General features: G+C 38.8%; 2 protein-coding genes across 2 annotated transcripts; one reads left to right on the top strand and one right to left on the bottom strand.

Moving 5' to 3' along the window:
• The first annotated feature begins 23,313 nt into the window (after nt 1-23,313).
• On the top strand, nt 23,314-30,273 carry LOC139742479 (carbohydrate sulfotransferase 14-like). Its single transcript, XM_071653017.1, has 2 exons — nt 23,314-23,481; nt 29,578-30,273. Exons 1-2 carry the CDS (start codon nt 23,314-23,316, stop codon nt 30,271-30,273), a joined length of 864 nt encoding a protein of 287 aa, XP_071509118.1.
• An 18,350-nt stretch (nt 30,274-48,623) lies between these two features.
• On the bottom strand, nt 48,624-122,148 carry LOC139742474 (ankyrin repeat and BTB/POZ domain-containing protein 2-like). Its single transcript, XM_071653011.1, has 16 exons — nt 121,249-122,148; nt 62,660-62,785; nt 60,560-60,740; nt 59,304-59,456; nt 58,700-58,865; nt 58,097-58,186; nt 57,658-57,759; nt 57,074-57,158; nt 55,735-55,864; nt 54,934-55,084; nt 54,193-54,435; nt 53,535-53,640; nt 51,515-51,702; nt 50,933-51,001; nt 50,261-50,374; nt 48,624-48,821 (listed from the first exon to the last, which is right to left on the bottom strand). Exons 1-16 carry the CDS (start codon nt 122,099-122,101, stop codon nt 48,624-48,626), a joined length of 2,955 nt encoding a protein of 984 aa, XP_071509112.1. The 5' UTR covers nt 122,102-122,148.
• Nucleotides 122,149-144,179: the final 22,031 nt, after the last annotated feature.

The following is a 144,179-nucleotide window of genomic DNA, read 5'->3' as shown; positions in this document are numbered from 1 at the left end:
CTTTGCGACTGCCTTGTCTGTCTGGTGGACATTTGAACAGATTTCGACATTTTGATTCCTATGCAGATGTATATACGTAAGGCGCTAGATTCTTGTGAATAGCAAGTTTCGAGACGAGCTTTTGTACAAGATAATGATTCTTGAGGAGCTAGCGGAGGCACAATGTGGTATATTGTCATGTAAAGTAGTTCAAGACCAGTAATCCGCTTACCCTTGGTATCCCTGCAGTAGCACAGGCTGTTCTCATGTCCACTGGTGTTTCCGAGGCAAACGTATACCCCTCAGAAATAGACGTGGTCACGGGAAAACTTCGGGGTATGGTCCAAAAAGTGCTGTTGAAGTTTTGCCCAACTATGTGATCTCGTCAGGCATCGGGAGAGAGAATGACTTTTCCAGACACACATTGCTGATTGAGACATGATTTTGATCCCATGGCATCACTGAGTAAAAACAGTAGTTTCTTTGCATATTGATGAAGATGACATAAATCCAAAACCAGAAAATTTCACCCAAATTTCAGGAAAATTGTAGCGGAATCTACTAGATTCGTCATACGCTGACTGGCGCCCTCAAACTAATGTAATTGTTTTCTGAACTGTTTCTATACCTGCCCATAATAATAATAATACTCTCTAAAAAAAAATCGAGTGAAAATTTTCACTCTAAAAAGAGTGAATACAAAAAAGAGTGAATTTCGAGTGAAATTGGAGTGAATTTTGAGTGAAAATGCTCATTTTCACTCATTTTTGGAGTGACGTCAGGGATCACTCGAAGATTTTGGAGTGATCCCTGACGTCACTCCAAAATGAGTGAAAATAAGCATTTTCACTCAAAATTCACTCAAATTTCACTCGAAATTCACTCTTTTTTTGTATTCACTCTTTTTAGAGTGAAAATTTTCACTCGATTTTTTTTAGAGAGTAAGAAGAAGAAGAAGGAGAATACTAATAAAAATGTTGATAATAATAATAATAATAACATTAACAATAATAATAGTAATGATTATAATAATGATAACCACAATAATAGTAATATTAATAATACATCTGTAATAATTATAATACAGTGCTTATATAGCGCATACTACTACCGCACTAGTGTTTCTGTGCGCTTTAAGGGAGAGAGTTAAAATTGGAAAAGGAAATGTACTGTATGTACGGTAGATGCTGCAGTTTGCAAGACCAAAACTCCTTCAAAATACAAAAAAAAAAAAACCACCAAAAAAAACATAAGGTTTCTGCTTCTTGACCTCGGGAGGCGGCAGCCGCTGCCATGAAAGTTCCAGACGTCGAATTGGCGGGAAGAAACTCAAACGCCAGGCCGCGCCTAGGGTGCAGGAAGGGCAATTCTGAAAATTTGCTTACCTTTGAGTAATGAAACCCTAGTCTTGTTTCAGGACTTTGAGCAGAGTTTGAGCAGAAGTCCCCTTCAGAACTGCAGTGAAACAAATTGGTTTACCTAGAAATGAAATACCAAAGACATTTAATCCGCATGCATTTTATGGATTTTTAAAAGCATTTGTGTCTATTTTAAAATATTTACTGTGCACAAATCCTCGTGCATTAGGCATAAGCACCAGGGATCTTCCTGTCAACCTTTTTCTCACGCCGCAAAAAAAAAAAAAGGGAAAAAGAGAAGCCGAAAACCAAATAAAGAATACAGATGAACGAGAGAAAGATATCATTCAGAGGGGTGAAGGGGTGAATAATATCTTTCTTTCTTTCATTTAGTATGCCTTGTCCGCCTTGGACTACTTAACATAACAATGTCGGAATTTCGGAGCTTGGCCCTATTTGTTCCATGTTCATCATGTCACTGGCGGCAACCAGGGACAGCTGGTGGTAGTGTCACTGCCCGGAAAGCAGTAGATGGCAGGTTCGGGCCCCACTGGTCCCTTTTCCCGACATGTTTGTTAATTTACAGATCAGCAGTTGCGATCTTAACAAATTTAATTTGTAGAGGGAGACAAAGTGAAGAAACTTGCACCTAAAAGAATATAGAATAAGCAAATGTATTATTACTTCCTCCTAGGGAGGAGACTAAGTGTTCATCGATGTCGATTATATCGATTTTTGGGCGTCCGTTGATATCCATTTCATGTTCTATCTATACTTTGGATCGAGGTTTATATTCCGGTGATTTCTGTGGGAGCATTATCGTGACCTGCTTAGATTGTTGTAGCTGTTATATGTTGGTGAAACTGGCAGAACTCTACATGATCGACTGAAGAAACACAAAAGAGCCCTGAGGTTAAGCAAACCATCTCATTCTGCCTTGGCCCAACACGCCGTCAACACAGGACACGATAATGATGTTACTATACCAGCCTTTGAAAGGATTTTTTGGCCAAGAAAGTGAAAGACTCCATCTAGATAAAAAGAATTAAGCCCACGCACTCAATGGGGATCTCGGATACAGTGTATCACCCATCCAATGATCAAGAAACAAGCAGGCAGTACCAGAGAACGGTGCAATCACTTTGCCTAAAGAGGTCCACAGGAGTGGGGGAAAGCTAAGGCCAGCAGATCACTAAAGGTTGGTAGAAGCCTGAATCTTCCATTGTATGATATCCCGTACTGATGAAAGTTTTCTGCATCATCTGTGATAGATTATTTTAAGCTATGCGTTAAGTTACACTAGAAAATGGGAGTTGAGCATGACTTAAGTCAAATGTATTTCTTTGCCAAGCACCTCCGTCACGTCCCCCGTGTCATAGCTTTGTGGCCGACTGAAAGAAATGGGCTAACGCCACCAATAAAGTATACTAGTAGTAGTCTCTATTTTTCGCAAAGCACTTTTAGTTGTCGCGCTGAAGTACACTTGTTCATATGAGACAAAGGACTTTTTTATTTTCTTTTTTAGCTAACCAAGGCTTTTCTCGCACGACAGTGAGATGTAGGCATTGCTGACGACGTATTCGAACCTGCAGTACGGGAGTTCTGTGTACTAAAGGTACCGTGCAAAGGAGGTTATCCCTTTTATACCAATTTACGTGCAGTCGTTTTTCTAGAAGGGAACATAGAGAATCCGATTAGAGGTAAGTGCACTTCTCTTTAGAAATCAACTTCTTGTACTTTGGATCGAGGTTTATATTCCGGTGATTTCTGTGGGAGCATTATCGTGACCTGCTTAGATTGTTGTAGCTGTTATATGTTGGTGAAACTGGCAGAACTCTACATGATCGACTGAAGAAACACAAAAGAGCCATGAGGTTAAACAAACCATCTCATTCTGCCTTGGCCCAACACGCCGTCAACACATGACACGATAATGATGTTACTATACCAGCCTTTGAAAGGATTTTTTGGCCAAGAAAGTGAAAGACTCCATCTAGATAAAAAGAATTTAGCCCACGCACTCAAGGGGGATCTCGGATACAGTGTATCACCCATCTAATGATCAAGAAACAAGCAGGCAGTACCAGAGAACGGTGCAATCACTTTGCCTAAAGAGGTCCACAGGAGTGGGGGAAAGCTAAGGCCAGCAGATCACTAAAGGTTGGTAGAAGCCTGAATCTTCCATTGTATGATATCCCCTACTGATGAAAGTTTTCTGCATCATCTGTGATATATTATTTTAAGCTATGCGTTAAGTTACACTAGAAAATGGGAGTTGAGCATGACTTAAGTCAAATGTATTTCTTTGCCAAGCACCTCCGTCACGTCCCCCGTGTCATAGCTTTGTGGCCGACTGAAAGAAATGGGCTAACGCCACCAATAAAGTATACTAGTAGTAGTCTCTATTTTTCGCAAAGCACTTTTAGTTGTCGCGCTGAAGTACACTTGTTCATATGAGACAAAGGACTTTTTTATTTTCTTTTTTAGCTAACCAAGGCTTTTCTCGCACGACAGTGAGATGTAGGCATTGCTGACGACGTATTCGAACCTGCAGTACGGGAGTTCTGTGTACTAAAGGTACCGTGCAAAGGAGGTTATCCCTTTTATACCGATTTACGTGCAGTCGTTTTTCTAGAAGGGAACATAGAGAATCCGATTAGAGGTAAGTGCACTTCTCTTTAGAAATCAACTTCTTGTACTTCCATTAAGTTTCAGAACATGAGTTATTTTGCCCAAATTCCGACTTGAATGGGGAGAGAAATATAAGCCTTAGTGACAGTGCATGCTGTATGTCAGTCTTTCGGGTTTCACAGCAGGTATGTGTTCACATTTAGTTTTATCATCAGGCCCTAACATGTTTACGTCTTTGATGACTCTTTGAGTTTTATACACATGATATTTGGGAACCACTTCTCATGGAGTCTTAGTCCATGGGCCAAGACCCGAAAAATTCATTTGTTACAGGGATTATCCCAAATGATTGGAAGAATTCCAATATTAGTGCAATTTTTGAAAAAGGAGACAAGAAACTCCCAGTAAACTACAGGCCTATAAGTTTGACATGTATTGTATGTAAGGTCATGGAATCTATCTTAAGAGATGAGATTTATGAACATATGTGTTCAAATAGTCTTCTCAGTATGAAACAATTTGGTTTTGTCTCAGATCGTTCCACAACATTACAATTACTTAACGTACTAGATGAGTGGACAAGTTTATTAGAAAGAGGTGGTTCTGTTGATGTGATTTATCTAGACTTCATTAAAGCCTTTGACAAGGTACCGCATCGACGATTGTTAGGTATCCATAGGTAGGTAAAATGGGTTATTGGTACCACCTGAGGTGGCAAGTTCTAGTTGTGCATTTTGAAATGGCATATATCTAGGATTATGTTTTGCTATGATAACATGTCCAGAGTAGTAGCTTAGTCATAGATTTCAGCCATTAACCCGAACAATACCAAATATTTTTGACGCTCCGTGACCAAAGACAGGCACAGTTTGCCCCTTAATGATTTCCAGATTTTTCAACCAATCCCTCTGAAATTTGGCACATAATCAGTATATGATGGTCTACAAAATGACACCATCAAAATTTCACTGCAAATACCGGATGGGGGTGCACTCAGTCAAAATACCCTGAAAACAAAGAAAATTTTCAAAATGATATTCAATTGGTTTGTTCTAAATTATGAATTGGACATGTGGAGTAAAAAAGAATCAAATTGTGCTGTTATTTCAAATCTACAAAGACAAAGGAACATATCTTTAACCTTGTTTTGACAAATTTAGTGCATTTAAAGGTCCAAAGCTTACAAAAAACAGTACTTACCACATAAGAAATAAAGACAAAAATAAAGAGGGCGCTATAACCGTTTTAACAATAAATTAATATTTCCTTCAAACAACCTTTGTTGTGGTAGATGACTGTACATTATGTATTGTTCTGAAGCAGATTAGCAGGTGTTATCTCAACTTTTATGGAGAAGTTACTAAAGATAGTATTAATTAGGCAAAAGATTCACTTCAAAAATATAAAACAAATACACGAAACTTATTAAAGTATAGTTCTTATCTCACGTGAAGAAATCATATCGAGCCATGCTAGTGACTTTTCCCAATCGTACATCATTAGGGAAGCACTTTAAAGTTATTGACAACTTGCTTTTGTATGCTGGTTGCAGTGATAACCACAAGGGGTTAAGATGAATAAAACATATTTTGTTTGAAATAAAACTCGCCACATTTAGAGGTCATCGGACAAGAAACTTAGCAGTTAAAGGACGTATGGTAGAAAGGGAGCCCCTCACTTCATTGCCATTGGCTCGATAAGCGTTTAAAAGTTTTAAAGTACTGCAAGATATCTAATTATGTATCAATAAGCAAGAGTGATTATGTCCAAGTACTGTATCTTTTACTTTTCATCTTAGATTTCATCATCATGATCAGCAATAGTTGTTTTGAATATCCATTTTTTCTTTTGCCAAACACGTCATATCGACTACAGTATAACATAATCCCCATTACATGTTATAGAGATTTCTTTATCTCTAATATTCATCTGTAATTGCATTATGAACTTCATATTGTGTTTATAATCTGAATTGACTTCTTCAGTTTGATCCGGATCATCAAATTCCCTATTTGTGATATTCATTTGAAAATACTTATGTGTAATCCACGTGTAGACTTTTCAACATTCAATTTGAGCTCAAGTAATGTACTCTTTTTGATGGGCAGGTTTAATTTGAATACTCTTTTTATTAACTCTTTTTATTCATAAGCGAAATTGAATACTCAGAAAGAATTGGGGACAGGTGCAGAAGGAGTTGAATGACCTTTGCTGAAAATGTACCAGCATTCTGTCATCAATTTTAGAGTGCGCAAATCGGTTAATTAGTTGATTAGAAGAATGACAAATGGTTTTGAATGTCGAAATTTCGATGCCCGAGCAAATTAATGTAGCAACATTGCATGTTCAGTCTAATATGAAATTGAACGACAGAACAATGAAACTAGCCAAAAAAACCTATATCATAAAGGAAATTTTATATCACTTCACTTATCCAATCTCAAGGAAGTCTGAACTAGGTTTAACATAAACTTCTATATTCGCTTACAGCAAATGTGGTCCTCGATCATTAGATGTAAAACATCTAACTTTTTTTTTCTAAAAATATTATTGAATTATAATATTTGGCATATATTATGAACCAAACACACAGTGAAATGTAACAAACTCGTCTTATCTCGGGGACGACTCCTATATAGGCCCTACATGCCATTCGTACTTCTACTTGTCCTATAGCTGTCGAATGAGTTGCGTGTCGTCAGATCTCTCTTATTTGCTTTTCTGGTCCTTCTGTTTCTTCTCTCTGACCTTCATATTTTTGTACTGACCTTGTGTTCCTCATTTCTGCTATACAATACTGCGTCTTTTGATTATGCGTCAATTCTTTCTGTTTCTGTTTTTTCTTCTTGCCTGATAGACAACGACATTCTGGTAAACACTGCTCAAAAGAATATAGGGCCGCCACATTTACCACATCTAAAATTTGAATGTCCTCAGAATTAAAAAAAAATATATATCAAAGTCTAGTGCTGCTTTTTCATATTACCCTCAACATGTGACAATCAATTCATGATAATAATAGTGGATACTTATATAGCGCACAGGTCCACCTTTCATTGCTCATGGCGCTTCAAAAATGAAAAGATAGATGTACATGCATACACATGTTCAAACATGACAACAGAGAACAAAATGGCAAAAATGGTTATAAGAAACCAACCCCAACCCCCCCCCCAAAAAAAAAAAAAAATAACCACTCTTATTCTAAATAGCTTAATATAGATACGATATTGATGCAATATTTTTTTTTTAGTGATCCACCATTTACAAGCCTTGTTTTTCAGTAGATCAATCTTTTTACGTCACTATATCTATTTACTTATCATAATGTAAGACTGAATTATTGTAGTGTACTTTGCATGTGCATTTTCTTTCATGGTTGGCTGGAAATAAAGCGAAATTGAATAACATGGAATTGGTGTTTTCATCGGAAAGTGATGACTAGTTGACAAATATCACAATACGGCAATATTTTCATCAGAAGGAATTATTCTATTTTTCTTTGTTTTATCATGTTTTAAGAGACAGGGATATACACTGTTTCCTAAACTTTGGATATTCCCTTCGCTGTCTTGAATAAAGACTAAGCGCACGGCGTTTACAGCAGAACACCTGGGGACCACAGAACTCTACACAGGGCTGTTCGATATGGTGATTAGTCTCGATTCAGAAGTATAGGGATATAAGAACGAGACCAAATTGGTTAAAGGTGCTTATATCATGACTAAGCTACTCATTTGGAAATGCTAGCTTAATAAGCATGTCTATGCCCAACAAACAAAATGACACCATAAAGGAGTTGCCATCCCAGGTGGTACTAATATCTGGCCTGGCCCATTCACATCTAGTATAGTCTTGACTTTCCGAAACATCATGTTGGGTGGACTTATTATTAGCTGAAACAGTGACCCTGAAGAATCTTATTAAAAAGCTGATTTCAGGGTCGGAACGAAGGTCATTTATAGACAAACAAATCACAACTCTTCGCAAATCAAAGATACATCTATACACTGTTGAGAAAATAAGCCAGTTAGGAGTTCCATCTTGTGCATTCATGAGCAGAAAAAAAGGTCATTTGTACCATGGACCTAATATAACATGGACTATTCACGGCAGTCTTTCTTTGATGGAATGATCGTCACCGACACATGATTATGCGCATCTTGATGAGTATAACATTCAGGTGTCTTGACAATAACGATTGTGTAATCATGTATCATCACTAAAGAATCGTTTCCCTCAATTCAGTCTTGTTTCGCTGATGTGCCTTTTTCAGACGGAAATGTCTTTGAATAAATACAGATGATGAAGAACAGCAAAAACCTGAGATCAAGACAAAGTTTGTGTCAAAAGATGGGTAATTGCTGATTCGCACAATTTCGCACACGCACAAGACCTTGCCTAATGGCAAGATATATCTGTCTCTATCCATTACCGTCCCTTTTTGCTCTGGAGTAAGCTGGAGAATATTGGGATCCCAAATGACAATCATCCTGCCAAAATGTTAGCTTTCTTTTAAAACTGCCTGCTTCTCCCAAGCGAAGTTGTTTTAGGTATGATTTCCTAACATACACCATAACTGCACATTCACTTTACTTGATTTTTGTGAGTTATTTTCTCTGCGCATATAGTTTTAGATTTCTCGAATCTCCGTCTTGTTCTTCTCCCGGCTTGCTGGCGGTGACGATCATGGGATCAAAGCAGTGAAGCATGCTAAAAATGTCTTTGTGACGCTTTTGAGATGTACGCGTGCATAAATTGATTAACGATACGATGAATGCCCATGAGCCGTGTTCAGACGGAGGCAGTTTTGGTCGGAGTAACTTCGGAGGAAGGGTCGGAGGAAGCTTGGTCGGAGTAACTTCGGAGGATAGGTCGGAGTACTGCCCGTCTGAACAAGGTCGTGGTAACTTCCTCCGATCGGAGGAACTTACCACGACCTCTTCCTCCGAACGAGATACTCCTGAGTTTTCTCAGGAGTATCTCGCTACCACGACTAGCCGGTCGGAGTAAATTGCCCGTGCGGACAAGCCCTCGCGCGTTCTTGAGCGGAGTATTCACGAACTTACATACCTTACGACCGAGGTAGAACTTCCTGGGTCAAATCGCAATGTTGACATTTTGCGAGTACACGTGCGCGTGTAGTGCAAATCTAACCTAATCGATCGCGACGAAGAAGCTGCCGCTTTTGCCAAAATTTCCATCAACAAGAATGGAGAAGACAAATGCCACTGGTAAAAAACAATCGCATGGTCGGCGTGCGCGGCGCTGCCACTTCCGGAAGTTACATCGCCCCTCGCACATAAATTGGTCGGAGTTTCTTCCCACGACCGTCGTGTGGACACAAGGGTCGTGGTAAGATATACGCATTAATTTCAATTTTAATTTTAATTGCCGAGCCATAAATTCTTACTCCGACTAGAAATAACATGGCAATAGCCATGTTCAGACGTATTTGTAGTCGGAGTAAAAATTTATGGCACGGCAATAAAAATTCAAATTAATGCATATCTTACCACGACCCTTGCGTCCACACGATGGTCGTGGGAAGAAACTCCGACCAATTTATGTCCGAGGGTCGGTGTAACTTCCGGAAGTGGTAGCGCCGCGCTCGTCGACCATGCGATTGTTATTTTTACCAGTGGCATTTGTCTTCTCCATTCTTGTTGATGGGAATTTTTGCATGAGCGGTAGCTTAAATTCTTCGTCGCGATCGACTAGGTTAGAATTGCTCTACACGCGCACGTGTAGTCGCAAAATGTCAACATTGCGATTTGACCCAGGAAGTTTTACCTAGGTCGTAAGGCATGTAAGTTCAAAGATACTCCGAGGGCTTGTCCGCACGGGCAATTTACCCCGACCGGCTAGTCGTGGTAGCGAGATACACCTGAGAAAACTCAGGAGTATCTCTTTCGGAGGAACAGGTCGTGGTAACTTCCTCCGATCGGAGGAAGTTACCACGACCTTGTTCAGAGGGATACTATCCTCCGACCTATCCTCCGAAGTTACTCCGACCAAGCTTCCTCCGACCCTTCCTCCGAAGTTACTCCGACCAAAACTGCCTCCGTCTGAACACAGCTACAGTGTATTAGGTCCATGTTCCTCTTCCACCTCCCTGTTTGTACCAACAGGCATCTGTGATGTAATGATTGTCCATGTAATCCTTATAAATGCTGCTTGCCAGGACATCCACCTGACAACAAAATCAGTAGAAAGAGATTGTCAGTACATTCAATGCAGGATAATGGGTGCTTTCCCTAGTGTTGACGGATCGGCATTCTGGTCATGACGTGGTCTACTCAAGTTCATTCTCTGAACAAGACTGGTGAATGCCATTATTGTTAGGTAAAGCTTACGCATTATGCGGCTCTGAAAACGAGTGAAGTTCCCCTAACCAAATGAGTAAAAAGAAAGGTCTTTCGTACCAATGTGCCCGTGAGCTAACTTCGAACTGGCTTTTATGTCCAAGTGCAGATAGATGTTATCTGAAATATGTGTGGACCCAAATAAGACAGCCTCAGAAGCTTTGAACTACATGCCAGATTCACACATTTTCTTTTCTGTCCACAGCTACAAGATGTCATCAGAGGTCGAATCGGGACGAAGGCACTGCTGTTATTTGGGCATCGCAACGATCTTTCGACGACCACGTAAACCCTTCGACGTCGCTCTCATCCTAGCAATCATAGTGTTTTGCATTCTATACAAAGGAAGGACCAGTCACAACAGTAAGAATTAAAAGCCTGAATACAAGCAACTTTAATCCTGTTCACCCCGGCAGAAATTGCCAATAAACAAAAGTCTATTTTCTATTTATCTGAAGAACGCGATGAAATTCATTAAAAACGCAACAGACCTGAGAAATCTCGCATAAAATATTCACTTAGACAAAAAAACCGAAACAAGGATTATAGCTACTGAAGTTCATTCATTTCCATGTTCGATATCAATCAGTAGGCCTACAACCGTAAATAGTATTTGAAACTGCAATGCGATTTGATATTCGACTGCGATGATAATCGGTTTGCCGAGTGCAAGGCAAATTGATATTTGACTATCTTCGAATACCTTTTCTGTAAAAACACGCATCGCTTTTAACATTCTTTTTTTCCGTTAGTTTTGATACAGATAACATTGCTCTCTGATTAGCGAAAATTAACGTGGTTCCCGTGGAGCAGAGATAAACAAATCATGGTAAACGGAGAGCAGTTGTAATGTTTCAGGATATTCTTTTTTTTTTTTCTCCAGCAACCTTTTTTATACCCCCACCCACACGTAGTGTGTGTGTGTGTGGGGGGGGGGGTTGGGGGTATATAGGAATCACTCTGAGGTCGGGTGGCCGGTCGGGCGGTCGGTCGGTCGGGCGGTCGGTCCGCTGCAAAATCTTGTGGGTCGAACTCCTCTCTCATTTTTTGAGCAATTCACCCCAAATTTTACATGTGTGAACACTACCAAGGGTAGATGTGCAAGGCACCTTTTTCGTTAGTATTGCATAATGAGTTGCCATGGCAACGACAAATTTTAAATAAATCTTACAAAATGTGGATCGAACTCCTCTCTCATTTTTTGAGCAATTGACCCCAAATTCATCATGTGTGACCGCTATCAAAGGTAGATGTGCAAGACACCTTTTTCCGTTAGTATCGCCCAATGCATTGCCATGGCAACGGCATATTTTCATAAAAACTTGTGGATCGAACTACTTTCTCATTTTTTTTAGCAATTAACTTAAAATTTGGCATGTGTGACCGCTATCTCAGGTAGATAAGCAAGACACCTTTTTCTTGAGTATTTCATAATGCGTTGCCATGGCAACGGAAGATTTTCATAAAAATCTTACAAAATGTTGTGGATTGCACTACTCTCTCAGTTTTGTAGCAATTCAATTTGAATTTGGGATATGCAATCAATGTAATGTATATTTGTGCAAAACACCTTTGATGTGTGTGTTGATAAATTTGTTGCCATGGCAACAGCAGTTTTTTTTTACCAATCATACAAAAATGTGTGGATTAGCCTAACTCCTTCAGTTTTCAAGCATTTGGCTTGAAAATTGACACATGTGACCACTATGGTACGTAGATGTGCATACTTACTCTTTCGTCACTGTTGATCAATGTGTTGCCATGGTAACAGCATAGTTTGAATGAAAATCATACAAAAATATTGTGGATTCAGTTAACTCCCTCAGTCATAGAGCATTTGACTTGAACTTTGGCACACATGACCACTATAGTATATAGATGTGCAAACTTAATCGTTCGTCAGTGGTGAGCAATGTGTTGCTATGGTAACAGCTTTTTTTTTTTACAAAAAAAACATGCAAAACCATCGTGGATTCAGCTAACTTCCTTTAGTCTTCGAGCATTTAGCTAGAAATTTGGCACACATGACCATTGTGGTACGTAGATGAGTAAACGTAATCTTTCATCAGTGGTGATCAATGTGTTGCCATGGTAACGGCATATTTTGAATGGAAATCATACAAAAATATCGTGGATTCAGTTAACTCCCTCACTCTTTGAGCATTTGGCTTGAAATCTGGCACATGCAATCACTATAGCATAATATTATAGATGTGCAAACTTAATCTTTCGTCAGTATTGAACAATGCGTTGCCATGGTAACAGCATCTTTTCATTAAAATGCATACAAAAATATTGTGGATTCAGGTAACTACCTCAGTCTTTGAGCATTTAGCTTGAAATTTGGCACATGTGATCACTATAGTACGTACATGAGCATACATAGTCTTTCGTCATTGTTGATCAATGTGTTGCCATGGTAACAGTATATTTTGAATGAAAATCATGCAAAAATATTGTGGATTCAGTTAACTCCCTCAGTCTTTGAGTATTTGGCTTGAAATTTGGCACATGTGACCACTATAGCATATAGATGTTCAAACTTAATCTGTCATTATTGTTGAACGATGCGTTGCCATGATAACAACATTTTTTTTTCACCAAAAAGCATGTGGATTCAGCCAACTCCCTCAGTCTTTGAGCATTTAGCTTGAAATTTGGCACACCTGACCACTATGGTACGTACAAGTGCAAACTTTACCATTCGTCATTGTTGATCATTGTGTTGCCATGGTAACAGCATAGTTTGAATGAAAATCATACAAAAATATTGTGGATTCAGGTAACTCCCTCAGTCTTTGAGTTTTGGCTTGAAATTTGGCACATGCAACCATTATAGTACAAAAATATGCAAACTTCATGTTTCATCATTGTTGAACAATGTGTTGCCATGGTAACAGTGCATTTTGAATGAAAATCATACAAACATTTAGATTCTCCTAACTCTCTCTGTTTAGAGCATTTTGGCTTCAAATTTGGCACATGTTACCTCTACATTACCTAGATGTGCAAAAATTCTTTTCTCGGTGTGGAAAATGTGTTGCCATGGTAACAGTATATTTTGAATGAAAATGATGCACTAATATTGTGAAGTCAACTAAGCCCCTCATCCTTTTAGCATTTGGCTTGAAATTTGGCACATGTGGCTGCTATATATGATATATAGTTGTGCAAACTTCATTTTTTTCTTAATGTCCAACATTGTGTTGCCATTGTTACACAATTTTTAATAAAAACCATAGAAATCGTCAGTTTATTCATCTTGCTCACTCAGTTTTTGAGCACTTGACTTGAAATGTGGGACATGTGACTAACAGCGAGCAATACATTTATTCACTGTTGAACAGTGCATTGCCATGGTATTTTTTTTTTCATTAAAAAAAAAACAATAATCCTGGTTGAGCTAATTCCCTCAGTTGTGGGTGGGGGTATATTAATCACAATGAGTGATAGTTCTAGTTTTTTTTTTTTTTTTCCAAAGCTGCCAGTAGTTCAATGACCTCAATGGCTTTTCATTCGGCAAAATATATTTTGTGATGTCATAGAGCTAGATTATTATTCTCAGTCTGAGACTATCAATGTTGGAAAGTGAAAAGGAATAATCATCTGTTTTGATTTAAGGGGCTCGCGAGTTCAGATTTTGAGAAGCTTCTCTTGCAACGATTTTCTTTTTACGAGGTGAGTTACGTTACCTTGGATCCTATGCTTCAAGATTAAGTGATTCTCAAGAAGAATGTGAAGCATTTTGTAATTTGTTATTTTTCGCTATAGGCTGTCGTTGCAATCAAAACTAAATATTTGAGTCACACTGCATTTTTGCAAAAAGCTGAGAAAAATACCAAATTGCTGACCTGTTACTTTAATCTGAATAAATTTTACTTAATTGCGATTTTCACAGTAGAGAATACACGATTCAATCACAAGAAAGGTATACTCGGTGTTACAAACAACATTTTCAAGATTTTCACTTTTGATCCTTAAAGGCATAATTACCAATTGCAGAGGAAACAAAAACCCAGCATTATAGTGCTTTCAAATAGTTCTAAAATGTAAAAATACGAATTGGTAAATCGATGAATTGAATGTACAAAATGTGAACAATGATTATAATAAAATGTTTTCAAATTAAATCATCTACACTTACGGTTCATTGAGAAAAACACATATATCTCCTTATATTTTAGGATTTCTCGCGAAAATCTTATTTGATAAGATGTTTTGTGGTACAACAAACCTAAACATAAGCATTGAAAGTCCTATCTTGAAAAAATGTTAAATCACTGTTCCCAAAGGTAAACAGGACCTTTAAAGGTAGGGGATACCTTTTACAGACCTCCCAAAATGCAGCAAAACATTAAATATGAACCTCAGGGGACTTGTTTAGGCCACTGCTGAGAAATTTGGAAGTCAACAGTTATCTACAATTTGAATAATGCACAAAACTCAACTACTCAGTAGTTCTGTGTGTCAGCCACACTTAAGCCTTTTTGTTGTAGTCTTCGATATTTTTTATCTATAAACACAAATCTAAAAGTATAAAAGCTGATGTAATAACATATAGAGTGCGTGGCAAGAATGTATATAAAAATGTTTGTAAGTTTTGATGAACTTTCTTTACAAAATATACATGATGGACACACATGCAGTGCATGGGTCTGCAAAGCTAGCCTAGTAATGTACTGGAATTTACGGTGAGCCCCGAAAAAATTCAATTCAAAATCTAACGGTCAATAAAAATGTACTAAATGTTACCTTCCACTTCAATACTTTATGGGAGTTTCTAAAATGATACTCTCTTCAACATACCACTGTATTTATACAACTCTTCATTTAAGGCATGCCAATGGGATTCCCTACCTTTAATAGTTCAAAAACTGTATATCAGGACACTGTCATTGATATGAGTAATCGCAGAATAGTGTACAATTTGGTTGGAGGTAATTTGAATATGAAGGCATGAATCAGTTTCATTAAATCCATGATCAATTCAAAAGTTAAGATCCAGATTTTGGTCAAATTTGAACCCTCTGTACAAAACTGAACTTTACACAGGAACCAGTAACAATGACCCTGAACAACAGACATGAATACCACGACTACCACTTTTTTTTTTTTTCAGAGCTCTGCTGACTAGGCTTCTTATCTTTTGCTCCAAGGCACATAGTCCAAGAGCATTAGGTCAAAAAAGGCCTAAACCTGGACATTTTTGGTAACAAGCTGATTTTTTCAGGATAGGTCCAGAAAAATGTCTAGAATAACATACTAAGAGTCCTCACAAATTCTCTTTGAGTGTTTTCCGCAATCCAAGATGGCGTCCAAAATGGCCGCCATTTCCAGAAATTCTTATAACTTTTCAACCAGAGAACCCAAATACAAAATTCAATTGTCTAAATATATGTTTTGAAGCATGAAGAACTCAGTGAAACACATATGAAGAGATTTTGATGCACGCAAGTACCGAAATCCAAGATGGCGTCCAAAATGGCCGCCATTTTCTGAAATTCTCATAGCTTTTCAGCCAGGTAACCCAAATACAAAATTTAAGTGTCTAGATATATGTTTTGAAGGATGAAGAACTCAATAAAATACATATCAAGAGATGCTGACGCACACAAATACTGTAATCCAATATGGCAACCAAAATGGCCGCCATTTCCTGAAATTTTTATAACCTTTCAACTAGGGAACCCAATACACAATTTAAGCGTCTTTACAAGTTTTGAAACATGAAGAACTCAATAAAATACATATTAAGAGATTTTGACGCACGCATGTAGGCCTACTGATATAACTGATCGAGCTCTTCCTAATAGAGGAAATGGGGTGCAAAATGGCCGGCAGTCACAATTTCATCTCACAATTATGTAAATAAATGTCAATATATATCATAAGAAACTTTTTATTCAAAATATAGTTCTTATGTGTATAGTATACAAATAAAAGCATTTGCATGTTAACCTCAAGGAGTGTGTCCTTGTTACGAGAGAAATATTTCACCAACAGATTTGTTGCTAAACAGAGAGCCTACTAGAAGGCAATATCTTTTTACCACATGGTCTATTTTCGTCATGAGATGAAAATCTCGTGCTAGCCCCTTTTTATTACCAACGCATTTGATGTCTACCATGAGGTGTGTTCCAGTTGAAACTGTCAGTTATCACTTGAGAAGTAAAAACAATTCTTTGAAAAGTAAAGATATTGATACATGGAGGAGGGATACTCCTCTACCACACGAGGGATCTTTTTTCTTTCTTTTTTTACTCGAAAGTGAAACATATAGTGCAAACGTTTGGTAAGATATTGAATTATTTCCATCAGAGAGTAGGAAATTGGATATAAAGTAGTATTCAGGGAAATGGGCAATGTAATTATTGAAGGGTGTGGAAGGGGGTCACCTCCCCCTCCCCCCAACATGAGGGAGATTTTGCATTTTCAGACCTGATATTCAGACATCTGATGCACCCTATTGGTGAAATATTAGATTTTTGTTTCCACCAAAAAAGAAACAAAAAGATATATAATCATGGAAGTGCGCGGTTATAGGGTTGCCTGCTCCCAAACCAGGGGAAATTTCGTATTTTCGGACTAGAAATTCACAGAGCTGTTGCATCCATTTGGTGAAATACCCGATATCTGTTTTCTATTTGAAAACGTTAGGAAAAATATATATTCAGGAAAGTGTCAGGGAGGGAGAAGTGTGAGAGGAGAATACTCTTTCCCATACCTTGAAAATTTTTGGATTTTCCACTTTGAGAGTCAGAGATTTAGCGCACTCTTTGGTGAAATATCTGAGATTTGTTTTTGTCCTAAAAATAAGAAAATATATACTTATGGAAATATGCGGCGGAGGTGTAGAGGTGATGCACCTTCCCACAAAATTGAGATTTTTTTTTTTCAGGTTACGGGTTTTATGGTGCGCTCTGAACATTAATGAAATACTAGATTTGTGTTTCTATTAAGAAGTGTAAGTAGAGTAGAGACTAGTATATTCAAGGCAATGAGCTAGTAGATGATGGGGGGGGGGGGGTCACTTTCGACTGGAGGGAGTTTTGCGTTTTGATGATCGTCATTAAACGACCTAATGCACCCTTGGTGTTATTTATTGAGAAAATTATCCATCCTCGTAGAGTAGATAATAATAGTCTCAATATCCTCATCCCCCACCAAAACGAGGGAGCTTTTACATTTGAATAGAAATGAAATAATTACATCATTTACACACATTTGATGGAATATTTGGGAATTGTTAATCAAAAGGGGAATTTAATACATATTGGGGGAGTGAGCGGTTGAAGAGTTAGGGCAAATTACCCTCCAATATGAGGGAACTAACTTTTGCATTTTGTAAGTGAAAGATCTAGTGCACACTTTTTGATGACAGATTCGTAAAATTTGTTAATCTCAAAAGTGTACAAAGTCTATGGAAAGGGGCCGAGCGAGGGACGTTTAGCATTTTTATGATTGCAATTCAATGACAAAGTGCAAATACTTCAGGTTGAATATTTAGAAAATAATGATTGTACAGGCCACCACCTTCCCCAAGGAGGAGGGGGGGGGGGGGTGCATCCAACCCAACCTATGCCCGTTTTGTGCTCATTTAAGGGAAAGATTCCACTGGACCTTTTCAGTTGTTCAATCTCGAACATTATGTTGAATTTCTCTGTCTCTTGAAACAGGCTAAAAACAGCAATATTTGATAAACAAACGGCGGCCATTTTGAGCAACATTTGGTCTTCGGGAAGAACTCACGTGGTTTTATTTGTACCTATGTGCTTCATGATCTCTGAATAAGTATTTCGTTGGGTTCCTTATGTCTTAAAATATATATTTATACATTTTAAGTGCGTATTGCGGTTACGTAGTTGCAGGGTTATGAGAAAAACGGGAAATGGCAGCCATTTTGGACACCATTTTGGATTTCTGAAAGTGCTTAAGTGGTTTATTTGTGTTTAAAAATCTTTGGTGAAGATGGAGAGTATTTTGAAAGTAGACAGGGGCAAATTCCAATACACACACTAACGTTTTTTTTTTTTTATGTCTCAATTATAAAACACACTGAGCGGTGAGCACACGGCACGAGTTTGCTTCCCTTACTTTAAACTTATATCCCCCTCCCCTCCCCTAAACATTAGATATGATAACACAGATTCCGTAATATGAAACAGAGAGGAATTAAAATGATTTTTCATGAAAAAGTTGACCCAGGAGTTCTTTATCGCCATATTTTTTGTGGATATTTTTTTTTTCTGTTGGTCTTGCTCAAAAGCACGATCTATGACTCTTTTTTTTTTCTTTTTTTTTTTAGTGGAGCAGTAAAAAATGAATACACCGTGGCGTCAACTTTTTTCAATTAATCGTGAATTTCTTTCCTGTTCTCGTGAACACGTATTGTCATTCTTCGTACATATCCCGTCTATACATTCGTGGACCCCGTTTACAGTGCAGGGCAGGGCCGAGCTCGGGCCGAGCCCGGCCTCAATTCCGGTACTCGGCCCGCAATTTTGTCCGTTAACAGTGCCGGGCTCGGTCCGGGCTTTTAATTCAAACCTGTCAATATTTTGTCGTAGTTGCGCTCTGCTTGTAAACAAACGACTATTATTGGGAGCGCGCCGGTCGCAATTTGGTACCGCATTTGGCCAAGTTTGCGTTTTCAGTGAGAAAAGGTGTCCGGCCGCGGCCGAGACCAAATTTACAGTAAGTGAAAAGGCCGGGCTCGGCCGCGGCCAAGCCTGGCCTTCATTTCACTGTAAACGCGCAAAAGGCCAAATGCGGGCCAAAACCGGCCGCGCATTTGGCCAAGCTCTGGAGGTAGTCTCGACAGCGGCTCGGTCTTTCCTCATTGTAAACGCAAACTGGGCCAAATGCGGTACCAAATTTACTAGTAGTCTGGCTTCCAGACCGTCTGCCCGTACTATTTCGCTATTCTGGATATTAACCCCCTCAACGTCGAAAACTAGTATAGTTTAAGAAGTAAAAATCATAATGTATGTTATTGTATATGAAAAAATGAAAATAGAACTTGAAATTAAATTCCACTGATGCATCGTGTTCATGAGGTGTTGCTAGACGAGGTCACACAAACTTTGTTGTTGTAGATTTAAAAAAAATTCTGAAACTCCCACAAGGCGTTGAAACCTGCTATTTCGGACATGTATCACATTTACATTTCGTACAGCCAGGTACCGAGCTGACTGTGATACTGACGAGCAGTCCCCGGTGTATGATCGCAGCAACATAGGTCTACCTTCAAAATATAAGGATGGGAACGTCAATGACAGGAATAAGACAGACGGGGACGTCGTCAAAAGAAGTGGCATCGCAGTCACATCACAACACCTAGGGTCAAGTCAAGGAGAAAATACTTCTAGGCCTACTGAACCTAGCCAGGTAAGTGAACTGAATTGAGGATTTAAAGGACAAGTCAACCTTCATATACATAAGGATTGAGAGAATGCAGCAATATCAATAGAACACATCAGTGAAAGTTTGAGGAAAATTGGACAATCCGTTCAAAAGTTACGAATGATTATTTTAAGTATCTGCGCAGTAACTGCTGGAAGAGAAGACTACTACAGTGTATGATGTCACATGCGTACAACTATATAAGGAAAATAAGAATAGAATTTCACAAAACTTTACATTTTGAATTAAGTGCACATTTCTTCGACTTGCTACTGACGTATGTTAAGGGTGATATTATTCCCCCTGCCTTCTGAAAGAGAGAAGTCGAGTGTTCTTTTGTTATGCGAGAAAAATGGAAATAATATGTTGAATTTTCTTTCTTCTTTCTTTATATCGTTTAACTCATGTGACATCACAAGTTATAGTAGTCTTTTCATCCAGTCGTGACTGAGCAGAAACTTCAAAAATTCATAACTTTTTAACGGATTGTCCGATTTTGCTCAAACTCTCGCTGATGTGTTCTACTAATATTGCTGCATTCACTCAACCCACATGTCTATGAAGGTGAACTTGTCCTTTAACATTGAAAATAACATTAACCAAATGTTTTATTTGGCATATGAAAGAAATTAAACTAGTTGAAATAGTTTCGAGCTTGAGCAGCAATTGGCATCGTCACATTACTCGATGATGAGCAATGATTACGCAACATTTCCTCTACCGTTCGACGAGATACCTATACAGCTAGCTTATCATCTCGCTTACTGTATACTTAACGACATCTCCGGTCATTATAGCTTGTCTGTTCGTTGTGTTTGTGTTGTGTGTGTGTGTGTGTGTGTGTGTGTGTGTGTAGGTCTGTATAAGCCTTTATTAATTTTCTGAATATGAGATGTTTTTGTTATTATCAGACAATATTTTAATCACGTGACTCCTGATAGTATATTAATGTAATTCTTTATTCGGAGACGGGCTTAGATAATAATGCGTTGCATTCCTGCCTGTCTCCAATTATTTTGTTCCCCTTTTTTCTCATCAATGTTGTTGAAATTTTCATGTTTTTAAATGATATGTCGTACTGTTGTCCCCGCCGAACGAGTTCGAGCAGGGGACTATGAAACGGGTTCCTAACGTGTGTGTGTCCGTGTGTCCGTCCGTCCGTGTGTCCGTCCGTGTGTCCGTCCGTGTGTGCGTCCGTGTGTGATCAAAATGTTCAAAATGCTACTCCTTCGCCATTTCTAACCCGATTTTGATTCTGTTTGCTTTATATGATAGCACTACATGAGAGCTTTGAAACTTCTATACAGAATTTCAGTTGTGACCTTTGACCTTGACCTTTGACCTGTATTGTACATTTTGCTTCAAAATGCTACTCCTTCGCCATTTCTAACCCGATTTTGATTCCGTTTGCTTTATACGATGGCACTAGGAGAGGGCTTCAAAACTTCTACACAGAATTTTGACCTTTGACTTCTTTGACCTTTGACCTTGATTTTTGACCTATATTGTACATTGCATACAAAATGCTACTCCTTCGCCATTTCTAACCCGATTTTGATTCCGTTTGCTTTATGTGATGGTACTAGGTGAGGGCTTCAAAACTTCTACACAGAATTTTGACCTTTGACTTCTTTGACCTTTGACCTTGATTTTTGACCTATATTGTACATTTTGCTACAAAATGCTACTCCTTCACCATTTGTAACCCGATTTCAATTCCGTTTACTTTATGTGATGGCACTAGGTGAGGGCTTCAAAACTTCTACACAGAATTTTGACCTTTGACTTCTTTGACCTTTGACCTTGATTTTTGACCTGTATTGTACATTGGCTACAAAATGCTACTCCTTCGCCATTTCTAACCCGATTTCGATTCCGTTTGCTTTATGTGATGGCACTAGGTGAGGGCTTCAAAACTTCTACATAGAATTTTGACCTTTGACTTCTTTGACCTTTGACCTTCATCTTTTTACCTATAATGTACATTTTGCTACTAAATGCTACTTCCGGCGGGGACATATATTACGCACCGAGTAATTCTACTTTTCCTTGTTTATAATGCTGTTTGTTATTGTTATCTGTGTTTACGAAAGTTTTACATAAACCTCAACTGAACTAAAAAAGAAAATACAACTGGTATCTTATACTGCCAGAAAAAGATCCCTGAATGTCACTGAAAGAACGAATTGATCACAACAGAGGAAAAAGAACATCCACTTTAGTTGACCTGCTGTGACTTGTGATGGTGGAGAAACCTACAAATGCAAACAAGTTCGTGCTGCAAAATAACTTGACGTTTACACCCGACTCAAAGGGAACGAAGGGAGGTAATCCGAAATTATACGCAGAGTATATCTATGTCTGTAAACACGCGAGTTTGAAGTCTAATGCAACTATCAATACATAACTTTTAGGAGATCAAACGTAACTTTGGAGATAGTCCAAGAGATTGAGCAAAGTTGTGGTTTATTTGTCGGAGTCAAGATGGCTGATTGTATTTACGATAGTATGAGTCACCATCGCCATGCTGGCATATGATCCCAGACAAGACAAATCCCTTGAAGTCGACATATACAAGTACTGTAAATATCTATCTAGGAGACAAATCATGATTGCCGTTATTTATCTGATTGGCAACGACACAGAACTCCCAAACACAAAACCACCGAGATAATGGTTCCACGCATATAAAAATAATCTTGATTTTGCATACAAATAGTGAACATCTGCTACTGGATAATGTGCTAGAATTCCGCAAAATTCGATTTCTGTGTGTGTGTGTGTGTGTGTGTGTGTGTGTGAAAAGTTTCGTTCCATCGACTTGTTACTGATATATGGTAGAGGTGACATTATTCCCTCAGTTTTCTGTAAGATGTAAGTCAAGTGCGCTTTCATTATGCTCGAAAAGTGAAAATATGCTAAATTTTCTTCATATTTTCTTAATATTTTCCATACTGACGTCATGACTTGTAACAGTCTCCTTATCCAGCGATGACGGCACCGAAACTGTGAAAAAGTACGACTTTTGAATCGATTGTCTTATTTTTCTCAAACTTTCGCTAATGTGGTCTACTTATACTGTTACTTCCACTCAATACGCATTTATATTTGGGCTTTAATGGCCTGTAGGTGCTGTTGTTCATCATCCATTGTTTGACCCTGTTACTAGTAACAGTATACCTGCATTTCTTGCAACATACAGTAATTAAAGTGTATATGTACAGTGTAATTGTGCTCACTCAACCACAATACATTGGCCATGCCTTATGATTATGAAATAGGTGGTATAAGCATCTTCTTGCTGCCCGACATTTTTCATGTCAGGCATCATTCTAATTAGATTAGAGCTGGAATAAGATAATCAAGTTGATTATGGCAGTAAAAAAGAAAGCGATGAAGAAAGTAGTGAACCTAAAGTGATGATTCTTGATTTAAGACGATGATATTGATTAATAATTGTGTCTCCCTACTAAAACTCTCGCTCAAATTGAAGCAGATCTGATGTTAACCCGGAGATCACAAATTTTCTATCTATACATGTGCATGTCGACTAGTTCATCGAGGAAATGCGAAGGATTATGTCATCACGGAGGACTCGCCTACATGAGGCGTGCTCTGCTGTTGGTTCACGCAAACTCGACTACTCTAACCCTTCCGATGTGCGAGACGTCACCGAACACCGAGGGAATCTGGACTCCATGCTTTTCAACGACAAATTCAGATTCATTTCAGCTGTTATCTTTAAGGTAAGGGTGATATGGCAGTAGAATAGATTTCTAAAATGAAAGACAAAGGAGACGAGGAAATCATATTAGAAGTGCAGCAGATGACAGCACAATATACAGGGACAAATCGTAGTGCGCAGTTAGTAGATACGATATGGTTAGTCATATACTCATCTTTTAGGAGCAACCTCGCCCGAAAAAGGAATTCCTCGAGTCAACCCAAAAGTACATACTGCCATAGCATATGAAATCAAACCAAGCCGGTTAATTAAATACAGTAAACTGAGTGAAACAGTTGTTTTTGTCCCTTCTTCCTCCATGGTAACTCCTTGATTAATTGTTTTATTTGAAATGAAATGATCTTTTTACATAATTATATAGTTCTATGTAGCCCTACATGTAAACAAAGTCTTAAATTGAATGCGGTAGTTATGAATATGTACAGGCCTACCCTTTAGACCAGGCGTCCACTAGGGCGCGGACAAGACGCGGACAAGCCCCGGAATGCAAATTTGGTATTCCGCACTCCTTCGGGAACCTGTCCGCACGTTCCTGAACGTGTCCGCTCACTGTCCTAAACATGTCCGGGCGTTTCCGCACCTTCGGGAGAGAGAAAAATTTCCGCGTCCAAATTTTGATCGAGACCAAAATTTGGACGCGGAAATGAACTTCCTGACACCTTCGGCGACTTGTCCTGACGATGTCCTGAGGATGTCCCGCTTGTCCGGAACCCTTCCGCTCCTTCCGCACACGCTCCGGAAAGAATCCCGCGGTGTGGGGAAGCTTTCCGAATGAAAGCGGAAGACACCAGGAATGTTTTAGGACAGCGCGGAGCCGATGCGGATCTATATATGCAAGTGTCCGGAACCTATGCGGAAATTTTGTGATCGAGACACGAAAATGTCGACACTTTCCGCGACCGTCATGCCAATGAAACGCAAAATGAGCAAGAAGGGAGGCGAGGCCCCCATGCAAATATCTCCATCACAGGCACACCTTTCGTCTGGTGATGAAGAACAGGTATATCTAAAGAATTTCCGGTCCCAGAAGGCAAAGAAGAAGGTAGTAGAGACTGTGCCAAAAGCAACCAGAAAGAAGTGAAATCAGCCCCCTAATTTCCTAGTAAGTTTGTTTTGATTTGATCTTTTCAGAAATTATTTTTCATCTGAGTGACTTTCCTGGTTCCTATTACTTACTATAGTACATTTTCCTTTATGTGGTTTTCGTATTTTATTTGCAAACGAACTATGTTGTCCCATGTGACAGCCCAGCTGAAAATCACAAAAGTAGGTGGAAGTGCACTCAGAAAAAGAAAGCATAGAATTTTTGGCTAAATGTTAATGTATTATATAAACATGAACAAGTTGTTATTCATACGTAAATGCTTTCTAATGATACAACATATTAGAACAAAAGACAAATTCATCACACTAAAAAGCATGAATTCAATTGCAAAGATATACCTGTGGTCTCATTACAATGTAATATTTTTGAAGCCCAAAATAACAATGAAAGCTAAAGATGATGGAGGAAAATGAAGAATTTTCTGTCACTTCAAAATTCAAGTGAAATGAGAGAAAAAGCAATAAATCATGAACTCGAAAAAGTGTTAAATTTCTGTCTTTCTTTTGTTTTTGCTGAGTGTATATATTTAAGTGCACATTAAGCATCACAAATCATTTCAGAAATATTCTTTACCTATCATTTCAGAAATATTCTTTACCTGAATGATTTTCGTAGTTGTTATTACCTAATAATTTTTCTTCTCTTTTTGTTTTAGTTGCAAATAAACTCGATTGTCCAATTTGACAGCCCAGCTGAACCCCCCCCCCCAAAAAAAAAGTAAATTAAAGTAGGTTAAAAATATTTCCCCATTTTTACACTTCACTGACAATAGGCTAGTAAGCTCTAAGCATGAAAAAAAAAAATTCTCGGACTTAAAAATGTTCAAAAGTGATCGAAATAAGAGAGGGTTAGAGATGCACAAGGGTAAAAATCAGAGAAAGAAACACAAATTTAATGATTAGGATCATTTTGGCATGCTCTATACAGAAGTATCAGACAAAACATGTATATACTTCACGATGGATAAAGCACAGGTCTAAAAAAAAGGGAATAAAGAATATATATATATAAGTAACAAAACTGCAACAAAGTTCATGCTGTATTCACCAACGGTTTATTTCTTGTGAAGAAATAAACCGTTGGTGAATACAGCATGAACTTTGTTGCAGTTTTGTTACTTATCTTTTTATCTTGCCCAAACGTGGACTACCTCATCAACATGATTACATATACATATATATATATATATATATATATATATATGATATACATAAATATATGTGGTTCAAAAAGTTTGCGAATATTATCCATGTGACTGTAGGCAGAGAAAAAAATTGTTCTCCCAGATGAGACATATCAAAAAAAAGAATGAGTCGTCAGCCGACATGCAGACAATCCTATTCTTCGACTATCGGTGGTCACATTCTATTATCAAATAATATTGACCAATCATATTAATATAATATCAGCCGCTACTGCGGAAGCACAACAAGGAGCATCAATGACGGCTAGCAGTCAAATGAGGAAAAGTCAAAGTCAGCGCCAAATTTATACCTTTCCATTTTCCTGGTATTGTCCGCAGTTTGTCCGCATGCCTAACTTGTGTTGTCCGGAAGGCATCCTGATTGTCCGCGTTCATTCCTGGTGTAATCCTAGATGTTTCCGCGCTGCCCGGCTACGATTAGCATATTCTGAGGTATTTCGCGCTCTTCCGGAGTGATTCCTAGGAATGTCCGCAGTCAGTCCGCGGACAGTCCGCGGACAGTCCGCGGACAGTCCTAGGAATGTCCCAGGACAAGCCGATTCACAAAGTTATTCCGCGTCTGTCGCGGACAGGATGCCGAAATAACAAAATTTGCTTCCGCAACCCTTCCGGAGCCTGTCCGCGCCCAAGTGGACGTCCGCCCTTAGCAATGTGCTATATCAGCTTGAATGCCCTATGTCAAATTCTAATGCTCATTCTGCATTTATGGCTTGCTATGGGGATTTACACACGCAAGCGAGGGAGCTCAATGACGAGCGGGGTAGTGGTGGTGGTGGGGGGGGGGGGGGGTACAAGGGTTATCAACGCGGCAGCTACACGGCAGCCACACGGACCATCCCGGATTGCTCGACCAACACAGCAGTCCCCGGATGACGCCGGATGTTTTTGACATCCAAATGTTGCCGTGTTAGCCTCCGGATGTCCAAGGACGCCCAAAGCGTCAACGCGGATCTCTCCCCGGATCACCCCGGATCACATAGACATGCCGCAGTCACATAGATATGCCGGATCACCCCGGATTTGATCAGAGGTGATCCGAGGAGAGATCCGTGTTGACTCCTTGGGCATCCTTGGACATCCGGGAGGCCAACACGGCAACATTTGGATGTCAAAAATATCCGGCGTCATCCGGGGACTGCTGTGTTGGCCGAGCAATCCGGGATGGTCCGTGTGGCTGCCGTGTAGCTGCCGCGTTGATACCGTGTGTACAGTCCTATCAACGCTCGTCGACGCTCCATGCATCGAGGTCGAAGCTACCCCGGAACTTCCCAGATCATCGTGTAGATCTTTGAGTATCCGTGTTTATAACTATGTGACTGATGGGGCTTTATTTTTTTTTTTTTCCTGTGCATGCATTTTACCCTTTACCATGAATTCAGACTAGCAGTGCCCAGGACAATCCATCATGAATTATTAATGAAGCATTCATGTGCCTTGCAGCAAGACTCTAGAAGCCTAGTCAGTAGAGCTCTGAAAATGTGGTATTCGTGGTATTCATGTTTATTGTTCAGCGCGTCATTGTAAGTACACACTCACATACACATCATTGGTTCTTGTGTAAATTTCAATTTGTACAGAGGGTTCAAATATGACCAAAGTCCAGTAGTCTTAACTTTAAAATTAATCATGAGTTTAACGAAACTGATTCATGCTCTCATATTCAAATCACCGTCCATCTAAATTATACTATTCAGCTATTACTCATATCAGTGACAGTGTTATCTGATGTATAGTTTTCGAACTATTAAGGATCAAAAGTGGGAAATGTTTTTGTAACACCTTCTACATACTGCCAACATATATGACAAATTTAAACTCAATCGTTCAGAAATTGAAAAAGATTGATCAGCAAAATTTGCAACAGACCGACTAACCAACAAACCACATGAGGATTCCCATGTCATATTTACTAGTACATTTTGAATATCTTTTTTTTTTTTTGGGGGGGGGGTGCTGTAATAAAAAGTTCTATCAAACGAAACAGATTTCAGGAGTACATATCTGAACATGTCGTGATTATGCACATAGTCCCGAGGCAGAGTAAGACATCTGAGCAACATCAATGAAACTTTTTTTGGGGCATATAAAGCCCCGTTTTTACAGAGCCTCACAAATTACAGTTGCCGTTATAAGTGCCCGGGCATTTTTTAACCCTGCCTCTTAAAACGGGTCCCGCAATATGTTGCTCGGACTTTACCAGGTTACCGCGGTAACCTTTGCCAAATTTTACCCTAGCCAGCTGGGGTAATTACCCCGACATTACCTCGACAACCCTTCTCTGTTAAAACGTTCTCGCAGTAACATTCTTCTGATACATTCCACACACATGTGCAATAGTGTAAACATGGAGCAACTAGTTTAGTAGCTCCTTGGTCCAAACAGAATGACACACCGCTCGACGATAACGTGCATGGATTGATACCGCAGCCTTCGCGCTTGAACAGGTAGGTTGTTTGGAACCTACCTGGAGAAGGTTTCCGTTGTGTATCTCTTAAAAGGGAACCCCTCGCTCTCTTTTGCGGTTTTCATTGCACGAGGCGAGGAATTTTGTTCCCCGGACGTTGTCATTACGTCGTCGGGATCTGTTAAAACAACGCTGATGTCTGTAAGTTGCTATTGTTTTGTTATATGAGCGCACTACATTTATCACAAGTGTACGCATATTCCATGTATTCTATATTTGAGTGATACGGTCAGAGCAGCAGTCATTACATGACGCTAGTTTGTGATAGTGGATTAAAGTTGTTCATTCTATCGTTAAACAAATGTGTCCTCTGTTCATCATTGAATCCGGTCCACTATTACAACAGCTATAATGTTAAGGACAATTTGAAGTTTAATTGCCTCTCATATCATTAATCGGACACTTAAAAAGTGACAGAAAATGTAACAACTTTTGTCATTTGAACTGAAATCTTTCCTTTAATTTCATAGCTGGAAGGTGATGAGGTAAACTGAGGTTCTACCTTTTGTAGGTAAATGTGTTTTCAAAAACAAGATCTACCAAAAAAACTACCAAACTGAAAAAAAAATAAGACAAACATGTCTGCTCTTAGATATCTATCACCCTCTTCCCATCGTTCGACTTACAAACTGCGCTCTCCAATGGATACCACGGTGCTCCAGATACCAAGTGCAAAAACTCAGGCTGATGAGAGTAGTTTCTCACATCGTGAACCATCAGCATGGAATACTAAACCCGGTCAAAGGAACTCCGGTCATCACCCTTACTATCAATTTTCAAAGACCTCGTCATGAGAAGATGTTATTATGTTAATAGCATTGATCAGTTGGATGGGAAATGCGCAATACAAAAGTCTGTGTATTAATAGTATCATTATTGTAAAAATAATCAAGGGGAGACGTCCCCCCCGGTATCGCCGCTTATGAGTAGACTAACCAAGTCGTAAATGATGTACCTCCAATGTGAGTTGTTCACGACAATGCCCTCGATAGGCAATCATGTAGGGCAGGGATACTAAGGGCACTCTTTGCAATCATCGTCTTTCTATTCAGTATATGATAAAAATGAGATTTCTGAAGAGCTCAGGGGAGCTTCAAGCTCCACTACTCTTGTTGAGATGCCATCCATGTAATATCACTTTTAGTGTCTATAATGCGACTGCCTGTTTCCTTTTATTAGAAATTCAATGATTCAACACATATTTTCACGATGAATTACTAGCACTTTATTGCCCTCTCATAACACCTTTATCCATGCGGTTACTGTATTTGTATTTGTGCATAATAAGTAATATATTTTATATCCAATAATTCATTCCATACAGTGTGGTTCTTCAAACTGGAGGAGATTCCTGATGTCCTTGGCGGAAAAACAGGGAAGAATCACCAACCTTCCGCCTCAGCTAGCACGCAAACAGCACAAGCCAAAGGCACCTCTTTCATTTTTCTCGAAGAACCAAGTTCACGAACTAACTTTTCGACTGCGGCATTACACAAAAATTGTAACCGTCCGACACCCGCTGATACGCTTCTTATCAGGATACCGTGATAAATTCATCGAACATACTGACAAATTTCGCAAGGACATCTCAGCAAAGATACTTGAAGCTCGGTCTGGGAAAGTCGGTCCAAGACATGTAACGTTTCCAGAATTTGCAGGGTTTGTCACAAAAAACAACTGGACCCGGGGAACCGACCCACACTGGACTCCTCAGTATATACGTAGCCGACCTTGTGAACATGATTATGACATCATAGTCAAACTAGAAACCTCCCAAGATGACATGGCTTTCCTTCAGAATGAACTGGGTATTGAGAAATTCGGGACATATCAAAAGGAATACGAAGATCGGCATCGAGTCTCAAATGACAAAAAACTGATTGTATCGTTTTATCACCAATTAACAGAAGAACTATTTCATAAAGTCTGTGACTATTACAGTCTAGATTTCATGCTTTTCGGATACTACCGACCGAAATCTATAGCAGATGTGGAGAAGATATTCGATGATTTCGCTTGACAGAAGTTTCGAGTTGATGCAAATTGACACCCGACTTCGTTTAATATAAGTGTTTCAATGAATATTAGACACTGTGAGAGAACATAACATAATGTATAGCAAAGATTTCAGTGCAAAAGAAACACGTGATTTAATATCGAGCGACTGTGATACAAGTCCAAACTTGGATGAATTCCTTACTCCCTAAAAAAAAAAGCAAGCCAAATCGCTGACGTCACTATTCAAACTGATAAATCTCGTAAGCCACGATGTATCCAATCCAAGTATCTGTTACATAAAACAATGGCCCTTTATGGTCAAAGTCGTTTGCATACAATGATAATGCCAGTTGATATTCTTGTCATTTTTTTTTTCAGACGAAGGAAAAAAAAAGAATAGATAATATCAAAATGCTTTCAAAAGGTGGAATGAAATGATTGTGTCAGACCAGATGTACAGATCTGCACTGATAAACATCTAAGGCCAAGTAAAAAAAGAAACCAGTTTCTCGTCCTCGCGCGCATCGAGTTTTGGCCGCCGCATCGATTTTTTTACTATTTACTATTTTCAAAATGGCGCTGAAAATACCAAGAAATTCATAATTCTCGTCCCAGCCCGCTCCTCGCCCGCATCGACTTTCAGTTGCCGCATCAACTTTTTTGAAAGTTGTTAATTTTTTGGCCGCCGAAAAAAAAATCGACAATTCACCTACCAATCGTGATATCTTATTTCTAATTACGCCTTGCGTCCTCTACTTAGCTGTAGTACAGCTGTAGCTTCTGTAGTGCGTATGTACGTAATAACGCACTGCGAGCTCGGCAAGAAGGAATGACCCACAAAGCAGTTGAACTGTATAGTAGTTGGATGGGCGGGCCTGGGCTGTGATGTACAGCTCACTCGGTACGTCGTGATGTAGACAGGACGGTGAGCATCTTCTGTAGGCTACATTTCTCTCGTGCTGTTGCCCGCTTCATGTGCTGCTAGATTGATTGCGCAATGTAACCACAAACCCCGTTATAACGAGGTCCGTGGGACCGGCGATATTACCTCGTTATAACCGGTACCTCGCTATAACCATACTCATCAAAAAGAGAGAATAAAGGGAGATTATTTTTGAATTAGACGAAGAAATAGAGGCTGAAATGATAAGTTAATTCTTTATTGTAATTCTTGTTTGTTAAGCTTTTTCTAAACACCAGCGCAAATATGGGGCCAAATATATAGAGTAAACATACAGGCCTTGTTTACCGTAACTTGCTAGGTATTTTTACGCTGTTGGTGCCCAGCGGGAATGCGATGATTTCATGAATCATTTCGGCTGTAATCTTGTACAATGTATGATCGATGCGCTCGAAGGGATTAAAATGCGTTCTTTATTTTCTTCCGAAAATCTCTTCGCGCTTTGTACATCCGTTCTTGAACTGTTGAATGCGTTTGTTTCTATTTCCGAGCAACGATTAAGTAGGTTAACATGCGTTATTCAACAATTTTTACACTACTGTCACCCGGCGAGATCGCGATGATTTCATTAATTATTTCGGCTTTAATCATACACACTCATATATTAAAATTATCATTGGTTAAATGATAATGAACAAATCCAGATCTATTCAAACTAATAAATGCGTTTGTTTCTTTTTCCGAGCACCGATTAAGTAGGTTAACATGCGTTATTTAATTATTTTTACTCTACTGTCACCTGGCAGGATCGCGATGATTTCACTAATCATTTCTGCTTTGATCATACACACTCATACCTAAATTATCATTTGTTAAATGATAATGAACAAATCCAGATCTATTCAAACTAATAAATGCGTTTGCTTCTTTTTCTGAACACCGATTAAGTATAGGTTAACATGCGTTACTCAACTATTTTAACGCTACTGTCACCCGGCGGGATCGGGGAGATGATTTTATTATTTCGGCTTTAATCATCCAAACTCATATTTGCTCAAAACCAGCAAAAGAACTGGAAGTCGGAACTAAAATTGGAAAGGATATAATGACGAGTTGCACACGCATTCCAATTGTCCATTTTTGGTCACAATTTTATTGTCGCTACATGAAAAGTTTTTGAATGCGTTATCTATTTTTTTCTCGTTGCGCTGTGGTCTGACCTCATATCACGCACGCGTTTCTCGCGAAAAAGAAAGTCGAATGATTATGTTTAATAATTTAGTAGGAACATCGGAAGGTGTTCCTGTGTCTTATCGCGTAATTAAGAAGAAAACATGGAAGGAACGGTTCTCTGCAAAACGGGAAAAGACGTGGATAGCGAGATTTCGGTTTCCAATGTTTCATTTGTCGCGTGTTTGAAAGCGGCAATTTGGTCAAGAAATGGAACCTCGTTATATCCGATCAAATTGCTTATGTTTTTCTTTATCATGATTTACCGAAATTGTCCTTGTTATAACCGGAATCTCGTTATAACCGAACACGTTATAACCGATTCGTTCTGCCATTACACGCAAAGGAAAACGGGACCGACGCGATCACCTCGTTATAAGCGGTTCCTTGTTATAACCGAACTCGTTACGGGTTTCACTGTAGTAGAGGAGACCAGCAAGCCAGCATAGCATGCGTTCTGGAGCTGGAAAAAAAAATCGTGGAGTGATGGAGAGAACCGATCTCAAGCGCACGTGTGCACAGCAAACGACTTTAAATAGTGAATATAGTATTCAACTGGTTCGTATTCTGTCTTCAGTAAAAAGGAAATCAGGTGGTTGTTTCACAGGGTTGACAATTGGCAGTACTGTCTGCGGCATTTTAAATCCTTGAGCGAATAAGTTTTCATATGAGAAAAGATCTAACTCGGTAAGTTTGTGTTGTGTTGAAAGGCAAAAATAATGCTATGCATTTCCAGAGATGGTTGGATTCATAGGTTCAACAAGTGATGCATAAATGTGTATATTTTATGTGAAAAAACGTGTTTTTTTTCTCCCATACCCTTGATATGACTGAATGAATACAGTCACAGTGTAGTTAAATTGGTATACTTGTCATGCATAAACAGCAATATACGCAGATTTGGTATTAAATTGTGCATCACTCAAAGGATAAGTGGTTTATATCACTGCTGCTTCTTGGTAGCACTGTAATGATGGCCATGGAAGAAATGAAGGGAGAATGTGACTTACCTTCACAGGTACATGTTTTACAACATAATGTAGTTTTGGTATACAATCATTCATCATTCAAATGGTGAGTGATTATCAAATGTCTTTTTAGAACATGAAGAAACATCTTTGAATGTTTAATGCTATAATGCCATATCAGTATCATTTTGACATCCATCTGCAATTATTGTACAATCCAGTTTCCAGTTAAATGTGCTACAATTGCACTGTGAAGAAATGCAGATACATACCAGCTGTGTGGACACAAAAAGTCTTAAACACAAATGATAAATAAAGCAGTGTTTTGAATATCATGGAATTTATTTCAGTCGTCCATTTGGTGAAAGACATGTTTTACACCTGTTTCAATTAATAGCATAATACATCAGAATTGCAAGTACACTGGTATCAGAAATGCCATTACAACACTATTATACCAGTATTAAGATGGCCATTTTCCCTTCGACATCTGTAGTGGAAAGAAAAAGCAAATGTATTTCTGCATGCATGAAGTTTCATTTCAAGTATGGTACATATATCTATTTGTTTGAAAATGCACAGAGTGCAGGCAAGACATACACTTGGGACCTGGTCTCTCATAACACAGCTACCAGAGTGATATTTCATTTCGTAATTTGGATATAGAAAATAGTAAAGCCCTCTCTCGTTACCTTTCTCAGAATTACCGTCGAGAAACACATATTACTTTCATTTTGACAATCCTCGAAAAAATAGTAAGATATCAAATAGTAAGGACCTCCCTCATCGCCTTGCTCAAAAAACCCGGACGAGAAACTACTTTCTTTTTTTACTTGGCCTAATGTAAGTGTTTTTGCATCATGAGCATTTGACATCTGACTCTTAAAACAAACAGTTTACTCAAAGATTTCTGATGCATTGTCTTCTTCCCCTGCTACGATTCTTTTTCCTATACTGAGCAGAAACCTCCGAAAATTTTATTTTCGCATTCCATCATTTCATCATCTTTGAGTAATGAGAGTAGGGGTGTTTTCTGCGTGTATTGATCTATATATAGGCATGGAGCTGCAACCACTTAGTTGATCTATAGGTGGGGAGTTATACACTGTCTTCAGAATATTACGTTAAATTGTGACAGTGAGTTCAACTGAGTTTTCAATTGGGACTGGACCATTACTGCTGAAATTTGTCTGAAAAAAGAGACTACAGTGTATTGTGATATCATTGGTCATGTCTCAAAGCGGATAGCTCCATCCATAAAAATATTTCATTCTCCACTTAGTCAAACCCACTAAAGTGATCCCGTTTCAGAGGTAGGCATGAAAGAACATCACTGGGATGTACGATAGATCACAATGGAGAATTTGATATGCATGGTGAAGACGTATAGAAACTCACAAGAGATACACAAAAAAGTATTCCCTAATAAAAAGGGGTAAATTTTCAACGAAAAAGTTTTGAGCTCAATAATATGGTAGGGTATATTTTACCCTTATTTACTGACTTCTGTGTGAAGATGAGAACGATCAGAATGATATCTTACGTCATGATGAATGAGCACACATTTAAGACAAAGTTGTCACTTGTTAAAAGTCACAGGAGTAATTTTTATGTTTTCGGGTTGTCCTTCCTTCAGGCCCCGTCACACTACAGCGAATGCCCAACGAATACCCAACGTATGTCCAATAAATTTGAAAATCTGAAGATATGTTAACATCCATTGGTAATACCATAGAATAGTTCGTAACATGCTTGGCGTTCTTTGTATTCATCAGCTATTCGTCGGGATTCGCAGAGATACGCTGGAGCCGATTTTATTTTTTAAACATGTCCAAAATCTCCAGCGTATCTCTGCGAATCCCTACGAATAGCTAATGAATTCAAAGAACGTCAGACATGCAAACTGTCTTCACATTTTCGAATTCGTTGAGCTTTCGCTTGGCATTCGTTGGGCATTCGCTGTAGTGTGACGGGGCCTTTCTGTCCGTCCGTCCGTCCGTCTGTCCTTAATCAATTTCGTGGACAGCGTATCTAAAAATCCGTGTGAGGTATCCTCATGAGGCTTGGCATGTATATGTCTTTTAACTTTTTGGTGCTCATGCTAAAGGTCAAATGATCAAAATGTTACTATTTCCCCATATCTATGCAATGCCTTCAGGTTTTTTCTTGGAACTTATATAGTGTATACAATGTACTACCCAGAATAAATTCTCCAGAGAGAATTTTGCGCCATTAGCTCAAAGGTCAAAGGTCAAGCGAAAATGTTAAAATGTCACTTTTTCTCCATATCTCGGAAATGGTTCAAGGTATCTCCATGGAACTCAGTACAAATGCATGTACTGACAAGCAGTGGCTACCTAGGGAATTGGGGTGATGGAGTTAAAGGTCAGGACAAGGTCAATGTCAACTCCTCAAAATTTCACTGTTTCCCTCATATATCTATGTATGCAATGCCTGCAGGGTTTTTCTTGAAACTTAGTGTAAACATGAATTACCCCATAGAGACTCTCTGAAAAAAAAAAAAAAATTGCCAGAAGATCAAGGGTCACAAGGTCAACGGTCAAGTGAAAATGCTCAATTTCGCTTCTTCCTCCATATCTCAAAAGTGGCTCAAGGTATCGTCATGAAACTAAAAACATATTTACACATGTTCTGCCTGCCCGACAGTGATTCTCTTGGGAATTTTAGGGTCATAATAATGGTTAAAGGTCAAGGGTCAAAGGCCAGGTTAAAATGCTAACATTTTACTATATTACATTTTTTCCATATCTTGAAAATTACTCAATGCATAAACTTAAAAAAGGGTCAAAAGTCCAGCAAAAATCCTCAAGTCTTCGAACACCTGCTTTCTTTGATAGAAATTTAGTCATTCACGATGAAACATAGTTTAAGATAAGTGAACCTCCAACACATCTGTGACAAACATTGTTATAACGTACCATAGACCTATTGGGAGAATAGCGACATTTCGAGTTGGAGGTATGGAAAAAAGAAGAAAAAAATCTATCCTCTGACCCCCTCTCAACTACCCTGACACCTTTAATTTTTCTGTTACGGTTAGGTGAGATTAGATTTAGGGGAAGATGGCAATGTCTAATCCACATATAACTTTCAAATTGACATTAGATATCAATTATTACTTATAAGTAACACCGTATAATTTTGTGTGAACATGAAGAAGGAGTCGTTGTGTAGTGGTTGAAAGAAAACACTATCAATGGAGCAAGAAAAGTCAAAACGTATTAACTGTTGATAATGCATAAGAGGGTCAAAAATGTGGTTAATAAAACAACAACAGCAAATAAATAGTCACCAGAAGCAAAATGTTTCACCGACCCCTCAGTCAAGACTTTTGTGACTTTTAAAAAGTGATCGTTTTCCAAACTGATGAAATTCTTCCATCCAGTTGTTTTTATTGCAAGTTATTGACAAATTGTCCTCCATCGACGTAAAAATATACTTAAAGGACAAGTTCACCTTCATAAACATAAGGATTGAGAAAATGCAACAATATTAGTAGAACACATCAGTGAAAGTTTGAGGAAAATTGGACAATCGATGCAAAAGTTATGAATTTTTTTAATTTTTGTGTTGGAACCGCTGGATGAGGAGACTACTACAGCTTGTGAGTCATATGCGTACAACAATATAAAGAAAATGTAAAAGAAATTCAACATATTTTCACTTTTTTCGCATAATAAAAGAGCACTTGACTTGTCTCTTTCTAAAGGCAGGGGGAATAATATTACCCATAACATTTGTCGGTAAATTTTGTGAAATTCCCTTTGTATTTTCCTTATATTGTTGTACGCGTGTGACATCTAAGTTATTCATACACTGCAGTAGTCTTCTCATCCAGCGGGTACTGCACAAAACTTCAAAAATTCATAACTTTTGAACGGATTGTCTGATTTTCCTCAAACTTTCAATGATGTGTTCTACTAATATTGCTACATTCTCTCAATCCTTATGTTTATGAAGGTGAACTTGCCCTTTAATTAATTAGTGTTTAGTAGTAGACATAAAACTATCAGCATATTACTTTTATACAATTATTCAACTCATAGATGTATGCATCATTATCCTTTGCTGAATCATCACTATTACATCATCGACATTAAATGATAATCTGAAAGTCACCTGTTTCAACAGTAACTTCACTAGGGCACACTTACATACAAAAATAAAGAGGGGATGTAACAAAACACATCCCCCAAACACACCGCGTTTTATTTGCCTAAATCGACAATAAAAACAAAAATGACACCCAAATAAACCAATTTCTTAATTGTAAATCTCAGGCCAAGCAATCTCTCACTTGCATATCCCCATTGGAGATTATATATTACATAATATAAGGTTTGTTAACCTTATAACATTTAAACTTATCAACTTCACAAAATACCAAAACTTATCCGGCATCTTAAAGTAAAACACCGTGATATGAGTTTAATGTAACAATTGTTCAACCCCGAGAAAAATCATTTGATATACCAAACAGCAAAGTGAATCCAATACTTATCAGGAATATAGCATGAATACACAAAAACTATACTCGTAAAAACTTATCTCAGTTATGCTAATATTATGTATCAGTAGTTTTCGTTTTGTCTTGTCTTGTTTTGATTTGTTTTGTTTTGTTCTTTTTTTTGTATTGTGTCATAATTGTTACCTTTTCGGAGAAGCCTTGACAGGTCAATGGCCTTTGCTTCTTCCTCCACACCCTGTATTGCATATGATTGACATGTTGTCCTCTATATTGTTCATTCTTTTTTACCAGTTGTCAATTGTGGAAATAAATGAAATGAAATGAAATAAAGATTAGAGTAAGGGGTTAGGGTTAGAATTTGGGTTTGGGTCCGAATTAGGTACAGGATTAGGATTATAGGGTAGTAAGAGTAAGAGGAAAGGTCCCGAAGTGCGAGTTAATTGTCAAGGGGGTAATTGACCTAAAGATGTACAGTAGTCTATTTTACCGACGGCACTGAATTGATCGATAGTCCGATTATTACCTGAATTACCTGTACGATGAAGCCCAGTAAGTTGAAAACTTGTAGAGGGCCATTCAAATGATTCAATACTGACACTTGCTTGAGCCTGAGGAGATCCACGTGATGTATCAACGGGATGATCAGTTTGTGCAATCTGGATTAAATTTGTTATGTTTCTGCTTCCAGTGATCATTGAGCTTAAACTTGAAGCTGCTCACTGATGTTGCCTGGACAACTTCTGCACAAAGGCTATTCCAAGTATTTACTACTCTCTGACTGAAAGAGTTCAACCTTTGATTTTACTAGTTCGACACCTGATTATGGAGTTCCAATACTCCTTTGGCTGATCTCAACTAATGTCAATCAATCAGATCATATCATGACACGTCGGTGACTCATGCCACTGTCTGATCGAATAGTAATCACTCGTCTAATAATCTATATGTTCCTTCATTAAAACACGAATGAATACCAGTGATGATAATGGTCAAATTTAGATAGGGAGCGATCGTTCGTGGCTAGCAATAATCATTGATCGCTGATTGTACACCAAATTAAAGATTTCATTATAATTGATTTTATTCTGATAATTGTGTTATGCTGAATCGTAGATTTTGGGATATTAATATGTCATCTGACTCGTCATGAATTTGTATTGAATATGGGATTAATAAAAGATTATGGGAAAAAATGATGTACGGGATATCGATGTCTTTTGTATACCAGTAGGCCCATACTTGTGATTGACAGATGAGGTCACTAGCAGAATATTGGTTTTGAAGGTGTTTTTTTTTTTTGTGTGTGTGTGTGTGTGAGTGTGTGTGTGTGTGTGGTTGTATCCAAGTCATCTCAAGAAAAAGAGATCACGGAGCGTAAAATTTTTATATAAGTATCGCCACATAAGTGATGTTGAGGGTACATGTATCATGGATCAACACAAGTCAACATAAGTCAACATAAGTCAACATAAGTCAACACAAGTCAACACAAGACATCACCGGCGTCGGCGGACGGGTCCTCTACCTGCTTTGCCGACGGGAACGGCGTATCCCTGCATTTCGGTGCAGGAGTAGGCAGGTGATATCTTTTCCGAAACCCTGTCCCCTTTCCTTCCTTTGTAAATATATCACTTGTAAATATTAAAATAAATGTGATTAGTTTTTTGGGGGTAAATAATAAGAAGTAGTATAGGTTTTGTAATTGAATTTAAGGGTATATTTGAATAGTTATATTTCTTGGAGCAAATTGCCCACCCGGCAGAGAGTTCCAATAAATCTAAAACAACAACAGCAACAACAAGTCAACATACATTTTGCACGACATGGGTCCTTTAAAGGGATGGCGTAGTTTGTGTTGAGATGGGGGATTTAATTTCTAACTTATTTAAGAGATAATTATAAACCAATTATGAAATACTAAAGAGCATACAATAATAAATTTCAAGAGGAATTCAACGTTGATTTGATGAGAATTGGTTTTGAAAATGGTCGAGATATCAAAAAACAAAGTGCATGTATAGTGGTCCTAATAAAAGCTGGGTCCCATCTTTTATTAAGACCACTTTGTTTTCAGATATCTCAGCCATTTCAAAACCAATTTTCATCAAATACACTTTGAATTCTTCTTAGAATTGTATGTGCTTTCATATTTCATAAGAAGCGTCTCACTATCTTGCAAAAAAAAAGTTAGAAACCCCGAGGATCCATCTCAACCAAAACTGCAGATACCATTCCTTTATATCAGTATATATAATGTATACAGCTGGCCTGGCCCCCGTGAGAGTCCATTAACCCCTCCCGCAAAAAAAAATATACAAAAATGAAGAAATTAAATTCTTTATTGTATTTAATATAATCTTTTTAACCTTAGGTAAAGAATTCCAGAGAGCGATATATATGTGGAATATGAATTGACATTTAGAATATTATATGGATGGTTTTCTGTAAGGCACGTTGTATAGTAAAAGGATTGAGCCGTTTGTCAATATCAATTTTGTCCAAAGGAGTGTGACCCAAAGGTCATACCAGGGGTCATCCTCCTGGTATGACTTGTGTCATGACACTGGATATTTTGAATCGAGATTTTTTTTTTTTGCCCTCTGATGTGTGACTGCACCAATACGAGCCAAAGGGACTCATTTTCAGATATGATTCCTATACGTACGTATAATGTACAAGTTATACACACAGATGTATATTTCAATCTCACTCACTCTTTCTCTCTCTCTCATGGCCTGCATATCTATCTTCCTATACTTTGTATCTGTTGGATTATCTACGTTCGTATCTATCCATCCCGGCCTTCTTATCTATCTCTCTTTCTTTCCTGACATAATACATACCCATATAAATGAAATAGAATACTGATAAACATAGAAATACTAGTATAATATACTAGTATTTCTGGAGGAAGATATGATACATGTTTATATATTCATATATTTGTTTTTTATATATATATTCATTAATTTATATATTTGTATATTTACATATTATGTAAATATATAAATATACAAATACATGGATATATAAATATACAAACAAACAAATATATGAATATATAAACATACTGTATATCATATCTTTCCTCCAGATATTCTTCAATATATCTACCATCTTTTCTTTTCTCTTTCTCAAGTCTTATCCATACACTTTTAGGTTTAAAACACACTTTACAAAAACACACACACAAAAGCACACATGCACACACACCCACACACAAAGACATGCATACTTGAAGCAACTGGGGCCTACTTCTCTGACAACAAAACATAAATTATAAGACATTAATTGCCCTTGTTAATGTATTGTGAAAAAAAAGCATTAACAAACTTTTATTACCACCATGGTTTCTTAATCATCTCTTTATCATATTAATAAATACATAATTTATCACAATCAAATTATCTTGTTCTTTGAGGGTTTTAACAACGTACAAAACAACAAAACAATAAAATGTCTGAACTTTGTAAAACACGTATCTCACTTCAACACATACATGAGTTGGTCATTTGAATACACACTGTACAAAGCACAAAATATACATTACAGTCATGAATTTGAATGCAATTCAATGCATCGAGATCAACATTTCCACTGGACATCAGGGTCCAATGATTACCGCACTTCCCTCCCCCAATTTGCATAAATGAGGGGTCGACAAAAAAGGTTTCAAACATAGAACTGACTCTCTTGAGATGTGTTATCTCTTGTCTGAAAACATTTCAATAAATAAGATCTAATTGCTATATACAAACATACACCATATACACTCTCGTACCTTCCGCAGTCAACAACCAGTGACCACCAGTTATTACTATTCACTGCATGGTTTTCTCTTTCTTTCTTTTTTGGACCCACAAGAGTAGCTTTTAGTTTTCATGAAGCTCTCTCCTGGACTACGAACTATGATAACACTTTACCCCATGGACTCCTGTCAGAAATAGTTACTGAGTCTTCCAGGAGTCAAGCAAATTATAATCTTCAGGAGTCAAGCGAATTATAATCTACCTTTGCATGCTTTATAATCGAATTACTGGTATCAATTCTGTTCAAAACTTTTAAGGTTGCATAGACAAGGTTGTGATTCATTTTCATTTTAAACCACTGGTAATACTCTCAAAGTATTGGGGGTGATTAATCCTTTTCAGTAGAGCGAAAGAGATTGGAATGAAAGGAGGCAAGATCATGAGGATTTGATGATGAGGAGAAAATCAGCTTACCGGGAATATTCTGCACCGTAGCAACTTTTGCAATGCTCTAGTTTTGATTCGCAGAAGAGAAGAGTACAAGCAATCAGTTTTGAAATGTCACTGAATGTGAAAGAATGTGCTTCTAAATTTAGATTAATAAGGAAAGCAGTGAATGTCAGTTATTTCTGGATCATTTCAAAACACATCATACTTCTTGAATGGTGAATCTACTTACTGTAAAACATGATATATTCGCGGCATGAAATTTTCGCGAATTGGAGCCGACAGCCTTTTTCGTGGCATGAAATTTTCGCGAATTGCCACTGGCATTCAATGCATGCAGTGTAGACGAAAACTTTCGCGTGCATTTTAATTTCGCGAATTTTAGCTCGCGAAATTCGCGAAATTAAAATGCACGCGAAAAGTCCTCGTTTTACGGTATCTGCATGCACGCAGTAAAGTATTAAAGGCACTGCTTACCATTGGGAGCAGTGACTTGAAAAATGTTTGAGATATCACATTTGATGCACATGTGTAGGTCAGTTGTATCACAAAACATCCTACCATATAACATTTTACTTTTAGCAATAAAGCCTAAAATGGAAGGAGATACCACTATTCTCCCCACGAAACCATAGCTGTAGACAGTTTAGTCTACAAACACTTTTATCATAGCTATTGTTCACATTTTGTATATTTAACAGTGATTATACAAATTCAAATGTTTACATTGGTTGTTTCTATCCCCAAGTTTTGAGGCACTAATGCTGGGTTTTTGTTTCATCTGCAAATGGTAATCAATGCCTTTAAGTTATTCCACTAGGCTCAGTTTTCATGCACCCTTCTCAATAATGACTGTTTTTTTTTTTGTTTCCTCAGTGTCACCCCCCCCCCCCCCTTGTGTGTGTATGGGGGGGGGGGGGAGGGGCTTCTTTCAGCATTTGTAGGAAATTTCAGAGGCCCACCTTAAAAACAAGAGAGAGTTCTCCAAGGCGTAGTTAAAAGAAACAAAATCAGCAAGATTTAAGTGGGTTTATGGGATATATGCAGTGGAAGAAATGCATATCTCTTTTTATGCGTTTCTCTACTGAGAATACTTTATATGAATGTCACACAAAGAAACAAAATATGGAACATGTTATTCATGCAATGTAGCAGGAGAGCACACTATGTCTAGTGAAATAACAGACTGAGAAAAAGACAAAACACAAAGGGGGTGTTAATTAAACCACAGAAGTATTACAAAGTAGGAAACTTTGAGGTCAATGTACAATAAAAATCCATGATCACATCAAATATGCACATACATAAGAGCGTCAAGAAGATCTAATGATGGGGAAAATAAATATGAATAGTTGTAAAGTCTTTGAGGAAGTAGGCTGGCACAAAGTTTATGCAAACAATGTGAAATGCCCAGATAACATGGTGAAGGTCTACTGTTTACAGAGAACAATGAAATAATATACTCTTGATAGGAATGTCTCAGCTTTTTGGCATCATGCCAAAGTGAGGAATTCAACAACACTCTCTATCTTATTTGTTCCACTTAAATCCCTGACTAGGAGGACTAGAGAATTTCAGATAAATCCAACTCAAGACTAATTCAAGGAAACATTAACAACATTTGGCAATCTGTTGGAGGGAGAAAAAAACATAAACATCTGAGGCAAGAAGTGAAGTAGTTCATTGACCTTACATGATTATATTGATCAGACAAGCCTTAGATGTATGAGGGTGCTAAATAATCATTACTAGCCAAAATATCAAGTTGGCCATGGACATGATTGTGCATGCTGGACGTGCAGTAATATCACAGAGCTTCAAACAAAGCTCCAATTGGTAATATACAGCTCCATTGGATTACACATTAAACTTTGCACAGAGTATGTGCCTATGCCTAGCTACCTATACAGTATTCCTCCAAGAAGAGATGAACGAATGGACGAAGCTCCCTAGGCAAATTCCACCAAGATGTTTTGCAGACAAAATGTCAAAGTTAAGAATGATAGGACTAGTCTCTGTTCAAAGACTTCATACTCATATTCATTACATAGAGGTATGACCCTGACAGTGTATTATAGACTAATGTGGCTGTATGTCTTCTAGTGGCTTGCTAAAAAAAATTTACAGGGGGTTTTGAATTCATGTTGTATGTGATGAGAACCTTTAATCTTTTCCTGACGTGTAAACCATTGTGGGGGAAAAATAGCAATAAAAAAAATAAGGCCAAACAGAGAATGATCTCAGAAACCTGCGAATATTTTGGAGAAATATGGGCGCACAAAGGGTCTGCCAATGATACTGCATCATATGAAGTTTCAGGAAGTAGTAAGTTATAAATTTCAGCACAGTGAATCAATAAGTAAATGCCGCCTTTGCACTTTGTGCCTTTTTATCACATACACGTACAATAACATGGCATACACAGTGGGGGAGGTGACTTGTGAATGAACACACATGCTCGGAGCAAATCAACCCATTGGCATACATTGGTTTGGGGTTGTGTTTTTATTTGTCTAACATAACTATACAATCCACATCAAGAGAGCGTGTGGTGGCTGAACAATATTATATTGTGATGTGGGAGAAAAAAACATGGCAACAAATAGGTGGGCAATATTATGATATGAGCTGGCCATGATTGCTCCCAATTAAATCCTCGACCCCCCCCCCCCCCCCCCCCCCGCCGAGAAATATAGACAAAGAAAATATAGGCCTTAACTAAAAACAGCAATTATCCCAAAACTCAAAATAGACTCCAGCCATTTTTTTTGTGTTCCTGATTGAATGTGTTCAAAGGCTTGATCGTCCATTGAGGACGAGCTGATTTTGTTATAACATGCATTTTCCATAGACAGTCACACCTTCCAAAGTATGCACGGGACTAGTCTTCAACGTTAAGGACACACATCTGAAGGACATAAATACATAAATACAGGCGGAACATTATTGGAGGACGAATCACTTCCTTATCACTTTCATCCCCTGTCTTTTTTTCATCCCTCTCTCTCTCTCTCTCACACACATGCATGCTGAGAGCTGGAATACCACTACTGAGTAATTGTAAAACAAGTCTCTACAATGCAAAGTGCACACTATTAACCTGTTGAGGACAGACTGATTTTGCTACAAAAGTATTTCCCACAGCCAACTGCCCGAGTATACACGTATACTCGGGACTCGTCCTCAACGAGTTAACCATACACACTGGGAGTCAGACAGAACAATCTAGTACCATCACACTGGCTAGGAAAACTTGACAAGAGAAGAGAGGTAAAAATAGGACACTGAGAGCTCAGAAGTGAAAGTATAGAACACATAAATTGTAAACAAAAGCAGCAGGGAGACAGACCTATACTTTCACACCATACATTTAAGACCAGACATTGCAATATTGTGCCAACTTCCCCCAAGCAACATCCTGCACGAGTTTCAAAATGGTTCGACAGAAACCTAAAATTTTCCTGCCACGATGCCGGATGTGGAGAGGTATTTCCTGATAGATGCTGATGCATTTTGTATGTACCGTCACATACTCTTTGGAACACATCTCCAACCCCCATATAATATACAAACACCTCCGATCATGAGCCAAACGGGCCTTTGCGGCAGTGTTTATAAATCAACATGTCTCAACATGTCTCCAGGTGTTGTAAAAAATATAAAATGTTTACATTTCTTGCACCCTACCCACATTTACAACAACAGCTCAAATGAAATGATGTACGTGTCGAAGAGATCAACCTTCCTAATGTGTTACATTGAGCTTTCATTTCCGTCCACAAAGTCCATTTCATGTTTGACAAAAGGGTGCAGCTATCATAAAAATTACCAGATGGATATGAACATTATTTTCTTTTTTTTTAACACATGTGAATCCAAACAATATAAGCCCATTTCATGATTTGCTGATGTGTGCAACTACCTTTGATAATTATCAACAGACACCCTCACCATCAATGACAACTGTAGAAAGTCAATGGTGTTTCCAAGCATTGGGCCTTAGAGGGGTAAATCAATTAGTTACAAGTAATAGCTGTGTGCAGCTTGCAGTCATGATGCTTTGCTACACTAGCGCCCTCTAGAGGCGATGGTACGTCCAATGTCTGCACTGATATGGTTTTGTTATAGGCACTGACACAGCCAAGCCACTGTCCGTGTGTACTTGTTTGTGGGGAGATCTGTTCTAATCACACAAACAGTGCAGAGTAGCACAAATGACTCCACATTCTCTGTCTCACATTCAGATGATACATTCCATCTTTGTCAAGAACCAAAACTGCTCAAAACACTAATACATTCTTGTCTCATCGCTACTCCCTTCCAGCCCATTACTTCCCTTCAATAGAAACAAAGAAAAAGATAATCAGTACGACACACTTAAAAACAATGAACATAAATCATCAGCTACTTGTCTTTCAGACGGAAGTGGTCACGAGAGTTTTCAATACCAAGACTAGTCTTTGATCTTTGCTGGTGATAACTTTTTACACAAGAATATGGGGAATACAAAGAGATATATAATATGTCTAGAGAGAGAGAAAGAAAAAAGGTTACCAAAGAAGAATACAAATATTATGAACTGTTTTAGAATTGCCAGTTTCACTGTCAAGTACAGAATGGAAGGAGCATTTTGACCCAATAATTTTATTTTACTTGAACAAATGAGACGACATTTCTTTGTCTGGCATATGACATGATGAATCTAAAACCCCCTTTCACATAAAGGCTCATACAATATCAAACCACATGACTTGTCAGGACGTTGCATATAATGCTAATGATGACTGTTGCTATGTGCTCTCAGCACTGCTCTATCACATGACTCCAGTGTATCTTATACAACTCATCTTTCACATGCCCAAGCAAAGGCATCCTTGTCCAGTAACAAAATTGACTGTATCGCCACTGCCCAGCAGTGTAGTTCGTTAAAAACACATCGAATCCAAACAAACATAATGACATATTCCCAGAAACATATACATATCATACATATCTGATACCATATCTTACACGCAGAAAATTCAATGACTGAATGAAATGGCATAAATGGAAAAAAAAAATGAAAAAATGATCAAATGTCAGGACCATACATTTACAGCACTTGTCATGGGGAACTTAATTATAGCTGACAGTGTTTCTAGCAGTCATAATCAAGTACCAAATATAAACTCTATCAAAATTTGCAGACCATTGACACATTTCCACAACTGTCAAAATCAAAATCACAGTTGTGGTAGCATTTTTGGCTTTTCTTTAAGAAAAGTTTCTGTAAGGACTAGTCTCCCCTTCAGGTTTACTCATTTCTGTTTAACTATTTAATTTCTTTCTTTCTCTTATTTTTGGCAGGTGGATTAGTATCCACTGGAACAAATTTCATGCCTGTTGGAGCAGTGGGGGTAACTCTCCCTTAACCCATTTTTCCCACAACTGAGAAATCTACTAAAGACTTGTTTTTAGGCACATCCAAATACCTGTATGCAATGGGTTAAAAAACAACTTACAAGTTTACACTTTTCATGTTTGGTCCTTCATTCTGAGTATATGTAGGATGGGATTTGTGACCCATCACAGTGGAAGCTGTTTAAAATTGCCAAATTACTGATGCTGACCTTCTATGGATCTGCCAGCCTTTTAGTGTTCAAATGATATAGAGCTTGTCCCACTACATGTAAAAGAGCTTATAAGAAAAACAGGTGCTGTGTTGCATCTGGCAGCCTGAATCTGGACTTAACCGAGAACAAATATGTTACATTTCTTCAGTAGCACACTAATACTCTTTGGTGACAATACAGGCAATCATCTATTGTGACTGCAAGAGGGAATCTATGATTCTTTTTTTTTTCTCATATATCTTCCCCTTTCTTCAGTTTGGCCTGTGTCATCTCTCTGAAAGTTTTCAATTGCGCAATATGAGTCTCTGTACCAATATGACCCTTGCCCATTCGCATATATCAATCAGGTATACTACAGTACTGCTTCAGTATCAATCATATACTACGTTGAGGATTTTATTCTATTCCACATTTTCAAAATGGACTGATTCTGACTCAATGAACAAGGCAAATTTAATGTGCATCCTCTCCTAGTTGGTGGGAAATTGTTATCTTTGATCCTTAAGAAGAGATGCTCCTTAATTTTTCATCCTCTGTCTGCAGTTCAATCACTCACAAAATATATGGCATACATAGAATATTCTTACAGCTTTATTCTCTCACTCTGTGATCAGATGAATGGACAGCAAACAGTGACTTCCTCTCCTTTCTTTCATCTGCCATGGCTCAGAGAGAGATAGAAAGATAAAAAGATAGACAGATATATTGGCAAAAGAGAGAGAAATAGATAGATAGAGAGAGATAAAGAAAGAGATAGAGAAAGAGCCAGATGGAAAGAGACAAAGAGAGAGAAAGATAGTTATATATATATATATATATATATATATATATATAGAGAGAGAGAGAGAGAGAGAGAGAGAGAGAGAGAGAGAGAGAGGGAGGGAGAGATGGATGGAGAAAGTGTGAGAGAAAAAAAGGCCAGTGGGAAGAGGCAAGTACAGTTAGTGGACCCCCATGCAGACTCTCAGCTAGTCAATCAAACCGTTGTCTGCTTGCTGTAGGTGTCGTAGATGCGCTTGGCCAGCGAGTCACGGAGCATGCTGGGAAGGTCGCAGGGGTGCTGCTTGGGCGGGAAGACCAGCTTCTTGAAGGTTTCGTTCTTGGCAAGGAGTTCGGGCATGTTGAGGAGGAAGAAACGGTGGCAGTAGTCCAGCAGGGCCTCAGCACCGTACAGCTGAAAAATTGATTGATTGATTGATTGAAAGGTATTTATTGGATAACATCCATTGTAGCCCGCAGGCTGAATTGCGGACATCTTACATGAATCAGCATGAATACATTCAGATATACAAACATGCATTACAAAATGTTAACTATTGAAAAATACAGTTAACCTTTACCATTAACAAAACAAAAACTGATATATCACAATTACGACTTCTAACACCTCTATTCTCATTTTCATAAACAATCATTATTGCTTTATACAAATAACTTTACTAAAAAATCAACTTCTTTCTCATCTACTCATCATCTTCTTCTTCTTCATCTTCTCTTTTTTCCCTCATAAACTTCACCATCCTCTTCTTCACTTTCCCTCCTCAACCGCTTCTTATTCCCTGCAACAATATTCAAGTTATCACAATCACACATATTTTTCATCATAACAATAAAACTACCATTCACATGTCAAAAGTTGGGGGGACGGGAGGATAAACTCTACCATCATTGACTAGAACTATTTGAGGAGAAGAGAGGAGAGAAGGGGTTGGTATTCCTATCCTCCTATTTGTGTCAGTGACAGCTAAACTGGAGAAGTAATTGACTATTAATCTATATAGTGATTAAAGCTTTCATGACCTTGAATGCGCAATGTACACGTACAACTAAAAATGAATATGAATTATTACCTGTTTGTGGAGTGGATATTATTATTATTTTTTTTTTTTACATGGCTCCACTTTTCATTTCCATAATTATTTGTCTTATATTGGTTCAATGCTGACAAAATATATTTATCACATTTGAAAATACATGAAAATCCATTTCAATTAATATATCATTTGGCTGGCTCCATTTACATCTGAATCTTGAAAACAATCTTCTTTTATCATGCATGAGAGTCTGCCCCAGTCCTCTATTTTTTGACATCTAATATTGTCAAGTTCCATTCCAGAAGAGAACGATGGATTACAATTTGACTTTGCTCACTAATGAAGAATGTGATTGAATAGCATAATGACATCATTCATCATGACAAAATTCATTATAACAGCAAAGAAAATTTCAACACATAGTTTGCATAATCATGCTTTCACTACCATGGTCTTGAACCCACAACCTTCCCTTCAGATTCAGCTGCTGTCCCTAAACACAGACCACAGCACCACCATTAGCCTTCCGTCGGGTCACATGCCTTAGATTAAATATTCTACACCAAATGACTTTATCAAAATGCGAGAAAATGTCAGGAGATTGAACCATAACGCGAGGAGTGAATACGTGAGCGAGTGGCAGCGACTGACACCGGCAACTAGTGCAACTTGCCCAGTGCCTCGTAATTTGCACCAGTTAAGACATAATGCATAGAAGATGAAATCTATTAGGTACAAGGCCTTGAGTGAAGGCTACACCACCTCCCGGGGGATTCCCCCTATATTCCCATCCGCTCACCCTGGCTTGTCTGTAGATGGTGGTGGCGTTGTCCCAGGTGAGCTCCAGGCTCAGCAGACGTTCGCAGTACAGCTGGAGCCCACTCAGGGCAAAGTAGTTGGCTGCTGACATCAGCTGAGAAGAATAAAAGGAAACAGAAATATTGATTACAATAAATGACTGTTATGCATTGATAATATCATGTACAAAAAGGATCAAATACAAGGATAGAAAATTTAATGTGAAAAGACAGATAGATAGATAAATAAATAAATAAAAAGTAATCAAAAATAAATAAATAAATAGATACATAAAATAAATAAAAGAATGAATAAAGAATGAATAAATAAATGAATGAATGAATTAATAAACAAACAAACAAACAAACAAAAAGTGAATAAATAAATATAAATAAATAAATAATGAAAACTTGAATAACTAAACATACAAACAATACATTTATGAACAACCTAGTAACAATCAGACAAATGATGAATAGATGAATTAATTCCTAGATTGATAGCGAAAATGAGTTGAAAAAATATACAGCACCCAACTAATCAGAATTCCACTCCCAATGCCATTATTACAGATGGGTGATTGCATTACACTGATGTAGATGGTACGAACTAAGATATACTTGGGCAGAAACTTTTTTTTGGTAGGCTCAGCTCATTTAGTAACACCTCATACCTCATTCAGCTCTCCCGGCTTCACTCGGATGTTGTCTGTGCTGCCATGGTACAGGTACTGCATGACGAGCTGGGAGGAGGAGGAGGAGAAGGAGAAGGAATTTCATTGGCCATCTCACACTTCGGAAATCATTAAAATCTTTGAGATTCATATTACAGGCCTGTTTGGTAAATTGGCTCACTGGCTCAACTTCAAAAAACTATAATCGTGAATCCAACACTACAATGGCATCACAATAATGCTTCTTCCTTCTGTTAATCAATACTTTATGCCAATATTTTGTTGAAACATATCAGGAATTTACTTGCAGAAAGTGCAGAAATAAAGTCTCCCCTTAAAAGAGGAAGGAAACCCAACCAATCAGTGCATACAAGTTGTAATTTTCTGACTCACAGAGACTGTTACCATTTCTTTCTGAAACCTGCCAGTGATACTGGTGGGAGTCATACACCCTCCAAGCCATTAAATGTGAAAAAGACTGGTACACCATGGCTTCCCTGATGGTGGTGATACATAGGATAAGGTAGACAAGACTTCATGCTTTACCATTTCATCTTTATCCATTTTCTGAGGACTACTCACCTGAAAGACGCCGTAGCGGAACTCGCTGATCTCCACCACCGGTTTCTTGGGGTCCAGCATCCGGTCAGACAGCATGGCTTTGAATCGCTTGGATGCCGTCACCAGGACAATCTTGTGGGCGTAGAACCTCCGACCCTCCACCACAAACGTGACGTCGGACATCTCAGGGTTGTTGATGTACTGAGGGTCTGCACAGGTTTGGAAAAAATTCATATCATTATATTCCTCTTTACTTCCTCAGTGAATCTTATTTATCAATGCACATCACTTCACTGTTCAATTTCTTCTCCCCTTTCCCTTTTCTGTTGGTGGGGGTGGGGAATGGGTAGGGCATTCACTTACTACACCAACATTTCCATCTGTATGCAAGGCTATTAATATTAAGATATGAGTCTGATTCAAATATGTAATGTCTAATAAAGGTGTTTCCTTACTTGAAAATTGTGCAAAAGGCTTTCCCTTTTCTTAACCCGTTGAGGACGGTTTGATTTTGCTACAACACGCAATTCCCATAGACACCTGCCCGAGTATACTCGGGACTGGTCCTCAACGGGTTAATTCATCATTACATCATTCAATCAATCCATCCATCCATCCATCCATCATTCAATCAATTTATCTATCAGTCCATCCATACATCTCTCTGTCTATCTATTTGTCTATCTATCTATCAACTAGCAATCTATTAATCTATCTATCTGTCTGTATATCTGTGTGTATGTCTGTCTGTATACCTTTCTATCTTAATATAACTAAAAGTCCAGGAAATAATTCAGCAGACAGTGATTAGAAAATAAAACACTACAGAATAGTCAGTGCGTATAACCAATTATACAACACCTCAGAATGATGTCGAATTGTGATTGGCCAAGAACATGTCACATGACATTCAATAGAAAATACCTACCAAACTCATTGACAGTGACAGCCATACAATAGGCCCCTGGCATGGGCCTATAGCACGGCTCGAAGGTACTATAGCACGGCTTCGTGGGGGGCTACTAATGCATGGCCGGCCGCTCACAGAGTTCTGTGGCTCACAGCAGCAAAGCGCCAGCAAACTACATTGTACGTGCTGGCCGGCTGCGCTGCGATGCGCTGCCGGTAAACAGACCAGTCGCGGCGGCGGAGTACTGCAACGTCCAACGTGTACGCGCAGCTACTTTACCTAGCTAGTTGCATGTAATGCGGCCTACCTACTGCTGTGTTTTTAGTTTTGACTCTGATCTGCTACGTGGACCACAGTGATCCCAAAATCAAGACTTCATTTCAAGTTGAGAAACCGTAATTTGATTATTTTTCTGTGTTTTTATACAAAATCATTTTCGGAAATAGAGAAAGTCTAGACCTACTACTAGATCTACCGACGTCTCAGGTAGGCTTAACAGTCAGGCCTAACTCGATCTAATGTTAGCGTAGAATGGGTATAGACCCTGCGGAGTTTGTGATTCCTGTGACTGTGTGGTCGAATCATGACGAGTGTTTGAAAGCAGTACACAGGGTGGTTTACAATTCTCGGCCTAATTGTTACATTTATTTTTGGGCCTTCCTGAGTTAGCGGTCACTAATTTAGTATTGTGATTGTGGACAAGGTGTTGTATAAAACGAATAATTTATGATTTTGTTCATGCATTGGGGCACGTAATACCGCACTCGGCGCGAGATTCGCCACTGGTCTATTCAACGCGGCGCTACGCGCCTTGTTGAATAGACCAGTGGCTTATCTCGCGCCTCGTGCGATATTCGTGCCCTATGCACTCACAACTCATAAATTATTCGTATAATGTTGCATAGACAAAAGTTTATATAATTTGAACCCTGTTCAAGTATATTTGAGATGACATCGCATGATTAATCACATGAAGTAGAAAATGAATGAATAATAACCACAACTTCACAATCTTTTAATAGAACATAAAAAAAAACATCTACAAGATAATTCTGCAAGAAAACTTATGACATTGTGCTGATATTGTACTGAAGCCTTGTACTTTGTAAAGAGACTGGTATCAAATCTCACCAATTCTGGCTGCGTGCATGGCTCCTGGACAGGGTATGTCTGGGATCGGATCCAGTCCCATGAGATGAGAGAACACATTAGCCAGCTGTTTACTGACCAGCTCATTCTGGTGGGAGAAAGAAGTGGGATAGATGTTTCAGAGCAATTATACATGCATGACCTGCTAAATAATAACTTACTACATTGTATAATACAATATGATAAACACTAAAACAATTCCACAGCTAGTGCTACTTCAGAGTTCTATTTCATAATGTAGTTCTCAAGAACAGCAACTTTCAGTTATTGAAGTTTCCATGGTAACAGGTCAGTAACAACAAATCAGCTGGTAATAATTGCCAGCAATTAAGAGAAGTAATGAAGTTGTGATCAGAACAAAACCCCTCAGATTGTTTTTTCTGTTTTTCATCACCAAAGTCGGGGTGCAGATTATCTAGCGCTGCGGCCTTATCGCCAGTGAATACGGTAATTTGGATTATGCAGTTTGTATTCTTTTACGATAAGTCTTAGGACATTTGTGTTCACTGAGAATAAAAGCAAGCTGCAAAGGTGTCAAATAGCAAACATAGCTGCTAAAGGGTTAAACTGGTGAGTTCAAAGATGGGTAAGGTAGCCGTGCTGTCTGGAATCAAGACTAGAGATTAACCCCCCCGCCCACCTTGCTCTGTCTGAAGATCTCAAACATCAGCGGCAGCCCGTCCTGGATCAGCTCCTCAAAGTCCTCGTCGACGGCAATTGAGCCAAAGTCGCGGAAGAGGCACTGGACAATGGCGCGGCGGTGGAAGTACTGTGCGGTGCGTAGCGTCTCCAGCCAGCTGTGGAAGGTCCAGGTCACGCCCAGACTGCGGAGCTCCATGGCGATGTCGAGGTAACCGTGCTCACAGCTGTGGTACATTGCCTCCTGATGGAACACGGCAGAAGATTTTAGTCAGGAATCAAACATATATCACTGATATAATCATCTATATATCACCTACATATCACCTATATATCACCTACATATCACCTATATATCACCTATATCTATATATCACCTATATCTCACCTATATCTCACCTATATATCACTGATATATCACTGATATATCACTGACATATCACCGATATCTCACCTATATATCATATATCACCTAAATATCACCAAAATATCACCTATATCTCACCTATATATCACCTATATATCACAGATATATCACCGATATATATCATCGATATATATCACCGACATATCACCTATATCTCACCTATATATCACCTATACATCACGGATATATCACCGATATATCAGCTACATATATCAAAGAAGTAACAGACTAAATAAACTGTGAACTCTTAACATACTATGTCCAAGAAGACAGAAGGTCAAAACCAATCCTGTTCAAGAATCACAATGTACACACCTGGAGTGTCTGTGCCATCTTGTTCTTGCCTGACTTAGCACCGTTCCTCTCCCGAGGACTGTCCGACCCCTCGGCTAGGATCTCCTCAAGGGAGAGGATGTCGGAGGAGCGGATGAGACGAGGCTGCTCCAGGAGCTTCCTCAAGACATTTCTTCCAAGGATATCGAATATGGGGAAGACAGATTATTGCTCGCACTAAAAGTCTGTCCGGGAATGCTTTGTTGAAGTCATCACATGATTAGATAGCATTTTGATTTTACTTTGTTCAGTTTCCCTTTGTTCTATTCAGTTGAATTGAATTCAATTATATTTTTCATTTTATTCTTCCGCAGAGCATAAAATAATACCTAAAAATTTCGTATGATCTTGATTACACAATAACTGACTAGAATAAAAAAGTAAGCCCATAGTCAAATACAGCAGAATAAACCATGTCCAATAACACAGTCAAACCTGTCTATAGTAGCCACCCAAGGGAGACTGAAAAACTGGCCATTATAGAGAGGTGGCTGCTATAGACAGTTTCTTTAACATGCCTTTTCTCTTGGAGGGAATTGTTTCAAGTGGCCATATATGGCAGGTTGGCAGGTGCCACACAGGTGGCTGCTAAGACTGGTTTGACTGTACCTCACTTGTTGCATAAAAAGGAGTATTGTAAAAGTTATAGATATTTTCTCTTCATTTTCTTTGTTTGTTTGTTTGTTTTGCAGGTTAACTCTCAAATATCTCAAATTGACAAGAATGGCGTTAACTTGTGAAACTTTCACTTTACAGAGCACAGTTCTACATGTATCTCTTTACCTGTGACCATGTGCAGCTGCCAGGGCGAATGAGTTACCGTGCCCTTTACTGGTGATCCCATTTCTGTGGACCGTGGTAAGGTAAGGGTCTGCACCTTTAGACAGAAGAAGGCACACCATGCTGTGGAAACCTGAGGGAGATGATAAGATAGTAAGATGGGGGCGGGGAATAAGAGTGAGAATCTGGCAACTTTCAATTATCATTCTCTTTTCCTTGCCCGCAGAAGTTCTCCTTAGGTTCCACCTCATTTCTTACTTTTCATAGTTTTTAATTGTTTTTCCATTGTCTGCATCATTAACCATTTACTGTCCCTGTTTTCTCTTGCTCCATTCTGTGATACATCGTTCAGAATATATGAAGAGTTTGTTTGCAAAAACCGATAAGTCCATATTTGCCAAATGGAGATATTTGCGATTAAAGGTCGAGAAAAACAAAGAGAATAATAAGAAAGATTTTGCTTCTTTTGACCATAACTTCAAAAATGTACCTTTATATGTAGTGACCAATATATCATTTAAAAGGTATTATCTTGTACTTTATGACAGAGACTGTACTTCAAAATCTTCAAAAATGGACTTATCGGTTTTTGTGAAAAAACTCTTCATATCTTCTTCACCTCTCTCTCTTTTCTCCATGATTTTCCAACCTTCTCCTTATCCCCCTCCTTCATTTTCAGTTCATACTTCTCCCACCATCAACTTCAGGAGCCTTTACTCGATTCTCACTCTGTTCTTCCTTAAAACTGTCCCTGTCTCCTATTCTCCCATATCCACCAGTGCAACCTCAACTTCCAGCTCACCGCTGCCTGTTGACAGTCACTATTTGCCTTCCTTACACCCTCCCTATGTTTCCTCCCCCCTAAAATCTCCTCTTTCTAGGTTCTTCTTTCTCAAACAACAGTCCTTTCAAGGACTACATACACATGGTGTTACCGCAAACCTCTCCTCCTTATTAACATCACCCTACAAAACTTTCAGATGACACATAAGAGCTCCCCTGGTTATACTTCCAAATGTCACCAAACATAGATTTTCGTAAAAGTCAAGATCGAGGACCTGCCAAAAAGGGACTACTTCTCTTTTTCAAGGACTGGTCTGATTATCACGTCAAAGCACATAAAATGGGACATTACTCCTACCCAAATAAAATCTGCTAAATTCCGCACTTGTAATCCACGGTGCAAAGTAGAATTTACAGGACAAACTTTTGATGCTTTTATTTTGAGAGGGGCTGCGGCACAAGGAGGAGGAGCTTTCTGTATGACACTTGACCTTTGAACCTTGACTGGAGGTTCAGAGTTGAAAGTACTATGAATGAGAACAAGTGAAACCCAACATACCTGCAGCGGATGCTAGCTGGAGGGGTGAGTGGGTGTAATTCTCTCCGGGTCCACCTTCAACGTTAGCCCCAACATCCAGCAGCAACTTTGGAGAAGAGAGGAGACAGGTTGCCATGGTTACTAATACATTTTACACCAATGGGCCATGACTTTTAAATGTAGAAAATGGATGTTCAAAAATAAACAGTTATCACTAGTGTGAATTATCCTATAACAATACCTAGACAGAATGTGGACAATAAGTGCACTTTTATTCTATTTAACTATGCAATGTTACCATTTACATTTACAAGTAAGTCAGCTGAATGTGTGAATAAACCCACCACATTCATAAAGTATGTAATATACGAGTATCTACTAAAATCATTCTAAACAAACTGATGAAACTCTATATCTATGGATCTAGGGTTTGATAGTTAGTTTGTTTGCTTGTTTTTTAAACTGCAAATACAGGTGAACATGAGAAACAAACTATAATAAAAGAGAGACTTATTCAAATTCAGACTTGCTTGTGTAGCTGTATGCTACTGAAGCCTGAGCGACAGCTACCAGCAATAACTTTCATCCTAGAGAGAAAAAGTTACCTGAGCTACTGAGGTGTGTCTGTGGGCCACCGCAAACGAGAGAGCTGTCCAGTGTCTGATGGTTGGATGGACACAGGGGTACTTCTGGCTGCTGCTGGGGACCTGGGCAACATGGAGACCAGCGCAGACGCAATCCAGTGAACAAACTCAAATTCTATACAACTTTCACAACTTTCCATAAAAATAGTCGTAACTGCCTTTTGAAACATTTGCGGCATTTTGCATGCATTTCACTTTCGCGAATCTGCCTCCTGGCAAAATTCATGGAAGTTTTATGCACACAAAGATTTCTGATTTTACAGTAAACTGTAACTCACAGGGGGCCACAGCTAGATCCTGCAATAAACATAGTTGGCAGTACGTTTACTAATGTACATTGTGTATCTACTCAGAGTATTTCTGGTTTTGTAGAAGACGACAAAGACGGGGTGTGGCTCACCGGAATGTCAGGCTTGGCACCGTTGTCCAGTAGAAGCTGGACCATTGCCTCATCCCCTCTCACACAGGCCAACATCAAGGCAGTCATCCCCTGTGGACACAGACAGAAGAAAAAATATATATAATCATACAGACAGACACAAAGGAAAATAAAAAGAAACCAGACAAATAATGTACTATTAAAGTAATAATAATAATGATGATGATAATAACAATAATAATAGTAATGATGATAATAATAATAATAATAATGATAATAATGAACATAATAATAACAACTATAATAATAGTAATCATTATCATCATTATCATCATCATCATCATCATTATCAGTAACTATGTTCCTATTTCTGAGGCGAGATGGCTAGCAAAAGTTTCTAGCCCACCTGTTCAGTGATGGTGTTAATCATTATCATTATAGTTATTATCATTTTTCCTAATTGCTGAGGCGAAATGGCTATCAGAAAGAGTCTCCAGCCCACCTGTCTATTGATGGTGTTGCTCATCATCACCATCATCATCATCATCATCATCATCATCATCACCATCATCATTATTCCTATTGCTGAGGTGAGATGGTTATCAGACAGAGTCTCCAGCGTACCTGTTCACTGATGGTGTTAATCCCGTCTGGTCCCAGCATGCTGGCTGCCGTCTGGACCAGGTCTGTCCTCCCACAGGCCAGCATCCTGAAGCCCAGGTCTTGCTGGAATCGGGAGGCAGACTGCGAGGCGTCCAGGTGTCTGGAGGAGCACAGGGACTCATCGTTCCTGGGAGAAGGGGAAGGGGAGATGGTGCACAAACGACAGTGTACTCTGTGAGAATCTCACATTACATATCATGTGGTAATCATATCTACCTTAATTTTCCCCTTTTTGATAGCATGACTAAGATATTCTCATTCCACAATAGAAATGTATTTTCAGAGCTTACAGTTAATATTTCTTTTCCCAAACACACAGCAGTCACTAAGAGAATCTACCAAACTATATGGTTTCGAGCCACACATAGATACAGTATTCCGCGTTATCTATGTATGATCAAATACAGCTCGCGCTGCGTATCGGCACAGCGTTGTCGACTCATCGTTATCGAATCCAGTCAAATGGCGCTGCCTCCGTTTGAGTCTTTATAGGTATATATGACAGTGTCAATTGTTATGTGCAAGAAACACTCTACGTTTATTTGATTTCATTGAACCGACTCACCTGAGTGGACGGATGGGCATGTCGATCCCGGGCAGGAGGAGCCGCGCAGCTTGCCCGACATCGTCGCTGTCCACCACGCTGCTCAGCCGGTGCTCACAGTGCGTGGTGGCAACCCTGATCCACTCCATGAGGGGTGGCAGGATGACGTATGGTCTGGAGTGTCACAGCGGAAAGGGTGAGAGAGATCAGAGAAATAATTCATCATTATTCATAAGCACAAGGGATTCCCTTTAATACGGAATAAGGGTTGATATTGAGGGGAATATATAAGTAATATAAACTTTTAATATGATAATGATAAATGGTCTTATTTACACAGCCCCCAGGGTAGCCTCTTAAGTGTTAGCACTGTTTTTCCAGAGGGCCCTGCCATTATTATCACCTCAGCATTACCAGGTACCCATTTGTACACCTGGGTTGAGAGAGACATGGTACCTAAAACATCCTGATCAACAATGTAAGCACCAGGCAGGTCTTAAAGGAGGGATGTCTGATCAAAAGTCAGAGTCTTATCCATTTTCCCACTGTGCTCCTACGAGGCTGATGATAATAAAGGTAAAATGAGGAGCATTTTCATGATCTAAACATTCCAAAAAGACTTCAGTTAATAAGAAATATCAGAAGATCATGGGTTAAAAGAAAACAAAACTTACAACAACTGCCGCACAATAGCAAACAAACAAACAAACAAAACTAAGAACAGAAAACAAAGAACAAGAGTATAACAACAACAAGCACAAAAAAAACAGACATAATGGTGCCTGAAAAAAAAAAAACAAACATTGGTGCCCCTATTGTAAAAACTGCACCAACTATAATCTCCCCTCAGCTGCATAGCTGGACAATTGAGCTAACAATTAATGGTGCCAGAAAGAACCAGAGGTACCATGATGGTGTAAACTGCACCAACTATCGTTACCATCCACCTTAACATGGGTGATGCAATAGTGCCTGCAAGAGCCATGGTTATACCTCTCTAGCAGCAAATGCACCACCAGACAACAGAGGTGACATTGTGGTACCAATGATGGTGTAAACTGCACCAACTATCGATCATTACTATCCCCCTCAACATTGGTGGTGAAATGGTGCCTGCAAGAGCATGGGTATACCTCTCTGGTGTCAGCTGCACTGCTGGACAATAGAGGTGACATTGTGGTGCCAGAAAGAACCATTGGTACCACTGATGGTATAAACTGCACCTACTATCATTACGTTCCCCCTCAACATTGGTGATGGAAGAGAAATGGCTATACCTCTCTGGTGTCAACTGCACCGCTGGACAATCGTGGTGATTCTCCAGCTGGTTGCACCGCATGAAGTGGAACAGGGTACGCAGGGCGTCAGGGCTCCATGTGACCCCGTGGCGCTTCTGGGGCGACACTGCAATGCGGTGCAGGTTCTGATGATAGTGCCTCGCTCTGCCTACCAGCTCACCTGTTGCCATGTTGTTGTGGTTGTTTTTTGTGGTGTATAAAAATAGAAAATAAATTTTGATGGGATACAAACATTGACACTTGACACTCATCTTGAATTCATGACGACAACAAGAAAGTCCACTCCATGTTAATGCAGAGAGAAAATAAGTACAGATTAAAAAAAAAACTGATAAAGATAACCAAAAAAAAAAGAGAATTCACCAAATTCAAAGTTTCAAGATTTCAAATAAATAACATGTAGTACAGTACTCTCCGCGTAATCGGGTATCGCTTAAATGGGTACTCCGTTTAATTGGGTAGTAATGTCAAAATCAGTTCCAATGCACATTAAAATTACCTGATAATCGGGTTACCTCCCCGCATAAAGGGGTAAATAATTTTCTTCTTCACTAACTTCTACCCACATTTCATCGCAGATAAAAACTTTTAGAAATCATGAATGACAGACAGGAGTTGAACACACTTGCGCTCCTCCCTTGCTCTGCAACAACATTCACAATATGAGAAGTTTGCAATGAAAATCAGGCCATTCACCAGCCCCATAATTTGCTTTTCCCCAGTCACTTCTCGAAAAGTAACCCGAGGTTCTACGTGACTAGTGCACGCAAAGAGACGTTTTCATTTCGGAAAACGACTGCGTGTTAACGAGGAGTCTATAGTCAAACGACAAAGTTTTCTGAAGACATATTTGTCCATAATATTGCTCGTGACTGAGCAAGTGTAAGGTATGTAAAATGTGCATTGCAAGCACGCGTGTTAAGCATACAATGCATGTACATACATACATATTGTGTGTGTCAATTGTGAATGAGACGTGTTCTTCTGTTAATCGAGTACTCCGCTTAAACGGGTAAGAAACGCTCTGCCTGAGCCTAGCCGATTATGCAGAGAGTACTGTATTGATCGAATTCCTACATGCAAAGAGGAAGAGATATGATCCTCAACCTGTTCCTGCTTGAAATAAAGCTTCATTTGATTCTTCTTCAGAAGTGCAGTATTGGTGGAGATGAAAATTGGGCTTTAACTTTTTAGCAAGATACCAATAAATCACTTGTGAAATAGTACAGAGAATGCCATTTTTAGAGGAATTCAAAGTTTGATAAAAATGAGGTTTGGAATAGCTGAAACATCCAAAAACAAAGTAAAATAAAATGACTGTAATAAAATGTGGGTCCAACACTTATCAGGATCGCTCTGTTTTGGATATCTCAGCGATTCCAAAACCAATTTTCATCAAATAAACATTGAATCCCTCTTGGAATTACATGCTCTTTCATATTTCATAAGAGGTTTCTCACAATCTCACCGAAAATGATAAAAACCTGAAGTTAAGGCTCAACCCAAAAATATAGGATCCCTTTAAAGAGAAGAAAGTCTGTCTTTTGCATCAAGTCTACCTTTGCATCAAGTCAGTCTACAGATGTGATGATGACATGATGCCCCACTGTGAGTTACAGCTGCTGAATAATGACCAGAAGAAAATATCTGAATGCTATTGATAAACAATTGAGAATCCTGTGGCACAAACATTATCTCACCTAAATGGGTGCATTCTTTATAGAAAAGTTTGTTTTCTCTATTTTTAATCAGAGTAATCTTCAGAAACATTTAAGCTTTGTGTGTGTGTGTGTGTGTGTGTGTGTGACAGAGAGAGATCTGGTAAACTTCTAACACTAGGCCTAGCTTTCCTTGGGGATAAAGGTGGATTATACCTGTGCTGGCAATCTCTTGTCATTACCCCTATTTTTGATAATCTAAACATGGTAATTACCAAGATGGCATTGAAAATAGCATAATATTTGCATTCTAAATCCATTCTGACCTGATAGCATAACACTCTGTGTCATACTAATCAGCTTTTCCCTTCTCTTGATTCACTCCCTCTGGTGTATATGTTCAACAGACTGTATTCCTTACCTAACTCAGACAAGCTGCCCACACATGTGACTATCAGGCTCTGTTCCAAGGAGCGGGTCATTTCCAGGGGGTCCTCTTGCTTCAAGGAACAGCCGGTATTGGAGACATGGGGTAATATTACTGTACCTGCAAAATTGTGAAACAAAGATTGAAAAAAGGAAAATGTTAGAGACCAATATACTTTTTTAGACATAGGCCTATATTTATTCGTACTGGACAAAGAAAATAAATGAAATTCAACTGTGAGGGACCTACACCCCAGTGGTAGGACCTGAAATCAATAAATGATTTATTTTCTTAGAGGGGGGCATATCATTGAATATGATTATTGATTGCATGCTATACAGAAATAGACTTCATCACCACAGCTAGAGCAAGTTCAATATACTCTATGCCATCAAATATATTTCTTTTCAATATCTTCCTCTTTCCACACTCTTATATACAGGCACTGGTTTGCATGTATACAACATATCTAAGAGAAAATATATTTTGCACTTTTACAGTGCAATAGGGCTAATTTAAAGGGGAAAAACACTCGCTGGGAGGGGAGAATGAAAACAATAGGAGGACGAGATGAGGGAGCGACAACGTGACGCTGTTTTCGGGTAAGCGCTCAATGAAGACTGCATTAGGAGGGTGTTTACCATCCGCCTCCTCTTATACCCCCCTCCGCTCGGCTCCTGGGTGCTGTCAATGCCAGACAAGGGAGCAAAAATCCACCCCCTAGGGGGGATAGGGTTCCAGCCGACTTGTCGAGAGTGATGGCGATTAGGCCGGAGAAGGAACATTCCACATCCACAGCTCAGCTACAGTATGTTTACCCCATTCCCCCTGTTTGTTGTCTAGTTTATCCCAGATAGATTCTAAATATTGAAGGTGTCGCCGGCACTGATCTCCCTCCGTGCTGTTGATGGGCGTGCGTAGAAACTATCGCCAGGAGTATACCACGAGAGAAGTACGAGCAGCAGTGAAATGATGAGAGTGCTATTGATTGAGTGATGATTCCGTTCAGCTCCAGATTTAGAGGTGCTGATATGAATGAAGGAGTGGCAACATTTCTGAAGGAGGTCTTTATAGCTGTACTAAATATGATACAGTGGTGATAAAATTATGCCGATGATGGTGATGATGTCAATGATGATGATGTCAATGATGATGATGATGGTGATAATGGTAATGATGGTGATGATGGCGATGATGGTGATGGTGATGTTGATGATACAATGAGTGATGTTAACGCTGATGAATACACATGATGACATTGCAGAGACAATAGTGATTATAACATTTATATTATATTGGATGGCTATGAATGGGATACCAGAGAACATTGCACAAGTTAGGGCCAATATTGCACGAATCGAAGATGAGTGCAATATTGTCCCTAACGAGAGCAATATCCTCGGTATTCCATGAATTAATGCCATCCAATATATGTATATTATCATCTATATAGGACGTTTTTGCGGCGCATTAAAAACGCGTATTGTAGTGCGCTCATTTTTTACCGTTCAATATCAGAGCATATTGAACGAAACGCATACACCAACGTATTAATTCCCCATAGGCTACCGTGGTTACTTGCCGTTCAAGATCACACCATATTCAATTCTGTCTCGTCTGTTGCGCGAGCACTTGCTGAATGCGCAAACGCTTACTACTAGAGCGCGTCATTTTGTTACAATTCACAAGCGCGCAAACATCTTGGTAGTTGCTTGTTTCATACGCAGTTTTTAATAGGGGCTTCCCCTTTTCAGCGCTGGGACGTGACTGCCGCGAGTCAACTTCAAAGACGAGAAGAAGCCCGGTAATTTTGAGCAGTTTATGCTTGCTCTACTTGATAGTATAGATGATGATAATAATTATATTGGATGACCTTGATTCATGGGATACCAGGGGATATTGCACTCGTTAGGGTCAATATTGCACTCATCTTCGATTCGTGCAATATTGGCCCTAACTCGTGCAATATTCCCTGGTATCCCATTCATAGCCATCCAATATAATATAATTATCATCTACAATCAAGTAGAGCAAGCATAAACTGCACAAATACCGGACTTCTACTCATCTTTGAAGTTACTCATGTAACTCAGATCGGCACTCACTTCCCAGCACTGAAAAGGGGAAGCCCCTAAAACTGTGTGGTACAAGATGTTTGCGCACTCAGCAAGCGCTCGTGCAACAGACGAGAATATGGTGTGATCTTGAATGGCCAGAAACAACGGTAGCCTATGAGGAATTAATACGTTTGCCTATGCATTCCGTTCCATATGCTCTGATATTGAATGGTAAAAATTGCGCGGACAACAATATGCGTTTCTAATGCACTGCAATCAATACAAATTCACATTCAACTTTAGGAACAAATGAAGACTGTAAACTTCAAGTGTTGCTATAAAAATAAGACAGAGACGATTATTTGAGGTGCTTTTGAAAGAAATTACATGTAGGTTCGTGATCAAATGCAGCACAAGCTGAGCAATAGATTTGGGGAAGGACACTCTATCTTTCCTCTGGTGGGCGCTGGTGGCATGTTGAAACAAAAGCTGCAGATTTGCAAACAATTTGCCCAGAATCCCTGTAGAATTTCCACATTTTTTTTTTCTTTTTTGCTGTAGTGTTGCCTGACAGTCCTATAATGACACTGAAAAAAGGACTGCAAATTCTATGAGGATTATCTAGCTGCAATAGCCTGCGGAATCGTCATTATTTTTTACTTTCATCTCACTCTCTATCATCTCTTCTGCCACAAGATGGAGAAATACTGCCCAAAAACAACGGATAATGTTTCTGTGGTCAGTTACAAATTTTTACTCCTGAAAAAAAAAACAACCTCAAAACAACAAAACAAGGAATTACAGAGAAATGAAAAGTGTTTGGATGATTTTACAATTGCAGCCCCTAGGCGTTGGTAGTCGAGGATGCGCTAGTCTCCCCGACAAACACGACCACAATAGGAATACTTCCGACTCCTGTCTTTTGTGCTGCGATTAACAGCGTCTCTATACCGGTCTCTACCGGTCTCTGTCCTTTGAATAGGATGGGCTGCCTGCATCAACACCCTCTCAAAATGTCCCCTGTTTACGTCGCCTCATAGATTTTTCTTCCTCTGCACTCTCCTTCTCGTATCAAAACCTTCTCTGCTTTTTAACATCCTTTTACTTCATTGACTTTACTTCATTTGGGGGAATCAGAGATAGAATAGCACTCACTGATGAGTTGTTAGAGTACAAAGTGGGGGTAATTTTGCATGACTAAATGCCTCAGTCAGAGCTAATAGTGTTTAAAGATGCACGGAGGTCATTGCAATTCAGAGTACAATAGCGCTCTGCGACAAACATGTCTGCTCAATTATCAACTTCACAAACTCCAAGAATTTCACCAACTTTCATGCAGGGAAAATTGAAAAAAAAAATCTTACAGACCTCCTTTACCTTTCTCACTCTTGTGTTTGCAAAGCGACTTTCAAATAAAGTTATATATGTAAAAAAAAAAGTGCCGGGAGAAGAGAAATGGGCTTTACAGTGTGGACTACACACTGACCTGGCATACTGAATTTAAATATCCAGTGTGAATGGACATCATAACGTATTAGTTCCTTGATAGCAGACCATCAAAAGAAAATGGATAATGTTATAAAGTGGCATATAATGCAATCTTGTGGGCTACATCTTATGATCAGCGGAAGTGTTTAACACCTTTCCTTTCTTTTTTTTCTTTTTTGGCACAAGGCTGGCCTGTGTGAAATGTAGAACTGTGTCTAGACTGTCTTTGTGTTGTTCGGCAGATTAAAAACATAAGCGGCTTAAGATTGGCTGGTGAGATAAATACAAGGGAGGCATATCAGGATCTGGAGGAAAAGTAGAAAAAGAGGAGGCAGAGGAGGAGGAAGATGAGGTGGTGGAGGAAGGACAGGAGGAGGAGGAGGGGAAGGGGGAAAAGGATGATGATGATGATGATGATGGGGATGAGGAGGAGGAGGAGGAGGATGATGATGATGAGGGGGAAGAGGAGGAGGAGGAGAAGGAGGAGGGGGAGGAGGAAGAAGAAAAAAGAGGAGGAGGAGGAGGGTGGGGGGGGAGGCTAGTTAGCCCCTCTGGGCAATTCTCTGTCCTGTACAAACATAATCTCTCGAAGCTCCACCACACCTGACAGCAGTGACAATTTTATTGTGATACTTCCCCCAGAAAAGCTTCTTCGGGAATTAAGCAACAAATGGAAATCCTTAATGCCCACAATCTTGTCAATTTGCGATCAATTCATGTTGTCGGTATAAATAGAAGCACCAAAAGTACTGTCATCAACATCTCAACGAGTTTTGATTCAATTGAGACAACTCTATTTCTGTTTCAGACAGAATATAAATGAAGAAAAAAAATTGCTTTAAGTGATAATATAGTTTTGGTTGAGTTGGGGGATTCAGCTTTTAACTTTTGTGAGATAATTACAAACCACTTTAATGAAGCACACAACTCTAAGAGGATTTCAAAGTTTATTTGATGAAACTCAGTTTTGAAATGGCTGAGATATCTAAAAAAAAAAAAAGTAAAACAAAGTGGTCCTAATGAAAGGTGGGTCCCAACTTTTATTAGGACGTCTTTGTTTTTGGATATTTCAGGTATTTCAGAACAATTTAACTGTTTTTATACACAAATTTTGATGTCTGAATGTGTCTGTCTGTTGAATTCATGATTCCAGAGTGAAATATGAAAAGGGAGAAAAACTAAATGCCTATAGGCAACTTTGAATGTCAAGGATAAACATGCGCACAGGTGAGCAGATCTTAAATTAACTTGTTGCAGTTAAAGAAAAAAAAATCAGAAATATGGGGACTGCAGTGGAATTCAGAGGTACTTATGTGGTTGTGAGAAGAAGATGATTTTTACTGGACTCAATGGCTTGAAATACGAACAGAATATGAGGAAAACTTTGGAGAAAACAATTCGATTTATGGATAGTTTCCAAAAAGTGAACAAGTGCAAGGACTTTTCAAAAGTTCACAGCCAGTGTGACATGCCTGATCTTCTGTGATTTTGACCAAGGTAAGGCTATTATCACAGCCTCATCCTTGGCGTAGGATTCTAACTCAGAGTCTCTTTTCTTTTCTTTCTTTTTTTTCAACATTTACTGCACTGGTGCCACTGAGGGGTGAAGTCTGCATCTAAATCCTGCCCTCAAGGGGGGTCTTGCACTCCCCCTGTTCCTGTTCCTTTCCCCCCTTCCTAATCCTAATCCATGCTCAGACAACTTGACTTAGCTCTCAAAGCCAGCTTTCTCCTAAAGTGCCCTGTACTTACACCAGCTATAATCAGTTACACACGCACACACACAAAAAAAGAGAAGAAGTTCAAGAAAAAACAATTGAGTACTATTGGAATGAGATCGACAAAAGTCTGTGACAGTTCTGGTTGATTATTACGACTGGACAGGGAAAAAAATTCTTTTTTATCAGTTTCATTCTTTAAAAAGGATGACAATTCATGATATGACTTTGAAAACAAAATGAAAAAGTAAACTCACGCGGCCACATTTACCTTTACCCTCTGTCTGCTTTGAATGTTGATTGGAACAGAAAACACCATAGCAGTGTGCGCATTGTCCAAAGTCTCTGGCACAAAAAGGGTTAATCATTCCCGATGACTGAACAATACCAAGACTCATGGGAAAACCATCAGACAGCCTCCAGTGTCTAAACTCAAACTTGCCCATGAATGAAAAGGAAAAAAAAAATGGAAAGCGAAGCCCAGACTGTTCAGCATTTGCAAATCATGGTGGGGTATCAGTGCTGAGCATCCTACATAAACTTGTACCCCTGGGCTCTGTACTACAGAGAATAACAATAGATTCTACAACTGATAATCATTCATAACTCAAGGGCTCACCAAGTGATGAATAATAATATTCCTACAATTGACTGCGACTCTAATAATACATGGCCCCAGGATGACATATCAAATTGCAAACACACGAGGGCACGAGTCAAATATGTCTTATGCAGACCAGGCGGTTGCCGAGTAAGAGTTTATAGGAATAATCTATTTACTATAAATGTCTGTGAGGTATATAGGATATCAGTTTTTGAGCAGTTGACATATGATACACAGTGATATCAAATGAAAGACATACTATATAGTTATCAAAATGCCCTACAACTAATGGAAAAATACAACTCAAAACTTGATGCAATCACAACAGAAAATAACAATGAAGTGTTCAGAAGACAGAGTTGACAACTTTCATAGAATCAAACACGATACTATTGGATTAAAGCCCATATTCGTTTTTCTTTCTTTTCCTCAATTTTTTGTCTAGAACCTTAAGAATGACAGAAATCAGAAAAGGAATATGTAAGAATGTTGTGATCCCACGTACTGACTGCCTGCGATCAGGTCATAATTTTTGAGGAATGCCTCTTGGCAACATAAAAGATGACATGCCGTCGGGCTAAACAGCTTTATTTACAATCAGTGGGGATTTTTTTAGATTGAGGGGGCGCCAAACTGGGAACAAGAAAAATTAGGTCAAATCAAACTAGATTGGGGAATTCTTTATCCTTTCGTTCATCTCACTCTGTTCCTCCCGTATCCCCGCTCATCATCAACTTTCGTTTCGCTCTCAAATTCGGCTCGACTTCGCACAATTTTCACAAACAATTCTCCCTCCAATCATTCGATCCCGTATGATCAAATCGCATGCAATCTTCGGGCTTAGCGTCCATATGCAATGCGGGCTCTATCTTTGATTTTTTTATTCCTTGTGCATAATGTATGACATAAAAGATTATGAATTACTGCGCACAAAGTTGAGCTTTCTCATCAGTGGGAATATTCTTGTTAGGTGATACGCTATCAGCGTATCACCTATTGTGATTGTCAAAATCTCTCTTTATTTTTTTTTATTCTTCTTTCTTTCTGGACAATTTTGTGTCGTCAATATCTCAAGAATGACATAACGAAATAACATGACATTTTCAGTCAACATGTCTCATGACAAAATCTAGCCACAATAAGGTTTTCATGACAGTAACATATCTATGACGTCATCTAGGCGCCATTTTGTGATTTTCGGACCTTGTCACATGATCGATCATAACTTCATAACTAGATGTCATTTCTGTATCATTTTCGGTGGACATGAAGTTCAGGTCACGCTCTATCTTACTTTTTAACGCTAGTTACACAGGTCATCATTACGCGCGCGTAAGCGCGCGTCAAAATTTTAAAAGGCTCAAAACGACTTCCCAATGGGAAATCTCGAAGTTTCAGACAATTTTAAGCGTTTCAAACATTTTCTCGCGTGCGCGTCCGTCCGCGCAATTCCGCGCGCAGAGCCCGTAAGCAACATGAAAATGCAATTTTTTTGACTGATTTGGATTCCTGATACTTTGAGTAACAATATCCATTGATTTCCGATCGATTTCGACCTATAACAAAGGAATGCACTGGCGTCAAAGTTGAAATTCCACGTGCGCGTCTTTCTGCAAATATAGTGAAAAAACATGTCTTTGTTTATTTCGCCATGGCTCTTTAAATCGTCCGTTGACCCTATATTTCTATTGCATATTACAAAAGTATATGAATTGTAAATAACATTCCTGGTATCAATATTGCCAGGAAAACGCGATGACGTCATCATATCGTCATTTTAGATGAAAAAAGTGGAATTGATTTTTTTGAGGTACTGTTTCTGACATTCATTTGCTCGTATCTCTGTTGTTTAAGCTCAATATTATCCCAAATTCAGATATGTTGCAGTTTGAACATTTGCCTTTCAAGTCCATGTGATGGTTTTGAAATATGATGACGTCATCACACTAGAAATTGTGATTAAAGGTAAAGACTCAAAATCAGACAAGTTTACGTGTTATGTCTATGGGAGGTGATTTTTTTTTTAAACCATGCATTGACTTGACAACGTTTAAGCACCTTTACCTCATCTGATTTTGCTCCATTTCCTCTGAAACATAAATATGTTGTAGTTTAGACAATAAGCTTTAGTAATCATGCATTTTATGTTTTCAAATCTCCTCATCAGGTTGACAATTTTGCAATTTAAAACTGAAAATGAGAATGCAATCTGTACGGAACGATTCCCAATTTTTCTTTGCAACTGTATATTGATCGAATCCACGCTGCCACTTGTGAGAAATTGAATAGCGCCATCACAAGTCGACACTGTCACAATAGTATTTACATTTAAGTTTTGCACTCGATCTTCAGGACAGCAATGTGGCATAATCTGTTAGCGCGCTGGTTCTTCATAACGCCATACCGGAAGGCGAGAGGTTCGACCCCCGCAGGACTTTTATCCGTTCTTTCTTCTTTTTTTTTCTCTCTTTTTTTTTCGGCAGTTCAGCTTTACTCCGATGTCATTTATCGTATTATTTTATCAAGTGTACGTAACCCGTGAACACGGCTGCTCTATTTCCCTTGCTTTGTATTGGAGTTTGGAGATTGGGTTTGCTTCAATAATTTTGTCACACTTAATGTTGTAAATTGCGGCTTGTGCCGAAAGGGTGGGTTGGGTGGTGGCGCGTCGCGTTAATGGGAACACCACCCTTCGTCCAAAGCCCCCCCGGTTTTGCCGAAAGGGTGCGTTGGGAGCGTTGGGTCGCGTCGCGTTGACTGGAACCCCACCCTTCGTCCAAAGCCCCCCCCCCCCCCCCCCCCCGGTTTTGCCGAAAGGGTGCGTTGGTACTTTTTCTTACGTAATATCAAAAGAATTGAATTTATATTTAACCTTCAAACAACCATTTCAAAGAGGCTATCGTCCGGATCGGTTTACACTCTATTACAACTTGGTCTACAGCCAGTTGGTCTAATAGACTGTTTAATATCAGTTGGTCTAATATATACCAGTTGGTCTAGTCATCATTTCGTCCAATTACTGTTTGGTCTAATTGCTATTTGTTGTTTAATATCAGTTGGTTAGATATGAATTCAAAACTCGTCTTTTAACCCTATAAAGCCCAAGGGGGGGGGGGGGGGCACATTGTGCCCCCTACCCGATTTTCATTCGCCACTCCTTCGCCCTTAATTCAGTTTTAACCAAATTTGGTGACTTTTCTAAAAATCTTATTCCAAACATTTTGACATATGATTAAGCTATATTTGATATTGCTGGTTGCCATGGCAACAATAAAACTGACAACCATGTCAGTCAGATTTTGCATATTTTTCTGTTCCAATTCCAATTACCCATATTATAATGTATAAAATGGGCGTTTCTTGGCTGAAATTTGCTGAAGGAGCAAAATGTGAAGTAATTATGGCCCTGAAATGTTCTTCCTATTATTTCCTTTGTTTTTCTGTGACAATGCCATAAAACAGTAGATATAATAGAGGTACTTGAAAATAACAGTATTTTCCAAAGATTGCCATTCTATTTTGTGTCATTTTGATTCCTCCACCCAAGTTATACCTCTAATATCATTTGTTTATCACATTATCAATCTGCAAACTTAAAATTCCGATATTATTGGCATATGAAATATGATAACTATATGCATGTACCTATTCCTAACAATACATCACAGGTCTCATAATGTATTTCTTTATTTTGTTATGAATAGCGCCCCCATGTAGTGACCTTGAGAAATTTCGACCATAAAAAATAATGAGCTTTGACTTGCAAATCATTTGTGGCAAATATGAAAAATATTGGTCTATGATAACACATAGTGGGGATAAAGAAATTATACAGAAAAATCATGTTTTTAGCATATTTCCTATGTATTTCTTTATATTTTGGTGAATAGCGCCCTCTATGTGTCACCATGAAAAAAAAAAATCAAGTATGCGGTCATGTAGACTATGAGTTGCTCTACCCATGTGCCGAATGTGACGATGAAACATCAAACAATAACATCAAGATAGCTTGGGCTTTATAGGGTTACATGAGAAAAAGAGAACAAGTACCAACGCACCCTTTCGGCAAAACCGGGGGGGGGGGGGGGGGGGGGGGTTTGGACGAAGGGTGGGGTTCCAGTCAACGCGACGCGATCCAACGCTCCCAACGCACCCTTTCGGCAAAACCGGGGGGGGGGGGGGGGGCTTTGGACGAAGGGTGGTGTTCCCATTAACGCGACGCGCCACCACCCAACCCACCCTTTCGGCACAAGCCGTAAATTGCCCCTTGTTACAGTGTCCCGCTTGCCACGATTCGTTTTCTCTTTCCTTTTCTCTTCATTTGTTCTTGTTATACTGTAGCAGGATATTTAGGAACGTGTTCGTTTACATAACTAACATGAATGGGAACTGAATTAATTAACTCTAGTCCAGGTGCATGGCGTCTCGCTTATCTCTTTGGAATTCCAGGTTATTGTTTGACCAAATAACGGAGTTAAAGACAGGCAGGGAAGGAAGTGACTTGATATTGCTTCATAATGAGGAATTTCGGGCAACACCTTTCCAAGTGTAGTGATTATGACGGGGTTCTCTGTCGTTTATTTTCGTCATGGCTGTTTCACTAGTTAGCCATAGGTGATATTATGTTGCTGGCATCTGGGAGAATAGAACAGATCAGTACCAAACTGGAATAGCCCTATAAGCAATGTGGTAAGCGTTCAATTTTTTGCATCATCTTTCTTCTTTAAAGTCAATCACTACTGATCGAAATACGCAATATAATATGACACGTTCCACTGGTAGTTTAGGCAAAGGGAGTTAATGCATGATGCAATGATAAATGTGCTACCATTGATTTTAGAGACGTCATTGTGGTGTGGTACTGGTGATGGTAAGGGAACCATAGATTGCTTTTAAAGTAATGAGACAATCATTGGACCTTTGCATCAAGACCGTATTCCCATCTAGAATATAATGCATGTTCGTGCGGCGTTTTTTTTTTTTTAATCCTGACGTGGACATTTTTTTTCTTGTTTTTAATTTAAGAATGTTATATCTAAATTTGTTTCTTTCCCCTAACATTTGTTTTTTGTTGAATATAGAGTTAGACGTTCCGTGATCGAGTAGAAGAGCAGCGATTTAGTTACAGTTTCAATGCATCTTGTTTACCATCTTCTCTGACATTAAATTGATGGTTTTTATATTTGACATTGTCTGTCTATTTGCCAGTTTATGCTCATAAACCACTGCTATAACAACTAATACATTTGCTTCACCTGTCACACGCAATGACATGGATTGCAGTTGTGCATGCAGTTTTCCTTTTGCCACCTCTCGTTTTTCTCTCCCCTTTTCCCTCACTTTGGTTTTGTTATACTGCAGATGGGAATGATTACAATAGCATAACCCAACTTAAAGTAGGAATGAGAACTGAATAAATTAACTCTGGGCCAGGTGTATATAGCGTCTCGCTCATCTCTTTGAAATTTCAGGTTGCCATTGTTCGACCAACGGAGTTGAAGACAGGCTTTATGTTGCTATAGAGGTATCTCGCGCCACATGAATGGAATGCATACGCTGTTTAGTATTAGTAATACACTTTTTCATGCCCATCCCTGCCAATAAAAGTGTGTTTGACGGGGTTCTGTGTCATTCTGCCTACGAGAAAGCAAAGTTTTATTTTCGCCATGGCTGTTTCTCTATGCGTAGCCGTGGGTGATGGGTGTTGTTGGCATCTGGGCAGTAAAGAACCGAGTATCATGCTATAATAACCCCCCCCCCCCCCCCCCCCGTTAGGTTCTAAGCGTTCAATACGGTGATATATCTTTCTTCTTTATTATATCGATCACTGCTGATGGAATTACAGAATTATGTTATGACACGTTTCACTCAAAGCTTAAAAAACAAAGTTTATGCACGATACAAGTAATGGTGCATGAGTCCTATAGGCCATTGATTTTAGATGAGAAATTATGATATGCCTAAAGTAGTGGTGTCATTGATTAGGAATTAATGACACGATTAAGCACTCCTTCCACTTCTAACTGTCCCCTTTGAATGTGTGTCGATCACGTGAGATCGTCATAAATTATCATTCACGTATAAGCTTACGTTCAAAGTGTACTCTTAGTTGGAGGAGACCTATAGTTACATGGTTAAAGGTGATGTTTTGCCCTTTTCTCTTTAATTGAGGTATCACTTTCGTCCAGGATAAATCACATTCTCATGTAAACAGACTCACTTGCTCTATATCCCCTGTTTTGTATCGGAGGCTTCATTGGTTTTACTGCTGGTAAATCTCACAGGCTTGTATATAGTTGTAAGAGCTCTCTGAACTGATCATTGTGATAGCAAGATTAGAGGGAGTCATATTGGTTATGTAAATAATGGTCAAAGGTCATGTTTTAAAAGGCCACTGTTAAAGCCAGGATGGTTATAAACACTTAATTGTCATGTTTTATTTGTACGTGCCGAGGATCACTTGGACCCCGTTTACAGTGCGAGGCTCGGCCGCGTTCGGTGTAAACGCGCAAAAGGCCAAATGCGGGGCCAAAATTGGCCTCGCATTAGGCCACGCTCTGGAGGTGGTCTCGGCCGCGGCCGAGCCGCGGTCGCGCCCGGCCTTTTTCTCAGTGTAAGCGCAAACTGGGCTAAATGCGCGGCCAATTTTAGTCTGGCTTCCAAACCCTCGCCTGTACTATTTCGCTATTCAGGATATTAACTACTTCAACGTCGAAAACTAGTATAGTTTAAGGTGGTTTTGTCCTGCAAAGGATTTTCTCCTTCGACAAAGGCCTTTGCCCGAACGGCGACTTCGTCGCCACGGAATTCAGTTGGCAAAGGATCTGAAAACCAGACAATACCAAATTGCGTTTGTTTAAAAGGGTAGAGCGCCACTACGACAAAATATTGAAAGGTTCGAATCAAAAGCGCGGCCGAGCCCGGCAGTGTAAACGGACTAAATTGCGGGGCTCGGCCTCGCAATTGAGGTTGTCCTTGATTGCAGCTCGGCCGCGGCTCGGCCCAGCCCCGCACCGTAAACGGGGTCTAAGTTTATGCACTGTAAGTACTCAAAAAGTCCGTAAATCGACTTAGTCGCACACGCACAGAATTTCCACTTAGTTTGTGTGACAGAAAAACAAATGTGATCTGAATAATGTAGGCCCAAAAAAGTTCAACTAAGTATCTCATTAGAACTTCAAGGTTCTGTATTACATTCTTTTCTTTGTCGATCACGGATGACCGACATCTGATGACCCCAAGCGTATCACCTAACTCGTCTTCAGTGTGACGAGTTTCATATCTCGTTAGGATTAGGATTCATAAAGTGAACAAAAATGTGTAATAACGAGCTCTGCCCTGCCTTTAATCATTGAACTACTGTTTTACTTTAAAAAATCTCATTTCACAGCATTTTAATTTCCATGCATTTCTACTGGTGTTAATGTCCACAAATGGCTTGTAATCTGTGACACTAAGTTATGAAAGGGGGAGGGGTACTGCCTTACTGCAACTTTCCTGAGGAAAGTAAAAACCAAATCGTGCAACCCTTTGGATGGTGGAGGGAACTACACGTCCTGTAGCCATGACGATGAAAAGAAATCTCCAAATGTAAACATGTGACTCACACAGCATCAAACATGAAATATATTTCCCCCAATTTTTGTGGAAAATATTTTGATAACCCAAGGGGAATAATATGGAACATTGGAACCACAGGAGAACCCTTTTTGAACCAAAAAAAAAGGGGGGGGGGGGAGAAAAAAAAAATTTCATTAGATAAATTTCGCTGTCAGGAAGTATGAAGGGCCTTGACACTTTCTCTATGAGCATTTCAAACTGGCAGAGACCGGGCTAGAAAATGGGAAGAAAATACTTCTGTCTCAATAGGTTTAGTTAAAGTTGCAGACAAGATTTAATATTAAAAGCCTAATGAACCATATTTAATCAGGGATAATTTCATGAGATTTGGTCGCTTTGTCATCATGGACCAGTACCATGCACATACAATGCACCTGTCAACTTGTAAATACTTTTCACTGGGAGCACTATTTATAGATGAATGGTAGTTTGTTCACTGAAAACAAACAAACAAAAATCTGAAGTTTTCTGCAGGTTTTGATATCAAAAGTGTAGCTTTTACCACTATGACCAAAAAGGAAACTACACAGGATGAATAATCGCTAAAAGTACATGCTTCTTTACAGCTGTGGCTGCTGCATACACTTTTGCCTAAAAGCCACAAAAAAGTGTATTGGACTTGCACAGCACAAACAAATATAATTACTCTTCAATTAGGTAGCAATGATGCGGATAGCCCATTAAGAGTTTACATTGAATACAAACTTGCTGGGTAGTTCACTGAACTTAACATTTGTGTGCCGTAATACAAAAGTATCAACAAAGTCTTGCGCACAGCATTATAAAGTTTCTTCAGCTATCATGTAATTGGTTTCTTCTCGGCAACCACTGTTCAGTACGTGTGCTACGTTCTGTGAGCAAAGATTTGATTGCGGCAATTAATGCTGCCAATTAACCTCACCACCACACATTCAAGCTATAATGTTTGGAAGGAAAGCTTAAAGCCCAATCCTCTCCCATTTAAGTCTTTCATTACCATGGACAACCTCTTGCACACAAAGTTGATGGCAGTCCGAGAGGCTGGTAATGTGAGGTTAAGCGAGGAGGGGCAATGTTCGGCGGAGGTTACTGACCTGCACACACTCAGGAGTTGACAAGAACGAGTTAACGACTCTATTAAAGAACCTTGTAGTCCTGCGACAATTACTTATACCAGCAGATAAGACTGGTAAGGTTAAAATCCCTCAATGTTGGTTTTCTCCATTTCTATGGAGACCAAAAGAACTTGTAAACTCACTTTTTCTTTTCAAATAGAGAGAAACCCTATACCTTTCCTTTAAAGAGGGGAATACAGTGTGGAGGGGATAATCGCAGACTACATACACCTCAAACTCTGTAACTGCAGAAATAATCTGTGAAATATGTCAGCCCCTGGCTAAGCAATCACAGATCCTAACAACTTTGGGATCTTGATAGTTCTTAAGCTGCCCTCTTTTTTTTCTGCCCCTTTTCCTTTTTCCTCTCTCCCTCTCCCTCTATCTTTTTTCTCACATGGTGGGGAGGCTTATTTAAGCTCAATTCAAGTTTTCTGGTGTAGGAGATTCCATTTCAAATCTCTTCAGACAGAAAACCAAAGCCTGATATCAGATAAGAAGTTTTTTGACACCCGAGTCAAAAAGCAAATTGACTGTTAAGTTTAGAAAGAAGAAACTTGCACCAAATCAATTTTTCGAATGTGTACACTTTTGTTAACCCCCTGACAGCTAAGGCCTCAAAACTCTCACTCCTTGTGCAGATACTAGCCTTGCATTTTGCCATGACTTGGTTAAAAGGACACCAAAACCCAAATGTGGATTGAGGGAAAGAGCAGCACGTCTGTGAAAGTTTGAGGGAAAATGGACAATCCATTTAAAAGTTGGGAATGCTTAAAGATTTGGTGCCATCATCGTTGGATAAGGAGACTATTACAATTCATGACATCATTATGGACAAAAATGTAGAGAAAACTAAAGCAAAACACAATGAAACAGCACTTCGCTTACCTCTTTCAGAAAGCAGGGCAAATTATATTACCCTTAACATATTTCAATAACAAGTCGACGGAATGTGTACTTCCTATTTGAAATATTAACTTTTGTAGAAATCTCCTCATATTTTCCTGATCTAATTCTTCAGTGTTTCATGAAGTTCTCACGAAATGTTTTGGGAAGTTTGCATTCATACTGGCAAAACTTCAAGACCTTAAACATCAAGACCTTAAACTTTGTGATCTTTTGCAAGCATGATCTGGTAACGCATGGGAGAGGGTGGTGGGAGGAGCAGATACCAGTTCCTTACAAGAATCTGGGATACTAGAGCCCTTTTTACACTTGTGTTTCTTAACCCCGTACTTTCTCTGACCCAGGACTATCGTTAGTCCCGTACCATTTTTTCAGCTTTTTACACTCGCCAATTAGTCCCGTACTAAGGCCCCCCCCCCCCCCCTTAACCCCACCGTTGGTACGGGACTAAGCAAAAATTTGCAAGTGTAAAAAGCCCTTAGGTTCCCCAAATATAGACAGGAGTGTCTGCATTCATGTCCTAAATTCATGTTTATTTGTGCTATGCTGACCAGAAAAAAGAAATAACTTTGACTGAAAGATTAGAGTTTCTTCTCTCAATATCTGCTCTTTTCCTGTATCAAAACAGAATGTATGTTTGTCTAATTTACCTTTTCCAATGTAAGAAGTGCACTTGATTTGCTATAAGACTTGTATAAAGAAGTCTTAGTAGCAATCAAAGCTAAGTTCACTAGATTTTGACTTTCACTGACCCCATTCGGGTGCCCTTTTAACAAAAAAGTTTGCAAGATCATCAATGCACACTCTATTCATAATCTCACATCCAATCGATATTTCCCATTGTTTGATGGCACATATACATATAGTTGACTATGAAAAGGAGATACATGTACTGCTTGACTGCTTCAAAACAGATTTCTCATTATCTCACAACAAAAGTTGGAAACCCAACGCCTGATCGCGACCAAAACTACGATACCATCCCTTTAAATGCGAGCATGAGATGGAGCGGTTCACATCTCTCCCTTAACTCCATAAATGTCAGCGGTATTTCAGCCTTTGTGAGGCACTAATCCATCTGATATTGTTAGTGTAATTCCACCCAATCAATGGTGTCCATCACCTTTTATTTCTTTTTTTTTTCTTTTCTTTTCTTGCCAGGCTCACTCTACAAATTCTTCCAACCTGCAATCATTCCCCCCCCCCCAACCCACGATGAGACGACTCATCTCGTTGTATCCCCGTTGACAACAAGAATTCTTATCCCACTATACAATGAGCAGATCTGTTACAAGCTTATCACGCGTATTCTTGTTAATGCAAATAGAGGATTGGACTACATCTCTTTCACATTATCATTCTCAGTCGTTGTTGTTGTTGTTGTTGTTGGCAACTTTTACTTTCTTCTCTCTTGGTTTTCTCTCTCTCTCTCTCTCTCTCTCTCTCCCACTTCCCCTGGAAAACTCTCTCAGCAGTACCGCAAGACAAGCTCTAGGCAAAGTATCAAACGTGACTTTCAAACTTAACCTTTTGAAGACGGACTGGTATTCCTATAACTTGAATTTCCCAACACCCCAGCCCAAGAATACTTGGGACTAGTCTTCAACTGGTTAAAGGAAATATCACCTGATGATCAAGATTTTAAAATACAAAAAACAAAAACAAAAACAAACAGCCACTTGGCTTAAGCATGTGTAGGTAAAAAAAAAATATATATATACCTAATCTTACCCAACACTGTAAGACAGACTTTTTCTTTCAAAACCATTCTATTTAAAGGTAGGATCCATCCTTAGTTTAATGTCACCCTCAGAGGGGATTTCTGAACAGAATTGAATTCATATTGCAGCTCAGAAAAGAAATAATGTGAGTCTTATAGGTTCATCCACAAAGGATGCATTTGGAATTCAAATGGGCCCATCTGGACCCTACCAACTACTGTAACTCCCCCCCCCCCCCCCATCACCACCCCCTTTCCCTACTCATTCTATTCTGATAACCTCTTTCAAAATGAGAGATAATGCCATTGAGATTGATGTTCACATTTCAAGAACAGCCACTCTTTCTCAGACTGGGGTAAATGGCCTCTTTCGTCTGGGTGCAGTACTGGAGATCTGGCAGCAATGCAAGGAGGAAAGGCGCTGTATAGGATAGTGTATCTCCCTGGAGAACCAACGAGCCATTGTGCAGGAGTCAACTATCCTAACCACAAGACCACACTGCCTCTTCCAGGGGAGAGGGAGAGGGGGGTGAGTACCCTCTGATGTGGTGGTAGGTGGTTTTCTGGGGAGGTTCCTTGGGGAAGAAAAGATGCCTGGGACAGTGCGTCGAGGGTGTAATCAGGGACCGCCTTGTTCCTTTCAGCGGTCTGGGGACGGAGGCGAGAAACCCACCAAGTGTCGGAGAGTAATCAGCATCGTATGAGTGACGGCGGGGATTGTGGGCTTCTTTAATGGCATAAATTGGTCTCGCTCCACTGAGGGGGGTGAAAACAACCAGAATGATTTTGAAATCGTCGGTATTTTTCTTCTTTAACTTTCTTTTTTTTTTTTTGGGGGGGGGGGTCATTTTCTGCTCCTTGAGAGTAAAGCTAGATGATAGTCAGTCAAAGATGCCTTCCCATTGACTACTGCTGGGAAAAAAAAAAGAAAGAAAAAAATTGGCAGGACAGTGACCTTTCTTGTTACTATGGTGACAATTTTTTTTTTTTCTGGACACTGTGTCTGCTGCAGTCATACTTAGTTTTGCAATTTACCATAAATGTATATGCTGGAATCCCCGTATTCTATGAATTCCTTGGGGTGTTTGGCTCTGCAAGTGAATCAATATGCAAAATCACTGGAATACAATAGCATCTGTTCTACTCAATCACCATGAAGAAGAAAAGTAAAGAGTGTCTAATATCACTCGCTTTACAACTGTCAAATCAACTTTACATCATATTTCGACTGCAGTAAGATATAAAGAAGGTTCTCTGTCTCTGTATTGTGTGGAATTCATGCTAGAAATCATACTCTTTAGATTTGATCACACAGACAAATAGTGAGAAGAAGATCGAGATCCAAATATTGAGATTTTTATATAGTGCCCATTCAGATGGACAGTAATATCCTACTACTTACAATCGTGATAATTTGAAGAGTTTGTTCGCAAAAACCGTTAAGTCCACTCTTGAAGATCTTGAAGAAGGATCTCTGTCATAAAGTACAAAACAATACCTTTTAAATGATATATTGGTCACTACATATAAAGGTACATTTGTGAAGTTATGGTCAAAAGATGCAAACATTTTCTTATCATTCTCTTTATTTTTCTTGACCTTTAATCGCAAATATCTCCATTTGGCAAATATGGACTTATCGCTTTTTGCAAACAAACTCTTCATTTGTCAATCAAACTGCACATGCCCGACATCTACAAGAGTGATGATACCTTTCCCTTGTGCTCCTGTGCTGTTGTGGTGCATGTTTTGAGTGACTGGATTGAAATAAAAACACACACACACACACAAAATATCATGATTATTCACTCCATCATTCATCCACTTGCCACAGTTCTAATTATTGTAATATGACTTTGAAATAATCCTGATATTTCTTTGGATGTATGGATGCTGATCACACAATATAGTGAGACATATATCTCACACTGGCAAATGTCTTGAAGATACAGATCACAATGCAAATCTTGATATTTGTATCCTGCTATTTTGCGTCAGTAAGAATCCCACTTTTGTCAGCTATCCCAATGGACGGCAGAAAAAAAAGAGGAAAAAATTGGGCTAATCTCCACCTGAGACACAAATATCACATCACACCAGTTTCTCAGCTAGTCTGCAGTCTGCATACATTTAGAAATAGATGCTACGGGTCACATACTCAAATTCTGTGTCTTGATGACAGTAAATAGAACAGATAGTGGGAAAAAAAGAAGTGTCATTGTGATAGTGTGTGAAATCTGTTCACAATTTGAGAACGGGCACTTGACTGACTACATGAACACACCAGATGAAATATATGAAGAGGATAATGAAAAGATAGAAAAAAATAGGAAGAAGATGAAGAAGGAAACATGATGAAGAAGAAGAAGAAAAAAGAAAGAAAGAAAGAAAAGAAGTAGTTACCAGTTTGGTTCAATCTATCATCACCCATCCCCACCTACAACTTCCGTCTCCATCAATCTCAATAAATTTTTATCGTTTTCGAGGGCTGTGACATGAACGACACCATTATACTCCCTATAAATGGCTCTGTGAGTCTTGAACTCAAACTACCATCAGCCCAGGGCATGGCTTAAATGACAGGTGCTCTGATCTGCAACATAATTGGCGGAATCATCCAAAATTCAACAGGCTATTGTAAAGCCGCTTGCAGCTAGCATCGAAAACATGTCATAGCTAATGGTCAGTCCGTTTCCATATTTACATTACAGGGGTAAATGCTTTCCTAGTATACGACCTGATTATGGATATGCAGTGGCAAATCCTGAATAATCTTTTCATTTCTATTTGCATCCCCCGCAACCTCCCATGATACCAACTGCTGGAAGAAAAAGCTGTTGTACATTTCTGTCTTCAACCCCTTTTCTAGTTCACCCACAACACAGACCCATTTTCCTTCATGATATCCATGGCCCCATTCACACCACGGAAATAAGATTTGTATTGGTTCAATCATGACCAAAAAAAGAACAGTGCTGATATAGCAGGATGGAAGACACACTGTGGGTTATGGAAAGATGAGTCCAGAATATAAACCCCGAGGACAATCCCTCTGCAAAGCTCTCTGAGAAGGCATCATAGATACACCCTATCTAAAGGGAAAATACACCAGTTAGTCTATTGATCTTTAGCTGCAATAGCAAATAAAATTCCTGATTCGGATTGAGCTGCAAGCTGTTATATAAATGTAGCAGCAAGTCAGTTCACATGGAAAGCATTTAAATGTAATGACAGGATATGGGCAGATGTGGTGTCTTCAAGGCAGCTCTAGAATTAAAATTGATCTTAATTTTTGCAGTGTGAACAGGGGCTTCCCATGCAATTTGCCACATAGATCACTACTGTGCCTTTCTCAGTCCAGTGATCCCTATTCAGATAGTGATATTGGAGTCTAATTGCTGGAAAGGAGGAGTTTGATTCCTCTATCTTTGCCAAGGGATAATTGCTCTGATTGCCTTCTGTCCTGGGGCAAACCAATGAAGAAACCCCGAAATCAAAATCGAATTCTGCATGTTTACCACCGGTAACATCGCTCTACCAGCACAGAAGAAAAAGAAAAGAAGACGAGATAGGAGTCAACATCTTTACAAGCTACTGTCCTGAGGAGTTTTATGCCAACATAATGCTGACAAATCACGCAAAAAGGTCATCAAAGTGGAAACAGGTAAACAAGAACTCTTTTACCTTCACTTGGCAGCAAACATCCACTCACAAACACATTCCTGAAGTTGTGTCACTTGCATTCAATGTTATTTTCTAAGCATATAGGGCCTAGATACCTTTACCTTTTGATATGTTTCTTTCCGTCTTACACAAGAATCACAGGATTCAGAATATTTCTCAGCATACATCTCTCAAGCACATTTAAAAAAAAAATAAATCAGTGTTGTGACAATCAACATGGTATCCTTCAGATGGTTAGCTAAATGGAGGATAGGTTTCTCAAAGTTTTGGCGTTTATTTCTCTGTTTCTCACGGACTGAAGTTAGGTTCACACACTGTTCCTAAACTTTAAGTTTAGGTCAAAAACTTAACTTAAATTTAATTTGTAGAGGGAGACAAAGTGAAGAAACTCGCATTTGAACCTTCACCCCTCTGAATAATATCTTTCTTTCTTTTATTTCATATGTCTTGTCCGCCTTGGACTACTTAACATAACAATGTCGGAATTTCGGAGCTTAGGTATTTGTTCCATGTTCATCGTGTCACTGCTGGCAACCAGGGACAGCTTGGTGGTAGTGTCACTGCCCGGAAAGCAGTAAATGACAGGTTCGAGTCCCACTGGTTCCTTTTTTCTGACATGTTTGTTATTTTACAGATCAGCAGTTGCGATCTTAACAAATTTAATTTGTAGAGGGAGACAAAGTGAAGAAACTCACATTTGAACTTAACTCTCGATGATTAGCTTGTAGTTTAGCATGGGGCGGACGCACTCGAAAGTTAGCAATCTTAAAGTTTAGTCGAGATTTGATGTCCAGAATTTTGCATGATTTGGGGGTAGTGAATGTCTGAATGCATGTTAGTTAGATGAAAATTTGATGTGAATATACACATAACTTATGTTGGGGACAATACAGTGTATCTAATCCATGTCAGTTTGTGTAGGAATTTTGTTTGAGATTGAAATCTCTCTTTTCCCCACAATCATTAGATTAAAAAAAAAAAAAAGATCACGGCAAGATCACATCCGGATAAATAGAGTAATCCGGATAAAGGGAGGCCGGATAGGAGAGGTTGGACTGTGTATGGCATCACAGGATCAGATGATCACTTGTAAGTTGAGAGCAAGAAAGGCATTAACCCTGTAAGAAATACATGCAATTACTATAGTGTTCTGGTATCCAAAGATATGTTTGATAACAAAGTTACAGAGAGAGAGAGAGAGAGGGAGAAATATATCGGGCCTTTATACATATCGTCTGTTCAGAATGTGGCAACTTAACGCCCTTATCATTCTCAATTGATGATAATCACATGTATAGAAATACATACATACATAGAGAAAGTTATAGAGATCTAGAGAGATATTATGGAAATAGATATAGAGATATATAGAGAGATATGGAAATAGATATAGAGATATATAGAGAGATATGGAAATAGATCTAGAGATATACAGAGAGATATGGAAATAGATATAGAGATATATAGAGATATGGAAATAGATATAGAGATATACAGAGAGATATGGAAATAGATACAGAGATATATAGAGAGATATGGAAATAGATATAGAGATATATAGAGAGATATGGAAATAGATATAGAGATATATAGAGAGATATGGAAATAGATATAGAGATATATAGAGAGATATGGAAATAGATATAGAGATATATAGAGAGATATGGAAATAGATATAGAGATATATAGAATGATATGGAAATAGATATAAAGATATATAGAGAGATATGGAAATATATAGAGATATATAGAGAGATATGGAAATAGATATAGAGATATATAGAGAGATATGGAAATAGATATAGAAATATAGAGAGAGAGATGGAAATAGATATAGAGATATAAAGAAAGAATGTCATGAAGGAGAGAAAGGAGAAAAGTGGATAAGAAAATGGAGAACACAAGAAATGCAGCATGAGAAAGTGGAAGAGGGATGAGGATGAGGGAAATAAGGATGAAATCAATGAAACGGAAGAATATGAATGAGGAGGAGGAAGGAGAGAAGAAGAAGAGGAGGAAGAGAAAGAGGGAGCAGGAGCAATCTACCACTTGACGCCTCCACCACAAAGTATCCATCAAACTTTCCCCCCTCTGGCAAATATGTCACAATTCATCCCACGGAGACAGAGTGGTACCCATCTAAGAAGTCGGCAACCTCAAGTCATTTGACATTCCCCTGTGAAGTTTGGAAATAAACAACCTGTATATTTTCACTGGTCAAACTGTTTCCCATCAAACAGATGTTACAAAGAACAACCTGCATTCCATTGGTCATACACAATACAAATAACATCCAAAGTACTTCATAAGCAACAGCTTGGTGACATCAACTTTACCAAGACACCAAAACACAATCTTTCAGATACATGGGACTGCTGCAAGGCAAGATATTTCAGCAGCATGAAATTTTTGCAAACTGCCCTTGGCATTGATGCATATTAGAGTAGACAAGAACTTTCACATGCATACTAATTCTGCGAATCTTGGCTCTTGCAAAATTTGTGAAACTCAAATGCATCCAAGCATTTCTTATTTTACAGTATATCAATGTTCACTGTTATTGATGCAACAAAGGGAATAAATCAAAGTTGACCTGTTGAAAAGCGAAACTCAAGTAAATTGTTTCAATGGAATGTGCTTGTGGTGTACAGTACATTGCTGTTTGAAAATATGCATACACATCCTCTAATTCTTTGTCATGTACTGGATATAATATGCCATATATTTTATGCGGTTTCTATTTTTGTGAATTTTGTGATTCAGGTGCTATTTGTGCATTCCAAAAAGTGTAAAGTACTTCTTTTGATCGCGAATTGATCGTGAATGTGACATGCACACACAGGACCCATAGGCCTATATCTTTGTTCAGAACTGTACCCATGGTTGCAAATTTAACCACTTGCTAACTTGTAAATCCTGACTTCCGAAAAAATAAACTCTGATCGCCAAGTATATGGCACATAACGTCTGTTGAGAATGAGAAGGGCGTTAAGTTGTCTCGAACACTATGGGTTTTGTGGCAACTTAACGCCCTTATCATTCTCAACAGACGATATAGTAATCAAGTTAAACAAGACCTGCAGGCCTACAGTACAATTTTGATGTGGCAAACATTTGAGATTAGTTAGCATTTTCATGCCATCAATACAGAGATGTGATGATTAGGCAACCTTAAATGCACATTAGCATATGGGGAATGGGATGGAGCTGTAGTGAGTTCGGAATTTGAGAATGTAGAACACTTTATACAGGACAACCATGTAACAACTCACTACACCATGCAACAACTGACCAGAGACTATACATGGATGAGCTCAATGATTTCAACCCCCCCCCCCCCCCCACCATATCTTTTCTTTCTGAGGCATTTGTATTCTACCACTACTACCAGTGTATTCCCTAGATTCATATGCAATGAGGTCAAAGGTCAATGGTAAAAAAGAGTGGAAAGTTTATTTTGCTGAGGCAAGGATTGTGACAAGGCTGGGCCCATGTGATTCAAATTTGGATCTGACTTACTTCTAGGGTGACCCTAAATTGAGGTCAGCCATAAATTGGTCCTGGTGACCTTATCCCAGAACCAGACACACAATTTGACCCCTCCCCCAAACAGAGGGTGACCAGACAGAATAGTCTTAAAAACCAGCCTTTTGTACTGCTCTTCAATTTCTAGTGTGCCTCATCCAGGATACTGATAAGATTTGTTTTGTTTGCTATTTTTTCTTTCCTTAATATTGTCTTTCTTTGACTCTATGGAGAAATCTCCCCATGGCATTTTCTGGTCTAAATTGAGTTCAACTAATTGAGAACAAATTGTGTCAGGTAATCCTGTCAAAATTTTATGCTTAAGGACACAATGTTTCACACACTTCTCAATAGACTGTCTAAGTGTAATGATTACCAATGTAGTAGGTATGAGATTATTGAGTTATATTCGCCGATAATACTTGAAATGTATATGTACATTCAAGATTAATAAGAAGACCCAAGTGGAAGCTCTTCTGAAGTAATAGGCCTATACTTAAGAAAAACAAAACTTGATGGCAATTTCCTCTGCAAAGCTGTCAAGAATGGCAAGCAATTGCACACCACCCCTGCAGAGTTGATATCCAAAGAGAAATATTAAGATGCTCTCCTCAGATCATTTTTCAGAAGAAGAAGAAAAAAAATGTAATTCACTTAGAAGTAGGCTAAATACTTTGAAAAGCCAAAAGTGTCCATGCCGATGAAAATGTACCAGATTCCTTCTTTTTTTCTTTTTTCTTTTTTGTGCGCCGAACAGCAGGTTAATTTCTCTGAGTAGACATTCCCCTGCATGGATGGACGTAGATATCAAGTGTCTATTACCATCGCCACCACCACAATGGTGCCTGGGAGAACAGGTTGAATAGAATTCCTGAAATGTGTTGAATGTAGCTAGCCACCAAATACCCCCTTGGAATCAGGGTGCGGACAAAAGGGGAACTAGATGGTCATACACCTGATGAAATGCTCCTGTGTAATTTGTTTTGGATTGAAGTCAACAAAACTACAAGGAGTTTACAAGAAGCAGTCCAAGTAATATAGAGAGAGAAGAGAGAGAGAGAGAGAGAGAGAGAGAGAGAGAGAGGGAGAGATGGAGGGAGAGATAGAAGGAGAGAGAAGGTAAGAGACTCTAAGGAAGCAAACGGTGAATTAATGTAAAAAACAAACATTATTTTACAGCGAAAATTGACAATATCCCGCATCTTATAAATGCATATAGTTCACTTGTACATGGTTTTTACTATCTGCCTATCGTACCTATAGATCTATCATACCTATCTTTTACCTATCTATCATATAATAATACAGGCCTATATATAGGCCTATATATTTATATTATTACAAATAAGACCACGATCATAGATGTTTTATAACAATAGGTTCTAATAACTGTTGCAGCAAAGTAGGCTCCCTAATGTAAAACCAGAAATGTTTGCGTGCATTTTAATTTTGTGAGAGCCAAGATTTTTTAAATCAAAATGTGTACTGATGTGAAAGTTCTTGTCCACACTGTACGCGCTGAATGCTAGTGGTAATTCATGAATATTTCAAGCTGTCTGTAAAGCTGTCAGCTCCAATTCATGAAAATTCATGCTGCAAAAATATTTCTTGCTTTACAGTAGGCCCTAGTTTGTTTGAGAGAGACAGAAACACATAAAATGTAGGACTTAAAGGAAATGAAGGACTTATCAGCTATTTCCTGATATTTCACAAAGATCCAAGGAGGGAAGTCATTTCTTTGTGCCACCAGCCCAAGGTTTATGAGGAAATATCAACATATCTTTTACTCAAACAATAGAAATTCACTCCTAAAAAAAACAAGAACAGGACCTACAGACAAAAGAAGAGAAAGATAGAGAGGAGGGAGAAGGAGAGAGAGAGAGAGAGATGGAGAGAAAGAATGAGTATGAGGAAATATATGTACAAGAAAAGAGTAGTAGAAAAGTAAATAAGAGGAATTATACATTTGGAAAGCAAAACTACTGCTCAGCCTTTGGCATTTTAGAAGGAGGAAGCAGAACTAAACAATGGTTAGAGGTAGTAATGATGGTGGTGGTGGTTGGGGGGGGGGGGGGGGGGGGGGGGGGGGAGAGGAGGCTGTATCCCAAGACAAACTGTATTCATAATCCTCGCCCAGGGATATTGTAATCCATTACCAATCTGAACCCCCCAGGTGGGATTGAGGTAAAATGAATGAGGGATCTTTTCTGGCAGAAAAAAAAAAAGATACAAGAAACAGGGCTTTCACAAAGTTGAATAACTCTACCAGATCTCTTTCCCATCAATTTCAAAATTTTTCCACAAACAGCTTGAATTTTCTTCTCAAATTTCTGTTCTGGTCCATTTTTCATCAAGCATTACTAAGTGGAATCAAATTAACAAAGGAGCTTTTTTTTTTTGGTTGTTGTTGCATTTCAGGTTTTTATAAAGAGCATACCTTTTAAGAAATGAAATAAGGCAGACTGTCATTTAAGAAAAAATATGATTAAAGGAAAACGGACACCAGTACATTTCTTCTGTATTTGGAAGAAAGAATTATACAGCGTATAAATACATGCTGTAGCAGACCTATTTAATGCAGAGGTACAAAGATATTTCAGGAAACTCTGAAATAAGGAATTTAAATTTTAAAAAGTATACACAGTAAGGATAAATACTCATTAGGTAGTATGATATCTTCACCTTGATGGTCCCTTCAAAGTGCTCCAGAGTTAAATTACATGATAGACAATTATTTAGGTCACCGCTAAGTCCGTGACATCTATAAGTTACACTTCTTTTAGAACCCAACTCTACTGTCACTTTTGCACTTCATGATCAAATATTCTGATTTGATATAAAAACATTTTAATAGTAATAACTTTCATAATGCCCTCACACATACATATGTATACATGTCTTGCCTAAGAACTACTGTAAAACGAGGAATGTTTGTGTGCATTTTAATTTTGCGAATTTCGCGAGAGTCAAGATTTGCGAAATTGAAATGCATGTGAAAGTTTTTGTCTACACTATACACGTTGAATGTTAGAGGCAAGTCGCGAAAATTTCATGCCGCAAAAAAGGCAGTCGGCTCCAATTCGCGAAGATTTAATGCCTCAAATATATCGTGTTTTACAGTATAGCTGTGATTTGAAACATCTTCCTCATGGCACAAATTCTCTTACAAGTCAAACACTGAATGCTTTTACAATGTACGTGAACTTTCCTTGATACTTCTTTCCTGTATGGCTAATTTTTTGAATAGCTGCTCTTCTAAGAAACCTCCAAAAAACAAACAAAGAAAAAACAATAACAACATAGCAGTGCATGTCATAGATGTCATCTTTCTGTCGGTCTTGACTGATGTTCATCGCAGCTATCAGTACAAATCACAGTGCTTTCAACTTCAAGTGCTTACTTTAAGAATCAGATTACGCTGGAGATATACAAGAATGTTGTAACAGCTGAATAAGTGTTCCCAGACAAACATAACTTCACTCCATTAAGTGGACAATTCATCTTTGCAAAGGAAAATAGAACTGCAGTCTGCACTGGCATCTTGTTGCTATTTCCTTCTTTTTTTTGTCACTAACACCTGCTACTTCAGAGAAGACTTGTGGAAAACAAAAACATGTAAGTATATATATTCTTTGCATGTTTGTTTAGCCACTTCAGTAACACAATCTACTCATCTACAGATCATCTCGCCAAAGTAAAGGGAGGGAATAATGATACCAATTAGTGACGAGATGCTGAGGTAGATTCCTTCCAGTGAGGGGGAAAAAAAAAACGGGAACTGACAATGATGCCAAAACAAATGGGATGGTGATGGAGGGCTGGGTTTGATGGCAGTCTCGTGAGAGATGAGCATCAATCTACACTGAGGAGCGCAAAAACAGAAGCAATCTTTTCCTCTTCTTCCACCATCAAGGCATCCTTCCAGATTAGCCAGGGGGATACCGGTAGCATGTCCCTTGTCTCCAACCCCTTTTGCATCCATCTCCATGGTAACTGATACCATCCATCCCATCTTCTCACAAGTCTCAAGCTAGCCTTAATGCCAGACTTTTCAACAACAAAAAAGGCAATGACTTGGAATGTTTTCTTCTATCAAACTCTTGTGTGATACATTTCTGTACTTGAGCCTGGTGACTTCTTTGTTGCAATGAAGAACTGATGACAATGGAGTCTAAACTCACAAATAACCAATACTTGGTATGTATTGCTGTATGTAGAAGTGAAATGATACAACACCAAGCAAGTAATTACTGCCTTCTATCAAATTTCAGGAGCCTATAATTATGTAAACAGATTTGAGCTGAATGTCGGCGCATTTGCTTTCCTCCTTGCTTTCATTCAAAACATTACACACGAGTACAACACATTTTTCTTTGGTGTATCATTTCCTATGAATTCAAACTTAGTCCACAATCAAAAGGGTGAATTCCATTTTGGAAACAAGTTTGATTAAAATAAAGACAAGTTGTATCAGAAATTTCATGCCCCTACAATCAGCTTACAAAGCCAATAAATGTTACCATGTAGTGAGTCGAGAAGTAGGCCCATACAACAAGACACGTTCCTCCTAATGGAGCACTCAGACATTTTGAGTTCTTGAAATGACGGTAAGAACTTTCATCTGGTGTGGTATAAACATCGGCATCATTATCCCCCTCCATATTCAAACCTCCAATCAAATGAAGCCCTTCAATAGACCAATTACCGCACTCATGAGGACACTGCATCTTTTAGATAACACGACCACCCCCCCCCCCCCCCTCCCCGAACATTCCCCCTTTCGCTTGTTTTCTTTTTCTGGGGAGCTAGGCTCCTAGAAAAAGGCTGTCATGATTACTACCTCAATGTTCCACTGACTTTGTGCATCCTTATGCTGCTTTGGGCATGATACAGCAGAACCATCCCCCCCCCCCCCCCCCCGCCCCATCCTTGTTTTATAGTTAAACATTAAACCATTGAGGACGAGTCCGAGTATACTCGGACAAGTGTCTATGGGAGATGCGTGTTGTGGCAAAATCAACCCGTCCTCAACGGGTTAAACCCAAAAGCACACACGTGCATATCCTTCTCTTTATACTATTCCCTGCTACCATCTAAAGAAAAAAAAGACACATTGTTTTTGTTATTTATTCTGCCAAGGAAAGCCAAGCATTCGCTTCTCCCATTTTCCGCCCCATTGCGCTCTGCTCTTTTCACATCCCGGACCCCCACTGTGAGTTATCCTCAATTAATTGTGACAATTTAATCAATTACTACACGTTTCCCCCTCTCTCTCTCTCCCTCTCTCGTTCACATGTCTGTCGTTGGTGTCTGGAGGCAAAATTTCTCAATGTGTGGGAGTTTAAAGAGAAAGTCGACACAATATTCCAGACTTCAAAGAAACTTCAAAAACTAAGAGTAGTAATGAAATCAACAGAATGCTGAAAGTTCGACAGAACCTAAAGTAAAATATGGAAGTTGCCAGCAGAACTAGTTTCACATGCTTTCACGAAACAGAGATATCAAGTAGGCCTAATGTACTATAGGCCTACACCAGATATTTAACAAGGTTTTCATTTTTGTAAATTTCTTGAATCTATAAACGAATTTAATAACACATGACAATATTAACTCTGATTCCGAAATGAATGTGACGTACGTGCATGCATACATTTCTCCGTCCAGTACTGTACTCCGCAATCAGAAGTTTAACCACTCACACAATTGTTGGGAAGTCCTGGTTCGCAAGAAATTAGACTCGCTAAATGCATATCATATATATTACAAATATCAATATCAATCTATTCAATCATTTAGGACAGTGCAGCAACATAGTAGTAACTAGTTGAGGACGGTTTGATTTTGCTACAACATGCATTTCCCATAGATGCTTGCCGAGTATACTTGTACTCATCCTCAACTGGTTAAAGGACAAGTTCACCTTCATAGACATGTGGGTTGAGTGAATGCAGCAATATTAGTAGAACACATCAGTGAGAGTTTGAGCAAAATCGGACAATCCGTTCAAAAGTTATGAATTTTTGAAGTTTCTGCTCAGTCACGGCTGAATGAAAAGACTACTATAGCTTGTGATGTCACATGAGTACAACGATATAAAGAAAGAATAAAGAAAATTCAACATATTTCCATTTTTCTCGCATAACAAAAGAACACTCGACTTCTCTCTTTCAGAAGGCAGGGGGAATAATATTACCCTTAACACACGTCAGTAGCAAGTCGAAGAAATGTGCACTTTATTCAAAAAGTCAAGTTTTGTGAAATTCTCTTTTTATTTTCCTTATATAGTTGTACGCATGTGACATCATACACTGTAGTAGTCTTCTCTTCCAGCAGTGACTGCACAGATACTTAAAATATTCGTAACTTTAGAACGGATTGTCCAATTTTCCTCAAACTTTCACTGATGTGTTCCACTAATATTGCTGCATTCTCTCAATCCTTATGTATATGAAGGTGGACTTGTCCTTTAAGGAAGTCTTACATTGCAGCAAATAAGTATAACTATTATTAACAAGAGGTATCACCAGGGCAAAATTTATTACTATCATTACCTAGAGGTATCAGAGATCACAGGATGCAGATAAGATGAGACAATGATGTCACAGCCTCACAATTGCCTCTCACAGATTTGTAATAAAAGGCTTCACTATTTGTTTTATAAATCAATTTTAGCCTGGAGTGGAGTTTCCCTCAGATATCAACATGTATTTTTACCATTTTAAAGCCCAGAAACTACCTATAACATAAGCTTATTTCGCTGGTCATTCCATGCACACTTATTTCTCTGATCAAGCATGATATCATCAACTGTTCAAGCAAAACGGAGGTTTTTCTTTTGTTGTTGTTGTTTGTTGTTGTTACTCTTCGTATGCTCAGTTTGTGATACTAACAGGGCTGCAAACTAACCCATTTTTTTCTACTGATCCGACCTGTATGTCAGACCAGTATGCACCCAGTTTTTCTATTTTTTTACTGGTCCATTCCTGAAAAAGTTACTGGTCCGACAGTGATTTTTACTGGTCAGGGACCGTCGGATCAGTGCAAGTGTGCAGCATTGCTAAGAACACCTAGTGGAAAAGAAAACGGAGTAGCCATGATTGGAACCCGTAAATGTCACCTACTGCTTTAATAGGCAGCAGTACTACCATTGAACTGAAGCCAGTTCATTGCTGTGGAATGATGACATTTGAACAAACACCCAATACCTCCAGCATTCTCCTGCTTTCAAGGGACCTGTAGGGCCTACTCACTTATAAATCATACATCCACCTTGAGCAGTAGCATACATCAAAAATTGTCTTTTACTTTCAGTCTCTTTAAATTCATTAACATTTCTTTTGCCATCTCCAGACAAAATTTGTTAGACTTACACCTGTACAAGGGGCTCACGAGACCAGCCATAAATCTAATTTTGGATACTTCATATTTTTATAACAGACAAATTGGCAACAGTTAATATCACGGAATATCTCATATGAAAGATTTGACTGAATTGAGGAAAATCATCGACCCTAGTCAAAAGCAGAAAACAAATTATAACTAGAAATGTCGCTACAGCGACTGGTTATACCCCCGTCAAACAACATTTCATAAGCTTTGGTCAAAACAACATTTGATAAGCTTTGGTCAAAAAACTGAGGAAGTAGTTAAATCCGCAAGATCTTTCCTTGATCTTCTGCCATTAATATGCCGTTACCATGGCAACGTACTTTCGGGTACTGTCGAAAAATGCGTCTTGCACATCTACAACCAAAGGCACACGTCTGTACCAAGTTTCATGGAAATTGGGCAAAAACTGAGGAAGTAGTTTGCAACACAAAATTTTCCATCATTTTGGCTCATAATATGTGAGCTGTTAATACCATGGCAACATACTTTTTGTCACTGTCAAGAAATGTGTCATGCTGACCTATATCCTAAGACAAACATTCAATATGAATTCCATGAGAATTGGAAGAACACTGATGAAGCAGTTTTGCCATGAAGCATTTTGCCCTATATTTTACCAATAACATGCCGTTACCATGGCAACGCACTTTTTGCCACTGCAGAAATATGTGTCTTGCACATTAACATATTCAGATGAACATCTGTACCTAATTTCATAAAAATTGATCAAAAACTGTGGGAGGAGTTCGCGACGCAAGATTTGTACCCATTTTTGCCCATAATATGCCGTTACCATGGCAACGTACTTTTGGGTACTGTCAAAAAATACCTCTTGCACATCTACAACCCAAGGCACACATCTGTGCCAAGTTTTATGGGAATCGGTTGAAAACTGAGGAAGTAGTTCGCGACGCAAGATTTGTACCCATTTTTGCCCATAATATGCCGTTACCATGGCAACGTACTTTTGGGTACTGTCAAAAAATACGTCTTGCACATCTACAACCCAAGGCACACATCTGTGCCAAGTTTTATGGGAATCGGTTGAAAACTGAGGAAGTAGTTCGCGACGCAAGATTTGCAACGGACCGACCGCCCGACCGACCGCCCGACCGCCCGACCGCCCGACCGACCGCCCGACCGACCGTCCGCTGATTCCTATATACCCCCTTCAAACTTCGTTTGGCGGGGGTATAAAAATTTGCCAATTTTAGAGAGAAACAAAATCTTTAATCCTCTGCCCTACTGTATATTCAAGATGATAGCGTCTGGTGGACATGCCGGTCTCTAGACTATGAAATTAGGAACAATTAAATATCAAACACGATAAATGTCTCCTTTCTGTCATACATTTGCTTAGCTGCATTTTTTTTTAGATCAAAGGAGCATCAGATAACAATGGAGGCTGTTCTTCCGTGGAGGTGAGTTCAGTGTGATTTTGGATGCTTTGCGGAACCGTGGATACATGGCTTGTGTAAACCTGCCCGTGACAAGATGATCAATCAATATCGCTTCAAAAGTCACTTAGAATGACTCGATAACAACGAGGGAGGTTCCGGGTGGGATCAATGCCGTGCATTCTTCGAACTAAATGGCGCGTGATGTTAAAAGCAGGTGTGCTATGGAACATTATGTCAATGTCATCAGTTGCATCGCTCACCTGGTAAACTAGGGACGCACTTAATATAACCTTGCATCATATTTTTCCCCCTCTTTGTCAGTCCTTGTTAGAATGCATTAAAAAATTTCAAAATGGCTAGTGAGAATAAATCCACTTGCAGTATCATCTAAATTTCATTTTGGATATTACACGGAAATGTATTGCCGAATGCTTGTTAATTTTCCACTATCAAATCAAGGAACATACTTCACAGCGTTCAGTATGGGAGATGATACTAAACATACAACACACAACAAAAGCACACATATGCACAATGAAAAAATTCACAATAAGATAAGAGATTTTCTACAGGGCTGTCATACTTCTAAGCATTGCTTTATGCATCACCCCCTGACACCTCATTACACATTCCATAATTTCCATTATTCCATAATTCTAGGGAAAAAACAGCAACATATACTTCATCCTCAAGTGATATTTTCTTATTCTGGATGAAAATTGGCAAAACATACTGAACATGATTTCATTCATATCAATCGGCAGATCTGCAATTGGTCAAATTGAGGGCAGTATTACATCCATCAGAGACTCCTATCAAAAACTGCCAAGCTGTTAATGATTCAAATGTATGACAGGTAACCAGAATATATTGTCCAAGGCAGTTTTCATCATGCAGCAGACATATCCAATATCCCAATAACATATAACTGATCCTGCACCGAGCACAATCAATGAACCCTGCATGAATCAAGTGGATGGTATGATTCCAGAATGGAACCTTAAAGACAGCCAATCCCTTTTGCATGCAAATTTTTGAAAAATTGGTGAGAACACTTAGGTATTGAAGAAAACACTATTTGGAAACCTCCTGTAAATTTTGAACTCAAGAGGGTCTTTATTTGTTTAGTTAAATTGACCGTTAAGATTTGAATAATTTTTTCGTACTACGAAAAAATTACAAATCTAAACTACTAGTCTAGTTTTACAGACCTGTGTGATGCACTTAGTTGTACGTGTAGTTCATGTAAGTGGTGTGTTGTTATTTGCCATTGATAACAAAGTAAGAGAAGCTAGTGAATTCTTCTTTTCTGACAGCTTTAACATGCATATCTGTTGTTCGAAGTATAAGTATCATATTACAACCACAGGAGGATTAATGTATGCAGCTGTGCCTAGTATACAGAATACGTTACGGTGAGCGTTTGGTGCATTATTTGAATTTTAACGGCTAACAACCTTCAAATATCACAGAAATGTTATAGATTTACAATAGTCTTGTCATTCTGGTTAAATACATCATGTTCTGTGCTATTTGGGAAGGAATGCAAAAGGGAAGGGCCATCTTTAAAGGAGATATCTTATTATAATGAACCAGCACAACAGAAAATAATTAGATATGTTCTACTGTTGGAAAAAGTAAAGAGAAATATATGCATCTATATATATCTGTGAATATATATTTTATATGTGCATGCATATACTATGATATTTATTTTTCTCATCTCCTATGTCAAAAATGAAAATAAGAGAATGACGATACAACACTGAACAAAACCAGATACACGTTCCTATCAATCCTCTTCTTGTGTGTCTGTATGTGTGTGTGTGTGTTTGTCTTCCAGCTTTTATGAAGAGGGAGAGAGAGAGAGAGAGAGATAGAGACAGACAGACAGACAGACAGATAGAGAGAGAGGAAGAGACAAGGATTAAAAGTACAGTCACATAAAAGATGAAAAAGAGTCATATTTTTGGCCCCATGCTTGTCCTATTCATAGATGACCTTCATAATAGAAAAAGAGATACCGGTACTGTAAAAATAATTCGATACGGGTATTTTACGCTCTGCAACTCCCCCCCCCCCCCTCCTTCTTTGTATGAAAGTCAGCAGGAGTTGTTTATATTGGGTCCGAATATGAAGACAGCGGTATCATCATTAAAGAAAAAAAAATGCTCAGTTTCTCTTTATCATCCTTCCCTAATATTTCCCCTCTCTTTGTCTCTCTGCCACAAAAAGAAATAGAAGAACAATTTTGCAACGAAGAACCATACAATGATACATCAGTCTGTCTGATATGAAACTATCTGCCACAGATAAACTGTCATCTCTAAGTCTTTGGACTGGCTGTGCTCTAAATTACTGAGGTGAAATTTTGACTGCATGCACAAAGGGGCTTTGAATTGTTCAAATAATCTGTGTATGTACAAAAGTCAGTAATAGCTTTAATACATATGATGTCTATAATTTCTGTAGAATAACTTACCAACAAGACACACTCTTTTCAAGTGCATAAATTGACTGTCAAGTGCATCATAAAATCAATTCTAACAAATTATTCATTTGTAGGCAGCTAAAAATGAGACGCAGCAGTGTAAAAAGCTTTTAAGCAATTACCTTCCTCATGTAAAATTTCAGTAAGTATTTAAATAGGGCCTAGCGACAAAGGTATTGTATGCAGCGATAAGGTATAAAGCTAGACTAGTGGAGAATAGATGGAAAATGTATGCCGAGTGTGAGAAAAATAGCAAACAGTGGAATTTGCATTATATCTCATATCATGACGATCATTCAAAGTAGCACTCTATATCAGGTATATTATCTGCTGCCCCAAGCTACATAGTATGCCAGGGTGGGAATGGAAACTGTACCAAACTATAGGCCCGTTCACACACAAGGGAAAAAGTGCGATTTAAAAATCAATTTTCTTATCGCGATCAAAATTTCGAAATTTTTTCGTGTGTGGACAGAAAAATCTCACTAATTACCGCGATCCTTATCGCGATCCAACTCGCACTATTAGTGCGATTTTTCTGAATAATTGCGATCATTTTGCTTGTTTACAAAATTGAGTCTCTTTGAATCGCGCGCGCGCGAAACTCTATTGGGACTGCGGGGTCAGTCTTCGGTCATGCAAGTTTCGCGCATGCGCAATTTGGCCACTGATCGTTCTTTCCTTGCTGCGAAGTGCGATTTTTCCCTGTGTATGAACGGTCGAAAAAAAAAAAAAAATCAAAATTTGGATCGCGATTGTAATTTCGATTTCCGTTGTGTGTGAACGGGCCTATTGTTCAATGATGTGGGCACAACATCCCATTCTATACTCATGTTTGTAGAGGGGATTAAAAGTTGAGGACTTCCTTCCGCTATATTTGCCATCTAATCTTACTGATATTACAGTGGAGGCAAAAATGTCTGGGCAATGGGCCTATTCTCATCGAGAAAAACATTTCCACAGTAAAAATTGAAAATGTTTGACCTTTCCATTTGCAATAGTGAAATTGTGGATACAGATCACAAGTCTTTAGAACACATGCCTGATTGGCTAGGTGAAAGAGGCCCCCATATGCAAATTGACATGATTATGATAATATACTAACCTTGTCTGGCAGCTGAGCACTTAGGAATGTGGCCACAAAGAGCAGGAACCTATGTAGTCTAAATTCTCATGATAAAAATCACTAGTTTTCTGCCTTTTGGATATTTCTAATGCAAATCTCGTGATAGCAGATTTTTCACTTGCAAAGTTTAGCATAAAAAAGGCACTCAGATGCAGACATTTTGGGTGATTGTTGGGACAGTTGCCAAGCAAGTTTCACCAAAATAGCCTGACTGTTGTGAAGTCATGATTGTGCATTTCACTGGAGGGGTGACAAGACCTCATATCTCAAATTTTGGTATGAAATCAAGGTGTGTTTTTTTTATCAGTTGTCAGGAAACTGGTTAAATCATGTCCGTCCAAATTCTAGTTGTGTAGCAAAAAAAAGCTGCTGAAAACTGCTTATCCAATAGTGGCGAGCCAAGTGAGTAAAATGGAGTCCAAAGGGGCCTGAGCTTTCGATCCTAGCAAAATCTTCATCAGGATTCGTCAAGATACTGCTAGGATCGAAAGCTCAGGCCCCTTTTGACTCCAAATCCTAGCTGTCTTACACAAAAGTGATGCCGCTGCAGCATGTCAAAGGAAAGGCAGTCCCATTTGTTATAGTGCTTTGGCTGCAATGTTTACTCTCGCTCTCCTGAATATTTGACATTTTTTGAGATATTACATCTTGTCGCCAAAACCATGATTTGCAGTTTCTTAAAAAACTGCCATATAACTGACTCACATATATATATGCAAATTAGCTGTGTTGTCATCATCCCAAACCTTACTGGTTATATCTTCACTTGTATCCAAATCTCTGCCCAATTCTCATCTCTTTTCTTTTCTTTTTTTGTTACAGAATTCAAAGAGAAAAATGACATATTTTTGCACTTATCTCTTCTTTATAGCAAGAGCTCCACTGATTTAATAGCCATGCTGACTTGCTAGTTAGGGGAGGCTATGTTTGCACACTTAATTGAGAAAATATTGTTTTTTTGTCATATTTTCTATGTACAAACCAACAAGGACAATCGTGAGACAATGAAATATCTCTTTCTTTCCACCCATACAGCGTGTGGGAATTAATGACTGACAGGATAGATGGCTATCGGAAACACAACTCAACCTGTTTTCGGTCGGTGCCTGGTGTCAATATTTGAATTTGATAAGAACTGATGACCAAATCACGGCCCGCTAGGTGACTCTGTGACCCAGTGGGCTGGTATCATCAAATCTCAACATTTCTCTCAGATGACTGAGCGATTCTAAAGTTTTGTTAGAATTTGGGCTGTTTCGCTATTTTGCTCTTAATTTGCCATAAAGTAAAATGTTTTCTATCATTCTTTGTACGCTGTTCAGAGTAGCAACTGGATGAGGAATAGGGCCTACAATATGAACTCACAAAAAGCCAACTTTCTGAAGGTGACATCTTCCCTTTAAAACTGAAAATGTACTCGGACGGCATGATTAAATGAGTCAATGTTTTGCTGATTTTGTGGCTGCAAAATTTTTTGCTGTCTATTTTCTTTTTTTTTTCTTGATCTTGAACAAACAGCACCAATTCAGAAATTTCATTTAATTGTGAAACTATCTGATCAAGCCACGCTCAAGTGTAATATGTCGCAGCTGGATTAAAAACAGTTTTTCTCAAATCCTTTGTCAACGGTGTGATATGTTTCCTATGGGGCAGATGTCTTTTCATTCCCGCTGAGTATAGGTGAGAACTTTTCTACCAACATATTCTGTCTGATTAAAATCCTAATGGTCTGTAAGAAATTCACAACATACATGGTCAGACCTGTCCATGTCACCTGTAATGTGGATGAGAGAGAGGGAGATAGATGGAAGGGGGGGGGGGGGAGGATTGAGTTAATATCAATATTTGTCTTTTGGTCACTATTTGCTTACATGTCCACAGCTGTCTGCTTGACCAATAAATGACTGAATCACAGGACCGGTATGTCTTGAATGTAACCACAGATGAGGTGGGCAGCACGATGGGAAGGAATTGGAAGAGAGAGCAAGACATAAAGAGATGCAGGATGAGAGAAAAAGACTGGTAAGAGAGATAGAGTGATACTGTAAAAGTGGAAATTTTCACTGTGTTGAAATTTTCGCGCATTTTGCGCAACCAGAAACTTGTGCAAAAGTAAAAGCATGCAAATATTTTTGCTTGCCATATGCTCCAGAAGTTGATGTCTTGATTACGCGAAATTACAAGTCTTCTTACTGAGCTGAGCGCGAAAAGTTAGTCACGCCAAAATACCCACTTTTATAGTAGATAGATAGATAGATAAATGTATAGATAGACATAGACCCCCTGTTCAGATTCAAGCCAGTTTATACCAAAACTCGATAAAGAAATGACGCATAAAGAATCATTGTATAGCCGACAGACCGTTCAGGCACTTATCTTGACCGTTCTGGAAAACGTATAGATGTGCAGTTTCCCACTGCGCATGCTGTTATGGTCATGAGTGACAGCTATGGGGTCACTTTTCGTGCACGCTCCCATTAAGCCCTGCCCAGTTATACCCTTCTATGGTCGCATAAATTCAGACGCATAATGAACATGATGGAATGCTGATTTGTTATCATGTTCTAGTTCGAAATGATGCTCTGAATGATGCGAATGATGTTTCGTTATACGTCTTTTGGTTAGTCAGTGTTCAGACGTATAAATTCATCACATAGCTATACCGTTTTGGTATAGCTATACTGTTCTAGTATAAATTTTTGCGTCTGAACACCCTATGTGTGATAGATAGATAGATAGATGGATGAATAAATAGACATATAGATGAATAGATACAGATAGATGAAGTAATGATAAATGTATACTTGGATTACATAGAGAGTATAGCCATGGATAAAAAGATAAACAGATAAATACATAAAGAAATGAGATAAAGAAAGAAAAAGAGAAAATACTAAATAGAAGATGACAAGTATAGTAAGGGACATGTAGACAAAATAACATACTGACAGTAAGATAGAAATACAGAGAATGTGACAAAGATACACAGAAAGTCAAGGTAGGTTAAAGGGATGGTATAATATTGGTTGAGGTGAGGATTCAGCTACAAGATTCTCAGAAACCACTTCATGAAACGTTAAAGAGCATATAATTCCAAGAGGAATTCAACGTTACTTTAATTAAAATCAGTTTTGAAATGGCTGAGATGTCAAAAAACAACTAAAACAAAGCGACCCTAATAAAAGGTGGGTCCCACCTTTTATTAGGACCACTTTATTTTGGATATCTCAGCCATTTCAAAACCAATTTTCATCAAATACAATTTTCATTCCTCTTAGAATCATATGCTCTCATTATTTCATGAGAAGTTTCTCATTAAATCTCAAATAATCTTCAAAACACGTTGGAAATCTGAAGCTCCGTCTCAACCAAATCTGTATCATCCCTTTAAGAGTTCATTCAGCAGGTTGCTGTTTTTGTTTCTGTAGGCCTACCTATAGTATGTGTTCCTTTTTTTATGAATGCATTTGTCTGTCTGTTTGTTTGACAACAATTTGTTGCCATATCATTGCTAAGGGACCAGTTTTAGGGTAACACATTGGCTTTGATGTGGCAATGGGTCAATCAGTTTAGGTGACAGTCAAACGATCCATAGTATAATTAGGTCCCCTCCCTAGCCCCCCCCCCCACCTCCTCCTCCCCCCTCACATACCCAATTTACTGTTGCACTCGATGAGGCAAGTGTGTGTGTGTGTGTGTGGGGGGGGGGGGGTTAATATTCACTACAGGCTGACTCACTAGGCTTAATGTCCGATTTATGACGTGTGATGTCGTACTTTTTTACAACCACTACCACCACCAGCAGACAATTGGTAGCCGCTGGCAACCGTCTCTGTCTGTTTGTCAGGTAAGGAGGAGCCACTTGATGTCTACAGATTTGTCAAGTCATAACACATCTTAGCCACGGGGGCATCAATGCACACGTACACCCCAAAACCAGAAACTGGCAAATATTCTTTTTTAGATAATTGCAGTACATGCTATGGGCAACATTTCTCATTTCTTTAACAGGCATCATGTATGGATTACACAGCTTATGATGATTCTACTATTGACATGAACAATAGTATATGACTAGATTAGGGCTATGAAGAATATTCTTTCTTTTTTTCTTAAAGGAATACGAGTAATGAATGTTGAGGATCATGGTAAAAAGATTTTTGCACCAAACCAGTGATATTCTATGTACACTCCAAATTAGGTGTATGTCACATAATACAAATCTTCATATAATTCATAGAAACACAACTTAACCAGGGACCAAAGAAAGTTGTTCAGGCAAAAAACAGGGGAGCACACTTCTATATTATATGTCATATCATGTATTATTTCTGTACCCCTCATTTAACTGGTTACTGCTAGTAACACAAATTGGGAAAGAAAAAAAGGTTACCCTTCAAGAACCCTTCAACACCTCTTTTTTCTTTGACAAATATTTTACCATGTCTCTGTGATCTCCTATACAACTGTTGCCCCGGAATGAAATATTTTTGCAAATTTTAAAATCACAAATGTGTTGCACTATCACAAGGGAACATGTAAGTTCCCAGTTCAGCGGGTTCAGATCCACAAATTGTGAAACAAGTCCATTTTCTCCACGTGTCTGTGTCAGGTTATCATGGTTTAAGATCTATGCAGTCTTGGCACATTGTCACAATTGCAAATACAAGAGCAATAAGAATGCCTGAAAAGGTTTTTTTTTTTTTGTTGTTGTCTGCATTGGTAGGAACTTTCCTTCCTTCACCAATGGCAAAATGGGAAAAAAAAGGAGATTGCTTTTCATTTCAAGCGTAAAATTTGCAAACGGGGTGGCAAAGCGTATTCTTTTCATCGGCTCTGCCATTGCCGGTAGGGGGGCTCGTATCCACTTTTGGAAATTGCCATTTCTTTGGCGTAGAGAAAGGACATCGGTGGAAATGCGTGTACCTGTGTTTTGATACCGCGTGCCAAGCCGTCGGCAAGGTTTGAACGGAACGAGGAGAGACAGACTGACAGAGAAACAGACAGAGAAATAAAGAGATGGAGAAACAGAAAGACAGAGAGAGAGAAAGAGAAGGATATACAGAGATAGACAGAGGGCGAGAGGGAGGCAGAGAGAGAGAAATATATATATAGAGAGAGATGGAGATGACGAGAGACATACAAAGTGACAGAAAGACAGAGGAGAGATGGAGAGAGGGAAATAAAGAGAGAGAGATAGAGAAACAGAGACAGAAATATATACAGACAGAAATATATACAGACAGAGAGATAGAAAGATAGAGGGATGGAGAGAGACATACAAAGAGATTCAAAGACAGGCAGATAGAGATCGAGAGAGAGAGTGTGTTAGAGAGATACAGAAACAGACAAATATGTAGAAACAGAGAAATGTAAAGATACAGAGACATACAAAGAGGAGAGACAAACAGACAGAAAGAGTCAGAAACAGAGAAAGACAGTAACAGACAGAGAGACAGACAGGGATACAGAGTGGTAGTAAGACAGAGACAGACAGCAAAATAGAGAAAGAGACAGGGAGATGGAGATAGACAGATATACAGACAGAGAAAGAGTCAGAAAGAGAAAAAAAACATAAAAACAGAATGAGAGACAGAAGGATAGAAAGACAGAGAGAGATAGATACAGCAAAAGAGAATAAGACAATAAGAAATATAGAGGGAGTACGTGAGATACATACACACAGACAGAAAAAGATAAAGACAAGAGCGAAGCACAAAAAAGAACGTAGAAGCTACTGAAAGGGAGGGAGAGAGAGAGACGGAGAGTATGAGGGAGAGAATACGAAATCGTTTATTGTATTATATCATTTTCAGCTCTACCACGTTTTGAAAGTTACATCCAGTGGTACAATCACAATGGACGCATTTTCTTTCTCTCTTTTTTTTTTTTTTCCTGTTTTGGTACTTTTCTCCTCAGGAGGCAAACTCATACCCTACAATGATGAAGTTGTAGGAGTCAGGTTTCCAGCAGTGTTTCCATGGCAACGATCTAGATATCACTCTCCTCTGAGTGAGATTTGGAGAACAATGGTCACTTTAAAGGTGAATGACAAGATCCAGAAAAAATAAACTAGAAAAAATCTGTAAAACCTGAAATGAGTCAAAGATACATGTAATATATAGGCCTATAGATATATACATATATATCTATATAGAAGAGAGAAAAAAGGAGAGAGAGAAGGAAAATTCTGAATTATGAATACTTCACAGTACACATGCTAAAAAGCATACATTTTAGTAAGCAAGCTCAGCACACTACACAGTGCTCAGTATTACATTAGAACAATGTTCCACCTTCCATTGTAAACTTGGCTTCAAGAAAAATAAGTTTATGTGGCTACCATGAATAAATGAAACTACAGTTACAGAGGTTTTATTTGCTGTAACTCTCTGCCAATACAATCTTATTCAAGGAGGGTAATAACAGGGAGAAAAAAAAAATTGTAAGTACATTCCCTGCAAAACAAAAATCCCTTCATTCCAATGACACTACAGTTACCGGTACGTCCATGTACTTTGATCTTGGAGCTCCCGTCAATGACAACCTTCATTTTCGTGACATTACGATTAACTATACCTCCATGTACTTTGTTTGATCTTGGGGCTCCAGTCAATGAAAACTGGGCTAAAAGTATCTGTGCTTCCCTTTACTAAATGCATCCATCTCAACAGGGTTGCAGTGTTGACCTGTGAATGCTTCCATGAACACTCTCCAAAGGTGTTCTCCATTGAGCTTCATTCATTTATTCACAGTGCAGGGGTGTCTCGTCACGCCCAATTTGCCACCTATGAGCCGGTATTTACACCCTCCTCCCAGATTTGTCAAAATGACGAATCCCCCTCTATTATTACAATGGAGGGGAATTTTTCCCTCCCAATTCACAAGGCATCATAGCAGGATCATGTGGTTTCACAGCACCTTGAGCTCTGCTCAAAAGAGGCTGATAATTTCCATTGAATTTAGTCCTTTTTGGGTAGTTTGTCAATCAATCTTTTAGCTGACATTCAAGATGAGAACCCCAGTATTTGATATGGTAATGAATATGGTGTTCAAGAGCAATTATTATCAAAAAGTCCAAAATGTTTGAATCATCTGACTATAACTGATGCAGATTGTGCTATTTAAATGGATTTTATGTCAACACAGACAAAAAAAAAATTCTCAAGATTTGGATCATGATACAAATTTCCATATTTGAATCACACTAATTCGATTCAGTGAGAATCCCACTAGTGTTAACACTGAAGAGGCTACCCTGGATAAAGAAGATCATTTCATAAATGGTAGTACCTCTCTGGCAATCTAATATTACTCTCCCTCTCACCATAAATGAATGAATGAATGAAATATTAATGATTTACACACACAAAAAAGGAAAAGCAGCTGCTAACCCTTTGCCTGCTCTGAGTGTAAATTGGCATACAAAACCCTGCAGCCTTGTATACACTGCCCAAAGTTCCTGGCACAGATAGGGTTAAATTGCCGAAACAGGCGACCATCTGAGTCAAAAACACACAAGGAAAGGAGGTGGGTTGGGCTAAAAGACAAGGAGAGCTCTGGGTGCATCGAGGCAGAAGTACATTGTATCCTCTGCATCCACAGGAGGACTCCGCGAAACTAGCAAACAAAAAGGTAATGACCTTGAAAAAAATAGCGAGATTTGGGTCTCAATTTCCAGGTCAGAAATGTTGTTGTCGTCGAGCAGTTAATTAATCCTGGCTGAGAGCTGACGCAGGTTGTGATACCATAAAGCAATGTTTACCAGATGTGGGTTAAAGGAACTAATTTAGGGGAAACACAGGCTACTTTTCCAATTGAATGGCTGAATACAAACTACTCTTACATTATTCATTATGCAGAGAAACTGGCATGATATTCACAACACAATGTACTGTGACACAACCATGTCTCTGATAAAATAAACTTTAGGCATAGAACATTGGTATGATTTTCCCCCTTTTATCAATGATGAATAATTTTGCTATCAAAATTCTTGTCCTAGGGCTATAATTTATCTGTACAGAAGATATATGCAAAAAACATTTCATTATTCTTTAGTTGCCAGAGGAGTGTTGAGTTGCAATAATAAAAAGATATATATACATATCATATAATACCTAGTGTCAAAAATCAAAGAGCTAGTCTACAGAGTGTACAAAGCAATCTGCTGCCTGCATATTTCTTTTCGACAACAAAATTATCACGAAAATCTATACTTATAAAGTTTGGAATTTTTCCCCTCATATGCATACTTTGGCTTTTTACCTTTTAATTCTTCACGTTTTAAGTTTGGAGGAGCCCCCCCCCCCCCCCATCCCTTCATCTGCACCAGTTGGTAACCATTCATCATCATCATCAAGGCACTCGATTTAATATGGTTGTGGTATCAAATTACAGACTAGATTTCTCCACACTGAATTAACATACTTGAAAGAAAACCACTACATAAATTAATCCTCATACAGGTAGACTGGGAAATTAAATTGCACAATTTTCTCTGGCTATCACATTGATTAAATCTTAATCAGACTACAGACCAAGAAGCCATCCGTGAAAGTGTTAGGTAATTGAGGCGGCAGTATGAAGCTCTAAAAGCAAGGACGGATTTCAAAGTATCTCTTCGGATAAAGAAATTTGTCCCAATTTACACGTGTGATGCAATTAATACATGTAGGGTGGTAATAACTGAAATGAACCTATATCTACTGTCTACCATGCTATCCTAAATGAGCACAGACAAAGAGTTTGATTGGATAATGGTGCAATCAAGAAAGCCAGTCTTTAAAACATAAAAACATAGCAGTATAGCCACTATACCCTGGGAAAGCGAAAGAGAGATTTAAAGGGATCATACGATTTTGGTTGAGACCTAACTTCATGTTTCTAACATTTCGGGGTGAGATAGTGAGAAACTTCTTCTGAAATATGAAAGAGCATGTAATTCCAACAGGAAATCAATGTTTATTTGATGAGAAATGGTTTTTAAATGGCTGAGATACCCCAACTATAGAGCAATCCTAATAAAAGGTGGGACCCACCTTTCATTACAATCACTTTGTTCTACTTTGCTTTTGAATGTCTCAGCCATTTCAAAACCAAAATGTCATCAAATAAACTTTGAATTCCTCTTAGAATGGTATGTCTGTACTATTTCATAGGTGGTTTCTTGGTATCTTGCAAAAAGTTAAAAGCCCAATCCTCATCACCACCAATACTATACAACTCCTTTAGGGCAAGTGCTATCATAGAACTATCTAATCCACTTTGTCTCTGTTCACTTGTCAGAAGTGGGGCTTACCGAGATGACTTTAACCAACATTTTTACCATTATCTGTTGCAATATATGGCTAATGACATTAACCAAAAATTCATTCACACTTTCCCCTTTCTGTTAATGCATCGAAGTAAAGAAAAGTTTTTTGTTCTAGTGTACTTTCCTTTAGCATTTGATGACACCAACATGCCGGCACCTGGATCAAAGTATTCAATGAACTCTTTGACACAAGTGTACATGCTTTATATAACACTAAAATTTTCTTTAGAAGCATATCAATCACATTTTCTAATGGTACACTGCTGAAGATATCAAACACTGCTTAGCGAGGAGCAAAACTGACTATTCCAAAAATATCACCTTTTCTTCCTTTATCTTTTGATAACCCAAGGAGGTTATCATTTACCAGCACTTACTTTTTTATTTGCTTGTTTGTTGTACAGGTCTGATAGCAATAGTACTCATTAGCATCAGAACATTATTTTGATGAGATTTCAGAAGACTGGTCTGTTGTGAAAGGAACTGGGGAATATTTTGTTTAATGGTGATTTTGATCAGTGGATCAGGATCAGGACCAGTGATTTTTCTAAAAAGATGCATGCATGGTTCTACAGTGATACTCACCCTCCATGACACTTGTGGAGGTTTCCAGTTTAATTCTGTTCTACTGTATGTGGGGGGGGGGGGGATGGTGGGCAGTCAAAAAATTACAGAAATGACACCACTCTGATATAGTCTTCTGCCTCAACCTTTAGTAACCACACCATACAGTGGAACAGACTTTAAAGGGATCATACAGTTTTGGTTGAGACCTAATTTCAGGTTTCTAACATTTTTTGGTGAGATAATGAGAAACCTCTTATGAAATATGAAAGAGCATGTAATTCTATGAGGAATTCAATGTTTAGGCCTATTTGATGAAAATTGGTTTTGAAATGGCTGAGATATCCAAAACAAGAGCGATTCTGTTAAAGTGTGGGACCTACACTTTATCATGATCGCTTTATTTAATTTGTTTTTAGATATTTCAGTCATTCCAAACCCAATTTTCATCAAATAAACTTTGAATTCCTCTTAAACTGGTATGCTCTGTACAATATTATAAGTGTTTTCTTGGTATTTCGCAAAAAGTTTAAAGCCCAATTCTCATCTCCACCAATACTGTACTATCCCTTTAATTTCACCCCCCCCCCCCCTGTAAAGATGAGGACAACATAACAAAGGAATGAGATAACAGACGACCCGACACGTGCAGACCAACTAACCATAGCCATTCACACACTTGTAAGGAATTGGCACATGTACACAAATCCACGCCATCACTAAATCAATCACAGCTAATGAAATAAAGTGCCTCGGGGGAATGAATGAGTTCCCCCGATCAGGGCATCGATGACATGATTACCCATCAACAGAAGGGGCGACTGCGATATCGGCGTGATATTACATAATATCGGGGAGCTGGTTGTGGTGCCCTTTATGCGCCAAAAGCCGAATCTGATGGATTTCTCTAATTGGCACGGTACCTGTAGCACCCTAGCACGCTAATGATGGATGATGTGTTTGAATGGAGTACCTCCTTCCATCAAGAGCCCCCATATCAATCAAATCTTACCATCGCAAGCTAGCAGGCTTTAGGAATCATGATTGCCACATAACCTGAACTGGGTTTCTGGTTTAGCTGTGCACAGACAAAAAACAAAATGAGGGTTGCTAAAATTAGGACTTATAAATTCATGCCACATATTCGTAACTGGGTCATGGGTTTAGTAACACCATGTTGCGAAAGAAAAAAAAAAGAACACCATCTCCTTTTCTCATCAATGAAAGCTAGCTGCAGGCATCTTCTTGTTACACATAGTTTCAAGGGTTAATCTACTGATTTAAATACCACTTTATGGTATCCATATCATGTGAGTAACTGAATGTTGAAAAAAGGAGTGAGGCACTTGAGATGGAGCTAGAGATGGATGTCATTTTGAGTAGCATTTCCAGCAATCCCAAGTGCCATGGCAACAGCTCAACAATGATCCAATCAACTGTCAAGGTTTACTATCAGTTGCCATAGCAACCTCTTGACAAGTCTTTAAAGTGTTGCTATGAACTCAGTCCAAGGGAACTAGCAATTTGATAGGAACTCTTTCTACCAGTGTCCACTGAGAATCACACACAAATAAAGGCAGTCTGTCCCTGCAAAAAGATCATTAAAAATACTCTGGCAGATATGGTAGCCTGATACATGGCCTCTTCCATTTTTTCCGCATCATGGCTGGAAAAGGCCTAAATGTTCAACTGAGAACAGAATTCACGACTGCTGTATAGCATAAATCAAAAGAGAGCCCAATCAAATATGTGGTTTACAGGAGTTTTGGATGTGAAGTACCGCGCATGAAAAAAAGAAATTGTAGGATGCTTCGAACCACCTTGAAATCTGAAGAGCAATCAGAAATGGGGGCATTCAATTTGTGCGTTTTTCATTTGGTCCTGCAGAGATTGGTAAAAACACTGAAATCAATTGTTGTAACAGCTTGCCACATCCAGCTCAGAACATGCTCAAAATGCAAACATGAACACAGAAATCCATGCCCTAGCTCATACTTCTCTATTTTCCCATCAAGATACATGATTACTGGGCAAACAGTATCATGTAAACTGTTTCTTCCGATAGTAGTCTTATCTTCTAGCCCTGTTGTTGGTTTTAAAATACTAAATTTCTGACGAGTCCTTCTTTGATATGTCCACAAGGGTTTTGCGACATCTAATAGGAACTCATGTGTTTAAAAAAAGGGCTATTAATCAGTGAAAATTGTGAAGAGCGACAACCAAACGGAAGTCTTCTTGGAAGAAAGATCTGTTACAGGGCATTCCATGGATGGTAGTCAACTACAGTTTCTGCTACATCAGACTGAATAGCAAAGAATGCTCTCAAGTTTGGATGGAGAAATTTACTTCTCATTGCACTGGGGGAAAATGATGTGAAACACAGAACTGGCATAATCTTCACATGAAAAGGAACAGTGAGAAAATGCAATCAGCATTTTAGTCCTCAAAACATGCTTGAAATAAGTGTGAGGAATGCTTTCATTTCTTGAATATCACCCAATGTCATATCTGGAGGACACTAGAAAAGGCCAAATAAAAGTCTCCGCTGGCTTCAGATTTTTAAAAAGGATGGTATAGTATTGGTTGAAATGGGATAACTTTTTGTGAGATACAGTACTCTCCGCGTAATCGGGTATCGCTTAAACGGGTACTCCGTTTAATTGGGTAGTAATGTCAAAATCAGTTCCAATGCACATTAACATAACCTGATAATCGGGTTGCCTCTCCGCATAAATGGGTAATTTTTTTTCTTCTGATCTAATTTCTACCCACATATTATCACAGATATGACACTTCAAGAAATCATGAATGTCAAAATTTCCACGGCTAATCACATTCTCTGTTTAATTTGCAAGGAGAGAACCGATCATTGGGGGAGTGATTACACATGAAATCACATGTACCAGTACCGACTTGCCACACGTAAATGAACATTACACATGTAGCTGGCACTCACAATTGCATAGACAGACATGACTTGAACACACTTGCGCTTCTCCCTTGCTCCGCAACAATAGTTCACAATACGAGATGTTTGCAACGAAAATCAGGCCATGCACCAGCTCCAAAATTTTGTTTTTCCCCACTCACTTCTCGAAAAGTAATCTGAGGTTCTACGTGACTAATGCACGCAAAGAGACGTGTTAGCGAGGAGTCCATAATCAAGCAACAAAGTTTTCTGAAGACACAAAAGAGTGTAGATTATTGCTCGTAGCTGAGCAAGTGTAAGGTACCAGTATGTATAATGTGCCGTGCAAGCACGCGTGTTCAGCATACAGTGCAGATGTTTGGTGCAATGTACAATGCATGTACATACACATTGTGTGTGTCAATTGTGAATGAGACATGTTCTTCTGTTAATCGGGTACTCCGCTTAATCGGGTAAGAAAAGCTCTGCTCGAGCCTACCCGATTATGCGGAGAGTACTGTACTAAGAAACCACTTACAGAACATTAGAGAGCATACAATTCTATGAGGAATTCAAAGTTTATTTGGTAAAAATTAGGTTTTGAAATGACTGCAATATCCAAAATACAGGAAAATGAAGCAATCCTAATTAAAGATGTGGCCTAACTTTTATCAGGATCCCTTTGTTCTGGATATCTCGGCCATTTCAAGACCCAGTTTTCATTAAATTAAAGGACAAGTTCACCTTCATAAACATAAGGATTGAGAGAATGTAGCAATATTAGTAGAACACATCATTGAAAGTTTGAGGAAAATCAGACAATCCGTTCAAAAGTTATGAATTTTTGAAGTTTTTGTGCAGTACCCGCTGGATGAGAAGACTACTGCAGTGTATGAATAACTTAGATGTCACATGCGTACAACAATATAAGGAAAATATAAAGAGAATTTCACAAAATTCCATCTTTTGAAAAAAGTACAAATTCCCCTGACTCGTTACCGATAAATGTTATGGGTAATATTATTCCCCCTGCCTTTAGAAAGAGGCAAGTCAATTGCTCTTTTATTATGCGAAAAAAGTGAAAATATGTTGAATTTTCTTTTATATTTTCTTTATACTGTTGTACGCATATGACACACAAGCTGTAGTAGTCTCCTCATCCAGCGGTTCCAACACAAAAACTTAAAAAATTCATAACTTTTGCATCGATTGTCCAATTTTCCTCAAACTTTCACTGATGTGTTCTACTAATATTGTTGCATTTTCTCAATCCTTATGTTTATGAAGGTGAACTTGTCCTTTAACTTTGAATCCATCTTAGAATTACATGCTCTTTCATATTTCATAGGAGGTTTCTCTCAAACACACAAAAAAGTGGAAACCTAAGCCCCATCTCAACCAAAACTATACCATCCATTTAAGAAAGTCATATAGAGCTCAAATCTGATCATCAGACCCAAAGCTTCTGGGTATATATTATCATATATTCAGGCACACAAAAATCTTAATATTTCATGTATTTTCATTTATATGTAAGTATTAGTGTCCAGACATTGGTGGCTTGAGGGATTTTGCTGTCGGCTCAGCTTCTGAAAGTCCTAGTGTCTGTACGAGACAAAGACAAGCATGTGTTTAAAACAAAGCTGTCTGTCCACACTTGGTGCATATGCTCAAAGTTCATATCCAATTACATCAAAATCCAGCAAAGGACACACTTTTGCCGTACTTTGTTTGGTTTTGATGACGAGAAACAACTGGTGCGCGGGTTGCTTGGAATCACTCCCACAGCTGAAAATAGTCGATCATTCCTAACAGCCATGTGTGTCTCACTAGCCTGCCTTCCATACTGTGGGATATATCATTTCCATGCAATGTCCTTCTTTGCCTGCTATCCACCGAAGTCAATAAATATATCAGTCTAGGAGAAGACTAAGGCAAAGCCTTGAGGCAAAGGACAATTTAAAGGACAAGTTCACCTTCATTAACATAAGGATTTAGAGAATGTAGCAATATTAGTAGAACACATCATTGAAAGTTTGAGGAAAATCGGACAATCCGTTCAAAAGTTATGAATTTTTGAAGTTTTTGTGCAGTCACCGCTGGATGAGAAGACTACTGCAGTGTACATTGTCACATGCATACAACAATATAAGGAAAATATAAAGAGAATTCACAAAATTTAATCTTTTGAAAAAAGTACACATTCCCTCGACTCATTACTGACATATGTTATGGGTAATATTATTCCCATTGCCTTTAGAAAGAGGGAAGTCAAGTGCTCTTTTATTATGCGACAAAAGTGAAAATATGTTGAATTTTCTTTACATTTTCTTTATACTGTTGTACTCATATGACATCACGAGCCTTAGTAGTCTCCTCATCAGGCGGTTCCAACACAAACATTTTAAAAATTCATAACTTTTGGATCGATTGTCCAATTTTCCTCAAACTTTCACTGATGTATTCTACTGATATTGCTGCATTCTCTCAATCCTTGTGTTAATGAAGGTGAACTTTTCCTTTAATCCCATTATGTTATTTAGCCAATAGCTGGAGGCAGAAAAAGCAACCTGACATCCGGGGATGAAAAAAAAAAATCTCGAAGTCTTGAAACCAGGCTAATTCTTGGCACAGTTTATAACTGTGAATCCTTGTGCTTGGTTGCAAGAAGGTAGAGGTAGAGGACCAACTCGACCAGACTGTAATCCAGGCACGAATTGGAGATTGTCACGGATTCTCCAGGTTCTCATCACCAATCATGGGCCGACGGAGGAATTGGACCGTATTTACTCCTCGCTGGGGACCGTCTGGCCTGCTGGGCGGAAATTGTCCTCCATCCCAGCGTGGAGCCATTAAGAGTTGCCAAGTGGCAGGCTGACCCCCAGAGGCAAAGGGGCACTTTTAGATAAACTCCTGGGAGGGAGGCTAGACTGGCAGACATTACAGGTGTTTGCAATGAGATGTCAGTCATGTTCCCCATTCAGACTGGGAATTTTTTTCTATCTGGGCACCTCTTGAATATCCTAGTGTGAAGAGTCCATTCAGTAAACTGCCATTGGTATCTGATGAAACACTGATGAAACACTGCTGAAAATTTGAGCAAAATTTACCTTTCTCACCCCTTATGTAAACTCCTTATGGTCAAAAGGAGATTCCAGATTGACACAACTCTTCCTTCGAAACATGGATGAATCATAGAATCAGCGAGCTACTGAGGAGCGCAATCCAGCACTGCTTGAATAAAAGTTGAGGCGCAGCATGCGCAGGGCTGGCTACCATTTGGGCTTCATGTTTTTTCCTTTGTTTTTGTTTGTTTTTGTTTGTTTTTCTTACCAGGCTTCGTCGTCGTCATCATCATCATCTACCCATCTGAAAGGGAGCTAGAAAATTTCATTGCTGACACTTCAACATGGCGCATTCTTTGCCTTCAGTCGCCGGCAGGTGAACTGGTAACCGAAGAGGGAGAAACTGACAGTCATATACAGCGTACTACTTCTGGGAAAACTGTCATGTTGCAGCCATTTATTCAATCAACATGAACTCATTCCCTGGGACTCCATCTACTGCCAATGTCACTGGGGACCGTTTGATGAAATTCCTTCATCTCCCACGCATTTCCTACCACACACAGACGCTCCATTCTTTCTGTAAAGTCTTTGTGAATGCCAAATTCTCTTCTTCATGAAGTTAAGCATTGACAAAGATATTTATTAAACTACATCAAATTCCCTAAGGTAGTATCTTCACCACTACATGTGGTACATGTAGGTCTATGATGCAAATTCGTGGTGCAATTGTCTTCTTGGCTTACTCCAAATTGGAAGCATGTCCGCTCACCTTACACACACAACTTGTACATGAAATTGTACTGCTTGTTCTACCTGCCTATAGATCAGAATTATATGCTAGCCACAATCTGTTCAGAAGTTTGTTCACATTTTATTCCTGCCTTTGTAATAATAGAAAAAGAAATAATTACAATGGCATAGGCCTATATGCATTTCTGCAACTACTCAGCCAAAACAAAATTCAGTGAGCTTTTCTTTCTCGTAGAACTTCACTCTTCTTGCAATGATTTTACCACAATCCCCTCTGAAATATAACAAATATTGCAAAGTGACCTACCTCAACTCCCCTCTTTCTTTCTAATGCTGAGGAACTGCCATTTGTTACTGCCAGATTGCTACCATCTGTGTCTTGTCCAGAATACTCCTGTTTTATTTCACTACATATAATTTGTTCCTTCTTTCCATTGAAATTCCTTTCACCTTTCTGTCCATCCAGATAAAGTTTTAAACACGGATCTGTTACTCTCTCTCCCTCCCTCCTTCTTTCTATCTATTCGTCTATAATATCTTTATTTCTCTCCTTTATATCTAGATAAGTTTTGCTGTCTGTCTCAGATGTCCACATAGAGAGAGAGAAAAAAAAAAAGAATCTGTCGCTAACAAAGTCCCTCTGTTCAATTCTCATTCAGACGGTTCTCTGTCACACATTTGTGACTGGCATAATCTGGAGACCACCCGTAGCTCCACACCCTGGCTTCAGACGAGTGGCAATGTCTGATTGAATCCAAGCCAGAATCAAAGCTAGCCTGGTCCCGATATGGATTTATGATAATTGGATTTTGATTACCCCTGATTTAGACCATGGGCATGGTATTTGATGGATAACACAGAGAAGAACAAAAAATATACTACACAAAGGACACATATTTTCATGTTCGAACAGAAAAAGAGAAATGTGCAATGCCAATGAAAAAAAAAAAATATGATGAGAAAATATATCTATTACCGAGTCTCATTTTAGAACTGGCATGCATCTTTGAGAAAATCATTTCACTCTAAACATACACACATCTGTTATGTTATCTTCATAATAAATGTTTTCAACATGTTTTCAAACGTTATTTCAATTTCCAGTCTGAATGTACAAATTAGAGATGGTTTGATTGCTGCAACTTCTGAGAAAGACATCTGATAATTATGCATTCTTACCCCTAATTATATTTTACCTCACCCTTAAAGCAAATACGAGAGTATTCCTTTTGAGAAAATAGGCATAGTATGTCACAAATGATTACAGCCCTTATGACCGTGAAAGGCAGTCAATCGGAAAACATTCACCCATTTGCAGAGCTATGCCAGGATATGCCTCACAATGAAAATTATGTCATACAGAAAAAGAGATAGAGATGGGAGACATATATATATATATATATATATATATATATATATATAAATATAGAACACATAAAATATAGCGTGAGATAGAAAAATATAAACGTGATTAATGATAGAGGTACTCACATAAAGTGAGACATTTACTTCAGACAGATATATTTCATAAAATGAAAAAGAGGGAGAGATACAAATAGAGTAATATATGTTGAATATAAAACGGGGGCAGAGAAAAGACAAAGTAAGAGAGGTGGGAGAGAAAAACATAGCAGGAAGGCAAGATTCAAAGAGACAGAAAAGAAAGAAAGAGTGAGAGGGAGAGATGAAAAGATATATATAAAATGAAGAGGGAAAGATACAGATGGAGTATATTTCATAAAACAAGAGGCACAGAAAAGACAGAGTGAGAGAGGTGAGCGAGAAATAGAGTAAGAAGGCAAGATTCAAAGAAACAGAAAAAGAAAGTGAGAAAGAGAGAAAAACAGGAGAGATGAAGAGATATATTTCATAAAATGAAATAAAGGGAGAGATACAGATGGAGTATTTGTTTTTTCATAAAACAAGAGGCAGACAAATGACAGAGTGAGAGAGAAATATAGCAGGAAGGCAACATTCAGAGAGACAGCAAAAAAAAAGAGAGGGAAGAAGAGATGAAAATACATATTTCACAAAATGAATAGAGGGAGAGATGGAGAAATATATTTCATACAGCAAGACACAGAGGCAGAGATGAGATAGAGTGAATGAGACGGGAAAGAAATATAAAGTAGAAAGGCAAGATCCATAGAGAAAGAAAGAGAGAGAAAAAAACGCAATGTAATTGAGAGAAAAGTGTGATGGAGAGGGAGATATAGATAGAACGAGAACAAGAGAAAGAGAGTGGGAGAGAAGGAGAACAATAGACAAAAAAGTACAGTGACAAGGCCAAGGCTACAGATGATCACTGAGAGAATAAGGAGATAGAAAGAGGGCAAAAGAGAGAGGAGGAGGGGAAGGGAGAGGAAGAGATGGAAATGGATGGAATGGAGGAGAGAGAAGGAGATTGAAAGACAAATGGCCAAGGCTATGGATGAGATCTGGTAAGGCATGTGGAAATAAAGGATAGTCTACTGTCTGGACACTTCGTATTCAAACAATGTGTACACTCTAATACTATAAAAAGAAGTCTTCATTGTATGCACACACGCAAAAACCTCTCTCTTCCTTGACGCTGTGCCTAGTCTTGTTTCAAGTATTAGACAGTGCAGTAAAGACTCCCAAATTCCCAATGCTATTTTGTTTTTGTCAGTGAATTCACCTGTTTCTCTATTGTTCTAGAGCTTTGAGGCAAACCGTCAACTCCATCATAATCTCAGAGCATTTCTTCCAGCAAATCAGATGATCGTTGACTAATTCATTGAAAGACATATAGGCCTATCACCTTACTAATCAAGTCAAATCTAACAAGCCTCTGGCTTTTGCTGAATTTTGCTGAATCTGTTACATTTTGTATTTTACATCAAATTGATTGTTATTATTGAATAAATGTATGAAATGAACTGAACTGAATGAAAAACACTGATATGTGTTTCTACAAGCAGAGCATAGGTCATGTGCCACATAAAACTAGCCAACATCACAAAGGCACACAAATTTGTGAATATTTCAGACCACTCATTGAATCACTAGAACAATGATGATGATTATGATGATGAACAGCATTTACAGGGTACCATTCATCTGTAAAACATTCCAATGACGAATAGAAGATGAAACATTTTAAAAATTTATAATGGGTTGGTTATCAATAATCAATGCCAAGAGCACAACACATACAAACATACAAACACACACACACAGACGAACATTTGACAAGATCAGCCAGATGAACAAAAAAGTGCAGTGCAGTGCATGAAAATGAAGATGAGATTATATCATGGACACGACACTCATATCAAACAAAGAATTTGAGTCTAAACATTTTAAAGCTAGTTATATATGCACTTTGACAAGGGCACAGAGGAAAATTAGTAAAAACCCCACTGTTCTCTCCAGTGCGCCAAAAGGGGGTGTGCGGATGTGCCTGTGAGGTGTGAGCTTGACCCCCTTTTCTCATCATTTGAACAAACTTCTTTGGAATCGTCCCGACCAGTAAGAACAAAACGTTGTCAAATCACGCATTGCTAGCTTGCATTCCAGACCCTCTCAGCTCTGTTTTCTATGACTTGAACTTGTGACCTGCTGCTGGGACGGGTTCACAAGAGCAGGGAATAATCTCCCGTCTCAAAATTGAATTGCAATGGTCTTCAGACATACGTTTTGTAACAAAATGGCATACAACTCTATGTAACAAAATTGTTACACAAATGAAATTTTGTAGAGCAGTCATATATCCACAAAGCGCAGCAACTTGCTATGCAATACCAAGAAAATCATTCCTCGCATGAAAGTGGGATATCACACCACACTTCGGTCTTTTGCAATGTGATGAGGAAATCAAAATAAGAAGTAAAATGACTAGGAGTTAGACTATTCCAGGTTTCACTACAACAACAATGGCAGAGTGTTATTGGACCGAACTTGACAGTTCATCACCTACTTCGAGCCGGCGAGTTTGCCATTGACCTACAAATTTGTTTGAACAGACGAACAAATGTGCTCTATCTGGTACAAAGCCTCTATACACACTTTTAGCGCTGGCATTTGCATTTCCACAAAAGTTTATCTAGGCTCCACAAAAGTTTATCTAGGCAGCACAAAAGCAGTGATAGATAAAAAGGGACATGATTTATGAATGACGTATATATCAGAAGCTTGGCAAGAGGGTTGAGTATCATGGGGAACCAGAAAATTTCATTAACTGAAATATTGACTTCTGGATGAAAATAGACATAGCTAAATACAAGTCTTGCCATAGCACAGATTTTGTTTTCACCTCTCTGCAATTTTCTTGTTTTTCCCGTGTGTAGACCTATTGATTTCCACTTGTCGGCCTATTGATTGCATTAATGGTTTCATTAGGTCACTGCTTTAGTTCCTGTACACATTTATTGTAACTCTCTTGCCACTGTACTGACACAATACACATCGTTGCTGGGGTGATATCACCTTGCATCTCAATTTGTGGTTAAAAAATCACTTATTTGAATCAATTGTCAAATAATCAATTCAGTAATGTCCTGTCAAAATTCTAGCTGTCTTACCCCAAAAATGAAGCCACCATGATAATGTCAAAGAAAAGGCGGCTTGCCTGAACATTTGACTTTTTTGTGATACAAGGTTTTGTCATCCGAACACAACATCACTTCAGTCAGACATTTCACTCTTTGTTCTCTAAAGCAACTTTTCCTTACTATACTACAGGGGATGTACCCTAACATTGTTTGAAATGTGAAAGTGAGAGGCAAAGAGAAAGAGAAATAAGAGAGTCAGAGAAGAAAAAAAGAGAGACAGTTAATGCATACATATATATATTGTCAGCTGAGAACCAGAAGGGCTTTAGTGCAATTTTGGGGATATTGAGTTATTGGTATCATGTTGTAGAGCTTGATTTCCTCTACATTATGATGTCAATTTGGAATTATTTTCATTTCAGTCAAATGTTACAAATCAAAACCACAAGGGTGCTATTTCACCCAATATCTGGAACAACGCTTTTCATAAATGTACCCACTTTTGATGAAGAAAGCTTTATATTTCATAGAAATTCTTTATTTCTTTTAATTCATGCTCAAATCTTAGAACACAATAGCGCTCATCTGATTTTCAGCTGCAGATATATACAGATTAACATTGGTGAAACCATGCAACTTACCTGAGGAATTTCTCCCGCAGATAAGGTGTTCATAGGCTTGAAGCATTCCCCATAGTTCTGCCTCATTGGCGATCCCAAACTCCAGTACGGCCAAGGTTAATTCGCCGTCTGATTTCTCAAAGTACGGTGCACAGGCTCTGTAGAAGAGTTCTGATGTGAGAGCCTCCATGCACGCCGCGAGATAGAGGGCCGCATGATCCTCCACATGGCTCGAGATCCGTGCTTCCACGAGCCACCGAAAGAACCGGCCCACGGGAAAGTTCAGACCCGCCCGGGTGGTCTTGCCGCACCTCATCTGCTCGCTGCTCATCTGATAAAGCGAGAGTGCTTTGACGGCAGCCGTGATACAGGCGTCGGCCAGTGAGGGCGACATAATGAGTTTGACGGCCGTGTGGATCTCGTGCTTTGTGCACTTGGCGTGGACGGTGCTCAGTCGCTTGGCTTCCCGCACAATCCGAACAAACGGTCGCTGGAGGAGGAACGACAGTCGCTGGACAACATTCTGCGGAATGCGGTCCACCAGTTGGCATATTTTGTCACTGCTGCGCAGGACACGTCCCACCATCTGCTCAGTCCATGGCACCTTCTCGAGCTCGACCAGACGGCTGTAGCGCTCGGCGAACTCAAATTCATCCGGGACGCTGGTGTTGAGGGTGTCCACACTACCCCTCTTTGAGGAGTCCCAGTCTAAGGCGTTGGCGTTGCTATAGTGACCGTGGGAGGCGGAGGAGTTTGTGCGTGAGTGGGTGGAGTGGCTCATCGTAGTACTCATGGTATTGGATGAGGTATTGGATGTTGGGCTATCCACGCTGGTACGCTGGAAGGCTGTTATCACACTGCCTAGTCCAGCCATGATAGTCTATGGAGTCTGGTTAGCATCAGAAGGGGCGACTCCACACTGTCCAGTTAATACCCTTCACTTTCTTGATATCTTCTCCTAGCAGAAACCTTCCAAGAACAGAAAAATGAAAGAAATTGTACTTCAGCAGGATATTTAAACAGATGGAAGTGCCGACATCAAAATCGATACGGATCACCTTTTTTAAACCAATACATGTACGCTCTTGTTTAAAGTCTGTCATAAATTCTTGTGAAGATGTCGAGCATCGCGGTGAATACTATAACGATCGGGGAACAAATTAATCTTTTGTCTCGAGAAGAATATCGTAGTAAGGTGTATGACGTTTCACTCGATCGCTACTGCGGACACACGATCGCTCACTGCCCGACCCGACCCCAGGAAACGGCGTGCCCACTACCACGTCCGCATACACGCTATAACCTGCATGCGTGCACCACCGTGTCTCAATGTACCTAATGAAGCAATCAGCAGCAGCGAGCGAAACATCCCACAACTTACTATGATTTTCTTTGCGAGACAAAAGATTGATTTGTTCCCCGATCATTATGTCATAAATTCTTCAACACCATTTAACGAATCACAGCCTTCTCAGTTCAGAAATGTTTACAATCAAAATAACCAAAAGTTTTTGTCTTTGTTGAACATATGAAGGAAAAGCATGCACTCAACCCCAGATGAGACATAATGCTGACATGTAAACACACACACACACACACATACACACACACACACACAATCAACAAATATTTTGTAGTAAAAATACATTTAGCAATAAAAGATTTATAATCAAAATCTTGATAAATAAAACCATGCAGGTTTCTTAAACACAACATGTTTCATATACTATGAGTGTATAAGTCTCTTTTACAGGTGGCAGTAAAAACAAGTTCATCAAACTTTTATAAATGTTCATTTACATTCCTCATTTAACAATATAACACCTAAAAATCTCGTATGATTCTGCATTCAAAAGAAATCAACATGCTATTAAATACATCTAAAACTAGAAAAGCACTCTCAGAGCGCAGACCTCCGCCAATTAGCAGCTACGTACGAGCAGAGAACACTTTACCAGGTTGGCACCCTGCTCTTTGCGATGAATGAATGAAGTGGGCTCTTTTACGTGCCTGTGGCGTGGCTAACACGCACAAACACACACACACACACACAAGGGACCTCCATTTAATGTCCTATCCATGGGACAGTGCTAAGGACTTCATGTTGGTGATGAAGCACACATACATAATATTCGAGGCCCTGTTTTATGAAGAGTTATAATTGATTATATAGTTGATCTCTATCATAAGTCTATGGCATCCTGTGTAGTAGGGAAATATATAATCAATTATATCTTTTGATAAAACGGGGCCCTGATCTCTTCTTCCATGCGACAAGATAAGATTTTTTATTCTTTAGTTAACAAAGACCACCATGACAGAAACACACATATTCATACAGTGTCTTTCTGTACGACAGTTCAAGTCTTCTGTGGAGGAAGGCACTTACTCCCTCTAAAGAAATGCTGTATAGCTGGCATTGTTATGGGACACAATAAAGAAGGCTAAAAAAAACACAGAAATGGGCGATTACACAAAGCTGATATCCATGCCACAGTGCTATGCTGCATGGTATAGGCCTAATCCACTGATACGAGGCAGCTGAGGGACATGTTATGGATACTTTATCAATGGCAGATTTGGCAAATCTTTCATAAGGAAGGATTACGTGGAGCCTAATCCAAGTGTGTCACAATAAGCCGAGACAGATGGCTTCTGAACAGCAATGGATAGAATGTAGATGGCTGGGTGATGTTGTTCTTGTTGTTCTTGTTGTTGTTTTTTCTCCTTTTTTTTTTTTTGCTCATTTTGTGGTAATAGATAGTCTAGGCTAGTTGATGTGATTCTTTGCATTCTATACCTTTTTTGTTATTAATCCATCTCTCAGCATAGGACAGCCACATTATTTCATACCATCTTTTCTTTCTAGCTCTGTCTAGACATTGCATTATTACTTACCGGTAAGTTGACAAAGAAAAGTTACAACGATCAGGGGAAATGTGTATTACAAATCAGGGGACCATTTCATGAAACTTTTTGTCAGTGATTTACACCGACAACTGTTAAAAGCTACTGAAATCCTTGCGTCTGATTGGCTGATAGCAAATTTGTCGTTGAAAACCTCCAACGAACTCGTTGATGATCTCCGTAGATCATGATACCTACTGACTAGCCAGTTGTGGTTATCGTTTGTTGTTTGTTTGTTTTTTGACTCCACCCACTGTGTATTGTGTTCAAAGTGCAAAGTTAAAATGTCTTGATTATTTCATTAAGATTATTCATTGAAGAGTCTCCTCACGTCTGCGTTTTATATCATGAAATATGATGTGTTTCCATGTAAGCTGGTATAAAAAGCAATTTGCAAACACAAATCACAATACGAACCTAAAAAAAAAAAATCACAGAACTTTTATCACACAATAAAATTGTAGATTGATGTACCCTCTTATTTTTTCTCCAATTCTATAGTATCTCCAGATATAAGTTTATTTTTTTTCTCATTAAAAAAAGAATTAAATGGTCATCAAAAGGTCCCAATTTTCAGAAAGCTGACAAATCTAGGGTAGGTTTAGTCAGCAAAGTATAATGATGTAACAAACTACCACATACTGTAAAACACAATATTTTCGTGGCATGAAATTTTCGTGAATTGGAGTCGACGGCCTTTTTCGCAACATGAAATTTTCATGAGTTGCCTCAAACAGTCAATGTGTATAGTGTAGACAAGAACTTTCACATGCATTTTAACTTCGCGAATCTTGGATTTCGCGAAATTCATGAAATTAAAATGCATGTGAATATTCCTCGTTTCACAGTAATATAGGACGTGTTTTAGGTGAATTAGCCCTTGATCAAGCCGACACATTTTTTTTTTCTTTCTTTCTCTTTTGCAGAAGGAGTCCAGGAAAATGGTTGCTGTTTCAGTTATTCCCATTATACACATTTGCTTTTAGCTGCTGAATGTTACACAGAAAACGAGAAGAAAAAACAACAACAAAGATCAGATGATCAAACAAAACAAAAAAAAAACGGCCCAAAATCGATACTCATGCATTTGTGTCAAAACGAACCCCCTTTTTTATCAACCAAACGGACATTGATGGATGCTTTTGACAGTCTGGAGTTACTTTCCACCCCTTGTTCTCTAATTCTTCCATCCATGTAGCTACATCGTCCTCTCCATTATCCTCACACCTTCAGAGAGTCGTCTCCAGCCGAGAGTGAGGTTAGTAACATCATCATTCCCGTTTGGGGGAGAATCCTTTCCCTCGTCCCTCAACAGAAAAGACTCACCGGTATCAAATGTGATGAGAGCCCCCGGCCACGGATTGATCCAGAAAACTAACACCGCCGTTCTCGCCCGAAGATGCCAGAGAAGAAAAGGAGAATTTTCTCTCCTCACCCCCCCTCCCCCCCCCCCCCCAACTTCCTCTTCAAAGAATATGACTCGGTTTGATGATTGATTACGAACAATGCTTGGACACCTATTGTTTGCATCTTTGCACCAAAAATTAACACAAAAGTTTTCATGGCAGCGTACCTCTGGGAAATATCATGCTGGAAAGTATTCTTATTTTGTGGTTCCTTGACTTCACTGAATGGCCACGAGCATCTCTGTAACTTACTTCCTTAACCCCCTCTCTGCCAATGAGTCAAATGTGCATAAATTTCATACTCAAACCTATGGACATGAGATTAATGTGGCAAGAGAGGGATACCATTTGGCTCCATTAAGGGCTTTTTACACTTGTAAATTTTTGCGTAGCCCCGGACCAACGGTGGGGCTAAGGGGGGGCCTTAGCCCCACCGTTGGTACGGGACTATCCTTAGCCCACTTTCTGTTTACACTCGTTTTTGCCAAAGTGGGCTAGCCCCACCAATAGTACGGTACTATCTGGCCCTGCAAAATAGCAGGGGTTAGCACCGCAATTGCGGTGCCAAGCAAGTGAGTGTAAACAGAACGAAAAAATAATCCTGGGCTAAGCGACGGAGACGAAGGCCGACCCCCCACTGACCAATCAGAAACGAGGTAATCAAGTGCTGCCGATGTATGCGTGTACGTGTACAGTACACAGCGTAATTATGAATATTCATGTGGTTTGGAAAGTCCGGGGCTAAGAAATACGAGTGTAAAAAGGTCAGTTTTCTCCTTAGCCCCGGACAAGAGATAGTACGGGACTAATTGGCGAGTGTAAAAAGCTGAAAAAATTGGTACGGGACTAACGATAGTCCTGGGTCAGAGAAAGTCCGGGGTTAAGAAACACAAGTGTAACTAGAGATTGTAATTTGTCATCACTGACAAATTAAGGTGATCCGATTTTTTTTTTTAATCAATGATTCGAGTCCTGATCGTAATAGGCATGACAATACAAGTTTCATCTGTGTTTAGAGACATTGGCCGTGTGAGGTTTGGATTCTCATTTAGAAAAGGGAGTCATATCTGCCATCTTTGGTACCAATTCTGTATACACTGAATAACGAAGATACAGCAACGAATACATATGACCTTTGACCCACCTTTACACTCCCAAGATGGCATCTGAGGAAAAAGTGGTTATTTTGTGAAATGATTCTTGCGACATCGTCTATATTCGTGTGCAAAATATGGCAAAGATAGGACAGGTATTCACCAAGATGCAAAATGCAAAGTCTTAGGTACAACATAAAATCTGGGAGAAATTCACCGAAGGGTAAGTGAGAGCTAGTGCTCGATAAAGAAAAGCATGTCGATTTTCACATTAAAAAAAAATCCCTCCCATAGAGATAACACGTCATAACGAAAATACAGAAAGAAGTACATATGACCTTTGACCTCACTTTGCACACCCAAGATGGCGTCTGAGCAAAAAGTGGTTATTTTGTGAAATGATCCTTGTTACATGGTCTTTGTGTGTGCAAAATATGGGAAAGATAGGACATGTATTCACCAAGATACAGGATGAAACATTTATGACCTTTGACCCTAATTTACATACCCAAGATGGTGTCTGATCAAGTAGTTGTTATTTTATGAAATAATGTACGTGACATGAACTAAACATGTGCAAAATATGGGATTGATAGCCATTGTTGTTGTTCATCTATTGCACAGAAAGTAGTAGAAAGAAAGAAAAATAAAGAAAAAAATATGTTATTTTATAGAAATTTGAAGGAGAAGCATAAAAAAATCAGAAAAAGATAAAGTTAGGAAGGGAGATTAAGACTAACTAAAGAAAAAGAAGAAAAAAAGTGTTTAAAAAAATGGAAAAAAAATATTGGCAGGGGTGAGCCTCGAACCAGGGACCTTAGGATTACGAGTCGGATGCGCTATGCAATGACCTATTTCATGCTCCATAGGCCCTGTGTATTAAGCAAAATGACGCTGCATCGAAGCCACGTGCCATTTTCAACCAAGTTTTCCGACGTGATGCCGACGTCGTATGAAAAAATGAAGGGCACATTACGATAGCCCAAAGTCTCAGCTACAACATACTAAAATCTGGGAAAAATTCACCGAAGCAAAAGTGAGCTAGTGCTCGAAAAAGAGAGTCATGTCAATTTTCACTGCCAGAAAAACTGCTCTCCCATAGAGATAACACGTAAACTGGTCAAATTCTACAAGGATACATTCAATCCATTTTTACGAGGCGATGACGTCATCCAATCAAAATGTTGTTTTTACATTAATGAAAGAACATTTCATAAGCTACAACATACTGAAATATGGGAGAAAATTGGCAGAGGATAAGTGAGATACGCTCGAGTAAACTTGTAATTTGATGACGTCATTTTGAAAATTTACTTTTTTTACTTTATTAAGAAATTTGATATCTTTTAATCATTTTGTCAGCATTGCCTACCCATGAAATGACATGTACAACTCATCAGCTTTCAATATATGTAAAGAAAATGGGGGGTCACCGTCCATCCTGACGAGTAAAATCGGATTTAAAATTGGCAGTTTTTTGGCATAGTTGCACTGTATATCGCCATTGACGCGCGCGCGGAATTTCAACTTTGACGGCCCCGTATGACGTCATATTGAGTCGGATTGACTTGAAACGTGGTATAAATATTCCTTGACATTTCAGACATGCGATCAAAGTGAAAAAACTGGAAATTTCAATTGCATATGAGCTGTGCGTGCGTATATGCGCGCGCGCGTACGCGTCCGTCCGATTTTTTCAATTTTTCAAAAAATGCTCCAAATGGTCTGAAACGTGTGCAAAAAAATTTTGAGCTCGATTGGAGCATACAAATATTTCAACGCGCGCGTACGCGCACGTTTTAAGAGAAAATATGAATTTTGAGAACATGAGTAGAATGCGCATAACTTTAAATATATGTGACGTAAATTTCATTGAAAAATTCTATTTCATTAATGAGATATGATTGAGAATGTGTTTTCATATAATGACGTCATAGTGACGTCACGGTCGACTGATCACAATGATACATTAGATTTGCCGTCTTTGGGACATGATGCATACATGATATAATTTTGAAATTGACAGGCAGCGGACTTTCTGAGCTAACCTCTGCACAACTTTTGAGGAGAAATAAAGAAGAAGAAGAAAAACAAAGAATCCGTACAGATACAGAAGGTGATCCGAGAGGATACTCGGATCACCTAAAAAGCCCTTTACGCTCGTTTTACTCCACATACTACACGCTACATACAGAGCATACACACACACGCTGCACATATCCTCTTTCCCATGTTTGAAACATGTTTCAAATTGAATACCCGCTAAAAAAACACACTTGCACAGGCCTTCCAGATTGCATTTCTCAAATTGTTGAGTTTAGCATATCTATCACGAGTTGAGAAGGAGGCGTTGCCACTGTGCAGCTCCACTGCGATATTTGACATGAGGAGCGAAGATGTGTAGATGGCAGTGGTTGGCGTGGGCAGGTCCGCGCTATAAATGCGATTCAAAATGATTTTGTGTTTATCATCTCCACACAAAGTATGCAACATGCATTTCTGGCTCAAACGGGCTTGCGATCTGATGTTTTTTGGCGTTTCAAAAACGTGTTTCAAACTGCATTTTATAGACAGTTTTGCATTTATTGACTGCCCAAATTTCCCTGAAAGTTGTTTGGAAACCTCAATTCTATGCCAGAAGTGAGGTGATTAAAGTACCCACAGACACAGACACACATTTGGGAAGCAATGCATGCAGGTTTTCATCCATCCCATTAAAGAACATAGATGGTTGTATTATTGAGAGAAAAGTAATGGGAGAGATGCTGTGACAAAGACTATCAGTGAAATACTGTAAAACATGATATATTCGCGGCATGAATTTTTCGCGAATTGGAGCCGACAGCCTTTTTCGTGGCAGGAAATTTTCGCGAAGTGCCACTGGCGTTCAATGCATATAATGTAAACATGGACTTTCGCGTGCAATTTAATTTCGCGAATCTTGGCGCTCGCGAAATTCGCGAAATTAAAGTGCATGCGAAAATTCCTTGTTTTACAGTATACAACTCTGTCTCAATTAATCCTTTCTGTTCTAAGATTCAATGGTGCAAAAATTTTGCATACATACCTATGGATTAGAAATCAATGTGGAAAGCAGAGGGTTAAAAACTGTTGTGGTGAGAAAAGAGGTGGGAGGGGGGAAGCCACATTCACATCCCCCCCCCCCCCCATTAACAGTTTTTAAAAAATCATTTCTTTTTTTTCCCTTATAAAGTCTGAATTCATGTAATAACATAAGACTGTTGGCTTCCATACTTTTTTCATACTAAATTTATGAGTCTACATTTGTAGTGCGACTGTGGAATTCACTTATTCCTAAAGCAACTTGTTCCCTGTGATATTCATACCTTCAATGTTGTGAAGAAATGTCCTTTCCTGCAACACCGTGAAATTGAAATATAGCTCTGCTAATTTTTTTCTGGCACTGTCCTAAATTTCACACAAAGGCATTTAATCTTCCAAAGTCAACAACCGCCCGCTGCATTTCAATACGTTTCCAAATCAATTGAGATGATCGTGTCAAGCATCGGCGCAATCATTGATGAAGTCGTCAAACAGCCCAGCAGTGTTCGGGCAACGGATTTCGAGAGCATGACAATTTTTGAATTATGGAATTTGGTCATTGTGTGCGCAAGCCCTCGAAATACAACATCAAACATAACGATTCTCTGGGTACCCCTTTGAACCATCGCTGGCCAAATTTACTCACATCTGATTAGAAAAATCTCTGGGCGACAATAATGTGTTTACTCGCTGGTCTCAAACGAAGGCTAGTACTAACATAAACTTGTCAAAGTGGAAGGCCTGGTATGGTGGCCACTTGTGAACACCCACACAAAAATGATTTATCATTCAAATTTATCCTCAACCACAACAGACTCAATAATACAGAGCTATATTACAGTGCTGGATTTATGAATTACATAAGTGTCATGTATTCAAAATTACAATAGGTTTCTTATGTAATATGGAAATATAAGGTGGAATGTTGTGCCTGTTCCCTATAAAGTTTGCTGGATAGAAGTTTACTGCAGAAATTTGCTGCATGCATGATGAAAAAAATTATTGCAGGCAGTACTGAAAGATATCAATATTATATAATGTATTTGATGGCCAATATAAGATATAAACATCTTGTGTATATGTCTCTCATGGATTCCCAAAAACAGTGGGTACTATTAGACTCTATCTATATGTGACCCGCTACAACAAAAGGATCCGAAAGTCAGGGGAGGACAATTGTCTTTAAATGGTATGATATCATTTCCTTGCTCTTCTATTTTAATTTCATATATAGCACAACTCATAAAAGTATTTGGCTGCTTAGATATCGATGACTTTATTAGCGCATGTCATGTGGTTGAGAAAATCAGAGTCTCGAGAAAAACGCCTTCAAAGTTTTCCTTGCAACGCTATCATGATCAAGGGGAGGCGAGACAGTTTTCACCGCTTGGCAATAGAAGGCATGCTCCTAGCGACCTCCACGATGTTCATTCAAGCTTAGCGCCAGCGGTCTACGCACAACCAATCAGTAATCAGGATGCCACGCACTGACCAATAAGATCACTCCCTCGTTACTAGGGGCGGAGTCTAGCTGCGGCGCTAAATCCAAATCTTCGGACACGTTTCTGTTACGTTGAAAGTCGGAAAATCATGGCCCAGAAAAATGCTAATTTCTTGCCTTTCCTTTAATCATTTAGCTTCGAATTTTCGGCAGATGATAGACAAAACATTGATCTACAAAATTATGTCAAAAACAGAAATCCTATTGTTTTGACCAATTTTGATGACGTGACTTCAAACTCGATTTTCTCGGCTCAGCCGTCAGCGACTTTAGGATCCTTATGTTGTAGCGGGTCACATATGCTCATTAAAAAAAAAGGATAGATTTGTTTGTTATTTTCTTAACAAGCATTCTGTTGAATACATGAACACATCAACTGCAAGAACTCTTATTTTTTTATCAACAATATGTGCAGTTATTAATTCTTAATTCAAAATGCCATGGAAATGCAAATGACCTGACTTTACAAAGGTAGTTTAAATTCATTGATTATGCATATTTTGACTGAGTTAATGTGCATGACATCCAATAATATATGCATGCTGACATGCGAATATAGAAAGGTACACCAGACCTGATTTATGCTTATCTAGCCCATGGACTAAATTTCAAAAATTGATTTGACTTAATCTTCATCTATGAACCTGGGCAAAGGGCATCACAAGATTTGAAAAGGCCATCTCAAGTTCAAAATAAGAAGTAACACATGGAAGTTATGAATATATTTATGGCATATTTACCAAACTGAACAGTGTTAGCATAAACAACTCCATCTTCTTATACAAGCTATTTGTATGCCCCTTTGACAGCCCATAACTGCTCTCATCACATGAAAAATGACCCCACACTTGAATTTCATCAATATTCAGATTCTTTCAAAGACATCTGAAGCTGTCTTACACATGAAAATGAACACTTGGCATTTGGCATTGGGTGGGAAATTTTTTGCATCATGACTCTGAACTACCATACTTGAACTCTTGGCCCAGGGATCATGAACATCTTGAAAATTCCCCTTCCATCATAAACTTGTGAGTCAGGCTCAAACTGAATATTAAATTTCAAACTTTGCTTTTGACCGGTCAGGGATTGAATAAGGTGATAAAAACTTGAGCAGCCAAATGTGAGCTTGGAGACACAAAGTGCGGTTAATGACCTTTATTTTAAGCACAGTACAATACTATAGCTAGATTCACACGCTGTTCCTAAACATTAAGTTTAGGTCAAAAACTGAACTCTCGATGATTAGCTTGTAGTTTAGCGCTGTGCGGACGCACTTGAAAGTTAGCAATCTTAAAGTTTATCCGATGATTAGAACAACGAGACATCTTAGGGTTTACGCTCTCTCCACGAGTCACAAGGGGTCCCCACTCGTAGTTTCGCTCCATGTGGACACAATAATCAACTAGCTTACAGAGTTATCATTAACCTCGCGTCTCGTTCGCTGAGCTATTTTGTATGGGCACTTCCGTTGTAATCATCAAGTGGGGCTCGCTTGTAAATTGTCACTTAAAGTTTAGATGTGCGTGTAAACCCGCGTCGTGAATTCACCAGTGGAGCTAATCATCGACAGTTAAGTTTTCGACCTAAACTTCAAGTTTAGCAACTGCGTCTGAACACCTTTGTTGTGTTTGATTTTCAGCATTAGTCTGAACACCTGTACCAAAGAAGGTCAGCTAAAATGACATGAATGGACAACATGAGTTTTGTGATTCAAATTTTGTTTATGAAACCCTTTAGCAATATTGACGGGCTGAAGTTCTGCCATATGAACATGACACATTACTGTAAAAGTGGATATTTTCATGTGAGGATTTTTTTTTTTGCGGTCAGCCAGGTGAGTTAAAGTTTGCATGTTTTCAATTCCACAGGAGGAAAATATAAACGGATCTACTACATATAACAAACAAAAAATTTAGTGTGCTTTCTATTTTTGTGCATTTTATCCGTCGCACAAAATGTGCGGAAATTTTCACCCTGCAAAAATGTTAATTTTCACAATACAATACTATAAGTGTCCGAAACACATTTTGTTGGTTTTATACACAACATTATTCGGAATATGGATTCCGAAGGGAAGATGAAATATCATGGACAAACAACATGTGAGTTCTGTGATTCAAATTTTGTTTCTGGCACACTACAGCAATACTTTATTCCTACGGGCTAAAGTTTTGCCTTTGAACGTGACACAATACCTCCCACTCTTTTTGACAACACAATACCTGATTAATGACAACCCTGCCCTCCAGATCTTAGGTGCAATCCCCGGGACCCTGCCGATCCCTCCCCCTCCTCCCACACCTCAATCACGCTCACCTCCAGAGGGCGACTCTAACGGGACAAAAGACCACACTTGTATCTTGCAGCCTGAAAGGGATACTTAGAAGCTATAGGGCTTCCATGACCTTGATCTCACACAACCTAGCTCCCATACAAGAAAAGAGAGAGAACTTATACACACACAAAAAAAAGATACAAAAAATAAATGCCACCAACAATGAATTTCAAATTTTGACAGCGGTTGGTGTTGGCATTCATGCGATATGATACTGTGAGCAAAATGGTGAATCCCTGTCCCTCCCACTTCTCATGGGGGGTAACGGAGAGGTGGGACCGAATTGGATTAGAATTTCTGCCTATCTCGTTACATTCCGCGGAAACATCGGGTATGACAGAGAAGAAGATAAAGAGAATGTTTGAATGTCTGACAAATTACATCACACCCTCAAGAGCGGGGAGGTGGCGTGAGATGAAACCCAACCATCGAGGGCTTCCGTCGATCACACGTTGCTGTCGCCGCGGCAACGCATCATCGATATAGATATACACTGAATTGGAAGTCCTCAAGGAATGTTGTCATCTTTTGCGCTGCACATTTATCAGCGCTCTGCCAGATTTGATGATGAACTTGCAAAAACAGATTCTATTTCATATAGTTTCAGAGCGTAATGCCTCAGGAGCATGTGTCTATACAAGCTCTGGGTCGTTGGGGTGATGATGGGCAAATTCAAACTGGTATCTTGAAACGCCAAAGAGATACACAGGTCCCAAACTGGTGCCTGTTCATATACAGCCTACTGGAAAAAGAAACCAAGAAAAAGAAAAAGAAAATGTCCATCTGATGGTTTGACCCTGTTACTGACAATGGTTTGCCTAACCTATCAACAACACTGCATACAAACAGACAATGTCCTGTACATGTCATCACATTATCTCTATTAAGTCTGAGATCAGAGAAGGTAGAAAAATGAGCATTAAGCTGACTTTATCAATGTGAACTTTTAATACTTTTTAGAAACATTTTTTTCTCGTAACAAGTTTGGCAAGTTCCTTCAATAGTGTTTTGACACATTCATATCTAACAAAAATTTGAAAATTCTTTTCCCGACTTTACATGGCTCTCGTGATGATATATCACATGCAAACAATGATAACAGATTTGTGTTTTTGAAGAAATGTGAAATAAACAGTTCATATTTACTCATCAAGATGAAAAGAAAGAATAAACTGAGAATTATTACCAGTAACTATGAACTATTAGATGAACTGTGATTTTGAGTTTGGTTGTATATATTCATCCATGAGTTACAGCACAATGATTCATCCAATACCGCTGCTGATTTCAATACACACATGCTATACAAATCTGTCATCACTCAACCCACACATTAATGCCATTTAATCCTCTGTTGACATTGCTATGTGTACTCACACATGCCATATCTCGTTGTTGGCTGAGATGTCTCCGTGTGTATTGATTTCTACCGAGGTAGATGTCAACAAACTTTGCATGACCCCAGCATCATATCCATGAAGTAAAATAACACATTTTTTTTTTTCATTTTCTTGAAGGAGTTATACTGTGTAACCTATCACTGCCCCTGCTTAATCCATGCCATAAGTTTCTTTCTGTTGCATCCTTCGCCCCCCCCCCCCCACCCTTTTCATCAGAAGAAGAAAAGAATGTACTAAAATGATAAAAAGGCATTCATCATCCTTTAGATATTACTTGCCTAAATAGGGTATTGACATTGCCAACATCATTCTCCATGGATGGGACTGAAAATCTTTGGCATATCAGTCAGACACTCTGCATTTAAAGGCATTATGTACCATTTGCAGATGAAACAAAAACACAGCTTTTAGTGCTTCAAAATAGTTCTAAACTATGGGTTAGGGATAGAAACAACTAATGTAAGAATATGAATCAGTACAAATCAATGTTAAGTATTGTTAAATATATAAAACATGAACAACAGTTATAATAAAAATGTTTCTAGACTAAAATGTCAACAGTAATGGTTTATTGAAAAAAATAAAGATATCTCCTTATATTTTAGGCTTAACTGCAAAATTTTTATACGGTAGGATGTATTGTGATACAACTGACCTACACATATGCATCAAATACAATATCTAAGACATTTTTTTAAATCACTGCTCACAATGGTAAACAGTACCTTTAAGATAGTAAGTCAATGCAATTGTTAGAAATGGATACCAGATCATGACAACACCTTGCTGTAACCATAAATGCCCGCCTATACACATCATCTGCTTTTATTCAGATGGAGATATTACTGCTGTATTTTTTTATAAGGTTGTGAGTTTGTTTTGGGACCAGCATGGATGTATCTTTGTTATTCCATTGGAGATGAGTCCCGAGTATCCTCGGGCAGGCTGGTGTCTATGGGAAATGCGTGTTATGGCAAAATCAGTCCGTCCTCAACGGGTTAATAGTATTTTGTCTCGCATTTAAGTGTCTGCATGGGCAATTTTTATTGATTCTTTTTTTTTGTAAGTGATTCAATAAAGCACCAGTTGTAATGTGTCAATATTCAAATAGAGCACTAGTGTTAGGGTGATAGATATTCAATTGGCTGGGCTGCCAGTGCCCTTGACTTCGTGTCTGCCTGGGCAGTGATAATATGAGCTGACCACTCAGCCACAATGACCATTCAATTCTCCCTTTTGACCACATCACTTGTGATCTTCAATCAACTCATCGAAAGGTCAAATATGGAAGTGGCCTAGGGAGAAAGGGAGGGTGAGGGGCAAATTTCAACTTCTCCTGACAAGCTATGTGAAGTCCATGTAAAAAAAAAAAACACCTGCTCAATGCAATTAAGAAATATGTGACCCGCTACAACAAAAGGATCCGAAAGTCGGGGGAGGAGAATTTTCTGAAAATGGTATGATACTATTCCCGTACTCTTCTACTTTAATTTCATATATAGCACAACTCATGAAAGTATTCGGTGGCGGAGATATCGATGATTTTATCAGCGCATGTCAAGTGGTTGAGGAAATCAGAGTTTCGAGAAAAACGCCTTCAAACTTGTCCTTCCGACGCTATCATGGTCATGGGGAGGCGAGACAGTTTTCACCGCTTGACAATAGAAGGCACGCTCCTAGTGACCTCCGCCATGTTCAGTCAAGCTTAGCGCCAGCAGTCTACGCACGACCAATCGGTAATCAGGATACCACTCACTGACCAATAAGATCACTCCCTCGTTGCTAGGGGCAGAGTCTAGCTGCGGCGCTAAATCCAAATCTTCGGACAGGTTTCTCTTACATTGAAAGTCTGAAAATCATGACCCAGAAAAACGCTAATTTCTTGCCTTTCCTTTGATCATTTAGCTTCGAAATTTCGGCAGATGATGGACAAAACATTAGACTACAAAATTATGCCAAAAACAGAAATCCGATTGTTTTGACCAATTTTGATGATGTAACTTCTGACTCGATTTTCTCAGCTCGGCCATCAGCGCCTTTAGGATCCTTTTGTTGAAGCGGGTCACATATATACAGTCCCAATGCAGTTATGTTTGTGTTAGAAGTCTGTACATTTACTCAATTACAATGTCATAATTTTATAATTCTTTCAAACCTATAACAATTGCAGATAACAGAAATTTGTGCACTTCAAATCCTACGTGATCCTAATTCCACCAGCTTCTTTTGAGGTCCTTATCTATTGAAGGTATGCCGTATGATACAGATTTACATCGGATTAAATGAGCAGACAAGTACAGATATTTGCCACCCCGTGGTCTTTTTCACCTGACCTGGCCTGTACCAGCACGCTGAAGCCTGGAGGCTATGAATCATGTGGTATGTAACACAGCAGTAATCTTCTGAATCACTTCATTGACATGGGTTGCCAGTGAAATACAAGCAGACATCACATTCATGCACCCTTGATTGTAATACATTACAGAGAAATCAAGACAAATAAAGAATGATAAAGGTTTCGTCAAAATCACCCCTCGAATAAGACATGAATTTCTAAAATGAAATAGTTCTACATGTTACAGACAAAGCCAATGCTTCAAAAGTTTTCAGTAATACCTATCTGATCACAAATATTCATATTTCATCCCCTTTTCTTTTAAGCCATAAGATCAGAATGGAAGATCTGAATCCTTTACATCAAATCTCGACATCTTATAACTGATAATGATGACTTTTGGGCCCAGGAAAGGGTTGAACTTTGCCAAATTATCAACCAAACATATGATCTTTTAATATGATTTTGTGCACTAATCATGTGGGAGAATTGTTGGGTATATGGCGACATCACGACCCACTTCTAATTGCATTGGGGTTGCGATAAATTTTGAATGAATTTCTGATGAATGACACATGAATCATTGAAAATTCTATCATTTTTGTAATTTATGTTCGAAATTGATGAAATTGCTACCCATTTTGTTCACGTCGAGCTAATTCTACTATACCGTAGCTAATTTCGGCATGGTGTGAAATTGAAATGTAAGATTGGAAAGTGGAATACGATCCGACTCCGAAATGCCAGTCTGCCGTTAAGCAGTAATGTTGTGATGTGATGCTTGGTGGCTTGATATGTGCGCGGAATGCATACCATCACATATTCTAGGGTTGGCGCGGTGATGACAAGGTCAAAGGTCAATTTAAAATCATGGGCAGGAAGCAAAAGGTCTTGGTTCGACACATTTTTCATCCTGCAATGGATGTTACCGCCTGAGCCTAAAATTGTAAAGGTGGTAACGACTCGCAACTTTTGCATACTGCTGCTGACCCCTTTCCAACTCAGCTCCCTTAGCTAAGGCATAAAAGAATGTAGCCTGCAGAATCACAATAAAACAGCTCAGAACGTGCTATCATTACATACATGTACTACCTTTTTGTTATCCTCCACTTTTACTTATAAAAGTTAGTTCTGACTAAACTTTTCCAGTTCATTCTCTCGATCTGTCTTTCAAAAAATGCATTATAATCATTGTTCACTGCAACGTTGAAACACAATAATGTTGTCTAGCCATATAACCAAGTTTTTGTTTTCAGAAGAGATAAAAATGTGACTAGTAAGCTTGTCTATTCCTTGGTATCCCATCATTGCAGTGTGTGTCTTGCAAACTATATTTTTATGACGGCATCATACGGAAAGAGGTGCAGAGATTTTAGGAGCCATCAAAACAAAATGATTGTGATCGATACATTTATCTTTCAATAATGCACAAAACATCGCTCTCATTAGCATGCACGGTATGGGATTACAATCATTACCCATGGGACTGTCCATTGATACAGCCATTCACAAACATACAGGATTAGCCATTCCCCTGTCTCTGTGGTCTAAAGAACCAAGGATTACAGCCATCCTTCCCCAGTGAATCACACATCTACAAAGAGACAAAAAGGAGTGGCTACCAGCTACTTAAAGAAGGATATAAAGGATTCCACTACTGTGCTTCTTTAGTGAGCTGCATGCAGTTGCTTCCCTTTTCATGGACATGACCTAAGCCTATTCATCGTGAAGCACCAAGCTGTTGAAGATTGTGTGCTCAGTGGATAATTACCCTCATATTCCCTGCCTTACCCATTGTAGGGGTCCCTTTAAACTCCTGTTAGCAAAACCAAAGTCAAACACAGGCCCCCATGTTTCCCTATTCAGAAAGACCTTCCACAATGCAGATACCACTGAATAGGTCCTTCATTTACTGCTCTGTTTGACAAGTATCCATCTTCAAAGTAGCTTGATTTCCTCAAAAGATCTTTAAGCTGGTTCAGTGTGTGATTGGCTTGAGCTGCTGCCACTCCCGACTTCCTTCAGTTGTGAGATTTCACACAGGGTCATGATTGCCCTTTTTGTGAGGTTTTTTAATGGACTTCTACAGGTAGATTATGCATCAGTAACTGAAGCCCTTGTCTAGATGTGTCCACATAATGATGCAATGTTAGGCCTCTGATGTTATGGTTTTACTTCAGATTCCATGACAAAGACTGCTGAGAATACTCACACAAAACATATGATTTGTCACCTTTTTATCAAACAACACCCTAATAAAGACATCAGCTTGTCATTAGGTAAACAGTGCAGGTCTACACTGACTCCTCAAAATAACTGCATGACAAAACCCACACAAAAATAACTTCAAGCTTAATCACACTAACTCTTAAATCAGTTACATGAATGGACTTCAAATAGTAAGGTTTTGGTCCAAACAGAAACCTTCCACAGAGAAGTGCTTCTTAACAATATGTAGGACATTCAAAAGATGTTTTTGTTTTTGTTTTTTTGTTTTGTTTTTTACGACAATGTGTTGATTGTTTCTGACCAGCTTTACATTTCACAATTTCTCATGAAGCACAGGTAAAAACAGACCCCAGTTACTTGTCACTCGAGTCATTTGTCCATCAACACTTAAGAGGATATGCAAGTGAACTTTTAATAGGCCTACACCAAATTAGTATCAGCTAATTCCCTGCAAAAACTTGCCATTGCTGTAATATAGCCTTATAAGAGCTGAAGAGGTGATTAAAAAGGCATCCTTCCTTAGATGATATATTTGAACTTAGCTCACACCTATCAATTAATAAATTAGCCTTACCTTTACAAAGGCTCACCAAAATTGACACATCGCAGAAACATGCTAATGAGAAAACTCAAACATCTCTACTTAGATGAATTCTTTGTAAGATCCCACAATCATCTCCCATTCAGGATGTTAATATCACAATGTCATGTACATATACTATGAGCATCACACTCTGAAGATCTCCTGAGCTTGGCTGAGTGCAGTTTGTTTACCAGCTCCTCAGAAAACATTATGTGCGATCTCTTTCTTCCTCTTCAAGTGCCACTTTTGATGTGTTTGTGCTTTAAATAAACTTCCTTTGTGGGCCAATAAATCTACAGACCTGTGTGGGGAAGTCTGTGTCCTAAAGAGATAGCAGCCATTATTGCACACAAAAAATAATTTAACAAAAACTATATAACAAATAATGCCTCTTTGTGCCTTAAGAAGATAGATGTGATTTGATTATAAATGAATCATTTCCACCAACTCAAAACTATTTATGACCGGGTTATCAGAAGATGCCAGACCCAGAAATCAGAACATGTTGGACAGATTTCAAACTTGATAGCTTTGTTGCCATGCTCGTCCTCCCTCGTATTCAATGTATGACAAAAACAATTTCAGAATGCTGAAAATGAATGTAAAATGGTATCAAACGCCTCCAACTATGGATCAAATCACAATGATTACTTAAATGTAACATTCAACTCATAAGGTGAACTCTTTGCATTTATAATGAAACACAAGACAGAGTGTTTTTTTAGAATATAACATTAAAATCATATTTCAAAAAAAAATCTTTTGACAAACAAAGATATTATTATTAACCTCTGACCAAAAGGTTTCATGCAATATTCTCGTACTGAATGCCAGAGATAAAACAGTGCATGAAAAATATATTGAGCTATCAAAGGCCCTAATGACCATTCCTCTGATACTATGTCCAATGAATAGGCCTATCAGACTGTTTGCATAATGTTCATAAACCAGTATGTAAAGCATTAGAAAGATATTTGCAATGCCATATGTTTTGTTTAATATTTTGCAAATTAGGACTTGTAAGACAATTTAAGAAGTAATTGAATTTGCACTGAGAACCACATTGACAGCATGAGAATAAAGTGTTTCCATTCTTTAAAAGAAGTTAACAATTTGCCATCTTAGGGATGGTATACAATGCATTTGTGTCACAAGAAGCAAAATTTTGATGAGCTGTAAATTTCAGGAATAAAATAAAAATTGTCAGCTTCACAAAACTAGTGAAATTTAATACATCTTTGGGGGGAAAATGCATTTATATACAGTGTTTAGCACAGCTCTTCCACATAACAAGATTCCAAGAATAGCCACATGCATGTTTTTAACAGTCTGAAACAACACTTGTCTAATGATGAAACTGTCCTTACATAAGAAACAGGTGAGTTATGACATCTTGCAGAATACCTGAGAAAAATGAGCTCCAGCATGCCAAATTCAGAGACATAAGCCAGGATGACACTTGCACGACTTTTGGCCACGATTTTGTCGTGGCAAGTCGTGACCAAAATTTTGAACAATTCAAAATTCTCGTCCCGACATGGCACGCAGGTCACAACGGGTCTACGCACACTTCACGCCAGTTTACGACTAGTTTGCGCACTGGCATGACTCGAGTTGTGCCAATGCGTGCCACAGAATCGTGCAGGCGTCAGCCTGGCTTACACACTACATTCAGACAGTCCCCCGCTTCGCGGGGAATGTCCCGTTTGCCAGGACTTAATTTCTGCGGCAATCTCATCGTGTGAATGCTCAGTGGGACATTCCCCGCTCCCCCGACAAGGTTGTCGAGTCCAGCAACAAAATTCTGGCGGGGGACTGACCTTGATCTCTCGCACAGCTGTTTTCCTCATAAGCGCGCATGCTCGAAATATGGTGGCATATCAGGTAATCATATAAATTTGCAATCGCGTGCCGTACAGCACTACGTACGGTGACCTAACGCACAGCTGAAACCACCAGCTGTGTATTTTGTCCCCCTTTCAGCGGGGGATATATTTCAAATGTATGTGTGGACGGTCGACTATAAAAAAAGATTCACATCTCATAACTTCCCCCGCAAAGCGGAGGATCATCTGAATGTAGGGATACACAGTGCCAACACTACATAATCACAAAAAGTTAAAAGCGCAATCTCAAGCAAAAATTCCTGCAACAAATACCTTGGTATAAAAATGACCTCTACAATGCCCGTCTTCACAACGCTGCATGCTGCAAATGCCACAAAATATAGCAAAATCAGGCAAGATCTCAAAGCAAATATGCCAGTAGCAGGGATGGACATATTTTTGATGAATAGAATCCTCTATTGACAACTGGAAAGCGTGGATACAATGACACATTTCTTCTATTGGAATGGTATCCTAGCCAGCATTAGGCTTCTGATCCTACTTGTGAGTGGCATGCTGTAAATAGCAGGCAAGGATTTGGGTTACGTAAAAATTAAAAAGCATGTTACACTTTTGCTCAGAGACTCCAACTCTCCCGCTTTTGACGGGAGATCTCCCGCCGAAAGCCCATTTTTGCAGAATCTCCCGTTCGAGATTTAATTTCTCCCACTTGAAATGATTTCTTACTTAACTTCATTGTATGTTGAAAAATAAGCCTTACATAACGCGAGAGAGCATCTAGAACCATAGACCGCAAGGGACTTTGCGTTCAGTTGGGAGTCTCCCGTTTGCTAGGGGTTTCAGGCGGGAGAATCTCCAGATCAGAAGGTGCTTGGGGTTGGAGTCTCTGTTTTGCTTGAACAGGTAATGTCAATGGTCAATGTGCACTTGTGTCTCTTCAGTTAAAGCAGGGAGGTGCTAAACACTAAAGCAAAGATAGTGTAGTGTCTCTTCCTTTTACCTTATAAGAGGATTTTATCAACTACACATAAACTCAGGAAATTTTCCATAGTCCCATCTATACAAATTCCATGAGCTTGACATCATGAAGTCATATAGGCCTTATCTTTGATAAATGCACAATGAATATATTTGAAATTTACTTTCTCTTCACTGGCATCAATGCCTTCTTGCCACAAACATCAAAATTCTTGATTCTGCTCTCACACCACAAGTAGAGCAAACTAACTGGACTGAACAATTAAGAGGTCCTGGAGGTGAATAGAGGGCATATTTTGAACCCCACGGGGAGCTTCACCTTTGACCTTCTGGTGCACCACTGGGCTCTAATTGCTCCACTGCAACACAGTTACATTTTTTTTCATAAATAATTTAAAAATTCCAAACGATGTTCCTTGGCTATTTTATACCTACTGCATGCAACTCCCAAGATTGTTGTAGGCTTTTGGAAGACTGTGGCCACTTTATATGAAGAGATATTTCAACTTACAATGGACAAGAATTTAAAGCATCAATTATAATGTTAAAGTCCTTACTTTTAGAACAAGTCAGCCATAGATATAGATATCATTGTAATGAGGGGAGGAGTTAAGTTGAAATAATGACTTGGATAAGAACATTCCATTTTGTAATTTGCTAAAATTTCAACTTATAAAAAAAGAAAAAAAGTTGTTGAATGGCTTCTGCTTGCAACAGCAGTAGATGTTTTCCTTTATGTTTCGATTGTGCACAACTCAAACAAAGAACTTTCAAAAAGATCCTCAGGTATCAATGTTGCAGTACATTATCACTATGATGCCTTGATGATAATGTCGTGATGTCATCTTGGTCAAGAGCCTCTTCAGTGTTAGCACGGCTCTTTGAAAGGACCGAGAGGGGGGGGGGGGGGGGGGGGGGGGGTAAAACATCTTATCCAAGGATATAAGCAGCAGGACAGATATGAACTATGGGAACTCCTAATTAAAACTCTAGAGCTTTACAATGTAGGCCTATTCACTATACCAAAGTGCTCCCTTATGACCTTGTCCAATTACTTCATCAATGATACTCACATCACATTAGTGGTGAATAAACAAACACATCTGAGGTGAGAAATCATCATTCCATACATCACTAGCATTCTCATTCAATCTCAATGGGGAAAAAATGTTTAACAACAACAACAACAACAAAAAAAACACTTTCAATATATTAATACACATTCAGACATCTGTTCCACACAAAAAAAAATGGACGAAAATAATGTCAAG

Source organism: Diadema antillarum, unplaced genomic scaffold (genome assembly GCF_040938485.1).
Source record: "Diadema antillarum isolate AM-2024a unplaced genomic scaffold, OU_Dant_1.0 seq00001002_RagTag, whole genome shotgun sequence".
Lineage (NCBI taxonomy): Eukaryota > Metazoa > Echinodermata > Echinoidea > Diadematoida > Diadematidae > Diadema > Diadema antillarum.
The sequence above is the reverse complement of the archived record's forward strand: the minus strand, read 5'-3'. Positions and strand labels throughout refer to the sequence as shown.

Coding starts and splice junctions, on each gene's coding strand:
- LOC139742474 (XM_071653011.1), bottom strand. CDS start 122,101: ATGGCTGGACTAGGCAGTGTGATAACAGCCTTCCAGCGTACCAGCGTG. Junction 59,457..60,559: donor GTGCAGTTGACACCAGAGAG/GTATAGCCATTT, acceptor GTGACACTCCAG/ACCATACGTCATCCTGCCAC. Junction 57,159..57,657: donor GACACACCTCAGTAGCTCAG/GTAACTTTTTCT, acceptor TCTTCTCCAAAG/TTGCTGCTGGATGTTGGGGC.
- LOC139742479 (XM_071653017.1), top strand. CDS start 23,314: ATGTCATCACGGAGGACTCGCCTACATGAGGCGTGCTCTGCTGTTGGT. Junction 23,482..29,577: donor TTTCAGCTGTTATCTTTAAG/GTAAGGGTGATA, acceptor CATTCCATACAG/TGTGGTTCTTCAAACTGGAG.